Source organism: Galendromus occidentalis, unplaced genomic scaffold (genome assembly GCF_000255335.2).
Source record: "Galendromus occidentalis unplaced genomic scaffold, Mocc_1.1 scf7180000077501, whole genome shotgun sequence".
NCBI classification, from domain to species: Eukaryota; Metazoa; Arthropoda; class Arachnida; order Mesostigmata; family Phytoseiidae; genus Galendromus; species Galendromus occidentalis.
Window position 1 is genome coordinate 843,727 of NW_003805489.1, and position 142,198 is coordinate 985,924.

General features: G+C 52.1%; 6 protein-coding genes across 6 annotated transcripts in view; 2 read left to right on the forward strand and 4 right to left on the reverse strand.

Moving 5' to 3' along the window:
* Positions 1–9,121: 9,121 nt before the first annotated feature.
* On the reverse strand, positions 9,122–71,798 carry LOC100897315 (kin of IRRE-like protein 2). The gene is made up of 15 exons (XM_029112443.1): positions 71,747–71,798; positions 23,312–23,449; positions 22,949–23,122; positions 21,916–22,039; positions 20,698–20,812; positions 20,404–20,569; positions 18,932–19,056; positions 18,344–18,476; positions 16,695–16,985; positions 16,186–16,376; positions 15,212–15,347; positions 13,685–13,807; positions 10,181–10,452; positions 9,916–10,077; positions 9,122–9,187 (listed from the first exon to the last, which is right to left on the reverse strand). Exons 1-15 carry the CDS (start codon positions 71,796–71,798, stop codon positions 9,122–9,124), a joined length of 2,268 nt encoding a protein of 755 aa, XP_028968276.1.
* A 26,313-nt stretch (positions 71,799–98,111) lies between these two features.
* Positions 98,112–106,228, reverse strand: LOC100897458 (solute carrier family 25 member 35-like). Its single transcript, XM_003746772.2, has 5 exons — positions 105,704–106,228; positions 101,501–101,785; positions 98,754–98,923; positions 98,500–98,639; positions 98,112–98,302 (listed from the first exon to the last, which is right to left on the reverse strand). Exons 1-5 carry the CDS (start codon positions 105,860–105,862, stop codon positions 98,112–98,114), a joined length of 945 nt encoding a protein of 314 aa, XP_003746820.1. The 5' UTR covers positions 105,863–106,228.
* Positions 106,229–120,440: 14,212 nt separating this feature from the next.
* LOC100902852 (ornithine decarboxylase) lies at positions 120,441–123,468 on the forward strand. The gene is made up of 9 exons (XM_003746725.2): positions 120,441–120,695; positions 120,796–120,933; positions 121,061–121,237; positions 121,336–121,413; positions 121,505–121,647; positions 121,805–121,997; positions 122,221–122,451; positions 122,591–122,685; positions 122,801–123,468. Exons 1-9 carry the CDS (start codon positions 120,570–120,572, stop codon positions 122,925–122,927), a joined length of 1,308 nt encoding a protein of 435 aa, XP_003746773.1. The 5' UTR covers positions 120,441–120,569; the 3' UTR covers positions 122,928–123,468.
* An 8,280-nt stretch (positions 123,469–131,748) lies between these two features.
* LOC100897607 (uncharacterized) lies at positions 131,749–134,186 on the reverse strand. The gene is made up of 4 exons (XM_003746773.1): positions 134,166–134,186; positions 133,783–133,984; positions 133,199–133,345; positions 131,749–133,007 (listed from the first exon to the last, which is right to left on the reverse strand). Exons 1-4 carry the CDS (start codon positions 134,184–134,186, stop codon positions 131,749–131,751), a joined length of 1,629 nt encoding a protein of 542 aa, XP_003746821.1.
* A 2,159-nt stretch (positions 134,187–136,345) lies between these two features.
* Uba2 (Ubiquitin-like activating enzyme 2) lies at positions 136,346–140,070 on the forward strand. The gene is given in 11 exon segments (XM_018640813.1): positions 136,346–136,696; positions 136,834–136,988; positions 137,104–137,251; positions 137,387–137,560; positions 137,826–137,884; positions 137,886–138,176; positions 138,341–138,565; positions 138,679–138,871; positions 139,030–139,200; positions 139,282–139,450; positions 139,581–140,070. Coding segments are annotated over 11 exon segments (1,776 nt in total). The 5' UTR covers positions 136,346–136,588; the 3' UTR covers positions 139,664–140,070.
* A 1,710-nt stretch (positions 140,071–141,780) lies between these two features.
* LOC100903001 (kinesin-like protein unc-104) overlaps positions 141,781–142,198 on the reverse strand; it is a 13,329-nt gene continuing 12,911 nt past the window's right edge. The window contains exon 13 of the mRNA XM_029112444.1: positions 141,781–141,859. Coding sequence (XP_028968277.1) covers positions 141,781–141,859 — 79 coding nt within the window. The remainder of the gene's footprint in view (positions 141,860–142,198) is intronic.

Consider the following 142,198-nt stretch of genomic DNA (forward strand, 5'->3'; position numbering starts at 1 on the left):
GACTCCGGATACGCGACCGGAAATTCGTCGGATACGTTCCCATTATGGAGAGCAAGAGCTCTGAAAGCGCGGACCACGACGGCGGTGAATGCGTCAGCGTCACTAACAGACACGAGACATTCAGGAGCGTTGCCCACTGGAATCATGCCCCGATGAGTTCTCCCCGTCTGACCGACTGAGCGAACGAATCGACATTAAACAAGGCAGGCGATTGCGTTCAGCTTATGGCCCACCCCTACGAGCGAAGAGCCAACACGGTGGCGCCGACACGGCAGTGATTCAAGCATGAATATAAACTATGAACGTGGCGGAAAAGCCGGCCGTCACCGTCAACGACGACATCATCAACGTCAGCGAGCCTCCGGCGTGCACGTCGGTCGTTTCTCGCCGGTCAAATAATCGTTAATATACCGATCACGAAAACGCGCCTTCGACGCGTTCTCCATATAAACACATTTGTTCCATACGATAAGGCAAACACTCGCTCATGGGGGTCGCTAATGAACGCGACAGTGAAATTCTGCTTTCCAGCTCTGTAGGAAAATATAATTAGCATGCGACAGAATCTTCCGACGATGCATGGAGGATCGATTTAAGAGGGAAGGGGGACCGTTCCCGATTTTCCTGTGACGCCAGAAGACTGCTGAGAGGTGCTAAGATGACCCGGTGAACCCTTGTTGCAGCTCTAGGTGAAGATTACGACACATAAGTGTCTGTGTGTACATAAAATCCAAGCAACAATTTGGAGGGTGAGTTGCTCACCCTGTGGTTAGTACTATCCTTAGCTTGGGAGGGCACCGGTCGTCTGCTATGATTACGCTCGCTTGCCTGCACGACTGCCCAGCTATATTCTGCCCGTATTGCAGTCAAGGGCGCCCGCTCCAGACAACGCCCAAGATCGTCAGGAAGCCGACCCGGCTCGGTCAAATGATCTTCATCATCTCCTTCTTCAGCAAATATTTATAAATGTGGAGTAGCTCACTTCCATCGGAGTAGACGATGGCTTCTGCTTTTTCGGCACGTCGGAAGGATAATTTGTTGTCGCTCCGGCAAGCTCCTCCAGCGAGAAGTTAAGGAGCAAGGCGCCGGTGTACGAATCGTTCAAGACAGTGATATCTATTTGTCATGACAAGGGGCGAAACCGCACCGTTTCTTAATGACGATTCGACCGAAAACAACCGTCTGCGAATCGAACGATCGTCTTCCGTTCCCATCGCGCCAGCCTCTTTCGGGGCAGATGCTCTTGTTGCTGCTGCCGCCGTCGCCGACGTATTTGAGCTAAGAGCCGTCAGCGCCTGTTTGTATGATGATGATGATGATGATGATGGAGAAAACGAGTTGTCAGCGTCTGAATGTTGATTGCTTTGGTTTTCAGAAGGATTCTGTTCCGTCTCAAGTTGCCGGAGACACATTCGTTGACATCGATCGTAATGAGAATAAACCCACACAATTCATTTTGTGATTTGAGCTGACGCTCGGCATGTCGTCGTCGATGTACGCTCGCATCTGGAATCCTGTCCCCGAGCGCTCTCCGACGCAATTAGCATGCAGGACGCCCATGTCGCCGAATCGGCCGTCGAGCAAACCGAAATGACGACATCGACGTGTCTATGATTCTATGATTAGCCCCCGCTCGCGGCGGAGTCGGCGCTCAGACTCTGAATTCCGAAGCCGCACAACGTGATTCGAGAATCGCGGTTGCGAACAGCCATCGATGGGTTCTTCTTGATGAATGACCGTAATTGTTGGATAATGTTGGGGCGATCGCTTTTCGGAGAGCCCCGCGCCACTGTACGTGGCGGCGGCCACGACGCGGCGACGGTTGGCTGTTCGTGGAGATCTCCCGCTGACGATGCCCCTGACCGGCCTCAGGGTGAAATGAAACAGTGGCATCGTCTCTGCCCGTCCTCTAGTAACAACAAGAGACGACATAAATGAACTGTAGGACACCGTCGCTGTACCTCAGGCCGGCGGGCCTGGTCCCCGTTTTCGTCCTGGCTACGGATAGCGAACATTCGGCCGATGAGGTTGCACTCGATGAGCAGACCGAGTGAGTCGTGTGGGAACAAATTATTTATCTATGGATGACCGTGATTGGTCGGTCTGAGGATATACTCGCGAACCAGGGAATCGTCTCGCTCTCCTGGAAGTTCCTTCCCAGGGCAAGATCCGAAGGAACACCGAACGGTTCGTCATTCGCCATCGGGAGCGTCCATGCTCAAAGGGGGAGATCTCGCATTCAAGATACGAAAACGGAAAATATGGTTCCTCTGATAAGCATCTCGACAGTCATTTCAGTACGAGCGTTTAACGCTTCCAGGCGACTGCTCATCACCTCCAGCGAGAACGGAAAAGCGACGGCGGCGGCCGGCGTCATCAACAAATGATCGGCAATGATAAGCATCTTGGCAAGAATTGTTAATTGCGAACCACGAAAACACTGCTCGCATGCTCTGTCATGGGTGCTGGGTCGGACCCTCTGCATCCTCGTTCGCTCTGCACGGCGTACGAGGCAGTGATGGGACCGGCGAGAGTGGGATTCGGACTGTTTCGTGTGATCGGTGACAAAATAAAATTGCGTCCGACACAAACACGGCGGGAACGCCCCCCGCTACGCCCTGCGTGTCTGGTGAGAATAAAAAACGTGAAAGTGTATGTATCTTTGATCTTGTTTTTCCGCGATAATAAATCCTTTCATTCTTCAAGATCTTTGACAAGACCGTGCCTGACTGACGGCTTCACCGTAATATTGGCTTGACGCCGATGCGAATTGGAACGTTTATCGCCCGTCGTAGATCAGCTCTCTCGCCCGGACCGGGTCATCTCCTATTCGCATCGAAGGTAGCTTGATGGAGAAGCGTAGAGGGTTCACGATTTCTCTCCATGTGATTCCGCCTGTCTTTGTGAGCTGCTGTCGTATTTGAACATCCGATCCTCCGCGCTATCAAAGCGAGAGCCCCAGAAGCGAGTGAGCGATAATCAGAAAGTTGTGAGAAAAGTATGAGGTAGGTTCGACTCCTCTCCGAACAAACAGGTCGAATCCCTGAGATGGGAGCATGCGATGGAAGTCAACGGGCAGACGATTAGGCTGACGGTTGGCGCTTCTGGAACGTCTCGTGGGAACGTTGGAATCTACGATGAGGATATGATATATCTATCGAGTCGTCTTTTTTGCGCTACACGGGCGATAGCAGTAGAGGCGGAGGGAGGTCGACTTCAATTCGACACGGCTCACTGAGGGTGACCGATGTCTACGGAGTTCCCGGAATAGCTCTGTGAGTGTTCCGGAACGAGCTCGCCTCAAGGAATCCGCCACAAATCGATCAGAGTCGAGATTATGAACCTAATAGGCGAATCATGGGGTAAGTAAATGATGACGATATCTAGGCAGATGGTGCCTCCGAATCCACGAACGAATGAGAAAAAAACGGCGACTTATCGGCTTCACTAAATGAAGGGTATCGTCACGCCGTCGCACCGGAATATCCGACGAGCTGGAAACCACAAGGGGCAAGGTACGATCACAGCAGAAATGCACCGGCGGAGCAATCGTCGTCCTGCTCCGCCGCACACCGAGTATCAGAAATGCGGAAACGACTCGCGCGGCGTTGACGAAAAAAATGAAAGTAAAAATAGTTGATGCTGTTGCTGTTGTGCCTTTCTTCTCTGTTTCGTCGACACCGACATTGTATCACCACCGAATATCATCGTGAGCCGGAATCAGTCCGTGGGAGAAGGAATTGTGCTGAGCATTTGGCGGACGGGTGGGCATCGCAATCCGCGGGGGATTCAAGCAAAGTCTAGCATGAATATGTGTTTGAGCTGGCTCGAGGAAGTCGCGCGTCGTTGCGGTGGGAATGGTTCCCACGGCTTCTTCGTGCTCTTTTTTTCTTTTCGCTGCTTTCTTCTGTCCACAACGTAACGGTCAGCAAAACGTCTGTTTGTAGAGCGACGGCGCGTGCCCAGCAGTCAGCGTTTTCTTCGGGGAATTGTGAGCGAACGCTGCGATGTGTCCTATTCTTCTCCCTCTCGAGCTTGGCGGACTCTTCTGGGCTGGAATCACAGCTCGGCTCACGGCGGTCACTTGCGAACGCCTTGGACACTCGGGATTCGCTACGGGGAGCAAGCGGTGCAAGTGTCGGAATCGCGCGGCGGAAACCCAATTGTTCGCCCAATCGAGCTAGTTGGTGAGAGAATGGGAATGAAGAATCTGATCTTCGAGCCTTGGAAGGCCCAATGATTGAAAAGACCACATGGAACTCGGATTTCTCTCACAGTTCGACGAGAGCACCCATCGCAAGTCTCTGGAGTCGTAGTCGATAACGGAGCACCAGAAAGTTTAGATAGCAATAGAAAAGCGTTGGAGAAACGACGCGCCGTCCGCCGCTTGCTGTGGCTTGCCGACTCTCTCTCCGGGGTCCTCAGGAGCGAGACTCTAGAGGGCGGGGCGTGTCTGCATTGGAGCGACTTCCGGCCCGCAACGATGCTCGCTGCTCCGATTGAACGGATAGATGTCGTCCTCGCGCGGCGACGTATGGATCAAGTCTTGGCGTCAGGATCAAAAAGTTTTCCCCGTCCGCGCTGATGATTCGATTTTTCTCGTGATTGCGATGACCGGCGAGGCGGGCACAGCGACGGATCGGCGAGTCGTCATCAGTTGTCGACATCATCTTCGGACTCGAAGAGCCTCAGTCCACTCCGTGCCACCGATCCTGTCGTCGATAGGAAAAATCGTTCTGCAGCGAATCATCATCGACTATCTCGGCATGGAGTGCGACCGGCACGGCGAAGTCCCAGAACAAGTCAACGGTCAGCCCCGGGAAGACGGGAATGTGAATGCGAGAGCTTACGCTACTGTCAAGGGTTTGAGGCGGAAGTAGCACCGTTACTTCGCGGTCCAGACATTCAAGAGTTTGAAGAATTTTTCCAGTTCCCTCACAAGAAGCGAATGAGCAATCGGGCCCACAGCTGTTCGTACGCGGACACGTTCACGCCCTAAGATCGAAACGGCGCGGCGGAGATGATCTCGTGATTCGTAGATTCTCGTCGTTGCGAGAAGCTTTCCCTGTAATCCTCAGCAGACTCGATTCTCGTCTCCTCACACTGAAAGAAACTTTTTCGGTGTATCCAATTTCTAAAGGTGCTCGACTGATTCATAGCCATGCAATGAATCGGAGGTTGGGCGATCGCCATTCCTAATGATGGGCAAAGGTTGAATGATTGTTCAATTCGGCAAAGTGGGAAACGTGGACGCGCTCATTCCTTTATCTTCGAACCAAGGAAAAACGTGACACCATTTCCAGGCTGAAATGCGTTGAAGCTTTTACTTCGGTACGAACGTGATAATTTAACGGTAACTCGACACCACGGATATTTTTCCCACAGAACTGGAAGCTTTCCAGTTATCTGAGACGGTTGCTTGACGTCCACGAGACCGAGTGAAGAACTGTGCCCGAGGGAAATAGATCTGCAACTTGCTTGTGACAAATCGAGCGAAAGTGGTTTCCGCGCATACGCTGAGCAGAACTGTATTCCGAGGGTCAGGGAAAAGGACGATTGTCGAGTAGGGTGGCAAAGCACTTCGGAACGGCTACCGGACTCCTCTCTGACAGAAAGAAATTGTTGCTTTTCTGTGAAAATAGAGCGAATTTATTCAAACTTCTTCTCGCATCTCTATCGAGTACCTATCGATGGGAAGATGAATCTCGTCGTGGATTATTATACAATCGTTATCGGACGTCAGTCCCGATCTTGGATCCCCTTTCGGTGCACCACGAGAGTATACGGTTTCGGATGAGGTCGTATCGATTCACATAGTCGCTACTCGACTGACAGTTGCTCTGCATCTCAGGTAACACATATGACTCCTATGTACAGTACAGGGTCGGAATAGGCATCCCGCACACGGTCATGCCAGCCTCCTCGACATGCGAATTTTATTCGTTCGATCCCGAGAACTCAGCTCCCGAAGCTCCCAAGGAGTGGGCCTGTCCGCCCAACAGTATGATGGAGACTTCGACGGGCCGCTGTTGGGATGCAGGGAAGCCGCTCATCATTTATTAACGGAAACGTGCTTATATAAATAAGAGAGTGTCGGGAAAGCAGAAATAGGGAGTAACCTACACACAACCGAGACATCGAGAAAAGCGAACGCCTCATCCGGCATGGCTTCCAGTCCGAAAGCCGCAACTCGAAGTCGATAGGGAACATCAGTTCTATACAATTCTCTCTCCTTATGGACGGTATTGTCTGCTTCATTATCTACATGCACGATGTCTCGTATCCTCTCCACTGTATCATCTACGTATATTTATCATCATGGAAAACCAATTCACGCAAAACGATGAGACGACTTATAATCCGTCCATTGATATCAAAACATATCGTATTCTATGATACCTGCACTCAACCTGTATTCTGTTCCGATTCCTTCAGTTTCACTCCTTGATATTATACGCCTATGATGGGAGTTTTCAATGATAGCGTGCAGAGCGATCGTCGTAACCGACGGACCACCAATTTCGGAACTTTGCACTGGCGGATCGGACTCGAGCTATGGAACTCATTTGAGTATATACCCTCTGCATTATTGAGTCTACCTGTCCTATTACAGACATATATTCATGTAGGTATCTATGGTAACAACATAATTTATATCTCTCTGACCAGCATCACCCAGCGAGATAATATTTCAGCCTCCGTTCTTTCTTCGTTTCGAGCTTTGGTTAATAGGTGAAAAAGGAACGAAGCCTCTAGAGTTTCGTTCCTATCCTCGAATACCCTCGTTGTGGCGTGAACCTCCTATTTACAGTCTCGGAAACGTCACGCTTACTCGCCTGTACTGAATCTTCGCGCTAAATCGAGTTCCCAAAAAGATACCTAAGTAAGGTCTTCGAATACGTCCCGCCTGATAATGAGAAAGTAACCTCATCAAGACGAGATCAGCGCGCTGCTCAATGCGCCGAAACGCCACTGCAGATGGCTCCGGCCTTCGAAGGTGACACTCTGACGGAGCGGGAAGAAACGACGAGGAAACCCCTGAGCGAATCAGTGGAGAACTGAGTGGGGAACGAATGAAGAGGTGACGTCGGTATTCTCAGCAGTGCGGAGCGCTAGCGGCCCGGGGCAGCCCTAGAGAGACTTAGAAAATCCACCGGGAAGAACTGGCCGCGGGAATCATAAGAAGGTTCATGGGTCGCTATGCGTTACCGCGGAGAAGAAGGAGGAAGAAGTTGGAGCGCTGCGCATTCCGGAGAGCACGTGAGATCTTTTAAGTAAGTCATGAGAAGGGAACGGAGAAAATCACAGATGAGGGCACTTTTGAGTTGCCTCAACCGATGCCGTCCTCGGTTCTCGCTGTTCGACTTCGGAGGTTTCCAGATCGATTCGCGTCGGTTCAATCCAATTCCACAACTCGCTGGAAACTCACCAATACTAATGAGCGAGCGGAGCGGGAAACTCACCGACTGAGCCGACTGGGGATCTCCGTCTGCTTGGAAAGAATCCAGCTTCGCACACCAGGACAAATCACGGTCCTCTTCCCCGCGGGTCGCGGCAGGGATTTAAGGAAAATCACGCATTGCGCTCCGATATTGATATTTCGTTCGCTCCGGGGCGGATCTCGGATCTCTTGTTTGTCCGCGTCGACTCGCGACGCGAGTAGTTCTTCCGGAGAAGTGACTCCGTCTTGAGGAGGCACGCGAGGAGATATTCAAATTTATTCTAGAGCGCCAAATGTGTTCCGGTCAGATAATTTCGCTGCGAGGAAGGAGGCTTCCGAGCTGCGAACCCTTCCATGAACAACCACCGGATGATTCCAAGCCCCTCGTGAACACCTTGACGTTTGCAGCGTGCGCTCATGATTAATGCATGGATTATGCTCAATCAATTGAGAAGAAGCCCGGGCAAGGCTCGCATGAGCTTCATGGAACAGCTGATAAAACCACATGCTGGACGCATCTACGAAGATTGTATGCAAACGAATGTTGATGTGCGCTAGATTATTCAGAGTGTCGGCCGACATCTGCAGGTGGCTCGCCTTGACTGCGGGTGCTCGCTCCCGCCAGAATTTCACCGAGCGCCGGGATCAATCCAGAGGTTCCGTGTGCGTATTGTATAAACACCTTTCTCGAGTGCTCTAGTACCGCTCATATCTCGACTCGGGTCGGACCCACCTGAACGAGTTCCCAGCTGAATATACAACCTCCCGATATTCTAAACTTTCTCATTGATCTGAGCTTTCTCTCCCAGGACAATTCTCGAAACTCAACGTCGATATCGCGTCCAATTGATAATTACAGCTGTTGAGCCACTGCTGCGCCGTCAGCTGATCGTCGAGGTTCATCGATCGCGTTCCGACATCGAATCAGGTCGACGTAGCCGGCCGTACCGAAATCGCCGAGCTCTATCAACGTTCAGGGATTGTCCAGATAGAGTAGAAGCAAGCGACAAGAGACCGACCGCCTGACTGAAACAGTGGCTTGGGTTGCGTTATCTTCTCCCATAGTGGTAGTAGTATAATAGAGGTGGAGGCAGCCGCGGCGGCAGTATCGTCATCTGACGAAGTGCTTTGCCTTCCCACGGTATAGCGTAGCGGACGTGGTGGCAAAGACGTTCATAGATCTTCGTCTCCTCCTCTCGACCCCCTTGGGCATGCCTCATTGCTCTCTAGGTTTGCCAACTAACGCCCTCTTCAAAAAATACTCGACGGGTGGTCGACCCACCGGCTACCGAGCCGCGGCGCTGGCATCGTCGCTCCCGCCTTCAGAGTGGCCTGGGGCAACGCCACAGTCAACCCCAGAGGTAGACCACCTCGTAGTGTGCACAGCCGATTCAAGGGTGGAACGGCTCTCCTCGAACGGTTGTCATTAAACTTTGACGGCTCTCGGCTTCTCGGAGTTCGCCCTGTCGCAGCGGCCACCGACCGTTTAGGAGACTGGGTAATACAAATGTCTTTCCATTGATTACACTCGGTGCAGGTCGGCTCTCTGCCATCCGGGTGAAAAACAGCTGCTTCTTTCCCTGACGGGCGGTGGAACGAAATATTGTTCTTCAAGGGGCATTGGCTTTCCCAGAACGGGTCCGAAGGCCACGCAGAGGCCCAGGGGTCCGACGGTAGTGATCAAAATTGCTGGACGCTCACTGTGGTCACGTTGGGTGGAGGTGGTCGCTGACCGTGGAATTGTACCTGGAATTCACAAATTACTCGGTAAATGTTTTTGCGACGTAAAATCGCATTCTAGCGCCCACCCCTCCCCGCGCCGATCGGACGGCCGGCTAGGCGACGACCTTCGACCGAACTCAGCCTGGTCCGTGGCATGGCCGAGCACTTGGCGTTACGGAACGGGCTCATTCGGGCTGGCAAGCTCGAACGTCGGAGTCGTCGGTCTGTGCGACCGATCCGTCGCTGGCCATTACCCCAATACATTCGGAGCAGAGCGGCAACTGATGGAGCCATCAACTCCTCCGGGAACGAGCAGAACCGCTGCTACCGCGCAAGAAGGCTTACCACTGTCCGAGCGGCGTCGTCGACAACGACCGAAAGATACAAGACGAGACAGCTCTCGCCACACCAATGCAACGCTTGCGAAGCTCACTCACTCACTCGGTAATCACCGGTGCAGTCCCTCACGTGCCGAGCTATTCTACTTGCATCAATTCGATCGAGGGAAGGATCGCCAGCCGACGAAGCGTCTCGATTGCGGTCGACAAGAGGCAATTACAGAAGAGCGAATTTATCAATCTCCGCTCCGATCCTCCCGGGAGGGGGATGTCGCAGGATCGGGCTTGGATGCGACGTCAATCTCGACGTCGCTGATCTCTACGTGTCGTCAATGGAAGGGGAAAACGATTCCTCACCTGTTTCTGCTGCGTCGAGTTGAAGTCTTTCGTCCGCATGAGGTGCCCTTCCCGGACCTGAGCGTACTCCGTTCGATCGGGTCGGAGCCTCCCATTGGGTCCCTGGGGCAGGTCGAGAGACGCATAGACCAGCGGCGACGGCTGTACTTGCTGGTGAGGCGGTTGCGACGAGGGCAGGGGAGGTCGCGATGACGACAAAGTTACGTCAGGCTTTGGGAGCTGTCGGAGGCGGACAATAGAAAGGGTTTTTGTGAGCGAATGAATGAACGAACCGAGGTCTTCTCGAGCCTGCATCCCCGGCAGGAAGGCCGCTCCTACGTACCACGGGAACTTTGATGGCGTTCACGTCGTACGAAGCCTGCCCGGTCACCACTGTGTTGTTTTGGCCGCTTCGCCCGCCGTTGCCACCGCCGGCGTAGAGGGCGTCAGGAGGGATCGCAGCGTTACCAGCCGGTGGTTTTCCGTTAGGCTGATTTTTCTTAGATTTAGGCGTCAATTTGTCTCGAGACGTATTGTGAGTCGGTTGTGGATGTTCTCCAGACGAGGAAGATCCCGAATCGCTGTTGGGATCGTTCTTGAACATTCCGCTGGCACCTGCAACAACAATTTCGGATCACTTAGCAAACAGGGTGGCGTCCGGATCCGTCACTAATCGATTGGCATTCGTTCGGCTCGCACAGCTCCGAATACCCGTTCGCATTTCCAGTTCTAGTCCGGGAGAAATATTGGTAAAAAAGTCACGAAGCAAAGCGGCTCGACGGGAAAAAAATTTGGGTGGGGAATGAAAATATTCCCCTAGGGGGGGGCGGTCCGAATTCGTCGGATCATCACGAGTAAGACTCCGCTGACCATTCATCCTATACAATCCAGGACGCTTGCCGGAGCTCCCCGGACTCAGGCGAGCAGTGTTCCAGAAGATCTTGGGGAAATGATGCCCGCAGCCAGGGGATGTCCGAGTGAGCATGTTCGGAACGAGCTTCCATGCTTGAATCTAGGTTAAAGTGAAGACGCTTCTCGATTCCGGTGTCGACACGGCTCCAAAATATGACTAAATTTTATTGTCCGTGAACACGCTATGTCCTCAACCGTTTCGATCAAACGCAAACAGAGTAGTTTCCGTGGCGAGTAAACGACGAGTCGTTTGGCTTCAATGACCTAATGTTGTGCGGTCACAAAACTGACTCCCCTCTTCTCCGGCATCAGCTTTTCTCCGAGGATTCAAGTTCATTCGTACTCCTCCTCTAGAGTAACGAATGGAACGTTCAGCCCAGGTCAGCGCAATATGTTTCCGCATGTTTTCGCGATCCCCACTCGCTGCCGTCGTACTTTTTTCCAGTTTTCATTCAGTGCAATCTGAACATTAGGAACGACGGTCCACACACCGAGCTTCTTGCTTCCCTCTCACACATACATACAATGCACACATTCCTCGCGGACTGTGTCGGTAGAAACAGCTTCAACAGTTTTCTTTCTCCATGCGAAGGAAAGGGCTCCAGAGCCCAACCACCATTACATTTGATGTATCAAGAGGTCACGTGCAAAGAACTCATCCCTGGTATGGCACGGTAGAGGTACCCAGAGTAAATGAATCTCGATAATAAAATGAACAGTATTCGCTGTTCTCTGCTATCACGTCTCAGATCAGTCCTGTACATCGGGATTTCGCGTCCGTCAGCGGGCAGTTTCGAGATAATAGCCGGGTGAAATCGATTCGCTAACAACCTGTGGTCGAATGGCGGTCTTTTCGGTTTGTTTGCCCCTCCGAATGTCGTTCGTGAGAGTCTGGGAATGGATGCACCGAACAGTGCGAACGGAAATGAGAATTTTTCTCGAAGTTCTCCCGTAATCCGAGGGGACGGCTGATTAGAGCCGTCACTGGAACCCCGGGCCGGCCACCTCAGGAACGCTGGTCGGCTGTCATGGTCTCGACGCAGAGGACCTCTCTTCCATCGAGCCGAAATAAAGGCTCCGTAGATTCTACGTGAAAACCCAACACGGCGTGTCGCAATGCACAGATACCCTATTCACACATACTTACACTTCTTATTTTTATGGCTAAATCCTCCCTTCACGCAAGGCCCGCTAGCAACGTTTCTTTGAACAGACTATGAACACTTTCTTACAGTGGCTTGTCAGCGATGCGCCGTCGAGCCTTTGGTCTGAAGATTTCGAGACAACTGCTTTGGAATAAATCCATTATCGGAGGATCTTTGAGGAAAATACGAGCAGTTGAAGTCGGACCCATAATCGGCTCACTCCTTGTAAATCACATGTCAACATTCACTCTTTCAGCAGCTTCGCGACGCAAGAGGCACGGTATCGAAGACGAGACTCATTCCATGATGGCACTCTCGGAGCCTCAAAAATCTTCGCTCACGAAACTATCCTTTCCCGAGGCTAAAGATTTTTCGGATCCGGGAGCAGACGGTCCGCGTGCCACTCAGAGATTGGTAAACATGAACATCCTGTACAGAACTGAGTTTTTTCTCTTAGTTGAACATAGCGGTTGTTTGGGTAGAGTAACCGAGAGTGTGCCGGTTTGAGTTCGTAAGTGCCTGGTGGCGGGAGTTCCGGTGCGGTCGTTGAGTGCGCGGAGCTCGGGTGCCGAGAGGCGGATGGCTTTCGGAAGAAGCCACCGGTCTGCTCGTCGCGTAAGCGTTCTCTGTGAGTTCTGTCAATGGCAGAGATATAGGTCTGGGTCTTTTCATAGTGACGATCACCCACTCTTCGTCCTCGTAGTATTCTTGACCTTGCTGTACCCAGTCCTCCTGATTGAGTGAATATCACAAATTCAGAGCTTGGGGCGTCTTGCTGCTGATATCTGAAAGTTGCACAGCGTCAGTGACCGGCTCGCGTCGCAATCGTACTCCCAAAATTGTCCAAAGTCAGAACCATGCTTGCCGCGAAGCCGAAAGACCTGGAGACCCAACAAACGAAGGAAATAAGTGGCATGGAGCGTCAAATGGATTAGGTAATTTCAGCCATCAAGGACAAAGGAGAAGTTTTGATCGATCGGGTGAGTAGGGCTCAACGGAGGGAAAGCGTGTGGAGGAGTCGTCAGCGACAGAGAAGGAGAACCCTTTCCGGAACGGAACTTACCATGCTATTGGCGGCCGGAGGATGATCGGGAATAGCGAAAAAAACTCAGGAGCGTAAAAATTATACGATTGTCTCGGGGTCGAGAATTCAGTCAGGGGAACGGTTTCAGGAGTTTCCATGAGGGAAACGAATTCCGCAAGCGCAAAAACTACCCATGGGTCTCTATAATAATAATCGAGATCGGGGGAAGCGCTACGATTCTTCCCAGTTCGAAAAATTATTATCCATATCCGTGAGGACGAAGATGGATCTTGGACTCCGCTCCAGGAAATGCTCGGAAAAGTCTACATCTGCGAGAGCTGGATGCTCGGATTTCCATGCACATCAGGGAGGTAGACCAAAAAAGTCGATTTCGTCCACGTTTCATGTGACTAGAGCCCATGGAAGCTGATATGCGTGCTGGATTTTTTCCCCGGAACGTTTTCTACGAGCATTTTTCCGCAGGCAGAACTTTCGACGCGAGAAGCCTGTTTCCAGCGCCTATCTGACATGCACACGAACTAAGTAAACTTCGGAGCCGATTGTGACCGGAGCAGCTGCTGCGCGGATGGAGCCCGCAATTATTTTCACTTGGTGACCTCACCATCTAACGGACCGCTGCTCGTCGTCAACCAGACTCGATTCTCCTACGCTAAAATTACTGGGCGGCTGATGATCCAACAAAACAAAACTTCAAAAACTGAAAAGGAGCTTGCGGGTTCATATCAAAACGAATCTATCGACTTACTGTACTTCCGGGTGAAGCACAACTTCTCTGAACGAACCAGGTAAACGAACACCGTAATTGACACGAGTAGGAATGCAACTCCCCCAGTGGTCATCGCGAACACGAGACTCATCGAGACGGGCTCTGGAAATATGAAAAAAAAACGTCAGACTCCCATTCCGATGTCGATTAAATTACGCATAATGGGAATGAAGCGCGTTCCCGTTTCGATTCTGAGTGAGTGTTTCTCTTCGCTGCGCTGTTTTCTTCATTCGTCGTTGTTCGTTGTCGATGAGAACACGCTCTTCGAGGAAAACTCGAGAGGAACACTCGAGAGCTGTTCCGAGTTCGGCGGCAACGTCGTTCTCGCCGTCATCGCGCTTCTGAAGCGCTGGCGGCCAGCTGGAGAGGGGATGAAGGAGATTGTACGACGTTTTTCCGCTAGTTTTGCCCAAGCCCATCCCCCGATGTTCCGTTTCTTCCCACCGAACGTTCGGACGAGCGACCGAGCGGCCGGCCAAGTGCCTCTCCGTCCGCCGAGCCCTAAGACTCCCCTTTGGCGTGGGAGCAGACTCTCGAGAAGGAACAGTACAAAATAAGAAAAGGCGAACAGAGAAAACAAATCAAATTACTCGGCGACTGCTGTGAGTGTGTATGTAAGCATGTATGTACTCCCCCGAAAAGGACTCGGACGCGGAGCCCCCGGAGGAGATCCTTCGGCGGAGAGCCCCGCGCTTCATTCGCCGCGATCTCGGATGACTTGTAGCCTGCTGAGAAGTTGCCCGGTCCTGGCAGCGGAAGAAGAAGCAGGAGCTCATCCAGCCCAGGAGACGGAACTAAAAATACTACCGACATCTAGCCTGCTTCTGATGAGCAAACCATTTCGCACGGTGGACCCGGGTGCTCGGAGCGCCGGCAGCTCGATTCCGCCGGAAACGGTCGTTCTGATGCGAGCGAACAATCTTAATTTTTTGCACATTTGTACGTGACCATTCATCCGTTGTTTGCTCCCGTTACATGCTCCGATATCAGGCCCTGTCTCTCTCCTCGTAGGAGAGCCTCAGTCCAATGAACCGGTGACGTCCTCGCAGCGAACTATCGACCCGATGGGATCGTGTTTTTGGAAACGCGATGCATTCATCAGCTGGGGCCAGGACAAAAGAAGAGACCAAACAGGTCCGAGGTCCTCTCCTCGGGTCAGGGAAGGTCATGGGGAAGCAGATTAAAATTGTCGATGGGCTTCGACGTCCGTGACAGCACGAAGAGTCTTATCGTTCCAGATCAGTTATTTTTGAGACAAAGGATTACCGCCCACCGCGAAACTTGACAGTTTGCGGATTCACAAAGAATCTAGGCTTCTGTCGCCAGCGGCGTTCGATCTCGAGACAGAGGCAAGGGGTCTGGGAAACTCATGAATCAAGCTCGAAATCACTTTCTCCCCTTCCGAGATGTTCAGCCCATACCGACAAGATCAGAATGTTCCTGTTCGCAAACGGTACGGAAGGGGGGGGGGGGGTCATTCAGAGCCGAAACAAGAATTAAGCTCACCGCGCACGTCGAGCAGAGTCGAGTACTCGACGGATCCATGGGAGTTAGTGATGTTCACTGAGAAACGTCGCGCGTCTCCTTTCTGGACGCTGCGAATGGTGAGATTGGCTTTGTAACAATCGTCTCGGCCTGGTTCCTGGAATGAATGTTCGGATTATCAGTGGGAAGTCTGTCGAGAAAACCGTGATTCTTCCCAACAGGAATCGTGATTTCTCGAAATGTGAGTGCTCGCGGTAGGGCTCGAGGACCATCTCTCGGCTGCCGAGAGAGCATAGAAACAGCAAGAGTACAAATAATAGATGATGATAATGATGAGAAGCGGTTCTGAACGCGAGAGGAATAAGAACTCCGGAAGGCAAGCCGCGTATTCTGCCGGGCTCCTTTTCTTATTCGAAAAAGTTTGTTTAATGAAGAAGAATAGCTCCGGCGGCTTCTTCTGCCTCGAGTGGCGAATTCGTGTTCTTTCGAGTGAGCGCCATCGAAATTCCCCGATTTCCCTCTAGATGTATTGCATAGATTCAATTCGCGGGCGATTGCCACGGAGGACGGATGAAGCAGAGTGAGCGTCCCAGGCAATCTCTCTGTCACTAAAAAAAGAGTTATCGTCTAAAGCATTTGTTCCCTGTCGTGTCGGTGGAAAGGCCACCTTCCTGTCACCGCGTTCTGCGATTGAAATCGCTCCGCAAGTCGAACAATCGACTTGCGAGATATGCCGTGCCGGCTCCCCCGCGAAAACGTTCTCCAACGCTCGAGGATTGTCATCAGCGAAAGTCCTGGCTCCTGAATTCTTATCTTTTAGCGGAAGCAAAAACCCGACCTGAGAAGTTCCGCCCACGCATGTCCCTCCAAATACTGCGGAGGTCCGAGAACCCTTGGAAGTGAGGGATAGAGCGGAGGCGTAATTTTTCAGCGGGCTCCCGGTAAAAACAACACGTGCCGCAATCACGGCATGCAGTTCTGCTAATGGAACGAACCTTATCTAGAGGGTCGGCCACGTAACGGAAGAGAGTCTTTCCTGCTAGAAGCGACTGACTGCCCCAAGTCCAGATGACTTCGTGCGGACGGGGATCCGCACAGAAAGCTACGGTTATTAGGGCGTCATCGTCGCTTCTCACGACGATTCGGTCGCGGTTCGATACGGGGTCTGCGGTGATCATCGGAGGTCCTGGAAGGGACGAAAAAAGCATAAATTGGTCCTCCGATTCCCATTCATCCGGTCGCTCTCGCCGAACACCTTCAGAAAGCAAATAGATTCACTAGACAGCGCCCTCGTCGTCCTCGAATATAATCCGAGAATAGAAGAAGCTGTCCGGAGAGCTCCGAGGAGTGGTTCCGGACGAAAACGGGACGTAACGGGGTCCGCACGAACACGAGTCTCGTGGTGGAAATCGGGAGCTTTGATGAAATTCGTCCCATATTGCCCGTTAGGCGGCAGATGGTAAGCGAGCGAGAGCCAACGAAGTCGAGCTCGAGCTGAACTCACCTTTGATGTCAACACGCGCTTCCTGAGACTGCACGCGGTAGAGTTTCCCTTTGATCTCATTAGCCGCTTCACAGATATAGACTCCCTGGTATTCGTAGGTAGCATTGTTGACGACCAGCGTGGATTCGCGACCTCGCATGTTCCAAACTTTCTGGTCGCCGTTGCCGTTCTGCTGCAGCCAGCTGATTTTCGGTGTCGGATTTCCTTCGGTGACGCAGGTAAGTCTAATCTGTTCCCTCATATCGAAGGTAAGCGGAGGCGGCGGTTCGATCCTCACTATCTTCGGCTTATCTGTGAAAAACAAATGAAACGAGGTAAGCCTCTCGACCTACAAGACAAATCGAACGTCTTCAGCCAGCGAGCAGCAGCAGCAGAAGAAATTCGACGTTCCGGGTCTGAGTTCCTGAGGACACTGAAGCTCTGCTCCCCGGCGGTTCTATTCAAGATGGAGCGACCGAGATCAGATCCCAAGGAGTCGCGATGACATTCGACGTAGGGTGCGCGAACGTTGTCGGTGAGATAGTCCGTCGGTCGCGATCCTCGTCGTCGCATCCCCAATTTCCGCGGAAAGCAATTGGGACAAAAGACCACGATCAGGGCTCCATGTTGAACTTTCTGATTCAATTCGACTCTACTCGAGGAAGCCCAACGAATCGACTCTTTATTCGCTGGCGCGCGCGCTCTCTATTCCAGATCGAGTCGGTGCTGGCGGCGAGCTTGCTAGCTGGTGCTTTCGTGCCGCTCGCTGTTCATCTTCAGCAGAAAACCACGTTTTCTCGTGGCTTACGCAGGATTACGGAACAGATGGAATCGTTTGTCTCTCGGACAAAGCGGCCGACGCAGGACCGCAAGCACCCGTCGAGCGAACGACACCGACGGCGACGACAGCGGGCGACTGACAGTGTTTATTCGAGCCCGAAGGCGCAGAATGGGCACTTGGCACCTAAGTCTTAAATCAATTGACTTAATTGTCCTAATGGTGTCGTTCGTACGAAAAAACGTCGCACTCGTCGTCGTCGAGTCTCTGCGGCGACGTGGTCGCAGTCGTTGCGGAGCGTCCGTGTCATTATCTCCAGGAGAGGCGTCTCTGCGAGACAACTCGCAAGCTTCGACTTCATGCCTCTGCGCAACTAGCCCGTTCCTGCGCCCGCTCTAGCACCTCGCGTTGGGGGCGTTGCGAGCCGTTTTTAAGTGGAGATACCCGCAAGCCGGATAAGTGTGTACAGATGCTTTCGTTCGCGCTCCGTTCGAGCGGGATGCCGATAAGAAGAGGAAAAGCGGGGAAAATTTCACTTGATGTCGGATGCTCTCCTCCGCGTCGATTACGGAAATAAGTTCGAGGACTCTACGTTGAGGACTCGTCCAACGATGAGATCTCGTCATTTGGTGCTCCAGATTCTCAAACATGGTTCTTCCCTTAATGTTGAGCGGAGGGAGTGGGATAGACGAGGAAAGTCGGCGGGGGCTAATGTAATCAATGTCTCGTGCGATTCGCCGCCGTCATCGAGCGATCCCATGTCTTGGGCAGAGAGGGGAATGGGATGCAAAGTCGGGGGATTCGCTCCCGGGAAGAGGAATATCTAGTTTTGCCGGGCGGTTCGTTCTCGGAAATCAAAAGGAAAAACCTGGCTGCGTCACGCAGAACTTACATTTCACATCAACGACTATCTGTGTTTCCGGCGAGTCTCCAACGTCGTTCCTCGCCGAACACGAATAAACTCCAGAATTCGACCTTTTAATTCCGGTGAAAGTGATCTCTTCTTTGATGCCGAAAATGCTCGCCTATCGGGAGAGAGAGAAGAAGAAAATATTTCAGTGATCGAGATGTGAGGTTGGTATCAAGCCTATTCCTTCGTTCGGATTCGAAAGCCTCAGATTTCGATGGACGACTCAACATTCTATCGAGGAGGATTCCATGTGTATCTTTCTGCTCCACGAAAATTAATCGTTATGCTATGAAGAGTATTGTGCGCTGTTACTGCAAATCTTCCGCGCGAAATGGCCATATTTTCGTGGAACGATCGCGTTCGACTCGATGCTACACTAGGCCTAGGTCGTAGTCGCCAGCTGGTGCTGCGAATGATGATAGTGACTGTTTCCTTCATCAGGGTCGTTTGCTTGCGAATAGGGGCTCCTACCTAATTGTTGTGTATGTGCACGTTCGTTTGACTATTCACATTAATTTGTGAGAGCCAGCAAGCCACAACGCGAAGCTCTGTTCGGGGATGAATACTCACATGTCCGGACTTTCTCCAAACAATGTTGGCGGGCGGATTCGCGTCAGCTACACAGCGTACCGTGAGATTTCCACCCTCTTCAATGTCCTGGTGAGGGTTACCTTCCAAGCGAACAGTTGGTTTATCTGAAACGGAATCAGTTCATGCTGGTGAATCATCAGAATCCGCAACCCGATTCCCGGGGGAAACCGCTCATTTCCCTCCTCATTCCCTGCACCCGTTGAGCATCGACACAATCGGAGGGTGAAACCTCAGAGGTGGTCCGAAGGTGTGATCGGAGCACAAGGGAAGCTGCGGCATCTGACGTATCGCAGTGTCCTGGAGCTCGAGCCATAGCCTCGGGACTTGTATGGCGACAGATCGAATTTCACAAGAATCCAGACAAGGAATGCGCCTGTACCACGGTGCCAAGTAGCAGAACCTCCAGTGACATGTCCAAATCGGTTCGCATTGTATCGAATCTGATTTCCACCTGGCAACATAGGTTCGAGGACAAGACAGCTGCACCGCCACCCCGCGTCCATATCAATCGCAGCAGAACTGCGGGGGCGACAGGAGTTCGCGGCTGTCGCTCTGGAAGCCGATTCCTCGATACTGCGCAAAAATGAGAACACCGCATGCGAATCTTGGATTTTCTCTCTGACCGAATGGCCAGATGTGGATGGGACAGAATTCCTTGCGGAAAACGCCGTTCGGCTCTCCACGACCACATCTCTCGGAATCTTCAGATCGACCGATGAATCCCCAATCACGAACCGGAGAGTCTGCTGAAGCGCTGCTCCTCGCGGAGATGGAAGCGAGCACTCAAGCGAAGCCGAGACGGTAGTTACGCGAGTCCGGGCGTTTCGTGAAGAGTCTCATGTTTCAAGCAGCTCTGGTGTCTAGCTCATACATGGACAACGAACACGTCGTTGCTAATGGTCGCAAGCACTTGATTCCAGTAGACCCGTCATTGGTTAGTCCCCCAGGAGAACTCTGATTTTAGCTCTCGGCTCGCTCGCTTGTGGACCGACTCCCGCTCCGCCATTGAACAGAAAGACTTACCGACAGGGAATAAACAATGTCGGGTTTCGCCCGCGAGGATTTCCGCGGTATGACGCTGCTTCCGGGCTGAGGGTCTCGGCGGTCTGAGCCCCAGCTATTGGAGACGGAATCGTCACGACTGAAGTTCGCGACGGATGGATAGAATGGAAATCGGGAACAGGGAAAATGAAACAACGTCGCACAACACGGGGACGCGGGATTGAAACGAAAAACCAATATGTGGCCCAGAATCAGCGTCAAATGGGCAACCAGTGAAAACTGGGGCACGTGAGTGAGCGAGCCTCACAACATCGGCAGAGGCGAGGAAATCCATCAGCGAAGAGCGATGAACGCCTAAGAGGCGTTATGGAAGTCGAGGGACGACGACAGCGAATGCTTGTCGAGAAAAATAATTCAAGGAGAACGACATCCGGGGAACTTATACTTACACATGACATCTAAGGTAACAGTCACTTCCTTGTATGAAGATACAGCCGTAGGATGGTGACGAACATCGTTGTAATAACCGCTCTCTATGGGGATTTGACTCGTGGGAGAAGCAGCTCCGTATGCTCCGTGATACGCTCGGCAGGATAACGTTCTTCCGTGGTCGGCCTGAAATCGAGAGAAACCGGATTCGAGTTTCGATCTCTTTCGGGACCGGTGGTCTCTACCTCTGAGCAAGCTTTCGTCCGCTTCCCGAGTCCGTCCGGGTCAGGGAATCAATCTCAATTGCTGCTCACCTTCTCGAATGTGTAGTGCAGGAGCGAACTGGCCACGAACGTTTTCGGCTTGGACACGTCCGTGGCATTCGTCTGCGTGGAGCTGTGGGTGATCTCCTCGTTACCCAGGAACCACCTGCAATGGAATGTCATAAGCGAGTTAGTGATAGCCGTGCCGAGGATCATGCCGACGACGACGCGACGGTGGTCGCTCATATTATCGAGGGAGGAAACCGCACCACTAGAAAGGCACTTATTAATTGGAAGCTGCTCGAACCGCAATGCGGCGTCCGCAGATTCTCTTGCCGCATCAGGTTTCGCTCTCCATACGCGAACGTTCAGCCCGCGGTTACTCGGTAACCGTTTGGCGACGATTGTCTGTCGACGAATTTTTGCAAGGGCCTTCGGACGGGGCTACATCACACTTGAGAGAACTTGCTCCCGCAGCCAAATACCATCGGTTGTCGCTTGCCACCGAGCTCGTAAACGCTCTACGTTCGAAGTAGTCGTGCTACCAGAGACTGCAGTCGCATGACAACGGCTGGTCATGTAGTGTCTAACAAATAAGTGTTTCCGCGCGCCGACCGAAGGCAACGAAGCTTGTTTCCACTGAAGGAAACAATCCACAATAGTTTTCTGCATGAGGAAAACTTGTTCCGGACCATTAATCAGATCTACTTCGCTGAAGAAATGCGGCTGACTCGAGTCGAAAGGCATCTCGGAACCCCCCGAACTCTCAGAATGCACGGATTCAGCCTTCCAGCGGAAAACTTCAGGGTTCGGCTCGAGAAATGAGCCGTGGACGGGGCACGAGCAATAACCGAGTTGGCTCTCAGAATGAGGGAAAACTTCTCCCGGTCGGGACTCGGCTTCCCAATCTATGAATACTGCTACTCGTTCCCAAGGTCGTCTCGTGATGTAAGCGGCAGATTATGCGAACTCTTGCCCTTGTTGCTAAATCAGCGATGTAACTTTCAATAGCGGCACCCGGGTGACATCCACAACGCATCATCGTCAGAAGGGTCCGCAACAGCGGCAATCATCGGAACGAGTGCGGTATGACAACCGACACGGGCACGTGAAACACGTTCCTGATATGAACGAGCTCACATCATTCGTCGGATAGAGGGCCATAGGATGCAACAGCGTATGTATGTAATTGATTGTTTCAATTTAAGAGTCGTTGACAAGCGTGCGCGCGCCCTGTCGCGCCAAAGAGCCCATAAACATTAAACTGACCTGATGTAGGCGGGAGGGTTTCCCATGCGAGAGATACAGTTTATCTTCCGTGACTCTCCCGCTCTGGCCGAGATCCTGTCACCGTGCTGATTGTCGTCTTCGATGCGAGGTGGCAGCGGAGCCTCTATAGAAGAATTTCGGATTTAGAAATTTTTCCTTTCCATCTTCCAAGCTCGCCCGATTATTCCAGAATCTGTATACGTGGACACGTGGCGATGGCGAGAGGGGTTCCGAGTTCGGCATGCTGGGACTGAAGCTCCAAATGCGGCGAACGGGGACAACCGGGACAAGGATCCCGTCGGGAAGTATGTATACGGGCTCAGGCAATCCCCTACGATTCCACCGACCGACGCGACGCTAGGTTTATGAAGAGTCTTCCGGTTCCCCGATTTCGACAGAGCTATTCAGCTCTGCCCTCAACCTCTTCCCAGCAGAGGAGGACGCGAACTAATTAGAGGGATCCTGTCCGTCATCAGGACGGCTCGGAGTTTCGGCAGGAGCTCTTCTCCGAACGAGCATTTTGAAGCTTCATCATCCTATTTGTTGTTCCCCGGTCCGAAGGACAGAAATGGATCGTTGGAACAAATCCCGAATCCTTGAGGGGGAGCAGTCAAGGGAGGGAGGAGAAGGAGACGTCTCTCCGAGACGTAGAGGAGATTGCAGTTCAATGGAGCGTTCTAAATTCATATTGTACGAGAGTTACAGAAGCCGGAGACGACCTGCGTCGGCGTCGCTTGCTCCCATCCTCTTGTTCGAACCTTCGGCACCAACTCCGAGTGTCGTCATCCTAGAATCTATCCGAGAGTCCGTTGCAGAATGCCTCTACGCCGCGGAATAGCCTCTTCTACCATCGCGGAAAAAAAAGGACGTCTCGGATGTAATACGATACTCTGAGAACCAGGGGATGAAAATTCTGAAGTTGAGGGCACCGAACGAAATTCTCAAATAATTGGGCGAAGCGTCCGCATGAGGAAGGCGTCGTATTGCGTCGATCGATCTGGGGTCGGAGACCGAAAAGTTTTTCCCGACTTACCTCGGACTCTGAGCGATGCCTCTCGAGACTCCAGGCCCAAATCTTCCAGCGAGGCCATGGTCACTTGGCATTGCCAATCGCCGTCATCTTCTTCCAGTTTCGTGTTCGATATCGTGATGGAGCAGTCTCCATCTCCTGGTTCGCGAGAAAAGTGGTACTTGCCCGGTATTTTACCTGCAGGAGAAGGAAAACGTTGAGGTATTCCTCCAGGGCAGTCTTATCACCAGTCCACAGCTACCGCCTTGGCTTCCGCAGATCCAGCCGGAAATAGCTCGGAGCTCCGAGCAGTGAGAGCCGAATCTGGCTCTGCATTCTCCATGACAACAGTTCCATAGCTCGTCAGAATGCTAAGGAGCAACTTACCGACAACTCGACGATTCTTCAACCACACGCATTCACCTTTACGGTTCCGAATGCGGCAGCCGAGTTTGACTGCCTGGAGTGGATTTACCTCGACGTCGACCGGTTCTGTTTCGAATTGCTGCACCGCTCGTACAAAGTCTGCAACGGAGAAGAGAAACGAAATTATAATACGGGCGTATAAGTTCATTTATCACGAAAGAACTACTAAAGGGTGGGGAAGATCATTCGGTCGGCAACCACGGAGAGCTATCGTCGAGGAGTCAGAGACAACGTCATTCGATGTGCCATCATGATTATCTCAATTAGAAGTGTTACGTTGCAAATTGGGCAGGCGATCGGTAGCACTTCGACCGCCTTCATCAGAAAACGATCATGGAACTCAGAAACCATATTTCAAGCTTTTCGCCAGGTAAAGCCCCACGTTCTCCCCGTGTAAATCAAGAGGAGCCGGTCGGCGGCGAGGTGTCAAGAGCTTTCCTTCGATGTCTTCGTTGTCGCTTGTTGTCGCCGTCGCTCGACGACGACGATTGTCGCGTCTCAACGAAACGGTGTTCGACATTATTTCGTTGACACCTTGGAACGATTCGCGTTTTCCTTCTGCGGCCGGTGTCACGATCGGTCACAAGCTCCCTTCCTCGCCCTCGTTCGACCTGAATGTTTTCGCCCGACTTTTTCTGAACTCAGTTTTCACGTATCTACGTATCGACGGAGAGCTCCGATATCATCGATGAATGATCGATGAACAACATCGACGATTTTGGTGGCGAAAAAAAAGTGGCGAAAGCCTGAAGTTCGCGGGTATTGATTCCCCGTCGGAAGCTCTGCCTGGAGGTATAGGTGTGTGTTTATCCTGGGTTCTGCCGCCCGCTGTTGTCGACAGATCTGAATTATTCAACATGTTGGCCAAACTCGACAAAGAACTTCGCCTCTCTTTTTTCCCCGTTGTCGTCGCCCTCACAGAAGCAACAGCGCCAGAACATCGTCCGATGAAACATTGAACCGGTTCGTCGTGATGCGCGAGCTCGCCCCTCTACAGCGTGCGTTCGTGCCTGCTAGGTCTCTTTTTTGAAAACAAACTCGCAGGTCAGGGTTCCAAAGGAAGCGTCGGCGTCGTCCCGACGAGATAATCCGATATTCGACAGAGACTCCTCCGAGGCTCAGGTCCAATTATTCAATTTGAGAGCAACTCATTCGCAACTTAGTTAGTTGTGGCTGGCTCGTGAATTTTTCTAACAAGTTTTACCGAATAATTAGGAGTAAATGCCGCACGTAGCCTTGTGAGTGAGGAACTTCTGAATGCTACTGCCGCGCGTGGACAGCAATTAGGATGCTTGACAACAAAATCTACTCGTTTCACCCTCGCGCACAACAAGCCGAACACTGCACTCCGAACGTGCCGGCGTGAGTGGGTGTTGATGAATCGCGATTCGAAAATAGGTTTCCCGTTGGAAGCGCGCTCAGTTCTTGACATCGCATCTCGGGCTACGTGGCCCGAGACGCGATGGAAACGCGGTCGAGTTTGGCTTTCATTACCGCGAGGCATTCTCGGCGAGACTGAACGATTTTTAATATCGTCAAGAGTTGCTTGCGGGCTCCTGCGGGACTGAACTAGCGGTCGGTGCTTCGGGGAAAAGAGGTGATCCGCACGCGCTATAGGCCGCGAACCCGGAGCGCTGATTCGAGAAATTTCCCTGCGGAAGGCTTCCGTGAGAGCAATGGATATAAAGCAGACTCTGGATCTCTTCGTGAGTGACTTCGTCCGGCGCGTTCCTGCCGTCTCTCTCTCTCTCGCTCCTTCATGAGGAAAGGAATGATATCTCCCGAATAATGATTTTTTCCCGTGCTCCCAGCCCGGCATCGTTACCATCCTATCTCGCGCACCCTATGTCGGAATCGTTAACCAAAGTCGATGTTCGCGACGGACACGTTCGAGTCCTTCAATTCGTTCGGCGGGGATCCCATCCCCGAACTCCGACGGCGTCGATTGCGGCTCCTCCCGAGTCGACACTCTCCTTGGATTTTGGAAACGATCGCATATCCTCGGTAATGACGAAATATTCAGACGAGAGCGGGGAAGCCGTGTTTGGGCTCGTTGCTTTCCGCTCCCCGAGCTGTTCGATCGGGGGAGCTTGTTTCGGTTTGGTTAGACACGAACGAACTCAGAATGGAAATCGACTAGATCCACCCGGAGTTGAAATGACGGAGACGGCTCAGGTTCTACTCATCAATAATTCACCCTAGAGCGGCCTTGCCCGTACCTCACTCACTCAGAACAGAGAGGCTGCTTTCGGATGTTCGGCTTGTTGTGGTTCCGCTTTTTTAGCCAGGCCAAGTCTGTGTGACAGCTTGCTACAGAATTCAAGCTGGATCGAGTCCCGGTTCCCCGAAGGCGCACACTCATCGCATGTACGGCTCCACTCTATTCAGTCGGTGTGCTACTCGTCAGATCGATGATTATCTTGATCTACCACAACTGATTTCCGAGCTCGGGGACTCGTTTGCTGGGATCCGACGCGGAACGGCGCCTTGGGGATCAGCTGCGTAAGCTGTACTCTTACAGTGTGTCGATGGTTTAGCCATTCTCATCATCGTCGAGTCCGTGCAGCAAAAACGTCAATTTCGAGGCGAGAAGGGGTATAGTCGCACCCGAGGACCGGGATCGGCGACGGAAGTTCCATTGACCTGTTTCACTTCAGAACTTCTGCAATCATTTCGAAAGACTCGGTGTTTTTCCCAAAACGGTTTCGAACGAGTATCCCCCTGGGAATTTCCGCCTGCATCGGTCGGAATTCGGGCTTTGCTCCGGCCAACGCCCGCTGCATACCCGGAACCATCAATGGTCCTTCTCCGAGAGAAAATATGGTCGGTCCCCGACGTGAGAACGTATTCCGGTCAGGATGGCTTGTGCTTGGAATGTCGGAATAATTCTCAAACAGGTAAACTGGAAAGGTTTTCGGACTCCGGAGCCGCTCCCACTCGGGGGAAAATCCGCCAATTTTTCGTCGCTTCGTCGGGGACGTTGAGGCCATTGGACGCGCAAGGAAACTGGGTAGAATTTCAATAACGTGAAGTCGTTCCAGATGAATCCTCGCCGCCGTCTCTTTATCATCCAGGAGCCATTAAATATTCGTTTGGGGAAGTCTGTCGTGCAATTCGTTGAGTGATTCTCTCCATTGGTTTGATGGAATGGCTTCCAAAAAGTCGGGGGTCCGATACACAGGATAGGGATCGAAGCGAGCTCCCGAGCCGAGTATTGGAGAGCGCAACTCCGTGAATACTTTATCACGACAGCCCACGAACTTCTCCAGGAAGCCATTCGCTCCGCGTAGCTTCTCTAGCAATGAAATGCCGAGGCTGTTGGGTGGGACTCGAGCCCAGCGGGGCCTGAAAGGAGTTTCATGCTTCGGAGGAGCAAAATTTACGAACGTGGTATCAAGCAGCGGACAACTTTCAGAACGTCTGAACAAATAACGGCACGACGTCCCGCAAGCGACCGTTTCTCTCGACGTCCGGATATGTCGACGAGCTCGCTCCGTCATCTCGAAGGAGCTCTTATGCAGTACTTATTACGTATGGACAGACTTGATAAATGAAGATGTCATTTCCTGCCACCATGGCTCGCCGAAACGTCCAGCTCGTCAGCGACCAGCTGAGCCGGGTGCCGCGATTCTAGCCGCGATCCATCCCGTTTATGGAAGTCATTCGGATCCCAGTTGAAACAACGAGAGCACGAAGCCGTGGAAGACTCGAAACGATGGATCACATGCTCGACCCCGTCGGCTTGGGTACGCGTAGTGGCACTGCTTCTAATCTGCATAGACTCCGGGAGTTTCATCGAAGTTATCCAGTGATGTTTCCTAGAAAGAAGATCGATGACTCCGGTCCATGTACGCGAGCGAGTGGGTGAAGGAACGGTCGGACGAACGGAATCGGGTCTCAGAGAACGTCCTCGACAAGCTGTAACATTTTCTGCCACCTCGGAAAGGCCGACGAGAAACTCTCCGCCCTTCTGGGAAATCCGAAGCTCGCGTCGGTCAATAATTCGTTCCTCCTTCCCCCATCGCTGAGTAGCCGCTCCTCGGATCCGAAACCGGGTCTCGATGCTCGGGAAGGCTGAACTTTGTATGACGACCAGCATCAATGAGCGAAATGTGGACAAGAGCCCGAGACTCCAGAAATCGCGTTTACGTAACGGTAAGCTCCCCGGGGAAGGGATGCTACGTCGTCCAGCGTAATTAACTTGCACAACGTCTAGTGTACGGTTTTACTGCGTGTCGTTGTATTCATTGCGCACTCCTCTCGCTCCGGGGAGTGGCTCGTGGGTTCCGTTGTCCTATAGATGTGCGCTCCGGCTCCTTGTGATGTTTTTGTGGAGAGTTTGTATTTATTTCGCACGCTTGTATCTGCTTCAGGAGCGGTCCACAAAGCGGAAGTCTCCTTTTTCTCCAAATATTCATGGTGACGCTCAACAGTAGGGTCCTTACGTCAGTTTTTACTGGCCGTGGTCTTATGCATGGAACGCTATCATAAATAGTCATGAAGTCTACCGTGAGCAGAGAACACACGGTCTTGGCACAAGGTTCATGTCAGCTTCCTTCAACGTCTTCAATAGATGAGTATTCACATGAATATAGATTTGCCCTGCATGCTAATTAGACCACAAGCCACGAGCTATGAAGACACAGGAGACGGGATGGCGGACGTTTCCTGCCCAGAAAAGAAATTATCCGCGACCTGCAGACTGGCGGACTTTGGACTATAATGAAACGAAGGTCATCCGATTTTCTATTCTGTCATTCAAAAACGGAGAGTTCCTTTCGAATCCCGTCGAAGACTAATCCCCTGCCCAGACGCATCTAAGGCTGCCTAATGGAACAGTCCGCTGCTTGACTGAGTGGTATTACCGCTTATTTTCAATCTGAATGATACCTATCACTTTTTTTTCTGAAGCTCCGCAACTTCAATGCATGCAGAAGTCTTTGTTGGAGCGACTCGGTTCGCGACCGCGCTTTGGAAGAAACAGAGGTCGCGTCTATATATGGTAATGCGATGCTCGAGCGCTCGCGGACGATTGCGAGTAGAGCAAATCGTACGAATGCTTTTTTGGCAGCGGTAACGGTTCTCTAATTGCATATGCCCCACGTGTGGGGGCGAACGATTTTTGAAAGCACCCTTCAGTAGGGCTCTCAAAATGAGAATAAAGTACACATATCGATCTGATTTGGCGCTCAAAAGCACAAAGGCGAGGAGCGGACGACGATCGCATATCGTTCGGCTCGCAATGCGGAGGGCCTTCCTTTGCGATGCGGCATCCGAGGAGTTCAAGGAAGTAGTTCCCGCACGGAGCAAAGTCTCCGTGTAGGAAAAGGAATACGAGAGCTCGTGGAGAGGTTCTGGCCGTGAACACGGAATTCGGCAGCTACAGAGAAGGAGGACCCTTGAAGTGGAATCGAGCATCATTGGTCCTCGTTGTCTTGCATGGAGAGTCAGCGGACGGTGAGCTGCCTAGCTGTTAGGCTCACTAACTGGCAATGGAAATCGATCGACCGCCTTGATCCCAGAATCTATCGACGTCAACAACAACAGCCAAGCAGAGCCCGTGGCGGCATCTGAGAACTCTTACAACACTAAGAATGGTCTCAAGTCCCATTGAAACGGTGGCTTGCAGAATGGTCGGTCAGCCGCCCTTCCGGAGCCCCTCCCTCCCGAGCGAGCGAGCTCAGGAGAATGGGGATCAGGAGAACGAACGGCAGCGGGAGCAACGAGGATCAGGAGAACATTAGCTGGTGCTCCTGTAAAAGGGAAAACGACGACGACCGCGGGCCAAGCGTTGGAAGCAACCATGGGAATGGAGAAACGTCATCACTCATTCCTCTCTTGGTGGGCCGCTTTCTCTTCCCTTCACAAGTTAAAAAAATGGGAAACGTCAGAAACCTCGAGCGCGCCGCTTGGAAGTCGACTCGTCGTTTGGTTTTTCATTCTTCCTATCACTCTCACTTCCGTTCCCGTGTCATCTCCCCGACTCTTATTTCTCTGAAGACTCCCGCAACCGAAAGTCCTCAGAGAACTCCAAGACCGCTTGGCCTACTGTGAGCGCTGCCGGCCGGAGATGGAAAATAACTTTTTCCGTCTCGTCTTATCACTGAGTCGTTCTCCGGCGTTCGCAGAGCTCGCAGGAATTTCGATGACCGCTGCAACTCGATTAGTGAGTGAACGAGTATTCTGCACGGGTTTACTCGCTCTCATAGAATCGGTTCATCGTATCCCCAGAAAATCGTTGCGAACGGGATATTAACTTATGCAATGCAGGAATATTGTTCGCGAAGCGGACAGTGCCAAGTTCTTGGTTCAATACGACTGCCAGGAGCGATTCAAGTCACCGTCGTCGTTACTTCGACTTGAATGGTCTTCCGCTTGACATCGACAAATAACAATAGCCGCTATTCCCAACAGCTCATCATTGTTCTTCAGTGCCAATTTCGAACAGTGAAGACGGCGACAACGACGGCAGTAGCATTGCCGCGATCGCGCCAACAAATCAACTCAACAGGTTGTTAGTGTACCATTCCAGACCGCTCATGAGTCTGAGTTTGCGAAAGACCTTCCGAGGGGGCAGGAGATGGAAGACGAGCGGTTTCATCCGAAGTTCTTCCAGGCATTCAAACTGACACTGAGATGTCTCACGTTTATTTCGAATCAGTCACCGAACCGTCACGAGTCCCGAGGACGGAGAGCTCGGGTGACGCTTCTGATAAAAAAAAATCCTCCCGGGTGAGGAAGAAACCGAAATTACGATTTTAGATTTTTCCCCCTTCGGCCGACACTATGTTTTTGATCTCTCATTCGATCCTCTGGTCGGTGCGGTGACGCTGATGATGAGCTTGTCAGTTTTCAAAGTTTCGTTGCTCCAATTCTGTTTATTTGTTCGCCTTGTTATTTGTGGGACTGCCGTCTATCTCTCCTTTTCAATCTGTGTTTGTACGTTTGACAACAAGAGAAAGATAGCAAAAGAACGAATCACAGTCATCATTCAATGAGGGCCTCTCGTGAAGAGGCTGCTTCAGCTGCAGCGACGAACGTATCCGAAGTGAAAAGCTTCGTCGGCAAGCTGCAAGCCAGCCAGCGACTGCAACAGATTTGGATCTGACTGATGTTGCGTTGTCAGTCCAGCTCGGGTGAAAATGAAATATGGCAACAAGAGAAGAAAAAGTCGAGCGTCCGGCAACCAGAGGGGGAGTGGTGATGGACAGCCATCATCGTCATCATGTTCATTATCACCATCAACATCAGCTCCGTATTGTTTCCGATTCAATTCAGGACGAATGGCAGCGGCAACCCAGGGGAAAATACTTCTGACTCCTCATGCCAGCCTGTGACACCCCCGTGAGGCGTCAGGCGTCGCTGTGGAGAGCCCCACGAGGATCCATGCGAGGACAAGAAAAAGGAGTGTGTTCACGCTTATCGAGATCGAACCCGAGCAGTCTCAGTGGAAGTTCCAGTACAGTAATAATTTGCTGCTTCAGGTCGCTTGTCCCTTAGATATTGGTTCCTCTTCCTTCTGTTTCGTTCCCCTGCGGAGATATCTCGTTGATGGTCTCTTGGAATTCTGTCCGTTAGTTCGTTTGCTGTCACGATCAGCTGTTACTGTTATTCTGAGAGCGTTTGTGGACGATATCGTTCCGTCCCTTGTCGCCTGTTGTCATCGTTGATGTCGAGAATCGGGAAATCGACGCAGAACTATCTGCTACATCGACTTCATTCTTCCCGTCCTCTTGTTTTGCCACACTCTCTGCTGCTCCCTGCTTGCTGCTGCTCCGGCCGCCGTCACTGTTGTTAATGGAACAGCTCAACAATTCCGACGGGCGAACAAGAGCAGAGGCACCGATAGCACAGTTGGAAACAGGCTGCCAAAGGTAAACAAATGCTTCTGGAGCCGCCACAAAATCCATCGCACCGTCCCGTTGGAATCGATCCAAGAATTAGTCTCGAGGCTTTCACAAAAATCAAGCTTTTAGTACAACTCTCGGCAGCAGCGTCCACTCTTGTTTATCCTCAGACCTCGAATACGTGCGTTCGATCCGAAATGTTTTTGAGCACGGCATTCACCTACAGAGTGCATAAGCTACCGAATTCTTGTTGCCCTCCTGCTCCCTTCGGAGTCTGGAGCACGTTTCTTCTACAAGAGTTCCAATGAAGGTGGTGGGAGAGACGGTACCGACGCATGGGAGAAGTTCCTCGGGAAATATAAAAGCTCCCCTTTTCCCAGGCTCTCGAGCTTCGAACAATCCGGTACGAGTTAGAGGGTTTTGAGCTAGAGCTTGAACTCAGGCAGTCAGATCTGCGAAAGCTCATGCACCGTGAAAATGCGAGAGAGGACAATGAACTCTGACGAGCGGTACAGTCTGAGATGCGATATGCATTCCCGACGCAATTATTTGCCCTCGGCTCGCAATCCCAGTTTGCGAAAACGATACGCGTACCTTCCACCGTCAGCAGCCGACGCGGAGCAGGATCTCGGAGATTTCCCGTTCTGAGAACAGAGAAATTCGAAATACAGGGAAGAAATCCAAAGGTTTAGCTCGGCACGCAAGAAGTTCCACCGCCAGGAGCCTCGGTCTAAGTTTACGAGTCGGACTTCCCTCTTCCTGGGTATCTTGCAACGAGTCCAGGAACTAGTTCAGGAAAGCTACTCGACCATGATACGCCCATGCAGCCCTAGCTTCCGGATAGAGTTTTCCCGAAGTTATCCGGTGCTTGAGGATAGTCTTGCTCATTCGGATGATTGAGGCGCTCATCGATTTCACTTCCCGGTGGCGCATGAACCACGTACCATGTACAGTGAGTGAAGTCGATTATCGATGTCGGGCGTGAAAGTTCACCAAGCGAGCGGAATGCTTCGGATGACTCGAGCAGGAGATCTTGTCTTCTGAACTGTGAAGCCATCAGAAGCACTTCAATAATAATCGAATGCTCGGGCTTCAATTGGTCCGAGTTTCCAGGCTTCACCGGTGACAATTTTCTAGGCTTCCCGAAACTTAGTCTGCTGAAGCCTTATGTTTACAAGCGTTTGTTTGTCTTTCCCGTACGAAGCGGCTCGTCTATCTTTTCGCTGTGCTTTCGTGCTGAAGGTCTCCAACGGGGTTAGTTCAAGCAGGCGGTAGGCTCATTGGCCGCGACCTTACTTTGTATCCAACCGATTTAAATACATGCGTTAAGTATACGCTCTGCTAGTCAGGGTGAGGCAGGGGCTTTTGTTGGCAGAAACTGCTATTGCGGCACCGGCTCCCCATAGATGTTGTTGTTCCTCTTGTTCTACTTGCTGTTTCTCTCGTTAAAACCATGCTTGTTATGATTGCAGTGTCTTTTTCCGGAGTCTTTTCGGACCATGTGTAATTAAGCGTAGCCCTGACGTGGTTCAATTGCAGTTCCGGAGCAAAAGTCCAATAAATTATTTCCGGGAAGAGTTTGGCCGGACGAGCCATTCGACTTATTCTCTTTTTAATCCGCCCTCAACCCGCCTTCTTCTCCGAATACGGGGGTAGTTTCTCTTGCTTTCTCTCAGTGCGAGATTTCCCCGAGCTATAGATAGCGCAACGAATGACCCAACGCTGCAAGATGCCGAACATTATAAGCTCCCTTGTAACTGGATTTTTGAGATGGGGGAACGGTGACCACTAGGCGACGCGAAGCTGACCTCAGGCCTGATCCCGTGGCGTCGTCGCTCATACTCTCAGGAATACGGGCAGCCGTCGCTCCTCATTCTTGGGCGGTCTCTCTCTCCCAGTTTAGACCCATGAACATCTCAGAATCGCAGAGGAGGGATTCGCAAGATCCAGGACTCATCTGAGCCTGATTGGGCATATCTTCTTGCCACTCTCGAGGCAGTGTTGGCCCCCCTGGATGCTGTTTCAAAACTCTGTGGTACCGACGCCGACGCGTTTTACGAGGAAAGAATGTTCTTGATGTCGGAGCGGGGTCTTTTATTTTTGATGAGGAAGAGTCCTCAGAATTTTCATCACGAGTGGATCCGTAGAATATGCAGGTATACATGGAAACAAAAAGATAGAAATGCTGATTCGAGTTTCAACGTGTCCCACTTCGCTCGGGATGCCCGAGTGACGAAGCCGCGGGGAAAGGATTTGTCACCGTTCGGAACGGCGCCGCAGTGAAAGCTAGGTGGTAAGAGCGATGACGCCGACGACGCGAGGATAACGTAATTAAAAACTATCACGTTGGAGCAAGGTGGATCGCGGCTTCAACAAAGCCGTGTTCGGATGAATAGATGGACGACGACCGAATGGATGAATGAATGAATAGAAATGTTAAATGGGATTCTTTTCCCTTCGGGTTCGCTGTCGGCTTGGCTGATTCGTTCGTGGGCTGGCTCGCTCGCTCGTTCGTTCGCCCGATGCTTTGCGGAGGAGCTGATCCTATTGTAATAGTAACCCTGTGCGCAATGAGATCTGCGCGCTTCATGGAACCATGACTTGCTCGTCGTCAGCCGCACCGGCACCTCGTATATTAAGGTTGGTCAGCCATCCAAAGCTTGCGTAATTCTGGCTGGCCCATATTTCGTCTGTCCTTGTTTCCCGAACATTGTGAAGAGAAAGCATTTTGACAATTACTCGACGACCGCGGCGTTCACGACAGCGCGAGGCGACATCTTCAGCATCCAGTTTGAAATATGACACTAGCAGCTCAAAAATGAATATACCGTTATTAACTAAGGACCGGTCGACCGTGATTGGGTTATTGTGAATAATAATTGCGTCGAGCGTTTAGAGGGCGTGGACATCTTCTAGAGCACCTCGCGGCTCGAAATGACCTCGAACATCAGGTGATGTCCCAACCCTGGACAGGATTCTCAAGCCAGAACTTATACCTAGCAGATGAGACAGAAGCTTCTCCCCGGCTCGAAAGATCACCGGCGGAAAATTCGATCCGTGGGAGCGCAAATGCTGTATACGATCGCTTCGATTATCGCCGGAAACGGTGCGGGCGCGTAACCCTGCACAAGTACGGGGCTTCTTCATTCGCCTCCGAACTCGCTTCGGAGGAAAAGCCCTGATTTTCTAGATTGTAACAAGCAATCTCGTCAAGGCCGACCATTGCAAAGACAAAGCCCGAGCCTCACGGAAAGAGACGGTGGAAACTTTTTTTTGTCCTACAGCTTCGAACGCTCGCTTGTGGACAAAGTTTGACAAATCTGACAACTTTGAACCGCGGTCGAACTCCGCGAATCCGCGAGGGGGCGAGCGTCGGAATGGAGCAGATTTTTTTTACGCTTCGGGTTCGCGCCTCCGATGCTATATCTCCGGGCTACGCTAAAAATTGACTGTATTTTTCCTTGATCTGTGTCGTTTTTCCTCGCGCTGTAGAAAAATGCCATCCCTTCCGTTTCTGTCCGGGTGGATCGGAACAACTGCGAAACGGGGTGAAGATGTGCCCGTCGTAGTTGAGGTGTCGACAAATCTGTCACGGAAGAAAAACGTCGCTGCCAACAGCGGCGACGCTGTCGCTATGAACAGTTACCAATCGTCCAAAAACCAAACAATCCATCGTCGGGGAATATCGAGAGGCAGAAGACGGAGCAGGAGAGATCTAAGACGGAACAGTCAAATTACACCCTCGGTCGGGGAAAATCACTATTCTGACGCCTGAGGCGCCCGCAGGCTTGAATAGCTCGCGGGACGCCGCGCCGCCCGGCTCGACTGAGTGAACGATTGAAAGTTACGATATAGTTTCGCTTCTCTCTTGTATCAAAACAAATCAGACTCCTTTGCCCGCCGCGCCGAGCCACCGACGACGCACACGATGCACAGACACGGAGCTCCCACAAAATGACAATATCCGAAAGCTCAAAAGAGGGCTCTGGCAAACAAAACGCTCGATTGCAGTGTATTCACAACCGCAAGCGAGAAAATGACAGCGCCCCAAAAGACGACTCAAAAGGGACTCGTCCCGTGATAGGGGAAACGCGGCTAGGAGAGACGGACTTGACGGCTTTCGGACGTTCTGAGTGGAGACTCGGAGAGGGGACCGGGCGGTTTTGGACATGCGGAATAAGCATGGAAAACGAGGGGTCGCATGCGAGGGACATCGGGAGCAGAACTCGTGGCTGCCTCGAGTCGAGCGTACCGATCCAGGGCTGGTGGCTTCAGAACACAAATGGAAGCTTCAAATGGCTCCCGATACGTAGGCGGGGGAAATACCGCAACAATCTCGAAAAGTGAGAATCGAATTGTTTCGGCAAACTTCAGAACAGAAACCGATTTTCCCCAACGCGGCCGTATGGGAGTTCTGAGCCAGAGCTCAAGTAATTCATTTTTTGTCGCGAGCCACAAATCAAGAAAAAGTACGACCGAATGACCGGCCGGCGAAAATGAACGTTTCGGAGGCTCGGATATAAGCGGTTAAGGTAGGCATTCTTGCGGTTTCAGCAAAACTGTCATTTTTCTCCGAAAACGCGAGCGGCGGCTCCCCACAGCGACTCACCAGTTTCCGATTCTTTATGTTTGTCTCTCCTCCCCTCGATCGGCTGTCGAGTCGGCTGTGTCTAGTCGAAAACTAAACTCATTCTCGTATTGTCTCTCTTCCTCCTCATCAACGTCGGCTTCTTCCCTCCGAAGATCGGATTATCGTTCGACAGGAACCGAACAAAAGGGACCATTCTCCGACAAAGCGTGCTTGGCTCCTGCATCAACCCGAGCAGCGACACCGGCAGAGAAGTTGGCACCTGCGGGAGCCGAAGAAATATGCTCGCACAAAAAAATAAATAGACCGAAGTCGTACGCGACGGCGGCTTTATCCCCCTCCCGTTTCCCTCGGAGAACTTTGCCGCTTCTCCACTCGCCGCGCTGCATGGCAACGGAAGGACTTCGTGGTGCTTAGCGTGCCGAATATCTCATTCTCTCTCCTTCTGCTAGGTCTATTTCCGGGAATTTCTGCCGCAAAAAAAAACCCAATCCCATGCCAAAATGCTCTCGCATCCGAGCTACCGATACGGACCCGGAATCCGCCCGCCGCGGGGATAGTCTCAGGGGAGGAGATGATGTTCCCATCCATACCACTTTTTCATAAGAGAGTTCTTTCACTGGGAATGCATCCGTTGAATCAGAGGTCTTGGCTCGGGTTTGCTTCCGAATTTCTCCACCCCTGATGTCCCCCCTACTCCCAATATTCGTCCAGCGATCCGAAATTCTTCCAGAGCGATAGAACCGAAAGTCCGAGAACCGATTCGGGCGTCGAACGAATCTCCGAGATGATAAGCCTTGCTCAGCGAGGAGCTCATCTGTTCCGGCGTCGCTGCGCTGGTGCCGTATCGTAATAGAACCGAGGCGCCAGCAACAGCCGAGATCCGAAGGGCGAAACAAGATAAAAACCGAGTGAGGAAATAGGCATTCATTAAGCAATAAAGCACTTCTGATGCGAGAGTGTGTTTTATCGCTGTTTCTGATATATCGCGAAAACGTCACCAACTGACATGTCTGAGGTGTTATCCCACGGCGGAGATACTCGCGCATTCGGATGAGCGTCGATGCGACCTTTGGCGCCGGCCATAGATTAATGCCCGTGTCGTTCTCTCCCGCTCGCCGGCGAGGAGAATCTTGACAAAACATCGCCGAGACTTATTGCTCACCCTCCAGCAGGATGAGTAGTAGCAACATATTCCATGAGGCAGAAAATACCAGCTAGAACCGAGAGTCGTTTCTGGTGTGTCGCCACTGTTGAGCGTCTGCCAGCTCGTCGGCACCGTTAGCCGGAGCGGCGCGGCGCCTGGTTGTTAAGTGACATCGGTTTATCATGTACGTGAGATCTAAGTATCCCAATTGATGTCTGACGGCAGAGGCTCCAATAACCGTAATCGAAGAACCACTCCGAAGATGAGCTTTTCGTCCCGAACAACTCGCTGCAGACTAACTGCATAATTCTGTCCGGACCTCGGTCGTATTCTCGTCCCATTGGCTTCGCGAGTCGTTCCGCTCAGAGACGTTGCAGAAATTCTCGAGCCTCTTCCGGGACGTTTCCGATTCAATCGACGACGACCCGAGTCGTTCGGCGAGAATCCGTCTTAATCAGCGGCCGCCGCTCGCAGGCCTTCGTGGAAAGCGCGCGCGCTCGCTCGCCCGCCCCGAGATACAATGCCTGTTGAATTATAATAGTACAGTGTTATCTTTGGGTCGACACGTTGCCAGAAACATTTCGAAACAAGTCGCCGATCAGGAAGTTGTCCATTGTTAGTCGTTGTTACGTACACCATGTCTACGCCTCGCGATACTATCGTTCAGCAAGGTCTCAGAAACTCGTACACTCGAATGATTCGACAGGAATCTAACATTCCCTTCGCGCGATCCTTCGAAGATCGACCGACCGACCATATGTATATTTTTCCTTCCATCCGTTCAGCAGGCAAGATCTGGATTGATTGAGCGATCGATCGATGTTTCGACCGACCGCGTGTTCGATTGACAAATCCGTCGACGTCGAACTTGTCGACTGCGACGTGAGGATTTTATTTCGATTTCATTGTCTCGGAAATGAAACAACAGCAGTTCAAGTGTTGGCCCGGAGCGGTCACTCAGACACACTCGCGCACGGACGCACAACCGTTAATACATACTTTTCATATTCTGGGCACTCGAGACCACCCCGCGGGAAGGGTTCGCCTTCGCAAAGGTCCACAGCTCGACAGAAGAGCAGAAAAAAATAAATATACGACCAAGGAGAAGAATGCCGCGACCTCGAAGTCACTACTTAGCCGGCCGTTTTATTATACCGCATCCGAATGAGTGCGAGTCAAATTGAAGAAATGGAGCTGGAATTACTCTTTTTCTGACGGCTCGATGCAAACCTCTATCTTTGTCGAATATATGCAAGACCCTCCCGCCTGAGTCGCGCCGCTGTCCCCACGACGGTCAAAGTCGAGCGTTCCACAATAATTAGATTCGCTTTCCATTGTTCATCATCGCGTAAGATCTCCAATATGTTCGAATGTCGCATGGGGCCGGTACCACCGCTGGAGAGCGGCTAGCGAATGAGACAGGAATGCTTGCCGAGGGGAATATGGGAACGACACGAGACAATAATCGCTTGACGACGAAACTGGCATACGACAGAGAACATGACGGCATCTGATTTCCATAGACCATGTCTATTCCAGACGGAGAGGGTTCCGTTGTACGCGTTTGCATCGCGAATAGAAAATGCGATTCCGGTACGATTCGGCCTTGCGAGCGACTAACGGATCGCCGATTCCTGCTGAATCCGCTCAACGAATAACGACAGCGGCAACAAGTGCAGCGGAACCGATGCAATAAAAATCAACGAAAGCGACAACGGATGCTAATGTCGTCATAGAGCAGTGCGACAGCCTCGACGGTATCCACAGGGAAGACTACCACGATAATTGCGAGAACATCGGGTTGAGGAATCGGCAGATTTCGTTCCTGTCGAGCACCCGTAGAGATACCATTAGACGAGGTTGCATGGGTGCCGCAAGACATCAGTGGAAAATAACTCGGAGGCATTCCGCGGAAAAAAATACCGCGACCGCCACTGAATCACATGAAATGGTGAAATCCGCTAGAAAGCCCCTGTTCAAAAATTGAGAAGAAAAATGCATGGAAGCGACTAATTTGAGCAATATCTCAGTCAGCCTGGGCGACAAAAACAGCACTCCTCTTCTCCGGGCCTCCAAGCCATAAGTTTCTCCGTCACTGGCTCTGCTTGGAAAGCCAGTGGAGCGTACAATCCGCATAGGTGCTGATGTCAAAAGCGAGTTCGTGCTCCAATTGTCTGTCGCCGCCGCTTCGCCGCAGTAGTGGCAACGGATACCCAATCTGTGATTGAATTCCCTCCGGACTGGTTTCCAACCGACTCGTCAAGAGACGAATCACGCCGGCGAAGCTGACCACGACAAAGAGTTTCCGGCAGCAGGCGGCTACTTGTGGCAGCAGCACTGTCGGAATGCTGAAATAGCTCCGCCGAGATCCAGATTAAAATCACCCCACTCGTCAAGTGTGTCCAGACTTCTACCACTCGTTTTTTTTCCGCCGACTTCTCGCCGTCCGACGCTTTTTTGTGCTTAGCCCAGACTTTGCTTCTCATTCAAGTTCTTCTTTTCTCGATGTTCCCGGTCGCCGGATCCCGGACTGATTTCTGAAGCAATTACGTCGCGAGAATCCGCGCTTTACGCTTTTTCCTCCGTTAGCCCTCGTTCTCGTTTTCCTCTCTCTACAGACTGCTTGACACTCGAGGGAAATCGACGCGCACCACGGGATTCGGAAGAGTTCCCTCGCTCCTAAAATCATCGACAGACTCACATCGGAGGAAGAGGTGTTTGACAAGCGTGTCAAAGCGAATCAGTTATCGACAACCTTCCTCTCTCAGCCATTTTGCCATTCCGAAGGGTGCGACTCGAGAAAACTATTGTTGTAAGTCCACACCCCGATTTTCCATCGCTGAGAATTTTTCCGACACTCTTTCGATCGCTGTGCTCCCCTTCGTGGGAATCTCTTGTCAGAGAGGCCGGAGAACAGAATACGACACTTGCTTTTGGTTTTCACAGTACGATGTGGAAACCAATGCATTCGAGACGGCGTGCACCGCGCATTGGCGCTCTCCCATCTTCAGGTTCGCGTGATCTGACATGTTCCAATTTGCATCGAGATTTTTTCCGCTCTTCTGCGTCTCCCTTCCAGAATGGCAGCCGACAGCTCTGACTCTTTTTTCCGGAGGGCAAATCGGGAGAAAGCTGAATACGCCTCCCAGCCATGGCTCCCTCCTATTCCGGAAGGGTTTTTCTCCCAGCTCAGAAACTTTTGCCTCGCAGCTCAGAGATGGCGTCGCCATTTTTCTGCTGTAGCTCCCTCCCTTAACACCGGAGAGTTCCTTCTTGATTCGTTGTTCGGGCCGGGAAAAAGGAAGTCTCCAAATAATCGGCGGGATCTCCTGCATTTCAGCGAGGCGACGAGAGGAGCTGTCTGCTCTTTCAGAAAAAAAATGACAGACTTCGATTTTGATCCGAAGAGGGCCAAGCTTTTCAGGAAGCGAGTGCACTTTGTATTCGAACAATCGACCGCAAAAAGCCAACGTGTGACTGGCTTGCTATGAGGTTCGTGAGTTCCCTGATTAAGCGTACCAAGGAATTCTCGTAGGAAGAAAAACAAAGAAAACAGGAGACCGAGCGGCCAGCTGCTCGCTAAAGCGAACGTCTTGACCGGGCTGAGCGAGGAAAAACAAAGCTGCACCGTTGCTTTCGCACACAAACACGCGCACAGCACCGGAGGATTCCGGCTCAAAATCGAGCCTCGCCCTGAGCTCGTGAGCTGCTCACCTGTGTTTCGCGCACCGGCAGCAGCCGCAGCACCGATCTACCTAACTATCTGCGTACACTACATATATGTTATCGTTGGGGAACGAAGGCGTAACAAAAGTGGGCAGTTCGCAAATAGCAGAATCAAAAAGTCTGTGCACTGCCGCACAAAAATCCCGCAGGGAAGGAGAAGAAGTACCGCACCCCGGCCAACGGTATCGCCGATCCCGATCGCAGAACTGTTGCCGAATGGAAATCGGTTCAGAAAGTAGCTCGAAAACGGACGGAAGGCAAAGCAGCTTTTCTTGGTTCCGGATCCGCGGTCGATACCGCCCTCCCTTTAATCGTCCACTCGGAATGACGACAGCTCGTCCGGTCGGAATCCGAACGGCTCCGAACACCATCGAGACCTACGGAATCTCCGCGGCGCACCGGGCGTCGCGGCGTGGTCCGCCGAGCTCGGGATTCGAACATCGGTGACACCGGGGGAAAGACCCGGACGACACTCCAACAATGGAGCATTATGGGGACAAAAATCTTCCTGTCTTCGGCCGAAAGCACGCTGAATGCCGGTACACATTTCAGCGAGCTTTCTTCTATTTCTAAAGTGATTTTAGACACCAGAAGTTGCGGCCCGCCTTCGGCGACGTTCCTTCGGTCGTAATCCAATTTTGCTAGCTGGCTTCTTTCTTTCCTCGCCTCCTATTCCTAGTGTGGATTTTGTTTTGTGCGGCTTCTTCGTTCGACGACGGCTTAGCGTCGTAGCGTGCCTGAGTGTGCCAGCTTTTCGCTTCCCGTGAACCGCATTCTACGGACGAGTTCGCGAGCCTCCAACACCGAGTCTCACTTCTTGAAAAGTTCGTAAAAGCCCGAAGTTTGATTATTTTCGACCGAAATCGTCAACAAGCATTAGCCTCGACAGTGAGCCTACGATACTACCGCAAGAGCCGATGAGCACCCTCACGCTGTCATCAGACGTACGCCGAGCTCACGATAGGCATTAGCGTTGGTTGTCTACACGAAAATAAAAGAAAGACGAACAGGGGAAAAGACGTTGCGTGATCGAGCTCTGATCGTTGTTCGAGCGATACGTATTTCATAGTATCGCTCCGTTTTTCTCTCGGCGCGGCCGAGCGGGCGGCCGACGGTGGCGGCGCCGGCGGTGGCTCCGAGGTGCCTGCCGGAATCATTTGACATGTGGTGAAAGAGTGCTTTTAAAACGTTTACGCGGAGGCCGACTGGAATGTGTCAGCGGGTGTGTGGGTGCTGCCCGCTACGAGTGCTACGTGCTTGCCGGTAGATCATCGATTGCCGCTCCGAACCGTGGCCTATGGCACGGCTCACGTGTTTCTTGGGAACGAGGAAGAATTCATGAGGCTCGACCAATAGCGCACGACTGCATAGAACAGTACTGGTACAGGAGCGTTATCGATAAGAGACCGAGCGAGTGAAGGGGATGTACGACGGCGCCGGGAAACTTCTTCCGGAATGAAGAGATTCGAGAAATGATGAGGAGGGAGTCTTCATCACATTGTTTCAGCTCGAGCGTCACGATTAATAATAACATCTGAAGAGCTCCGTTCTTCGAGAAAGGCAAACTCCCGAGACGCGAGGGACATCCGTGACAAGGGTCTCCTCCTCACACGATGAGGAAACAATTCGCGACGATGATTATTGTTGATTATTATATTATACTGTTATTCCTGAAGATTATTCATGAAACGAAGCACGCACCTCCAACTTGCTCATCGGATGTGAATGGAGTAGTGGGTTCAGAGCGAGAGAACGAACTAGGTAGATAAGTGTAAATGTAAGTAGTCGATCTTTCTCCCCCTGTGGTCTCGCCGAACGGCCACCCACTTGAGCACTGAGCCAGAAGGAGCCTCCAACGGAGATTGAATCCAAACAGGTATGTGCCGGTCTTCGGCGAGCGTTTTATGACCTCAGAAGATGACCACGACTCTCTCGTCGACATGAATCATGACGAATACCCCGCTGCGAGCGGGCGACCGGCCGGCATGACGGTACTGGTGTTCCTTGCTACTTGGTGAATCTTTTTGTGTCCGTATTTGTGGTCAATAGCCGCAAAGAACTGTAAAATTGCAGCAGCAGCAGCAGCCGCGGCGGCGGTGGCGGCTACAACAGCAGTCGGGAAGCTTCCAAACGAAGACGAACTGTGGGTTTTTCTACCATAAAATTTCCTTTTCAAAAGCTTGTGAGCTGACAACCGGTACTTTACCATCACCACTGGAATATATACCAGTTGACTGACTGAAGACGATTCTTCGTGTCGCAGTCAGCTCTTCTCAAACGAGCCAGACAAGTGAGCGAGCGAGCGGGCGAATCGACGGACGTACGGGCAGACTGACTGACGGACGAGCGAACAGTCGACACCAAAGGAGGAAAATCAAATAATGGCGCTATTGAATTCGGAAGAAGAAAACGCGGGAAAAATGCCAACGACAACAGTCACGGCAACAATAGATCCATAGTCATGGGGCGTAGATACTTTTTCCTTTTCTCTACTCTCATTCGAAGACACGGAATAGACTCTCCCCCGTCGTTCCTCGCTCGCTCTCATGCTGCGACCGCTTTCTTCCATTAGCTCAATTATTGTCCTTGCCCACCCTTTCGAAGTAGTATTCCTACTCATTTTTCGGCGTTTTTCCCCTCCAGGAATCTTTCCTCCACCATAGGGGACAGGCGATATTCCTCGATTCTGATTCCATCGAGTGATGGTGCTCCTCGGAATCTCAGTGCAATGTTGTTGGTTCCCGTTGAGTTTTCTCTCCTGCGTCCAACATAGATTGACTGATCCAGTACAATCAGATGCAGACCGAGATTGCTCGGGGAGCTCACGACACTGAAGTGTTTGATGCGGTGGTTTGAATATTTTTTCCGTTGTCGCTACGATTATCTGTCCCGAACTCGCGATTCACTCACAGGAGACTCAACGGTCTTCGGAGACTCGGAGACAGTTTTTCGGATCATTCACACGGATTATTCTTGTTTGACGTGTAACTGGCATCCGCAAGCACGCTCTCCGCGGACTAATGGCAGAGTAGAGTTGAATTGCGGGTTGCTTGCTTGGCTGCTCAGTCAGGGTTACGGCTCGCAGTCAAAATGTTCCCGCCAACGAATCCGAATGAAGAAACAGCATAGCGACGATGAAGCCGAATCTTTCCGACGAGTGTCAATGTTTGAACTTCGGAGCTCACCTCATGACGTCTTGACTTCGTTCAGCATTGTGTGGTGCGAGATGACTCTTCGAGGAGCGAGCGCGTTGGTTTCAAGACCAACGGAAAAATGGAAACTTACAGATCGTTTGACACAAAGACGAACAAACCGAAACCGCTCGTCCTCTCTTTCTGTGACATGGAAGAATTGGACGCAGACAGCGAAATGGAAGGATATCATTGAGCGAATTCCTTTCTGGTGGAACAAATGTGATTCTGAAGATTTTTTTCCTTCCCCTCCGAATGCATTGACCGCGCGGGAGCCGAGACAAAAAAAAGAAGAAATGAAGAACATATTCATCGAATCCTGCGCGCCGCAATTTGAGAATATGGAAGGAACTAAATTTCGAGGGAATGAGAAAATCTCTTCACGCTTTTCGTGGTTTCCCCGCTCTCACGGCGGTGTTGGTCCGTGGTTCTATTCTCTTTACGGGTTTGGAACCCTGTGATTTGGGTGTTCCCACAACTCCTTGAATTCGCCCATAAATCTCAAACACTGACTGATTGTGAGCGAGTGAGAAACTGAAGTTCTCGAGAAGGCATGATATTCCCGCCTGATTTGCTTCCTCGGGGATAAAAGAAGAATCGTTTCGAATCGGACAAGATCGTAAACACTCCAATGGATCCGACCGCGACCGAAGAGGCGGTCGACAGCCTCTTCGACTGCGCGGACGCGCAAGCTTCATATTCTAGCAGTTGCGGATATCGACTTCATCTCACTGCGTGGTATCACATTTTCTGACCACATGGAAGAGTCAAAGAGAAGCCCGGCGCCTTTTAGGGCCGTTGTCCCCATGTGTCTCTTTTTCATTTTCCGAAAAGGTGTATCTCGGCGGGAAGGAATTGTTCCAATCTTAATTAATTAACGATGGACACCGACGCTCAACGCACATCTTTCCAAATAAGACAGCAGAACTCAATTACAACTCCGACGGCAGCGACCGAGCGCTCGGCGCGGCGGCGACGGCCCGGCATGATTGCAGCGAAGAAAACCATTGATCTGATTGAATCAATTTCTGACTGCGGCTCTAGCCGCAAGCGAGGAATATGGCAAGTTCATTTCCGCAACACCCATTCGAACAAAACACGACCGCGACGACGGACCATCGCCGACCACCAACGGTAGAGGGATTCGCATCAGCGCAAACAGACTTCGCAGAGGGAGGCAGAAAGCCAAAGGAAAATGGAAAAACCGTTCTTGAACGACGCCCAGATGTTTTCTCGCTTCCGATTCTGTTACGAGAGGGCCGAGTGTCCGCGTTCGATCGGAAATTCGGATCGGAGTCCCGTCGGAATCGACCACCAAATCCGACGCGGCGTATCGTAGTCCTTGCGTATTCCGCGGCGGCGGCGGCAACCCAGAGATGATTGGGTGCCGTGGCAGTCGCGTTGTCGTTCGTTTACGTCGTTTCATGTTTTTCGTTTAAAACAAAGCCAGTGATCGATGAAATGTGGAATTGGCGCCCAGCGAAGCCTCGAAATTCTGCAGCAATCATCCCGGTTTCCCCGGAAAGGGGCCCGCGTCCCATGACGACCGAGAACCCCGAGAGAAACTAAATAAACAAATAAGGGTATATCGAATCCACCTATCGAAATCGCCAGAGAGGGGCTGTAAGGTCAGCGGTAAAATTCGGAGCGGTTGGTAAGAAATCGTAAGAGCGGTGCTGGCGTCGGATTACGCGATGTCCGTCCGTCGTCAGATGAACACGTCGCGACAGAAAATCACACGAATTTGCGGGAGGTGTTCTCGGACGGCCCGCTAAATAGCGGCGCTTGGCACCGTGCGGGGCGTTTAGACGAGCCTTGCTCCCGATAGCTGACGCTAAGGGAATTTCTCAAGTTTGTCGGTAACAAGTGCTGCTGGCCTCGATTTCCGTGGGAATGTTCTCCAAAAGAACTATGACCGGAGCTTGGAGTTTTCGAAGCCGCCGACGAGTGGGAGGAGAGGGTGGAGCGCTCAGTTCTGACTGAGGGCTTCATTCAGTACGACAAGTAAGTGGGTCGAGGAGCGACCGAACAAAACAGCCCTGTCAGACTTTGACGCCGTTACAATTCGAAGTCATCGATACTTGTCTCGACAACTCGCGGCAATGCAGTCGTCGACTTCTTTCCCACGGCGCAGTGGTATACCCGCCTCGACGTACGTCGATCCCGGATTCCAGGGAGGATGTTGTGAAGGAGTATTTGGAGAGAAATTGAATCCGCGTTTTTCACGGCGCTCAGCGAAACACGCGAAAGAGCCCAGACGCTTTCGAGAGGAAATCCAAACCCTCTGACGCTTCAAGCGAGCAAGAAGTCCCACTAGCCGTGAAGGCTCCATCAAAAACTATAAAGTCCGACGGCAGGAAGTCTAGAAGTCTTCCTCATCCCTTGGACGTAATACGGAGACGTGAATCCTCGACTACCTTCGAGAATAGTTTTACACGGTAGTTCCGCATTTATGGAAACTTCACGTCGCCATATTCTATGCAGAAAAACTTATTGGTCGAGCGGCTCCGACCGCCGTCACCGTCGTATTCGGCTGGAAGGATATAACAATGAAACCGGTGCCGTTGCAGCGACGGACGCCGAGCAACCGGCTAGTGAACTACTTAGCCCGCGGAGATTCAGTTAACGGTTAAGGTCGCCGCCGCCGCCGCCGCCGCTTTTTCGGAATTCATGCGGGAGACGTCCGCTCGGATGCTGCCAGCCGAATCGAGGCTCCTCGCGTCTTCCGAGCCGCCTCACGTGTCTCCATTCAAATAGACTCTTGGCCCGGGAGGACTCTCCGCACTGCTCGCACAATGATCACAGCGCATGCAATCGTCTTCGTCGCTTTCACCGTTCTCTCTCTTCCCGGGCGACCGTTACGCATTCTTGATTTGGGTGTTATGTCGTCTGGGAAAGAATCGTCCTTTCGATGAGCACGGGAGCGATCGGAGCGAAAGTTCCACACAGACTCCCTCTCAACGGAATCACAGCCGACGGGCGGATAAGTCACAAGGCGTTCAGTCGCTGGAAGCGCGAGCACTGTCCCGCATGCGTGTTCGTGTACATAGACCGCCGGACGCTGAAACCCGCGTCGGTTTTTCAATGATTCGAACGCGCGTAATTGCCCATCCTTCGGCTGAATTGACTCACTCAGTACGCGAACGATCCGATCGATGCTCCGCCGCATTCCTTGAAACGATTGGTGGTCGCATGATACAATACATTACTTTTTCCGGAAAAGTCTGTGACTTCGGTTTGTCTGAATTCAGGCTCCTGTCGCGACGCGACTTCCGTTGCTTCTTGTTCATTTGTTTGCCGGGCTTGCGACGGAGTTTGAGGAAAGAAGGAAGCGTTTGACAAAGACCAGACTGGAGGATTCTTCCCCTCTATTTGCGCCGAGAGAGCCTCGATCGATCAGCGGTCCTTTCGTTCAAGGTTGTACATTCGTTTGTTGGTCCTCGTCCGCTGGAGCGTCCTCGATCGGTCGAATCCTACTATTTCTGCGTCGTTTATTCGGTGAGCGCGCAATGCTCGAATTTTTGTTTTCCTCTTACGACTCCAGGCGACATGTCGGGAATCGTGCCGAAAACGCCAGAGGAGGAGGTTCGGGCCTCGAAACCCGTGACGTGCGGCAGGATCTCGAATTTTCGAGTTCGAAAATTCGAATTCTCGAATAATCTCCGGTGGGGTGTGCTTCCTATATTTTTTGGAGGTCATTTTTGCGAGCCAGCGACCGCCGACAGAACCAACAGGGAAACGCAAAGTCACTTCATTCGCATCCAGTGTTCGAACCGCGGTTCGTTCGTGTTCAATTGACTTGCTCTTCTTTTGTTGTCGCGGTCGCCGTCGTTGCATTTGCCGCTGCCTTTGTTGCTGCTGCCGCTCATGTGGTTGTGCTCGTTGCAGGCAACGTTACCTTTGGTGCTGCTCCTGCCGACGCTGTCATGGCTGCTCTCGTTGCGGGCTATCACGAGCGAGAGCTTCTGGTTTACGTAAAAAGAAATGGAAACGGGTGACTGCATATGAGGGACGGGGAATCATCAACCGCTGCCGCCGCACCGCCGACGCCGCCACCGCAGCAGTCATCGTTCCGCGTAAAAAAGCGTGCGCCTCAAAAAAACTAGACCATCAAAAATCATAGATCAGAAGCGTCGGCAGCACATACTATATGCACTTGCCGCGCGCGGTGGCGAAACGGCGACGTAGCCGGGAAAAGTCCGCAACAACGCATTTCTGTGACCGAGACTTTGACGGCTAGGGCAGCAACAACAAGTTTTGACATGGACAACGGCTTTCAGGAGTCCGTCATGTAGGGATCGTTAGCGTTTCTCGTTCTCCAAATCGACGACCGACGTCATTTTTCCAATCACGATCTTGGGTCCCTTCGGTTGACATTCACATACCTGCAAGAGAAGAAATAATGAGCTCAGTGAAGAGGCAAAGTTGAAGGTACATAATATCTCCCTCGCCCGCATATTTTGGTTGCGATTGATAATTTTTCTCTCAATTTCCGGATGCGAAGAACGGTTCTTGCAGAAAGCGGCCGCATGTCCAGCTTGGGTGGATGTGCCGGCGGCCGAGCTCCGGAACGCGTATTTATGAAGAAATTACTCCCCACCGCGGTACAAATGGATACGATAATTTGTGCGTTTCTTTTGTTTCTACGGTTTATACTTCCCACAACGAAGGTATGATGGGAGACGTTTAGGCGTGATGCCGCTCCATCGTTAACCGGTTTCAGTTAACGGTGAAGCATCTCGATTAAGCAAGATTCTGTCCATGTTGCTAGCTCGGAACACAAACCTTCGAACAAATATACCGGCATCTATTCGCGTTTATTATGCGTACCTTCATTTAGTCGTTCATTGTTTCGTATGAGAAATTATTTGTTTTCTCCGTTATTGATGATGTACGATGCCGGTAATCAAGATGGGGGTGGTGAAGGCGGTGGCAGCGTCATCATGATCCGACACTCTTACCACCGTAACTGTATCACCATCTAACATGTGAGCGCGGCAGTCGGCGAACACATTTCTCAAAGCATGCTGTGTTTAATTAAGGTGTCGAAATCCACCACTTCCTCGGGCAAGCCCTAGCTGTCGCACGCGAATCAACAGGAACGAAAACATCATCACTGGACACACCACTGATGAATGTAGGTAAACGCGACGGACAAGGCTGAGGAAAGATAAACACATGATCCGGTTTCGGGGAGCTCTGTGGGATCGCCGGATCACAAAATGGTGGAGAATTAAAGAAAAAATAGAGTATATTATATATATTATATATTTTTTCGGCATTCCGTGCGCTTCCGTAACTGGGGCAGAGCATAACTTCAGCCCCCCATCTGATCCTGTTTCTCGAGTTCGTATTGCTCGACGGTCTCACTTCCGAGCGACCGTTTACGCTCGATGCGAGTCGTGAGGTTTTTTCTCTTTCGGAATGATGTCGATGTCTCGGTGTTTGACCATATTCGCCGCGAATCTCATACTTGCAACTGGAATAGGCCGCAAAAAAGCCCAACGAGCTCTCCGAAGTATGATCAGCATATCAAGCTACATATGGGACTAGCTTCCTGGAACGATACGAAGCTAGTGATGGAACCGTTCTCGATGAGACAGGGGAGCCGACGACGCGGTGCGAGATGGAGGGATCCGGAACCGGCAGATGTAGACGAGGAAGAGAAAAAGTTTGGAAAATACGATCGAACATTTCGCGTGTATCCAATTCCGCTGCTTGAACAACTAGGATGATGAGCCGGACGGACCGACGAGCGGGCGACGGAACGGAGGAGCGGGAGGGAGCCCAATACTCAGTCCGGTCTATCTCTGGTCCCGTCGGTAGGTCTGCCGTTACGGTCGTGACTGTCCGATCTTTTTACTCGTTTGGGACGCTCGTTTTCTTCTTTTTTCCTTCGTTTCTTCCTTGTGTTCATTTTTGGCAATTTCGCTCAAGCCAAGAGCATTGCTAGCCCGTCGTCGTCGTCGCGGCCGCCGCCGCCGTTCTGCGAGTAACTCACAAGCAGGCACCGCTAGCGGCGGCGGTGGTGGCGGCGGCGGCGGCGGCGGCATCGTCTTCGTCGGCAGAAAACGCATGGACCGATCATAAGTCGGTCTCGTTTAACTTCGGAAGCACCGAAGTCGAGACCGAAAGTCGGCCGGAAAAGTATACGGTGACAGATGCGGAAAAAAATGACTACGAGCCATTGAGCAAACACGACTAGAGGAGAAAATGAAGTGATCGTGTTCTGCGACAACATCATCGAACAACATTCATCGGAGACTTCGGCGAATGGGGATGAGAGTGCTCCAGGGAGTGCGTTGGAAGACGATTGACTGATTGAGAGAGTTCTGGGAGCTCTTTCGGTTCCTTTTTCGAATGAGCTAAACGAGCGATTGATGTCTCATAGGGGGGAGGGTTGACGAACCACAAAACGCGAGTAAGTGGAGCTTGTTCAACCCTTCAAAAACTAGACTGGCTCGAACGACTTCAGATTCTATTGAATGCTCACGTCGACGACATGGCTCCGGGTGGATTCTGCAACGATGAGCTCTCATATCAGAACTGGAGACGAGCCCTGGGAGCTAAACAGCGAGTCCTCATCCGTCGCAGTCGCGGCCAAAAAAACATCGACAGATCAGTCCGAGTTTCTGGAGCGGCTCGCAATCGAGCCGAGTCGTCCAGTGCGTAATAGACAGGTGGGCGCGCAGGAGCTCCCAGGAGCGGAACTGGAAGCGACGTCTAGATAGCGGCTTAGCTGAGGAAGGGTGATCTATTGCAGATAAGGGGAGCGGTAGCGTGGCGCGGAGTTACCGAGTGAGATATAACGCAGCGAGTAGGACGAACGCCTCAAGGAGAGACTATCATTTATTCAAGCCGGCTGAATATAAAACCACTCGGGCCGATAATGAACGACGACGCAGGCCGTGCAGAGTCCATCGTTCTCCATTGACAAAACGGGAAGGGACGACGACGACGACAACGACGGAAAGACAATCGGTCTTAATGACAATGGTATGTTCGGGAAGACGATGGGGAATCGCTAAGCGTCCTCTACCATTGGCTCGACGGTCCTTCGACGCGAGTTCGTCGTACTCCGATCGCGCGGCTTGGGAACAGCACTAAAAGTACAAAATTAAAACCCCTCGCAATAACGAGGGTTGCCGCGCAACATATTCAGCAGTTTCGCGGAACGTACGGTTAGCGTGGACTCGGTTTCCCTCCAGGTTTTTTTCCCTCTTCTCTGAGTGGCGTAAGTTGATGCTGCCGACCAAGTAGCGTATCAAGCCTCTCGTTGCCTTCCAGCGTATCCTGACTCGGTGTGCGCCTCTAGGGAACGCCATTTCCAAGATAGAGAATCTCCATCCCGTGGTTAGAGCCCGAGTCGTAGATGCGAGCGTGCATTGCTCTCTCCGACAAACTCATAACGTCAAGCTACAGTTTAAAGACGACTCTTTCACATGAAAACACCGCCACCAGCAACGCCACCTCGACCGGAAATTCTCGCGTCGATAACAACAGCGGCAGCGTCGCGGTCTCGTCGTGCCCGTCTCGTCTACGGTCTACGCGAGTCTTTCCTTTTCCGCTCCCCTCGAGCACCGCTCTGACCAACTGGGGGCTCAGGTCGTCTGAGGACCATGGATCGGGACGAGTTCAGAGTCGCAACTCGGAGCGAGAGGGGAAGGGAATTATTATGCTTTTCCGACGTGTTCCTCCGGATTCCTCCCGGTACCATTTTCCGGCAACCTACCGAGCGCTTACGTAGCTGCGGCGCGGGAAGACCGGCCATCTGCTCGGGATCTCGATAGTGAGCCTTTCGATGTTACGAGCAGGTATTAGGAATTCCAAATAGACCGCGACGGTTCGTATTGGAATCGGTTCCGCCATCGCTGAAGAGGAAAACAACAGCAGCAATGGCAGCAGCAGCAAGAAAGCTCAGCGATCCCACTCTTGGTAATCGTTCGCGTCTATCGTTATTCCAAAGAGGAGTTGCTTCCCACGTCAAACATTCTGGATGTCAGCACGAGCTGGAGAAACGAGGATTCCACAAACTTTGTACGTTGGGAAACTCGGTCGGCACCTAGTATGTAGAACGCTGTCGGCAGAATAGTTGGGAGAGTCGTACGCCTCTTCTAGTGGTTTTCCCGTTCACGGCAAGAAAGTCGTTCCGGTGCCAACGACTCCCAGGTAAGGAATGCTCCGCGAAGAGTCCAAATAGCGGGAAACCGCCGCCGGTCCTCCCGCTCATGCCTTCTGACGCCTCGCGGACGCTCAGCCGCAGAGTCTACCAAATCCACACAACCTGTCAGCAGAATCAGATCTTTGACACTAGAGGATTTTTCCATTGGAATTCGGATTATGAGAATCCTCCTATTAGCGACTGAGACAACTTCTTTCCTCCTCGGATGAGGACTCCGCTCGGAGAATTCGAAGTAGATCGCATCACGGATCTCAGAAGTCTCATTAGCGTTTGAGCTGCCAGATATCGATATCCTCCTCGACCCAGGAGTCCTTGAAGCTGTGCTATTCGAATATTTTTTTCCTCTCGGCGTTGTTCTATATTTTTTCGGTCGAAAGCGCGCCGACGATGCGTGACATCGTTGTATATGATCTCGTTCAGGCTGCGTTGTCACTCGACGCTGCGAGCCATTATGCATACGCTATCAATCAACGGAGGTAACAAACGCCACCCTTCAATTTTTCACATCCGTTAGAAAAACAGAACACCTTATGTTCTTGGCAGAGGCGTGACCCGCGCCACGCGCTGCCAAAAACTCGGGTGACCCCGCGTACTCAGCGAGGGGAATCTACGAGAGGAAAGGTGACAGAAAAAAAAATTCTGTGACAGACGGAGGAAAAACATCACAGGTCGGACGAAGACATATACCGCCCTAGGTGATTGTATATGTATACGTCCATGCGGAGTAACACGAACTAATCGAGTGAAGCGGGGACAGAGGACATACGGCAGTCAGACGAAGTTCCGCTGAAGTTTCGAGACGTTGGAGCTTATGACGGCGGCACGGCGTTATCGATTTCGCCAAGAGAAGCCCGGGAAAAGTTGACTTTGGCAGGATGGTCGATGTAAGTCAAGCCGGGGGGAGCGTGGCTGCCGCGTCTTCCGGAAGCAGATCCATGATACGAAACGCCTCCACCAGCAGATCGAGACGGTGTGTATTTGTACGTGTAGTGTAACAAATAGGATTATCGACCCCATCCCACGGAGCTATCTTCGTTCGCTCCTCGAAGGAGAGCGTAGGGCACGGGAAAAAAAGAACGAGCCTCGGAATAATAGAGGAGTCGCGAAAAGACAGCGAGGAAAGTCAATAAGTCGCTGGTTCGATGTAATAGAGAGGCATCGGAGAAACCCAAGATGGGAAAGGAAGTCTGTTGGCAGAAGCCTCACTCATTAGGTCGGCAGTGATGTTATCCGAGCGAGGAACAAGCTTCAAATGCTTCGACATGACATACGACATAACGAGTTGCGACGTTGCAGTTCTCTGAAGGCCGCCGTATACGTATGAGGGTTCGGCGTGGGCATGTCCGACACAATAGTCGTCTTTTTCACCGTAAAGACTTCCCGAACACGCAGCTACTCGGTGAGCCCATTCGCTCACTAATCAACAGCGCATCCAATCTTAGGGGAAAAAATGTTCGTTCGCTAAGTAATTTAATTAGATCGTGTTTAGGTCGGAAGCATCCCTTTCATGGCTGTGTGCATATGTTCGCTCGCTGAAGTTTGTTTGCCTGACCCAAGACGTGCCGGGCAACTCATACAAAGCACAAGTTGAGCAAGAACAGGCCAGAGCTAGCGCAGAAGGGAATCATCGGAGGCAGATGCGGGCTTTTTTGATACATGCTCGAGTACAAAACTCCGCTGCGATGTTTGCGAAACATTCGAGTGAAGATCATCGTGACAGCGGGGGCGAATCCGAGAAGTGTTGCGTTCGGAGAGCTGAACCCTCTCTCGAACCCTACCTTGCCTCCCCACAGGGGGAACATCGAGGATTTCGATGATCCCCTCCGGCTCAACGAGGCCCGGGAGAAATTTTCGGCGAACAAACTCGATTTTTCGAGTTCTTCGTTCGATTTTCGTAATTTTCCGACGGTTGCAGCATTCCCGAATGATCGAAAAGAAAAACGAATATTCTCTCATTGGTGACGTACGTCTATCTAAACTATCGAGCTCCACATATTTCCGCTTCCGTTGATTGCCCTCGACCAGGAGCTTCTTGAAAGTGACTGAGAGTTCCCAAACGCCTTGTTTGTTCGGAGCAAAGTGGGGAAAAAGTCTTGTCGGCGAGCTCGTTCCGGCGTCGGAAGACCATCTCAAAGTCCCTTTAACGCCGTGTAGTTCCCTCGTCCAGTACGGCGGACGGGCGTCTTTGTTCCCGTCTCTCACAGCTCTAATTTGTGTTTCACAATAGAAAGACTGGACAAAAAGTAAAAAACGCGCCGAGAAAAAACCTAGACGGCCTTCAACGCGACAGCGCCGCTCAAGGGGTTGCGACCCCTCGCTGAAGGACGGCATGCATGTCGGCGGATGGCTGCGAGCGAGGGTACGAATGCAGGCTCCGACGCAGCCGAGCGGATTCATTAAATATGAGTTAGGGCTGGGCACTCCTTGAAACAAAGAAAAAGTCCCCCTCGGGTGTAATAACACGGAGAGCGGAGGAGGGAAGCGAGGATGAGCCAACATTAGGAAGTTATGACGAGAGCGTAAGCGAATGAGCAGCCGGAACTATAATCTCGTTTTGGTTTTCTCTGTTTTCTGTCCACTTCATTGTGGTACACGCTCGAAACGGTCCGAGTCAGCCCTTGTCTACGGGCGACAGTGGAGGGGGGGACGACGACGACCATAAGCTCTTTCGGACCGATGCTTTCGCGTTCAAGTTGTTTCGGGTCAAACGTCTCTACCTTGAATCTTTGTTTACTGTAACATTGTATTCAGTTTCTGAGCGTAGTCGGAGTCAGGGTCCCATTCGGAGCGAGTCGCGTGAGTGTCATTCGATTATGTTGCAGGGGGCAAAGGAGAAGGACGGATCGACGGATGGATCTTCGGACGCTCGACGAAATCCTCCAATTGAGGAGGTGATATTTCTGCCCAAATCCCAGTGGATTTGACGAGCCCGTCCCAGATTCGGTGACGAAGCAGAAGATTTTTTCCCCATAATCCCATAGGGGTTGGCTCTGAGCCCCGAGATAACAAACGGAGTTCTTAAACGTGAGGTCGCAAAATGTTGGCTTTGGCCAATCCCAATTTAGCTATAAAGCCCTCTGTACATAGCCGAATGAGAGCTCGACTATTCCGTGAGTGTCCTGCGTTCGAGAAGATCCTCTTTCCCGGCTCCGACGTCTTTCCGGGCCACCGGCGGAGCCAAGTGGACGGGTCGCGGAGCGATCGAGCGAAAAAAACGCGAGACGGCGAGTGCGGTTTCGAGCGAGTTTTGCGGTTTCGAAAGCGAAGAGTGGCACACTAGATCTCCCACCGCACAGCAGAGGGAAGGAGGCAACGGAACAAGTCGTTTGTGTTGCCGTCGACGGCATCGACCCCTGAAAGACGCTTGGACAGGGTTATAGTTGGAGAAGAAACTACATAGAAGGAATCAACAGAGAGGAAGCAATCGCGAGATTAGGTCGGCTCTTCAGGTCTCTGTCAACAAATACCAACTCGCTGATTGGACGTCTGGTCAGTCTCAGAGTATGTCTCGGATCGATCCACCCATGAGGTGTTCCTGCCGCTTATCTAACTCGAGCTCGAGTCTCGCGCTTGTCTAATGTAGGTTTTCCCACTGTGTTCGTTCGTGGACCTTCACTCCCGAGAATACGCTGTCTCGAGTATTCGGATTCCCATGTTCTAACAGGGACGGGAGGGGACACTTCCCTCGGAATTCTATCGGAACTCCGAGATAACATCAGTTGGTGGAAGAGGGGGAAATAGGGGGGGGGGAAGGGTGCTGAGCGGCTACGGGGGTGCGGGGGCAAGGCGGAGGGAGATCATCGCGATAATTCGCTCGGCTTCTCCTCACGAACATGAACACAGAGATCGATTCAGACAAGTATCTATCTAATGGATCGCGGAACTCGTGAGTGAGTGAGTGAATGAATGGGTGAGCTAGATAGTGAACTAATGAGACGAGGAAGAAAAGAAAGCGCCAGTGAGCACGCGTTCCTATCGTAATGCAATTTTAATGGGGTAGTGCGGAACTGATTGCCAGCCAGCGCCAAACTTCTACTGTGTGGTCAGAGATCGAAGTTTGTTTCCTGCGATTCGCTCCAAATGAATCCGGCAATGACAAAGTTCCGCGTGGAGACGTAGATCCATTTCCCTCGCTCCATCCTTCTTATTCCTCGGGACGGCATCGCCATCGTAAAATCGTGCATTTATCAACCGCTGTGTTCTGCCTGACGAAGAGGCTCGAGAACGCATCGGGTGTCTGGCAGACGGCTGGCTGCGTGGAGGAACAATTCACCATGGTAAATGACCACGTACAAGTCATTCGAGTGATCAGGTCCCGCCTGCGTCGAGAGTAGGGGACAATAATTTACGGAGCCGCAATTTCCCGAATCCGTGCGTGGCGACTCAAGATTGGTCTTGATTCTGATGAGATATCCAGCATATACATATGTAGGTACGCGGATGAGGAGCGAGGAGGAATGGAAGCCGATTTCGGAGAAAGATTCCTTGTCCAGGTGCCTGTCCCGGATCCGGGGAGCTCTCGATCGTTAGTCTGGAATCCTCTGCAGGAAACTTGCGTAATTTCTGCAATATATGAGAGCCGAGAGCCAGAATACAGACGAAGGCTTCCACCTGGTCTGCGATGCTTCTCTAGGAAACAGTCAGGGAGTCAGTCATCCTCCGCACGGACTACTGAATGCAATGATCGGTGCCCAGGAGCTGGACGAGTATCCCGAGCGGCCTCCTCCTTTTCAGGAAGTTTTTACGCCATGTGATCCATCCTCGGGACGCTGTTACCACTCGGCATGCAATAAAATACAAGTTCCGCAAAAGAGCTGGAGCGATACGCGGCCTGTCGGCTAAGGAAGAAGATGATACAATCCGCTCAGTCAGCTTCCTGCTTGAAGTCCGCGCCTAGCGTGAAAATGCCCGCGATGCAACGCCCGGCTCTGCCTCGGAAGAGAGAACGAGCTCGCCGAAAATCCTCTCTGCTGATCTCGGAGAGACATGAAGCAAATCACGAAATAGCCTTCCAGCAATTCATCGAAAACCCGAGTCCGAATCGAGCCTTCGCAACTCTCCCGTCTCCCAGTCGCTCGATCTCCGACGTAATCGTTACAGCATAGCGATTCGACCTTGGGCAGAACAGGAACTCGACTTCGTCAGGAAACAGGCGCGATGAGATCTCGAAGTCATCACTACGTGATCTCGCCTCGCGGGACTTCATTTGTCGTCCCGAGTCACTCGAGCAGTAGCGGCCCGGCAGCGAAAGCTAACTGAATCTCTCTCGAGCTGACTGCGGGCTTCTCGTCGGTGGCCGAATGCGAGCAACGGAAGGAGCTCTTTAAACAACGGAAAGGACGTCAGGGCGTCAACTTCTCGCGTCGATTTTCGCTCTTCCCTCCTCCTCTCAATGAAACCGACGTTGGAGTTTGTCGACCCTCGCGTTCGGAAGTCGAGCAGACGGGCTCAAGCATGGAAACAAGCCCTTTAAGCCTCGTGCTCCTCGTTGTAAGAGTGTGTCAACTTGCCACTTAAATGGCTGTAGGAAGCACTTGGCTCCGAGGAAGCATGCACGCTCCCTCGCTCGCTCACTCAGTATCCGGCTATCGGCTGACTTGAGACGGCGGCCTCGCTGGCCGGCCGGCCGACTGCTCGGTGCGGATGTCTTTTCTGAGGAAGCAGTTGATGGGCTAAACGGGCGCGGCCTTGTATGGAGGACTCATGGAAGCGAAGTTTGCCAAGCTGTTTGCCAGTCAGTCACCGAGCCAGTGAGCCAGGCCAACGATCGACCCACGTCGATTCGCAATCCACAATCGTCTTTCTTACGAAGGCGCCATCGAGACCGCGATCGCTTGGCCGGCCAACTGTCAGCTTGGTCTATGGGTCGGGGGATTTCGACTCCGAAAAAATTGGGTTAGGCAAACTCGGGGCTCGGACGGTGGCAGTCGACGATTTTTCCTCTTGTTCCGCTCGATGTAGAAGCTCAGAGACTTCGTCTACTCGATCGACAACACACTGTGAGGAAAACTCAGGCCATCCGAATTTCCGAGCTCTCTAATAACTTTGAGAAGACTGAACGCGTCGATTTCGATCTTATCGAGGAGCTTTAATGGAAAGCAAATGTGACACTCAAGATGTGGGAGTTGATCTCCGCCCCCGCTCCGGTGGAGAACGCCCCTCAGCGTCTCTAGGCAGTGAATGACAACTCCAAACAATCGTCGATCACTCTATTCCGATTCATCTACCAAAGCAGCTCATGGCAACAATCTCATCAAGCATTCCGGCACCGGTTGCAACAACAAGAGAGTAGATCCGTCAGCTCATTCCGAGGAGCCCGGAAAACCGGCATGGAGACCAAAGATTTCCCAAGAGTTCTCATGTCGACTGACAGTAAAAATTTTCCCCCACGCTTTTCCTCCGTGGTATTCTTTCCCTTTTCCACTGTCAGGGAATCGCGCAGTTTCCCGCGGACTCCGCGTCGCTCAGCTCGGACTCTATCTACGAGCTCCACAACATCGATGATTGAGGTCGCATTTGCCGAAATCGAAGTTCGTTCCCGGCAGCTGACTCGCGACGCCAAGCGCAGCCGATCTCAAGGCGAACGACGTTGGATCCCAGGCTGGCGTCGCCGTCGGGGAAACAGAAATAGCCGCTGGTAAACGAGCCCAGTTGACATCGAGTGGCTCGGATACGGCGATAACATCCGTCCGAGAGGACAGGTCAGTCAATAATGCAGAACTGTCGTAATTTGATCGCGAGCAGACGAGAATAATAAACTCAAGACCCGTGACGATCTTGTGAATATTGAATTTGATGAGAAGACAGGAGAGCGCCAGCCTAATTTCAGAATCAATTGCTCTCATCCTAAGTCCATTTATCGCGATGCGCCGACCGATCCGGGAGCGTGCCCGGCCGAGTCGAAGTGGTGAAGGTCTGCTGCAGGCAACCGACGTGCACGGATGATAGCAACCATCGAGCTGTCATTGTGCGCACGCCTCGAGCCGATCGAAACCCGACAGCTGTTGCTGCTTTTCCCAGCTCGAGAGCTTCCGGTAGGAGAAGCCTCTTCATCAGACTGCGATTTCGGACTCGGACCCGAGCCTCGCCATGTTTCCGTGGAAGAAGCATCAGGGCGGTGTACTCGGGCGGATCGTCAGGTCAAGATCGAGCTCATGGCTTCGACCTTAGTGCCGGGACCAGACGCGGTGACGTGGACAGAGAATACATGAATATTTACTGATTCGCTTCTGCTAAGGGATGAGGCTGACCCACGACCTCGACGGCCAGAGTCGCAGTACCGAATTCGCAACGGGTCGAGTCCAGCCCCCGGCCCAAACTCGCCCTCCGTCATCCACTAGTTGTCGGGACATCTCGAAGATGAGCCGAAATTGGGTCTTCCGGACTAGTCGCGGATGCCGAGGGTGCCCACCTAACGCCACCACAGGAGACAGCAAGTTTCGGCCGCGAACAATACGTGACGTGGCGAACTTGCTCACCGTGCGGTGCAGAGCAAGCGTCGTCCAGACAAATTGCATGTCGTGCTGAAAGTGCACGGAGAGTTACTGGATTCCGAAACATTCCAAATTACCAACTTCCACGAACTCGGGAAGAGACGAAACGCTGCCGTTGTCGCGGTCGCCGACGGGGAATGCAGCGTCGCCGCGTTAATAAGTACGCGCGCTCGGCCCAGTCACTCTTGCTGAACATACGATGGGCACACTACGCTGGGAACGTCTACGTCTCACATACATATAGGAATCGTAATTGTGAGCGTGATTGTGTTCGTCGCTAAGCGGATGCAGCAGCGGCAAAAGAGCTGTACAAAGACATGTCCTTAGTCAATGCAATATGCTGCTGTGTAGGACATAATCGCCGGCGGCACTCCGATCCTGGCCAGACGTCACCGGTCGAGTCATGTTCACTTCGCGTGATTTCAGACCTGAGGAATGTCCGCGCAGTCCCTTCCAGGTGACCGTCGGAATAGCTGAAGAGCCTGCGGGAACAGTTGAGCGCGTGCGTATCATCGAGCGCCCTCGAGCCGACCCGGCCGTGGCGTTGTTGAAAATTGTAGAGTCCACGCGACGGAGTTCATAATTCACTCGACTGCGTGTAGCGAGCGCACCGTCTCCTGGCTCGGAGCGTGAATTGCAATTAGATTGACCTCATCAGACCGATGGGCACTCAAAGAATCTTCAAGGATTCAGGAGACCGGAGATTTATGGAGAATTCCGACCGTTCTATTTTTCGCTCCTAGAAAATGATTCCCCCCTTCCCCCGGCACGATTGAGGCGCTCGACGAGATCTCTAAGAATCTAAGCGAGACGAAACGTCCCCTTTTTTTCGTTTTTTTTCCCCATCTCCTATCGAGCTCTGGACCGGCAACTCAGAGGCGAGTCGAATCCAATCGACGAAGAAATGAGACCCTGGGGACTCCGAAAATCTGGCCGACGACACGAAGCTCGCCCAAATAGCGGCACCGCTTCCGTTACGGCAACGATTCTCAGGTCGACTGACGATATCTAGTTCCCCTTCATTTTCCGACCTCCGGCGATAATGGGAGATCCGGAGGGAAGAGAGTGGAGGCCTCCGAACTTCTTAAAATTCGACACGCAGTAGCAGAGAAAAATATCCACCGAATGGGCATGGAACGCGATCTCCCGAACTCTTCGGGCGCGGAAATTCCAAAAATATCCGAGCGATCGCTGAAGCGCTCGTAAATATTGAGCCTCGGGACTACGAAGAGACGGATCGCTGCTACAAAGGCATCTCTGTGAATATTCGAACTCCGGAATCGGATGCGGGAGTGGCGACGGTCGGAATGCCGTAACGCGGCGGCAATGATGTTGATTTTACTGCAAGCGATCACGACACGTCATCTACGCTAGATTCGATGCGGTGACGAGTGCAGACACTCAACTCGCGTACAGACACGCACAAAGGGTACAGCGCGGAGCTACAGCAATGTTTCCAAATGTTCTGATTTCCCAATAGATCTACTCTGTCGACGTCGGACGGCGGGCGCACGCCCGTCAGATCCACGGTCGAACCTCAGACCGAGCGGCTCGATCAGAGTACCTGGAGCAAACTTTGCTCTGGGAGCACATCGCTTCCGTAACCCAGGTGCAGATGTCGTGCCCTCGGTCGGGTTGCGCTTGTCCATTTCCCACACTCCGAATCGTGCTCATTTTTTCCTGCTTGATGCTCTCAATCAGCTTGTCCCGCTGCTTCCCGGTCCTTGTCCCGTCCTCGATCCCTCCTGAGCATCCCTAACTCCTGACTATCGACACAAACATTTCTTCTAGGAGCACTTCGAGGAACCGCGGTCGAGTTGAAGCGTCCGATCGCTGTCGATCGAAAACGCTCTGGAAACTTCATGTGTGTGCTCTGGTGTTGCTGATTTGCGGAAGCGTTTCCCAGGCAAGTTTTGAATGATCAACAATACCGCTGATCGAGAATTTTGATTTTTCAGAAGCGACCGCGATGTTACGACCATTCCCTGGATGGAGACGTTCTGGACGCTTTCTGTAGCACCAATACGTCGCTCGAAATAATGTTTGTTCGGCGAGAAGATCGGAAAGGACACAACAGGCGAGCATCGCAGAATAGCCGTAATTTTTGAAACGTTGGAACTTTGACGAAGAAATAATGTCAATAGCCATCAAGGAAAGACTTCTCGCTGCCCGGTCGGCAAGTCACCGTCACGACCAGTCAAATCAGACACAGATCGAATGTCTGATTGGGTTCGGTATCAGAGATTGTGTTTGGTTGCACGATTTCTCGCGATTCTCTGTGAACCGGAGTGTGGTCAAATACAGCTCTCAATGAAGTTCAAAGAGTTCACCGATCGAAAATTCAAGTCGCTGCAAGCATCTCGCCCGAAACGTTCAGCGTGTCATGTCGCGATCTGGATACCGGGGAACAGAATTCCTGATCTGGACTCGCAGCAAGCTCGGACAGCGCGGGCTGAATCGGAATGTCTCGCCTATTTCTTCGAAACCAGGCGGGATTTCCGAATTTCGAGAAAAGAAAAAAGCGGTGCAGGACGGCAAAGCCAAACAATAACAAAATCAAAGCTTCGAAGCGCCCGTTGTTTCTTTTTTCACCCCCCGAAAAAAAGGACGCACAGCACTGGATGAGGCAAGCCGATTCTGCGCGTGACTTTCGCTGCCATCAAAGCCCGGGGTTTTCTCCCGAAGCGATGCGGAAATCTAAATACGGGCTTGTTTCCGCGATATATGCGCTGCTCATCGGACGAAATTGACAGACTTGCGGCTTTTTCCGTTACACACCAACGAGGCCCGCCGCAGGTCCGGCACTACCATCGCCACCAAGAACGTCGACCACGACGGATACTTTGACGTTCACGTTGACTGCAACATCACCAGAACGAGCATTATTACCATCCTCACAGAGCGGGCAGCCCAAGGGACTGGCTGTTTGGTCCGCCGTTGCGTCGGTCAGGTCGTCGACAGCTTCACAGCCGGTAGGAAGGAAAAGTTTGACGCAAAAACAAAACAAAAGACCGTCTTACGTACACCTCAGAATCTGAGTGAGACGGTAGTGACCGAAACAATCAGAGCCTGAGTAAATCTGCTCAATTCTGCCCCGCGGTTTCCGGTAACGAGAAAATGTGAAACCCTTCCCAAGCGCCTCCGGTCGGAAAGTCTCACCAGTCGGAAACCGAAGAATTTTTCCAGCAATTTCCCAAGTTTCCGTTTGAATTTCAGTGTTCGCTCCCAGAGGTTGATCGGAAAACTCTGGAGACCCGACCTCCTCGGACCTTGCACTTTTCATTGTTCTAGATGGAGCGTTTTCCCCAGGAACGGATCGATGCAGCAGCTCGGCGGCGGCTTGCATCCTGCCAGGACATTAAAAACATGGGTGGGCACCGCGGAAGCAGAGGCCACGGCTCGGCATCGGAAACAATTTATCGATAATTAGCCAAATCATTCATGGAGCACACGGAGGGAGAACGATCGGGAGGTATCGGGATGGAAATCGTCGGGAAAGCAAAACATAAAAACAAACAACATTCACCGAACGTTCAACAATGCCCTGACGCAGCATCGCCGCCAGGCAAACACGGGTCGCGGTCGCAGTCCCGCCTGCGGCTGAAGATGCGGTCGTGGTGGACGACGGCGCGGCGTCGTCAGCAACAATGATTTTATTTAGAGCCACCTGTGCGGTGAGTGCGGAGGTGTCTCCTTTTGCCGTGGCAACTGCCATGTGTTGTTCCCGATTGGTCCATTCTCGCTAGCCCGCTCGTAGAGCTTACCAGACTGACTAGCTCGCCAGCCGGCAGGTAGGCCCGCCGGCCGACCGGCCCAGTGCTTCTTTTGCCGGCCCGCGGAGTGGCGGGCGAACGCTTCTGGTTACAACGTCCCGCTCCAACGCTCAATGAGGCCAAGTTGCTGCTTTGGAATAATTTCCTTTGAACTCGTTTTCGCTTTTGAATTCATGGCCCATCTTCATGCAACTCCAACAAGTTGCGGATGATGAGCATCCCGCTTGGAAATTTGTAAACCTTCGACCTCGTTTCTCGAGTTCTCGCTCACTTTATCACTCAGTCAGTCACTCCTCAATACAACTTGTCCCTCACCGGCGAGCAACAGAGCTCGGGGATAGCCGGAGCGATAGTCGCGATATTTCGCGTCCGGAACCCGGGGCGGACACTCGTGTCCGTCAATTCTGGCGAATGATTTACTCGGTGGAGAGATCTATTTTAGCGCTCCGATCGAGGACGCCCAGCCGGGGCTGCTCAGGCTGTTTAGTCTGCTCTGGACAACTCGGAACCCGTTGCTGACCGGAAGTTTGTTGTGCTTGCTGACCTCGGAGAAAAATGCGGCTCTGATATTGACTGACTGAGTCGAGAGGTGGAATATTTCCGTCGAGTGGTTTGTGTGCATATGGGATCTCAGCGGGCGTCGCATATGCGAGTCACTTGGCAGATTTGCTTGCTCGGAAGTAACGATCAATTTCTCTTCCTGCCGCTCGTCATAAATTTCTGTTCCTTTCACCTTTTTTCCCTGCACCCTCGTTCCTATCCTCCATGTGCTCGCCAGCCGGAGCTCGCGGCATACACGCACTTTTCGCAACCATGCAAGAAGGCGAGCGAGTGGTCGGTCGCACGGACTGACGGTCGGACGCACGTAAAAAGCGTGTCTTTCATGGCGCCCCTTCTTTGAGTATTTTTTTAGGGCTGTTCCATAGTTTTTCCTTTCTGCCGGTCGAGTAGCTTTCCTATTCATCCGCAGTGAATACACACAACAGCAGCTGCTAGCAACGCGTGTGACGGTAATTTTTATAGAGCACCACTTCCAAGCAAGCCAAGTCTGTTTGGTCGTCGGTCTGTCCGTCCGTCCGGCGTCCATGTTTGTGTTCTGCGATGTCTCGGATAACGAATGCTCACGACCGACCGGAGTCTGGCGATCATCCGGCTCTTCCATCGAACCCAAGAACGAAGAGCGAAAGTCGCACGGAAATCGCGAAATTTCCAAGCGACAGCCGCCTACGTTACAGCTCTGTACATTTTTTTCGACGCGTGTCCGGACTCCATCCGATACTGGAGCGCTGATAATCAATTCGTATCCACTTCCTGGAGTTTTTCTGGGGGTCCGAGACGCAGAGATGTTTTTTCCCCCATTCTGCAAGTCAACAGGGTCGACAAAACTACGGTTACGTGATTCGCGTCGGTGGCCTCGCGACTCGTTGGTCAGTGAGCATTGTTTCGCAGGAACGGTCTAACGGATGAAGTTTGTTAGAATCGTTCGTACCCCACACCTGTTTGGCCTTTGACCACTGACTGACGCAGCGGTGACGGAGTCACGGTGGGGTTAGCAGAGGCGTCCGTGAACCCGAAACAAGAATAAAAAAAATAACACCGTCGATCGAGGGACCCGGCTGTAGGTGACCAGATCGATCAAAACAGCAAGCCATGCTCCGGCAGAATTAAAATAGAATTATCGTAGGAATCACTCATATTTCAGTCTGCTAGCGCTAATTGAATTCCCACGCAAATCGCCCCGCTCGAGGTGTTGAGCGAGTTCGTGACCCGTGCTTTTATCTCGGTAATAAACTTGATGGGGCAGAGAGTAAACATCAGATCATAATGGCGAGCTTCCTATTGACAGCGATTGTTCCGACCGTCATGTTTCCTCGACAACTCGGCACCCCGGTGCAGATGAACTGGTGCTGAACCAGTTGTGTGCATTAGGGAAGGAGTCCGCGAGAAGAAAAAAACGACTGCGAGAAGGACCTCTCAACCCCATTCCACGATGCGACCGCTGTCCGCGTCGCTCGTCGACAAGTGGAAGCCCCACAGAAACAGGAATCGTTTTTGTTTGCGGTCGGCAACTCCGTCGGCTTCCTTCAGGATCGCGTAATTCACTTAAGCAGAGAAGGACAAGCAATGCTCAGACCCGAGGGATTCTACCACCGACCGCGCGGAGAGAAATATCCCTCCTATTTTTTTCCTCCCCGTAAGCAGCCAGCGTCATACGTATGACGACACACGACTCGTGAGTCGTTATAGTTCTTTGAAGCGATTTTCTGTCGGTCAGTCTGTGTTCACAGCGGTATCAGTTTGCGGCCATCTCGCGAAGGCGACAGGCTCACTCCACGCGCAGCAGAAGAAACTCTGACATTGTTCTGATGAGCCGGTCATCACTCTTCAGCAGCGGCCAACAAGTCTTCTCACAATCGCTGGTTGAGATTGAGCGCGAGTTCTGAAGACGTTGTCGTAGCGGCGGCAGCCCGCAATCTCCTCATTCACTCTCTCGCTCGCTCGCAGGCCCGCCCGCCCGCCAGTGATCGGTCGTGAGCGAGCGGACCGTAGTATCAAAACATTAAAATTCAGCTCGAGAATAAACGAACATGTACACTCGGCGCGTCAAGTGTGCGAAGGCGTCATTTTTTTTATCACCTCCTTCGGTGTCAAGATCTTGAAGATCCCGCGCGCCGAACAACGCCGATTCCTCAGAGAACCAGTTTCCTCGGAGTCCTGCGGTGTTTGCTCGACTGACTGCACGACTTGTCGATCGTGTTTGCCTAGTCCACTGCGCGAGACAAGACTGATTGGAAACAAGAATATTCCGGCGGATGATGAAGCGAGCGGGCGAGCGAGGGAGAAAAACCCACGGACGGAAACAGGGAGAGAAAAACATTCCCTGTCGCGCTGTTCGATACAATTGGCAATTTGCTGGGCCCCGCAATGCCGGTGGCAGACACTGACCGGCAGCCGGATTAATTCCGAGACCAGTGGAGAAAAAATTGAGTGCTTTTGTTCCGCTTGGTGTCTCTGATAGCATAATTTACAGATGATTGATCCACCGTGTCAATTACCGCGTCATGAGAGCGTCGGCGGCAACCGTGGCGGTCGATTAGAACTCTGATGCGCGCGTATGTTTCTCGAGTTCCATCTCTGGGACGTCGCCGGGACAGTAGATAAATATTAGCCACGATAAGTCGGTACAGCGATCGAGACGATAGCGTCGGGATGTTTGTCGGATCACAAGATCGATTGATGGATTCAGTGAATGAAGAGCGCCATATCAGAAGCGAGTCGCTGCCGATCGAGACGAAACACACACTGAGGAAGTGGGTTCGCCGAAAACGGTGCGATGAGGTAACCGTCCATCCATCGACAGGATCGGGCATTGTTTAAAAACGCCGTCAGGCTTATTGCCTCGGTGTCCGGGAGATGGGCACGTAGCGCTCGCTTACTCACTTCTTCATCTGGTGTCTGGAACTTCCGTTTCGCGGGCAGGGAAAATACGAGTCAGTCTTCTCTCTCTCGGGGCGTAGTTGAAATTGATCACATAGATAACACTCGACCACCAATACCAACATCAGAATCTTCTTCTCCGTCGAAGCTGCCGCCACCCAAAGATAAGTCCAGACGATTAAAGCGAAAGCAAGAAAACCATGTGCTGAGAGAGACGGATTGATCAATTGATGGATCGGAGTTCGACAGGGCGAAGAGGGCGGAATGAAAAGTGAGAGATAATCCACAAGGAACATTCGCCGAAAAGTGACGAATTAGTAACGAAGCTTATCGGTATTCGCTCATTCTTCGAAGGGAGCGACTAGGGTTTATAAAAGTTTTGCGCGCGTCCATCCCTCACAGATATATCTACGTCGAAACTCTCTATCGGCATTATTTCGCTATCCCAGCCGACCGAAGAATGCGGATCGCGCAGGAAGACAGAGCGAATAATCGATTGAAGACATAACGACGCTTGACCTTCTCGGAATCCGGCATGATCAGCATGTTCAGGAAATCTAAGGAAAGTCCCGTCGGCTGCGGAGCCGTCACGTCAGTCGTATTCCCTCGAGAACCGTTAATTAAACTCTTTTCGCATGTGCGCGAGTGATCACTGCGATTTTTCCACGGGCCCGCGCGTCGATTAACTCATCTGTCCGGTGGACGGTCAGTGCGACGCACCGAAGGAATCCTATCTAACTGCTATCGTCGTGACCCGATACGTATTAGGACTCTGATCGGACATCTTCGAAGCGATGCTGGTGTGGTTGTTGAATCCGAGCCGTCAGCGTCGGGGCCCGGCGACGAAGGCGATGACGTGAGCTAACGGTCGGTCGGTCGGCCGCGGCTGACCGAGGCGTACGATTAAGTACGTATTTATTTTCCGTTTGGGAGATCGGCGTTGAATGACTTTGTTTCTTCTCCCCGAACGACACAATCTCCCGCTCGGAAAGGCCCTCCGGGGCTTCACTGCCGATTTTGTAGTCGTCCCTTGTCACGATCTTCGTCTTCCTGATAAAGTGAGATAACGCGTATACACGAATTATTTGCTTCTTCGTTTATCCGCCGCCTCTTGATTGCTCCGACGAGAATGTGCAAGCACACAAAAGCGCGCTCACGCATTTGTCGCGCCGGAGCTGGTGATCGCTCGTCGAGATCGAGACCATGGAGAGATTTCTGATCGCACCGCTCTGACATGTGGACGCGACACCGACGTCCGCGGTGGCGATTTCACGAAAAACGTCAGTCTCTTGCGGAATCTTATTTTTTGTCTCCACTTCGGATCGGCCCCCCAAGCCGTCCCACCTGGACTCACGTAATACCGCTTGCCGTATTGGATGTGATTCGTCACGAGCGATAATCCGAGCGGCTTAAACGCTGAAGCACAATCGAGTGACGGCGAAAGATTCTCATCGGTTTAGATGATAAGCAGAACCCGCAAGAGAATAAAGAACGATTTTGAGTTTCCTTCTCCTCTCCCCGAAGTTCTTCACCCGCCTCTTGGATATTTTCTTGTTGTCTCTACCCATAAAATTCTCCCGCATCTTCCACGGGAGCTTCGATCTGGTTCGGAGGCGATGCCTTTTCCGATCGAAGTGCGCGGCTGTTTAACGAGTCCGATGGTAATCTAGACCTCTGACGGAAAAAGGAAGTGATCATCGACTCGCGTGGATCTACACTGATTCACACGTGATCGATGTTCGTGTTTCCGCAGGAATGAACTGTTTACGGGTCAACCAGATAGAATAGGCAAACACTAAACGTTGTCTCCCTAGGACAAACGGTCGAGCAGGTAGTACGGCTGCTCTTCGCGGCTCGCCAGGCGTAAATAGACGTTTCGTAAATAAATTATAAGTCGCGCTGTTATAAGTCGCAGCTTGTCGAGCCGTGCTCGAGTCGGCATTCATTCGCTACGCGACTCACTCGGATGCCCCTCACCTCTGTCTGAAAGCCCTCTGCAATCAGACGAGTACGTTCTGTAGTTTGTCGATTATTCGGCAACGGGGGGAGCTTATGGCAAACAAACGCGAAACGGGTATAGCATAGCCTGCGTCCGCGGGAAACTCGACCGCGGATCGCCAAAGACGTTCGGGTTACTCCCCGGACGGTGCGCGGTAATCCGTTCGTCGTCGGTAAGCTGCTCCTGTTTGCCCAGACGCTGCTAATCGGTGCAGGTCTGCGATGTTCGCAAGCAGAGACGTTTGTACGTACGCGCGTACGTAAATACGGACGTCTCGTCAGAAAATGCAATAATCAATGGTGGGCTGTCATCCGCTGTCTGATCTGATGGAGAAGCGGCCGCAGTAGACACAAACAAAACGAAAGCCCAACCCGGCTGAGCCCAGCCCATTTCTGCATGACCGACCGTATGAACGAAGAGAGCGGAGGCTCGGCCTCCTTGCACAATATGCAGGCCGCTCTCCAGGAGATGGACGGAGGACTCGACAAATAAATACATATCACATTTGCCAACGCTAGGAGAAACGTCCGGGTTAGCATCGGGTTACACCATGTGAAACATATGGTTTCCTCTTTCGGTCGAGCTCGGTTTCGTCGTCTCGGGTGGGATAAGCGTTTTTGAATATTCTCTCGCCAACCCTGGTCTCGACCCATCACATCTCCAAGAGAAAGAGAAAATCGAAACAAAGGACCGACGGGGCGATTTTCGGTGAATTCTGCGTGACACCGCCTGTTTTCAGTGCCGATTCTCCAAGGCGCAGCTCAGTATTTCATTCCGGCGCCCTAGACAATCATAGTGATTCAGGGGAGGCATTGCACATTTGTGAAGAGAGGCTAGTCGCAAGCTAGTTTTACGCAATGTCAGCCGAAACGGGTCTCCTTCTTAATGGCCGCAGTGCCGAATTCCCAAACGCTGCTGGTAAAAGATTCACTCTGATAGCATTCCGTCGGCACAATAGTCAAGCTGCGCCACCTTCCGAGCCCATTCTGTGGATTTGCGTTTTTTTTTGATTTCCCAATGCGGTCCCCAGTCGTCGTTGGCGATGACAACAACAACAGCAACGAATCGCAAAGAATATTGTCAGGAAACAACGTCGATGTTCTTATTGTGGTCGTCGGCCGAGTGTGTCAGTCGAAATGTCTATTGTACGAAATCGTATCACCGAGCTCGGATCCTGGAGAGCTCTGGGAGCTGTTCATCTCCGTAAATGGCTTCTGGGAAAGAGTTTCTGTCTCGGGCTCATTCGTTCGGGGAGACTCCAGAAGCAGGAAATTTGAGCGAACCTCACAAGAACGCTCATTCCTCAGCACGTAGCATTGAGCAGGGACCGATCGATAATCAGGGTGTCGAGACCGGGAACGATTTTCCGGCGAGTGCCGCCATTCATAAAAATATTCCCCCCATCCGGCGGAGTTTTTACCGATGGAGCGATACAGACGCCTCAGCGAGCAGTCTAGCTAGCTGATCTTCAATTAAATGTTGAGAACCTTGAATGCTGCAATTGAATGTGTTCACTGAGCCGGGGCGCAGACTCCGACAATCGACCACGATTCGAATTTCCGAACGTGATTTGACGACCGACGCCTAAATGGCATCCATCCGAGGAGCGGATTTTAATTCCACGGGAGACGGATTCCGGAAAACGGAATCCAGCGCCTCGAATATGTCGGGCGCAGCACACCGGTGCGGTCACACGAAATTCGGTGATAAATGGCCACTTTAGAGGGCTGTCTTAGACACGCACTGGGGGCTGAGCGCATTCGGATCTATCGTAGCCTGGAACAAACCCGACCGAACACGAAATTTTCTCGATCCGAACTCTGAGGATTAAGGGTAGGAAAGCGGAACGCTCCTCGTAGAGCGTGGACGTTTGGCAACAGATGCTCCCCGCCGCGGCGGAGGAGATCGTGCTGAATCCGGACCCGCTCCGGAATGCTCTCATACGTGAACCGTATACAGAAACGAGATCCGACGGGAGTGGTTGTTACAAGGCTCCACCGATTCCTCGTCGGTCGTTCGTTAATCCATCCATCCATCCACCCATCCATCAAGCCATTTCTACATGATGATTGTCTGTGCAACCTCGATACGTCTCCGCTGTCCTCGAGCTCCGTAAAAAGCTCATCCCGTGTATCGCTCGCTATTAACATAAGAGGGGTCAATGTGTGCGGTCAAACGGACAGACGCAACGAGCGGTCGAGAGACAGCCAAATAGTAGACCGATGCTTCGCGTTCCTTCTCGGTGCTCTGTCGACAAGCAGATGACAGACGTCTCTCTACTGGCGAGCGACGAATCGGATGAGCGCTCCGGTCCCTGGAGAGGTCGAGCACTGTTCGACAAACTCTCAGGACTCCGAGTCCCGATTGCCCGCTCCCCGGCGTCCCGTATCCCCCCCCCCTCCCTTCGGCCTACGACGAAGACCCTCAAACTTGCCGCATCTCTATCGGCGGAACGCTGTCCGTCAAACTCGCGCCCAACTTCTTATCGCGGATTATCGCGGCTCATTCATGGAATCGTGGTTTCGGTCGCGGGTCCGTGGGGTTCTCAACTAAGTAAGAGGAAAGGGAGAGGGTTCAGGGTCGACGTTGGGTTTCTTCTGTCGTGGACCCCGTTATCGCGCATCAAATTGTAGGGATTATTTTTTTGCATTGCTCGGCGCACACTACGGTGTTACCTGGTTTTGGCTTTCAAAACTTCACAGCCGGCGAGTGTTGCCACCGCGGCCGGACGGACTTTTCTTGCGGTGCCGCATCCACCCCCGACGTTTTTAAGCTATATATCCCTCCTCTTTCAGAAAAGAGCGACTCCGACTGATTTTCACACGCGCCAGTCTCTTGTGAGAAAACGAGATGCTGGCGAAAATAACAGATCAGCAAAAATCCGCTCGGCCGAACCAAGTTCACTCGCGACGACCCGATGAGGTGCCTGTGCGCGCGAGCGTTTGTCAATCAAGGCCCGATTCATCCAGTCTTTGTTTGACGCCGCTGACGGATGAGGTAACCCCAACTCACCTGATAGTAGTACGGCCAAGCCGCACACGAAGCAGGCACTGGTGAACCGCATGTTGAAAAAGTCCGACCGCCTCTAGGCGGCTGTGAGCTCGATGGAGCTTTAATCCGAACCGGTGGGAACTGACAAGTGCCGTAACTCAACACATTGAACACATGAACTCAAAAAGACCTCGTCGGGAAAATTTCTGCGTTCCAAAGGGCGTGAGAATAACAGTTCCGGAGCGCAATCCGGAATTCACTGCTCCAGCATCGGGTAGTCCGGTCCGAAGCCGGATTCGGTATCCAACCGAAAACTCTAACTGATCCACAGAGATGAGAAGTCAATCAAGCCTCCCGAACGAAGCCTGCTGGGATGCACCGGACAACACTGCGAATATCCTTCTGCGTGTGGTCTTCGTCTAATGTCGTCTCGACGTAAGTCACTGTTTCACCTGTCACTCACAGGAAATCCCACTGTGGTCGATGGGCCCCCAGTCTTCGAATTCGAAAGCCAACTCAAAAACACAACAAAACCAACAATAGAATTTGCTCCAAGCGTGTAACCTGTCGATTCCTGTCGGATCGACAGTCCGCGCGCTTTTCAACTGAGGATGTAGCAGCGGCGGCGGCGGCGGCGACGAGTCAGCCGGAGAGGCCGCGATAGAGAACTTATGATGCACGACTCACTCACTAAGGTGCTGTCTCACAGAAGGCTGTCTGTTTGACAGAAGGCGGCCGCGGCGCCACCAATCGAAACCGTCACCGAAGCGCTTTCGGATAGAAACTGCGTCCGCGACTTCAGAAGGACGTAACACGCGGACGTTGGAGAGGGTTTGTGGAGAGGACCGTCGGAGAGGGGAGCCTTCCAGATTGGTTTCACTACATTGGTCGGTTACTCGCTGCGACAGGACGTGGGCGTAAAATCTGTCTCCGAAGTTATGTATCTCGAAGCGAGTTCGACGGCGACAAAGTGTCTTGATTAGATAATTGCATCTTTTGTAAAGCGAAGTTCGGCGAAGTGGAAACAACCCACTCCGCTGTGTCGGAAACTTAAAAACAACACATCATTATTGTCAGAGTCGACATGCCTCTATCTCAATCCTGGTTCTGATGAATCCGGGGATTTTTTCCGGCTCTCCGCGGCCTATCGTTGCCCCGGTCGGTTGGTGTTCCCTCGCCTATGCGCCATGCCAGGAGAACCCCACTTCGGCTAGTACTCCGCTTCAGCGGAATCGTTTCCGGAACTTGTTCTGGGAGGGGAGATTCCCGGTTTCCTGGTATCCTTGGCCGCCCTTGAGGGTTTCTTCCAAAGAGTTTAGCGGTATAGGTAGCCTTCGAGCTCCGCTTTCGGTAACAACGAGTGGTAACAATGGAGTTTCGCTGCGTTCTCAATTTTAATCGTTCGGAGACTGCTCGAAGATATCCAGTGGTCGAAATCATTACTGAGTCGGCTCATTGTGAGTTCCAGCTATTGTTCCCTTTCGACCGAAAGAAGCTTGGAACGGAGCAAACTACGTTTTCGGGGGCACCGATGGAAGATCAAATCCGTTTCCGTTCCGACACGGCCGCAGCGGGACGAGTCGGTGATTCACAAATCGGATTCACGACTGTCTGTCGAAGCCTCTCTACTGGAATGTGTGTCTCAGAAACTTTTCAGGAGATCCCGACAGTCCACACGAGAGGCAGGTTCGAACGAGGAAATTGTCCGAGGATCCTCATAGGAGCGGTCATGCGCCAAGTTTTCTGATCTCCTACATTCGTCTCATCTTGAGCTACTACATCACGTCATTTATGAACCGTGTTAGCCGTGCTCCCAAATACTATTGAGGAGCCGAGTTCATTTCGACAGCGGGATTCCCAGATGAAATCTCATCTCGCCCGAAATTTGATCTGGAATCAATGAGACTCTGCAGGCTCGTAATTCGCCTTGAGTCTTTATCCAGGTCAAAGTTGGGAAGTCGATCGGGGACTGAAGTCTCCCGAATATCGGGATCAGCGAGGGGAATTCGGATTCGTCACAAGACCACTCACGGGGCTCCCATCTCGACTCGATCGCTCTGAGGAGATTCCGTGAGAGATACACGGAAAAACGGCGGAGTCCGTGTCGGCAAGGTGTGCGCCCAAGCCTGCTAGAATTAGACTGCGATTGGAGTCCTTCGGCACAGCGTGCTCGCTGAGTTCTCGATAATTAGTTACACAGGCAGGGACCTCGCTCACCGTCTTGCATGTCGCGGTCGGACAAGACACCGGCGAGGGCTAGGTGAGCCGAAGGAGTTGCGGAGGATATCCGAGACGCCCGCCAAGACGAGTAGCAGGCAATTATGCTCGACACGGATCTGCCTCAAGGGATGAGCTAAGAGAGATTGTCAATCTACAGAAATTCTAATTACACATTACCATGTTCCGACGGCTTCGACCCGACAAAAATGCTCCGTCCGATGTGTTCGAGAGACAGATCGACGTCGAGCTGGCGAGCGATTCCGTCGAGTCGGTACCGGCTTTCGGAAAAGACGACTCCCCAGACGGGCCCTTGTGGATAAAATCCTCTGCAGGAAGCGCCTGCCAAGGCAGGGATCGGCGGTGGCAGCAACCGAGACGGCTCGCACTAAAAACGTCCGTGGAGGAACGACAGCATTTTTGCGCTCGAATAACAAGTCATGACAACATCTTAAGTAAACATAGCACCTCCCATAGCGTCCTGCTCCGGCAGTCGTCCGGATTCTGGCTCACAAGTCCATTACTGAAAGAGGGATTTTTTTAGAGCGAGGATACAATCATGAAATTCTTCAAAAATCCTCCACCTGATACGATTAATCATTACCGAGAGAGTCTGGAACTTCGCAGGCTCCTGCGTTCCTAGTTCAGATTATAGGCTCAAGCCCCCAGTCGAACGTTGGTAATTCTACGTTTCGAGTTTCCAGACTTCGAAAGCATAAGATGAGTCCTGCGTCCTGCTGCATCCTTCCATCGCTCAGATAATCGCAATACGTCTCAACCGACGATAGGTCTGGATGGGGAATCGCAGCGAAGAGTTCAGACGAGGACGAGGATCCTCGAGAGAGCCAGGTCATACCTTGCAAATACATGAATCAATAATTCAGAGCTATTCATCCTTTGATATCGGTAACAGGTGCGAGCGAGGTCATTCGCGTAATTCGGTTCCAGAGTTCTCTCCGAAACTACAAGCCTCGAGCAATTGGCTTCGGAATGATTCGACCCGCAGAGTTCACCGGGAGAATCTTGCGTCTCTCGTTCCTAATGAAGATGAACCGCCTGAAAACTGTTCCGAGATAACGAGTACGGATCCCTCGGAGCGGATCGTGAGGTATCGGTGATGTTCACAAGCTGCCATGACAAATTGGCCTGGAGACGATTATTATCGTCCTACTGTCTCAGCATCGATCATTGCAAGTATTGTCGGTATCATCATTGTATTCCGATCGTTTTAAGAATCAAATGCACCTCGGTCCGCAGGTTCGGTCGAAACCGTGGTTTTCATATAACGTAAGGATTCGAAATGGACACATGGTACATATGGACTCGATTCTCGGGATGGATTCGGCTCCGCGGGGCAGAATTTGCACGTGGGTTCTCCTGGGGAATTTCTAAGCGGACGAAATAACGATTCTGTTCTCAGGGATGTGCCCGAACCGGAAGCAACGTCCCAAGCGGGCCTTGACACCCAGACTGCGGTACGGCGGAGCAAATGGCACTAAAGAGCTTTGTTGCTCCTGCGCCCCGACTGAATTCTGCGAGTAATTCGGGCAGAGGAAGAATTCCAGCGATTAAAACGCCGCTGGTCGCCGTTCCAAGCCTTCCGAGACCTAGAGCGGGGACTGGCACTTTCGCGGTGTGGCACCCACGAGGACATGCACGCGCTTCCTAGATCAAGGAACTCTAGAGGAATGAGGACCAGACGACGCGATTATTCGCAAAGTTTGTGCGAGAGATTTATGTCAATGACGAGTACGCAGGCTCCAAAAGTTCTGATCAAAGTTGCCCTCCGCTTTGTCAGATGCACTCAGCTCGATCCTCAGTCGCATTTCTCCGGAGGAACAATCGACAGAAAACAGTCTGTACCACGATATTTCACAAGGCCCGCCGATGTGCCCACAACCTACGCGCCCGCCGCCTAAGCCTTCGGAGCCCGAACTCCGGGCCCCCGGTGGTTTCTCTGAGCTTTTAAATCCATGTGATTCCGTTAACCAATTTTCCGTGGAGGTCGACGTTGCGTAACGTTGCGCAACAGCTGATGAACAAGTCGCCCCCTCTCAATCCCTCAATTTTATTCCTGTAGCTTTTTCCATTCTCTCACTCCGTCTCGCAATCCCTGGAGCATACTCGATCCCCAGTCAGCCAGGGCTTAACCTTGTTCCTGTGGTCGCGTATTCTGCCTCGTGTACCGAGCGCGATGAGCTGTCTCCTTCGTGAGCGGAGCAGTCTGTCAGAGCGTCAGCTAATCCCGAACGAACGGAATCCTTGCCTCCTTTCATATGGACGGGCTCATGATAACTCCAGAGCTCACCGCATTATGCGGCTTTTGAGCCGGCCCGGGAAGGACGCGCGCTGCCTGCAGGGTCCCGAACGGTTGTTTTTAAATAATTTCTCCGGAGTGTGAGCTGAGCCACCGAGACGGCCCACGAGCGGGACGGCAACGATGGGAGGAAAAATCGATGAAATCCGTGTTTCCCGTCCTGGATAGCTCCGGTAGACTCGTACGAACGACTCATATTCTTATAGACGAACTCCAGGAGGTCGCATTTCTTATGGAGAGGCTCATGGAGATATAGCGCAGGTGATCCGCGACGGTGATGCCGTCAAGCGAGGCAGTTTCCCGAAGCTCAGCTCAGTTCTGTCTCCAATTCTAAAGCTTCCTCGATCTCATTCGTGTCCATCACTGACGCTGGAGAATTCTTGTCTATTGTGAGTTCTCTGGTGGCACCGTCATCCCTTCGGAAGAAAAAACTCGCGGAGCAATTTCGCAGGAGCGATCTTTTTTGCACGAGAACTACATCTACCAGACGAGTCGGAGACCGCTACCGACAGGTGGTTTGCTGTTCCAGCTTAGCGTTCGAAGGATTCCCAGGAGGAGACAGCTCAAAAAATTCATAAGGATGCATTTTTCACATTTGCTAGATTCGTTCCAATCTTCCACCTTTTCAAAATGCAAGTATTGTGCCTCAGCGAGCCTCGGGCAGTGGCTGGTGTTGAATCGCATATATCAGCCTGGTGGCCTGCTGAGTTCCCTTATCTGACCACGGAGAGCATTTTTCCTGCTTTTTCCTTCTCCATAAAACCTCCCGCGAAACTCCCGAACACGATCACTGGAGCTCACGGACGAATCCGCGAGGGCCCTTCGTAGTCTCAAGTTTTTACAGGAAAACTTCGGCGTTCTCAAATCTAAGTCTTTTATTCCCTCCGTCGGCGTCGTCGGATCAACCGCGAAACCCCCTTCGGCGTCCCCTTCCGAGGTTCTCCTCGAAAAGCGTTCAGCCAGGAAACCGCTTACCTGCCCGAAGAGCTGCGTGCTCCCATCTCGCTCTCCATTCCCCTGAACGTAAAACTAAGGAGAACGATATTAGTCCATCCGAAACCTTGCGCGGGTCTGACGGAGAACGGTGAAAATCGTTTATGAACGGGAATTCCCGCTCGGAATCGTTCATCGCGAGGAACAATGACAAATCATATCGCGACTCTTTGCGAAGGGTGAGGAAAATTCTAGTTTCCTCGACACGGGTCCCTCAAAATGATCGGCAAAGGACTCGAGCACTCCTCTCGGTCCCGGGGATTGATAATTCCGGAATGAAACGTGCCACGCCGAAGCTCCATAACGAGTCAATATTAATCATTCTGATCGTGGCTCCAACGTTCGCTGAACGCACCGAAAGGGGCGGGCGGGCAGAGCTAACGGAGAGTTTTGCCGAGGACCCGCAGGGAAGGGGAGAAAGGGGGTATGGGGGTGAGGGATGGGAGCAGCCATCCAGCCACCGACTCGGTCGGCCGGTCGAACGGCCGGCTGGTTTTTCACTAATCTCTGTGGTGATTACGGAGTCTCGTAACCACAAAGGGAAGTGGGAGAAGCCTTCGTTCGGGCTGACGTAGCGGAAGAAATTCCGCTTCGATCGATCAGAGAATCGAGCTCACACCATCTATTGGGCTTCATTTTCAGGAGCTCCCGACTTTGAAACGTGCTGATTGGAAATTTCGCGACTTGAGCGTTTCCTCAAATCATCCCGGTGCGATCGTGGAAGACTGTTGAGCGCACCGTTGTGACTCCCGTCCGACCTCCGATTGACCGCAGGATGTCGCCCGATAGTTGTCGTTGTCGACTTTGATCATCCTTGAATCGAATGAAAAACGTCACGCCAACTGTAGCGACCCTTCGCTGCACTGTTCCCGTCATCGTCATCTTTTGTCGAACTCCATTCATACACTCGTCCATTGACCCGCATGCCATCGCGGCAATTTATGCCAGCAGAATCGATTTCCGCCCAACTCGTTATCAAAACCAACTGTTGAGAGTATCGAGTCGACTTCGGGACCGATTGTAGACTTTACCCGTTCAACGAAAGGGGATCTCGGATGCTGACGGTCCGAACCAGAAAGGCACGCTCATCAGTCTAAAGAGATGTGCGTTTACACGTGATTTTTGAAATCGTAATATTCCGAAACTCCGATTCCACTTCAGCCTTTGGTCGGCTCCAGAATCTCTCGAGCCTCTCGCGGATCGGGCGGGCGCCTAAAAGCTGGCTGTCAGGTACATGCTAGTCATCATTAAAAATAATGACTCACATATCAAGTTTAATGTCGATAGCAGAGACGCGTGAGTGAAATTATTTCAAATCTGTCACCACGCACCGCGTACTTCGGAGCCGCCTCGAGACTGCGCTTGGAGGATTATTGAGAGCTCCGCTCTCTGTACCGAGCTCCATAGGGAGAAATCAGCGAAATCAGATTGAAGCATGTCTGCCTACTCGCTCCTTGCGGCATACGACGATGTGTTTGTGTCAAAAATGCGGATGTCTAATATTGAAACTACGACCGTCCAAATCTACCAACCGGGCGCGAGACGCGAAATTAAGGGGCGAGCCGCTTGAGGAAGTTTCAAAAATACTGGAATTCTCTCCCAGCAGAGCGGAGATATGGCAGACGCCATCCGGAGGACAGGAGTACGTCTGAGTTCGTCCCGGAAGTTCCTTCTCGCGAAAAATTGAAACTGCTTTTGAAATACGACCCCACTCATTAATCTGAGTAATAAACTCAATCAGACCAAGTCGTTTCAAAGGCCTTTCGAGTTCCGTTCACGGTGAGCGAACGCCGGAAAGTAAACTCGATCCCTCACTGTGGCTCGTCGCCGGAGCTTGCTAAGCTTTCAAATTCAATTTCGAGTGCTTCCGAGAGGGAATTTTTCATTTTCCGCCGTTCGACATCATCTCGGCTCATCCTGAGTTCGTCCAGCCAACAAAGAGCGGCTGTATCCGATATCGGTGGAGAACGACAATAATAATTCCAAAGCTACGCTACATCCGATGCCGACGTGCGGAACTTTGAGCATTAGAACAGAATCGAGTGGGAGGATACGGGTCGAGAATGGGAGCCTCGAAGTATCGTCGGAATGTCTCTTCCCTTTTAGCCGACCACAAATCGCAAGTCGCGGCCGTTATGAAAAGATCATTGAACACGAAACTCGTTTATGGAGTTCGCAATGCCATCACCACCATCGTCATTGAGATGATGGCGAACACTTTTGCAAGCTCACTAACACTCCGCTGAACTTCGCTCTTAAATAAAACATTACACGGTCCGGTCTTTTACGACTATACGGACATTCTACGACAGGCGACTGGAAGTAAGTGTCAAGACACTCGTGGGCTCTTATCGTTTTCCGCTGTTCTGAACCGTTCCCGCGGAGGCCCCAAGTCGGAGATCCACGAGCCCATCGAGTCGGCCCTGAGGTTTCGCGCAGTGGTTGAACTTCGATTTTGAAACCATCCCCCATCTCCTCCCGTATAATTTCCTCCCGAGCTTTCGGGGGATCCATGTGAACCGTTCGATATGCAGTCATACGATACGCTATTTCGGTCCGATCTTGCGAAGTTTGCAATGAAGCGGCGGTTTTTCTCTCGATGTTTGCCGAGCCGACAAGGATCTTCTCACCCGTCGGCAGAGGAGCCGGTCGCCGTGAAGTCGATCCACGGTCAGCACTATACAGGGCCAGGAGCTTCGGTTGTCATGTGAGAGCGTCACCGACAAGACAAAAAAATACCGACAATAGAGTTCCGTATGTAAGGGAATGGACTCTTTTGAAACCCAGAGTTCGCCGAAACACCCCTTCCTCGATCATGAGAGGGTATTGCACACCCCTCATGCAAATGAGATATGACATGACACTTGATACAATATAGTCGCCTCGTCATGTCACGTTCATGTTTCGAGTTTTTTTTCCTGAAGATCCTTGGACTCATTCGAGTTCGCCTTTACCGAGGCATTCGGCATTGCGGCTCCTACGATCATTGAGCTGCTCCTCTGATTTGATACTCGCTGGCTGGATACGCCCGACAGGCGCGGGTTCGCAGACACAGGCCGAGGTCAAGGTTCGTCTCTGCAGAAACTCCAGCGAAGTTCCAATTCTTCGGCTTTGCGCGGATCTAACATTCGCTTCAGAGATCAGATTGAGCCCACAGGGAAGCTCTGCGTGCCGTCTTTATGTAAATGGAAAAAAATCACGTACCGAATGTCAAGACATTTTCTGCATGCAATTCTAACGCAATCATCGCCTGTCTAATATGGCGACCGATGTTTCTTTTGTTCCATTAATCAGTATGCGCTTTGCTGCATCCTGATTCAGAGACCGTACACTTCCTGTCAGTTCAATCTAACTTCGTCTTTCTCCAGCTCCTTGCGTCTCCCTTCGTGCTCAACGCCTTGGAGCTCGCCCTCATTTTGAATACATGGGAGATCCCCAGAGACCAGAGAGGCTTCCGTGATACCTCCCTGAGCACATGTTAATTACAGCGTCTAATTCCCGAAGCTCCATCATTGCCTCTTCGCTGAGGAAATAGCCACCTCGATTTCGCAACAACGAGCCGCGGTTCGTTATCTAGCGTTTTACGTTGGTGTAGTTTCCGCTCGTGGCGTAAATCGGCATCGAATCCCACGGAAATCTGATCGCAACCCTTGACCAGAGGAACTCAGGGATCTAAACGGGAAATCCTGGTAGCTCGTCCATAAAAGAGCGAAACCCATGTGGACGCATGGTGTAGGGAACTCAAGCTCAGAAAATGGTTAGCGAGGGGAATTTTCCCCTTACTTCCCGACCCGTCGTCGGCAAGGAAGGCTCCGGGCAAGGCATCTTCTCGATGACCCCTGATCGCTCCTTGTACGTCAGCGAAAGCTGCGCCCAAACAAAATATGAGCGTCTTTAGGATGACTTCGGACTCCAAACTTCAGATGACCTGAGGCCCTTCAGGCAACGCAATGGAGGACCACAGCCTCGATCATGAGCGGGCGAGAGAAGAAAGTGCGCCATGCAGGCAGAAGACCGGAGGAAAAATCGTGTGCGCGCATGGGAAGAAGTTCGCTATGCTCGGGAAGAAAGGCGAAAATCTAGTTTTTTTTCTCCAGTGAACAATGCTTGCGGTATCTAGAGCCTGCGACCCCATTTGTTTGTGCAGCTCAAACTTGCTGCGTGAACCCGGTCGAACCGCCGTTTCCAGGAGCTCGAATATTGGAAAGTGGCTCCCAAAAACTTTTTCCGTCAATTCTCACGCGGTCACCGGTCTGTCTATTCTTCGGACTCGCTGCTACAGTCGCAATATCGGGCGAGGATTGAACACTTCGACCTGGAATGTTTGTGCATAAGCACATATGTTTCGAGTTTCGATCGAGTCCGAGACGCAGTGTCGGGATCCGTTTACCTTAGGAAGGAGAACCACGACGAGACGGTCGTGTGGAAAATACATCGGTATGCTACTTGAATTCCGGAATTGAATTTCAAGTGGTCGATTTCGATCGCGGTCCCGATCGTGCTATGTTTGTTTTCGGAGAAAGGTTCGCGAGATCGCATTCGCGGAGTTTGTTCCGCCCCTATGGGCTCTCTAGCGTTCCGAATTATTTCTTCAGCGCTCGGTAATCTCTCACACTCAAGTCGTCATAAGGCTCGCCAGAAACTCTATGTCAGCGCTCCTTGGTTCGAGGATGGCTCCTGTCCACCGTTCTGTGAGCGAGCTCGTTCCCGCCCCCGAGCTGATCACCGGACATCACGCATTCGAAAAATCGATCCTGACGTTTCCTTGTGTCGAGAGCCAAGGTCGCCGTCGACACCCGGATGGGGGAAATAATTTCCATGGATTCATCAAGGGTTTGGTAGCTTTTGGATCGGATCAGACCCCCTTTCACGCCTTTCGAGGCTTTCTGTCTGAGAAGGAACTCATCCCTGGCGGAATCAACCCGTTTGGCTATCCTCAACCCGTCTGGACGGTATGCTAGTGACGATCCTCTTGGAGACCACCGCCTGCGTCAGAGGAATCCTTGCAGCGAATCATTATACGCCGTATCTGTGGGTATTGACCGGGCCGTCGAGAATATGTCGTTTGCATCCGTTAGCCGCTCCTTCGCTCTGACCATGGTGGGTAAATTTAACTCCCACCATGGCAATTCGCGCATGTTTGCGAGGATGGAATGTGAAGCCATCAGCGGAAATAAGAAACTCAGGCCAGGAGCCCCGTAGCTCTTCGCGAGGGATCGAATGCGCCCGCTTCTGATTACTCCGCTTCATGTCTCTCGAGTAGGAAACTGTAGCCGGAGCCAATGGTAGCCGCAGACTCTGTCGACGGAGCTGACACTTCCACATTTCTCCCATCATCCTCCGATCCAATCGGAACTTCAGTGGCTCACCGATCTGTGGAATTCATTGCAAGGACCTAATAGGGAATTATCGTAGGTCCGTGGCACACCGGAGAACGTAGATTCTCCGGACGAGGGTCTCACAGTGGAAAACCCCGCCCAATTCGATCGAGATACCGCAGTCGCAATTCGTAGCACGACGCCAAATATCGAGGTTCCTCGCGACTTGGACGACAGTTTCCGTCCTCCGGATACAGTTGAGGACGGTCAGGGACTCGCTTGAGGGGACTGAGCTGTGAGCTCTGAGCCGCATGGAACTTGATACCCCGAGAAGGCAACGCAGTGCATCATAGCCCTGACCCCAATCAAATGACGAAGTAAAATGGCAAAACGTCAAAAGGGAAGAAGAGTGAAGTCGGAGCCGGCTCTCAAAAGCGCTTCCCCTTGCACTGTGGCTGCCAGGCCTCTGTCGAAATCATTTCCGTGCTGTGAAGGAACTGAATTCCGTGAAGGAAATGGTAGTGGTCTCATCGTCGAGAAATGAGGATTCAAAGCTTCCACCGCTCGAGACGCCCAGTCAGGAGCTCAGCGTAACGGGACGACCTCGCTCGCTGGCCAGTGTGGGGGGCGAGCAGCGATATGGCGTGGCGCGAATATTCGCGAAGCTGCAATGACTGCCGGAGTTTCGGCCGTCTCTGTCGTAGCCGTCGCCGCTGTTGTCCTCATGAACTGGTAGGAAAGTTATTGTTGTTGGTGCCGGCCCGTTGATTCATTCAGCTGGCGGCGAGCTATAGAGATGGAAAAGTCCAAATATGTCTTTGTCCTCATTACGAATAGAAATAGGCCTGAGCTGCAAGCCAAAGAGTACAAAGAACGGCCGAGCGAGGGAATAGTTGGACGGAGTTGGCGATCCGGTCTATTCCGTCCATCCAACTATTCGTTTCGGCGAAAGTTCCAAGGAATGTTGGTGGCGCTCAGATGCTCCGAGCAATGTTCCGGATTCGAGGCGGATGTTCTTGGATTCACGGAAGCTTCCGCTCAGAGCGAGGTCGATAGCAATCGGGTCTCGATGGAGTTTGTCCAGGAAACTCACCGCGTCCTCGCCACGAGGACCTCGATTAATTCCCATCTCCCACCTGCGGAGAGATCTGACGCACGATGCAGGTGGCTCCCATGTTGTCGTATACGAGCTCGCATGGATGGGGAGCAATTTATTGGGACATCCGAAGCGGGGAGGCAGTACTTGAATGATGAGTAAATGAATGAGCGGTGTCCGCCGACGAGCATTGTTTCATCAGGAGTCGAGACCTTCTGCGGGAGGCTCCGCTGCGGAGTTGCTTTTGTCCACAAAGTTTTGCGTCTGTTCGACCATCCCTTTTTCGTCGTCAAGCACTCTTATTCCCTCCTGTCCCCCACAACTGAAGTGGTCTTCTACAGAACGTAAGTTGAAGCAACAAATGGAACGAACAACGTTAGTGGTTGTGTCGGCCTCGAATAAGCGCCGCCGCTACCAGTATGGGAGCAGCAGCAACGACAACAACCGCAGAAGGAGTAAGGGAGAGCTTTAATGGAATGCCCGCTTTGGGGCGACCCCTGGCGTCGCCGTATTAGAGGAGGATCCCAATTTTCCATCAACTGCTTCTGAGTGCATCACTGTCGCTCTCAGTTGTTCGGATGTCTCGGTCTCCCGGTCAAGAGACCCCCTCTCGACACATTGAGTTCTGAGACACTAAATATCAAATGAGGAACACGAAGTATTGTAAAACAAAATAAAACCATAAAGTATTATCATGGTCATCGCGTAATCGTGAAGGGCGCGGCCATGGATTGTAGAAAACATCGACGACTTCGTGAAGGTGAGGAATTAACGCGGTGTTCGCGATTCCTCCAAAACTAGGCTAGCGATGAACTCATCTCCGTCGGATGGTGATTCTTTGGCCAATCTGGGCGGGCTACTGACCCATTTGGCCTTAGTTGAATTCTAGGACCGGTTTGCTATCCCGGGAACCCTTTGAATGTTGTTGCTGAAGCGATGGCGGCCCGTAGGCGGAAAATTCGATCGAGGACAACGACGGGTTGCAGTCCGGATGCTCTCGTTCGGGAACGATTTCACGCAAGACGCGATTTTCCAACGCATTCCCAACTTGTCGGCGCGGGGGCGAGATGCTCCGCGCACGAAGCTCCTTCAAAACCCTCACATGTACGGCGTGGCAACAGACGGATCGATGGCGGATATTCGTCTGGGAGACGATTCCGAGAATACTCTGTTTATACGTTGCGAACGCATCGGCACAATGGTCCCTCAAATATCTCGAGTTGAAATGTTGCCCGGTGCCTATAGCAAAATTTTCAGACGAGCATTTCGAAAAATTGCAATTCCGCTCTCGACAAACAAACCCGCGAGTACCGATGCAGATGCTCCCGGGAATAGCCCTCGGCATGAAGAGGGCCCCTTTCCCTTACCCTAGTGTATCATTCACCCTCCTAGTTAAGAAGTTCCCTGTCATGCAGAGCGTCTACACGAGCTGATTCCTGGACGATCAGTGGAAAGAGGAGTATATCTCACGCGACAGAGCCGAACCACTCAGTTTCGCTCGACTTGCGAAGGATGAGTGAAGTCGTCGAGAACGCTGTCGGCGCCAGAGGTTACAGAGGAAGGAAATCTTCCGAGGGAAAAAGTTTTCGCCTCGAACATTCCGTACAGATGTCGTTTCGCTATCAGAGCCGCGTCAACATTCTGATCAAGAACCCGCTCGATGCATATGAGGATGATGCGAGGCAGCAGATTTCACGAGATACAGCAAACTTCGGGATATCCCACCGCGGCGCGTATCGAGGCTCATCGTCAACTTCCAAGCAAGTCAAGCCGGCGGTGAAAGGCGGTAGCGAGCGAGCGGAGTAGACCAGTTCGCGGAGCAAACTGCTTGAGCATTTTCCGGTACATTTATATAAGCTCCCGACGAGGAACTCTCCGTGCATCTTGGCCGAAGCGATTCGAAAGCGCTACCGGATGCTTCGAGAAGGAGAGAGAGGGAAACCACGGAAGGGGCTGGAGGCTACGATGCGGCCAAACAGTGAATTTTCGGGCTGGAACTCCACCAGAGCGCGCTCATGCGAGAGCTCGGCAACGTTGGTCACGGCTCGAGGACCTCATCGTTCGTCTCAGTCAGTCAGGTATCAAGGAGGCGTCCAGAGGAGCTCGGGATGAGATGCTCTAATGTCCTATTTCAACGCATTGCTTGTCTCGGTCGTTGGCTACCTTCATCGTGCGGAGTGCAGGAAACGCAGCAACGAGTAGGAGAGCCGCATCGGGAACGCAGAAGGGCACCTCGGCCGTAGGCTCGGGAGCATCGACACCGCCTGCTACACAGCTCCCCGTCAAGCAGTAAAAAGCGAATAACTCTTCGCAAACCGAATATTCACCAACATCCAGCAGCTCGCTCTAACCCCGACTCTAGTTGTTGGAAGAGGAGAACAAAACGAAGAAGAACCTTCCGCGTTCGTGAGCGAATACTGCAACTCCAAACGAGTGTTCCGACTGGCGAATGTGAGAAGTGCATGAGGCTGCACACACTCGAGGGTCAACACTGGACGAGGGGTCAACACACACACAGTTGCCGCTTGGTCTGCAGGGGGTGAGCCCCGATCTGTTTTCACTGTCCACCGCTCGTTACATCGGTGCAATCTGTCGTCGGAGCAGCAAGGCTGAGACAGGGAGCGGGCCTGTAGTCGCGCGACTGGTCCACGGTCGAGCAAGCGGGTCAAGAATGGAGCCCGCACTCTTTAAGGCTGGACATAAAATCAGAAACGGCTGTAGCGGTGTTAAAGTCGTCAAGTGGTCTCCTTTTTTGCTTTACGACCGTCTTCTAAGGAGTTCGATACCTGCTATTACTCGAGAAACTTTTTCTCTATCGGCGTTCGAGTTCCAAGTCTCTTTGCACGCGCAAGTGAGCGAAGCTCTCCGGCTGCTCCCGGAGTTGCGCAGGAGGACGAGAGTTCAAGAGCCTCGAGTCGAGACCGATACAAATAATTCCAGGAGAACCTGAACTATCTTGGCGAAAATCGAATTACAGCTGATTGCGAGTTCTCTCCTAAGCTGAACATTTGGACGACGACATCTGCGACGGGCCATGAGGAAATATGAGGTTTACACAGATGGGCCCAGGTACCGTCAAACGGCACGGGGAGGTCAGCCGGGAGAATTGCGACCGTTTCTCCGGGAGGCGCACGTCGATTTTTCTCGTGCGTTCCGAGCGGCAAGCCAAACAAAAAATAGCCGAGAATCTCATCCATGAGGTCCTGAAGTGAAGTGGACACCAGGATGTACGGAGTCCTGTTCCGAACGGAACTCCCGTTCCCCGAAGACGAGAGACGGGGAGGAGCGTGGCTTGAGCCAAGGTCGAGCGAGCGACGTTGCGCCGAGCAAGAACTCGAGCCTCGAGTGGTAGGCTCCGGCCGTATTTTATGATTTGGCCAGATGAGTTGCTCCTTCGCGGTTTGGCCACGCTGAGGACAGTCCGGCACGACCGACGCCGACGTAAATGAACCCGGTACAACGAGGAGACCGGAGTCGATGGACTCATAGGCACAACATCTACAACCAACATTAAGCAGTCCTAACGTTGAGCACAATGGTACAATAGCGGGTTATTCGGTGGGCTCGAATGCAACGACTCGCTCGGACAGAGGTGTCGGTCGACTTTGCGACCGAGAGATTCTTAGCCCAAATAGCTTTGTCTCCTTTTGCGAGAGAAGAGCAGCTTCGGAGTCGGCGGCGAGCTGTACCGAACGTAATTAATGAAATTCTTATCTTCACCTACGACCGGTAGCGCTCTCGGCCGTTGGCAGGTTGACAGTGGTCGATTTACAGGACTCCTGAGAATTGAGTGAGTCCAGTTCGCACAAGCAGCCGAGCGGATCTTTTCTCAAAAGAGAGAATGTCTCTCGGCCGACCATGGGAATTACGGCGAGGCCACTCGTCCACCCGCCCGCCCATCTCTTCGTTTGCTCCCCCCCTCAACGGGCCGCAAGCTCGCCACCTGCAGAGAGGTCCTCGCGTCGAATAGAACAATGTACTCAGGAGAAGTGAACAAAATCCTCGAATCGGAAATTGAGCTTGGAGGGCAACGGATTGGAAGTGAAAGCGGACGGAACTTCGGAAACGGAGGGAAGTCACGAGAACAGCGTAGGTCTATATGAGGCGAAAGAGAACTAATTCAAGCGGGATTTCGATTTGACCCTCTCGAGTCGGACGGTTCAGTCCTCCGAGAAGATAGAAAAGACCTTGACCTGTGTCGGCGGGCTCTGATCGTTTCTGCGACCTGGCCGGATTCATCGGATTCCACAGCTTCGCAGATAGTGCCCATGGTCAATAAGGCGAAAACTTTTCCCTGAATTCATCCCGTCAATTCGATTGTTGGGGGGTTGACTGATGCTCATCCGGCACAATGGTGGGAGTTCGTTGTCCTGGTTTTGAAAAATAACAGATTGCTTTCGATTCGATATACTGACGCCTGATGCTTACCCTCGAGACCTCACAAGGGTATTCCCGATTGCCTATCCCATGAATTCTAAATATTCCGGTGGCCACTGAGAACCTCCGCAAGCACTGATTCTGGTCTCCCTAGCACGACCAGTGGGAACAGGAGGTACATGCGAGAGCGGGCCCCTTCTTGTCCCTCAAAATCTCGAATTTTAGCCAGTCTGGAGGGTAGCGCTGCTCCTCACGATCAGGGCTGAGTGCGATCTCCCCCTAAAACGTTTGTAAGCCCGGCACCTAAATCCCGAATTCGAGCCCAAAAAAACATCAGCGAGCTCCGGAACTCTAGCTCGCTAGGAGGCTCCCCCTTGGACACAGTTTGAGGGGCATCCATGAAGTGGAATACGAACGGGTTGCAAAATAGCGTGCACGCTAAGCACCCGACCCGCCGAAGGCGCTTGATTAGGCTCCACGAGACGGTGATCCTTCTGGGGCAGTTGCTGAATTTCAGTGGAGTGCAGAAGCAATACGTTGTCGACACTGCGACGGGTTTCGCAAGAGAAATTCAACTTAAAAGCTCGCAACCGAAACTGCGTATATTAGCAGTCGACTGACTCGCTCAATACGTTCTCTGTTCTTTCCGATGCAGGCGGAGACTATTGATTTCCCTCAAGAGCTTTGGGACTTCAATACAGAACCTATAACGCCGTCGGGAAGGATCCGAAGAGAATCCTCATAAGACTCTCACGGATCTCCCGCGGAAAGCCTGTCTCGCTTTACTCCGCGGCATTCGTCGCACTGCGCTAGAAAGTCGGAAGAATTCGGAACAGAGAGAAACGATGGTGGGCTAATCCGTGAGACGGGCATACCGAGTCGTGTATTAAGGGGCTCTCAAAGACATTTTCCATATTCTCCATGCCTGACGTCGAATGGCTTGCCCCGATCTAAATTATTTCGTCTTCCTCGAGCAGCCGACGCGTACGAATACCACGGGTCGGAGATAGGAGTTCCCCGATGAGCTTGGAGTCAGGACTTCATCACAACTTTCCTCGACCGCATACCAGTAACTTCTCGCCCATGGAATCCGATCGGGTGCTTTGTGTTTCAACCCAGTTCGCTGGAATCCATCCGGTCTTATTGCCAAACTCCCGCGGCACAGGCTTCTGAAGCGAACGCATCCTCCAGCCAACTTCATACAGGTGTTGGAATGCGAAATGCCTCCTACGCTCCCGGAGGCCCAAACACGGCTATTGCGGGGGGTTGCCGACGATCGAATCAAACCACAAAATGGTTTCTGAAACTCTACCGAACAATGACGCGCACAGAGACTTTTCCTCGCCGCCACGGTGTCACGGGTGGGAGGTTTCCCAAAACCGTTCCAATATCGAATCCAGATGACTTTTGGCGCGGCGGCGGAGGCAACTCACGGAGCGGCCACCGTACGGAGTAACGGGTTTTGAAGAGTTTACGAGCCGAATGCCTAACGAATTGCCCCGATCAGCTGCGCACAAATCCACATTCTAGGACCCACAGTTTGTTCATGCAGTCCCCCGAATTCCCGGAACCTCTCTCGAGACTCGTAGGACCGCGGCTTTCGAAACTGACCGGACAACGATTCGGCTCTCGGGAATCCCATTCAAAAAAACATAACGGAATTCGAATCACATGACGGTCGACAAATTAGAAAATCGGCGGCGCAGACCGTCGATATCGCCTCGGAGGCCTCGGAGTGCCGTGCGTCGGCGGAGAATCGAGGGCCGGGATGGCAAGAGGTCCCGAGAAGGAGAAGACTAACATAAGACTAACGTTCGGATAAGTAAGAAGAGGTCGACGAGGGAAGAAAGGTCGACTGTTGACCAAAACAAGCCCCGGCCGAAAGCAATTCGTTTTCATTTCCCTCGACAGTTTTCGGGCTCGGTCGCGGGAGGAAGAAGTCGTTTGACAAGATGCTCTTCCATTCTCGAAGACAAACCGATTCGCTCCCAAAAAGGCCTTGCTGCAGTAAAGGCTCGGACCTTTCGGCCGACCTTGGCTCTGACAATTTTTCCGTGAGTCTATGAATCGATTCCGGTCCTCCGCCCAGGTCCCGGGGAAGCGGAGGAGCTCTCTTGCTCCGATCCAAGGAAGACACATATTGGGAGCTCCTTGTAAATATAGACGCTCGTACCTCGCTCTGCCCTCCTGGTGAGCATACACTTGTCTTTGTTTTCCATGTTGCTTCCTCGATGAGCTGGGACGAACTGGGAAACGGGATGGGCGGGGCAAGGATTTTCTGAGCCGATTCCGTACACTCCCCGTCGAGGTTGTACCTTCGGTGTCAACAGTGCGCATCGTATGGATCTTGGCTAGAATAAATATACATACCTAGCGAGGTAGTATTTGCTCCGACCGGACAAGAAGTCGAATCTTCCCCTAGACCCGAGCCCGCACGGATCTACGCGCGACGCCGCCGACGCACGCTCGCGGGCCGCTACTACATACTTATTGTACTTCCTGCGTGGCGACGTATCTTTTGTCGTCCTGTTTGACGTCGGAACTTTTCCGTCGCGGTCTCGCAGACCATTGTTCCAAGTATACGCATGATTGTTTGCTGTAGGATGTGGACCCCGCGTAAGCTGAACCGGCGGCTCCGTGCCGCATGCCAGGGATTGACCATAAAAGCTTCGCGAGATGTCTAATTGCGTCCAGGGATGCAGAGACGCAGTCAAAGAACGTTTAGTTGTATGTTTTGTTCGCGGACACGACTCGTTTAAATCCAGTCGAGCAGCGTGTCGGGGGCGTGCAGAGCTCAAACACAGTACGAAACCGAGATATGTCTGAGCATGCGGTTCCTATGCCTTGTTTTGACTCACGAGTGAGTGGAACCTCTAATTCCGCGAGACGAATATTCGCACCACGCAATCCACCCGGAAGAGAGCTCGGGCGGATACGCAATTAATCTGTGGCTCGTAATTGAAGTTTTTTCCTGAAAGTGTTCCTCCCAGCAAGCTTTTTCGACGTGGGTTTTTTCTCCCTCGGAAGAACAGAGGAAAGAAAGGACTCTGTTATCCTGTCTCGTGCAGCTTCGCGGGCTAACCGGGGGTTCGTGAGATGGCGCGCGCTGTCTTAAATCGGCTGCCTAGCCTCTTCTGGAACACCGTCGTATGGTTATTTGCATAATTATGTCACTCGCTCCCTCTGTTTCTCCCCTGTCGCTGTTTCTATCGTCTTGCAGCGTATGTGCATACAGCCAAGCGCAGGGGTATAAAAAAAATTCACAACAACAGAGAAAGCAGGCATTGAAGCGAACACGCTGCTACACCACAAGGCATATACTCTCAACTCTAACAAGAGGCGACGCGATCAAGTAAGTCCTGTTTCTTCTCAATATGTTCACTCTCAAAGACATGTTTGAGCGTACAAGGACGCGGGCGCACTCAAAAAAAACATCGGAAACTTGGAAACAGAGCTCGCCAGCTCCTCTCTATGTCACAAGTTGTGCGCATTGACCCCCGAGTCCCATAAGAGTAAATGAACTAGTCCCCGTGTGAATCAAAGAACTAAGAAAGGAATGGGTCCAGGGGAAACCATCCGCTCTCGATCCACGGAATCAGAGAAAATTCCCAATGCCAACTTACATCCTGCGCCGGAGGTTCATTCAAGGAATGATGAAAAAAAATCCTCACCCTCCCCTCCGGTCTTTGCGCCTCGAAACAAGGTTCTCCGACTCTTTGGGGTGTGCATTCTGCTGGCAAGGTCGGTCGAGGTACGACAAAGACTTGTGACCCCCGCACTAAGGGTCGAATCGGGCGAAACGAGGCTCAAGGGAAGCAGCCGCGGTATCAGCCTTACTCACTCACTCACTCAGTCAGACTCGGGAGTAGCTATAACATCGGCGACGGGCTCAGTCGCTCCGTTGAGCGACAGACTGACAAACACACTCGCCTGTTGAAACTCCAGGAGACTGGATTGCTCCGAACTTTACTTGTTCTGTATGCCAAGATGAGCCCAAGGTGTACGCAATCACCACAAGCTGGCAGCCCTCGGGAGTCTGCGGTTTCCTCATCAGCTCGTTGCCGGCGTCTGACTCGCTGCCACCGCGCCGTTGGCCTGGATCCAAGCCGAGCGGCTGAATGCAAACAGGAACGTCTACAGCGTACTCATCATCAAAGGCTATATCAACAAGAGCAACGCATCCGTCGCGTTTGCATATCACCAGGATGGACAAACATATGTTAAAGCAATCTCATATGAACGCCACTCATTCAATGTCATGGTTTGTCCCACTCCCGAATGGCGTCGTTCCCCGCTCCGTGTTCAAACAGCTGACCAGCGCTTGATCGTCCATCTGAGAGTGCGGGGACCGCAGCCGGAAAACTCCTCGTCCGAAAATCCGCAGAGGGTGTTTGATAAGCAGGCTAGTTGGATGCTCGCGTGACTCGGTGTTCGCGTCGAGGCTCAGCGTCTGGATTTTCCCCATGCCGCATATTGTTTTCGAGCCTCCCTCGCAATATTATGATCCTGCACCGGATTCGGTGGCCTCGGTTGATCGTTCGAGACGAGAGATGAATCCGGCCCGATGAAGAGGCAGCTGGTGTCGTATCGATCGGGAGCTTGACCTGATCTAGGATTCGGACTCCGGTCTCAGCGGCAACAGTCTCCTCGGCGTGACGTTCAGTGGTTTGCGAAATTGCTGCGAGGACTTTCCCGCCCTTATCTGACGTTCGACGACCCCCCCCCCCGCTGGCCCCCACGCCAAGCGTGTCGACGGAAACGCGAGAGCGGGCATCAACGTTCATCCGATCTTCGAGAGCTGCTTTGTCTCCGGGACGTCGTTTGGCCCGACGCGACGGTGCAGTTCGATACGTTGCGACATCCCCGCCAGCAAAGCGCAGCAGCTAAATGATTGGCAATTCGTTACCGATGACGGACCGCGACTGAGCGAGCCGCGAACGAGGCAGAGCCAAATCAGTGTCCTTATTCCGTGTATCACGTCTACGACGAGGGGCATCGGGTAGATTTTTTTCTCCCGGAGCCTTCCTTCTCCATTCGCCTACAGAGGATTCGCGCGGTGATTGCGGAGCCTACGAATAACCTGAGGGAGTAGGATTACCACCTGACTGATATATACAATTCATCGAGTTTCTCGAGCCTCTGGGATTCGTCCCCTCCGTCACTTTCGCTCGGAGAGGACACCGGATGCTGGAGTGCGGGAGCATTCGGAGAGCCGCCGAGCTCGATCATCGGACATTTAAAAAACAACAGACTTTGATTCTGGAAATAGGATCACAGTTCCTCCCCCCGGACGTTGCGTCTTTTGTCTCTTAGTTATACCCGACGGAAACGTCGGTTTTTGTTCAGCGCAGTCTCTCGAGGGCTTTTTGTTGGCGGACTGGGAGCCCGAGCGAATGGGAGTACGGAGCACGGGGAATGAGTAACACTCTCCGCTATTCCGGATGTTGCGCTCCGCGGACCAACCTGATAGATGACGTTCATGCTCGAGGCTGCCTCCCCTGCTACCATGGTCGGAAGTGCGCAGATGCGAGTAGCACGTTTTCGTATGTATTCCTTATGTAATCGGAGAGCTGGAAGTTTCTGTATTGCTCTATTTTTTGTTCAATTCGATTCTCCTCCATTTTCAAAATTTCTTCTGCGATGATCTCCCCTTGACGCGTCGGGTCAAAGCGACGCGTTACGTTAATCGACTCACCTACCGGGAGGGATTGGGGGCGGAGACCCACCGACGAGTGGCACACATACGGCTTCAAGCAGTCGCCGGCAGGAACCCGCCCGTGGTCACCGATCGTGTCGTCGAGAATTCGAGACAGAGCGGCGACTTATCTCATAATCTGGGAGGATGGCTCCTACCACGATAGGTCCGTCAGAGAGTAGACAAAAGCTTCCCGAGGACACACCCTTCACCCTGCAGGCTAAGCCACACAGGTCGTGGCTCGTTAAGCATACAGAGCGGCCGAAATCTAGGCCTCGCTTCGTGGATCCTGCCAGGTAGGGTATCATCGTCGACTTGGCATTGAGTCCGGTAGAGCCGTCGTCTGAGGGGGGAGACGTGCAGTAGAGTCGAAAACCGAAATGAGCGACAGAGACATGGAAACGTTGTTGTTGTCGTCGTCGTCGACGGAGTCGTCTCACTCAGAAACGGAAGGCTCTCAGAGGGGTTCCACGTCGAGTTCGTCATGGAGATCAGGAGGGAGGTAGTCGTAGCGAGAATACCTCCCTGAAAAACTTTTTGCATCTTCCCCGAGTACTCTGCGGGGATGAGGGGGAGAAGGGGAGAAGCTGACTGACTGAGTGACTGAGCGAGTGTAGGGGGAGACCTGGAAAAAAGTAGTTGCCGAGCAAAATTAGGCCGCTAAAAAGCTAGGCCCATGACGACGCTTGGCAGATAGATAGATAGACCGACTGACGAAACGCTGCCAACTCAGTGAGGCCGGCACCGCGTAAGGAGCCAAACTTGCTCCATCAATCATCTCCACAAGATCCGACGACTGTGGGTGGAGTTGTCGAAAGGCGAAACGATTCGGCTCTCTGCGTCCGACAACGTTCCAAAAAGCGTTGCTGGACAATAGCCGTGTACTCAGCCAAGCAAAGCAAGAGGTGTGCGGGAAGGGGGTCGGGGAAGTTCCCCCCCCCCCTTTTCCCCCACGTTCCCGTCGTTGTCTCCACAATTCTCGCCCGCTCTTCGCTCTACTTTCCTTCAAGCTCTCGCTGCTTATCACGGAGCGAATAGATCATTAACAGCAGGAAGCTCGCCAGAGAAGAAAGAGCTCTACGGAGACGACCTCCTAGGCGAATGTTGTCCACTTGTTGTCCTTGGGAGTGTTGCACCCGAAGTTATTGTGCGTCTCTGCGAGCAGCTTGATGGTTATTGTTCGGGCCACAACAATACGACAAGATATCCGACAATGTAGCACCTCGAGTTGCTTAAAAACACACTCGACCCCGCGAGCCTCCTTGTCGGGCGAGTGTTCTCATCAGAACAGCTGCCCGGATTCACACCTTGTTTCATCAACAAAGCAGTTATCCAGAGGGTTTGCCCGGGAAAGAACTCTTCACCCATGACCTCTGAGAACTCCGACGCAATGTGAACGACCGGAGTCCAGATAAGGAGAGTCCCGATCCGAATGGATCTCGTTTTGAGGTTGGCGCTATAGGATCATGCCCGACTCCGGTGGGACCGGTCTTCCGATCAAACGATCGAACACAATAGAGATCATTTTGATTGACAACCCTTTTAGACGAAGCGTAGGGATGGAGAAGGGTTAAAGCACCTGATTTGCTCGATCAGAACCAAAACGGTCGTCTCCGAACCGGCATGGCTTTCTGAAAGGCTGGAAGCAATTTGGTCTTCGCTTAAAAGCAGCCGGAATCCATCTCGCTCCGAGTGCTCGTTCTTTATTTCTCCTTTTCCTTCTATTTGTCTTCCTACTCCTCCGACTCCTTCTTCCATCTCCAATCCGGAAACAGTTCCAGCGTTGGCGACGCCACGGACGGAATCGATCATCTTCAATCAGAACCGAAACAAGGCCCTCATAACTAGGCCCGCCGCGTTCATAAGAAGAGCTTAAAGCAGGCTCGCAAGATTTATGGCTGAAACCAGCCGGGTTGGTAGTGGGCCGCCAGGACGCCGTCGTCCTCCTATCACACTCAAACATAAGTGCAGTTGGAAACCATCTGTCTTTTCGATGCCAAACTTATTCTCTCGTTAGACGGTGCCGCTGGCCGCGCCAACAAAAAAACTCACCGTTAGTAAGTGTCACACTTAACCTGAAACACCAAAAACCAACTTCTACCACTACATACCTAGCCATCTCGGCCAATCCCTCGCGGCGTTCATCCTACCCGCCTAGCTTCCCTCTAGTCAGTCAGTCTTCGGTTGGTTGGTCGGTTGGTCGGTCGGTCGGTTGGTCGCTAGCTCGGTCAGTCAGTCAGCCGGTGTGCTGATAAGTCGCCAATGCAGCCCGCCTTCGCAGATTTACCTCGTCGTGGTCATTCCGGCAGAATGGAGCGCCTCGTGGTCGAAGAACATCGTGTAGGAGAACTTCTCCCCCTGAACGTTCGACCTTCATCCGTTCGACATTACTGCTATTGCGGAGCCCGTCGTCGTTCCGAATCATCCACGCAGATGTTGAAGCGTTTTCGACAAATGACGCGAGAAATCGCTTTCCTCAAATCGACGGATTCGCACGTTTTCCGCTGCGAGAGTTTATACGTTCGGTGGAAAATATGCAAACATCGGAAGGCGGCGGGAAACCGACGCAGACAAATAAGCGAGAACGTACACAAACACTCTGACCTCGACGAGCTGCAGCGAAGGAAAACTACGTGACGCAACAGCGCGCCCCGCGAGCTAGCGATCCATTGCCGCTTCCTGAGGCGAAGTGACTCCGTAAAAGAAGTTTCTCCGTATCGCTCGACCGCTCGCCGCCTGCACTCGTCTCGGTTGCTGAGTCGCTAGGTAGGTATTGTCCGATGCAAAATTGCAAGACAAGACTTTTTCAGTTCGATTCCCCCTCTCTCAGACGCCGGAGAACTCGGCAATATCGGAAGTGGCTCCGGCCAGGGCCATAAATGGCGAATGTCTTTAGCGAGCGGACCTCCGCGATACCGACCTGCGTTGCCGCACAATGGCGAGAATAAGAGACCTGTTCCGGCTCCCGCGTCGAACCCCGGCCGTATGCGCGGGGACTCCGGTCGAACCGTTCGAACGAATCCTCGGGTCCCAGGAACGGAGGCAGGAATAAGAACTCCGAGTGGCCGTGGCGTACTGCCGTCAGTCCAGGAACGGAGATATCGATTCATGATGATCCTACTACGTTGAAATTAATCGCATTCGTTTCTCATTAGATCCATTCGATGGTGACTTTGTTCGGAGCGAACTTTGTCGAATGAAGATGAAGGTCTCTCGTTCAGGGTCTTTCGGCCGCCGCCCCAGATCTGCTTGGCTCAGCTTTGGTTGTTCGCGAACACGACCGACATCTTTTCGGAGATTGTGCGGCAGCGATCGAATCGATACCCGACGGAACGACTCCGCTGTGGAGCCTGGGGAGTCTTCGCGGGAGATACGCGGCTCTCTTTGTCGGCTTCGGCTTTCCTCACTCCGAGAAGAGAGAAAAACGATCGGAATTCCCAGAGTAGTCTCGTATCACGACCGAGACCCGGCTCTCGACCTTCCGACAAAGGCGATGCACAAAGTTGCTGGGCTTGATGAGAGGTTCCTGGATTTGTCGCTCGTACCTGGAGTTTCCCGCTCTTCCGGTCGCGAGAGAGCTCTCGAGGGAACGCCGAATCAAAATCAAGAGACTCCTTTGTTCGCCGAAATGTGCGAATGCAGTCGATCGCACGGTGTTTGCTAACTGTAGGTACCTTCGAGGAGTAAAAACAATGTTTCCTGTGCGTAAGGATTTCCTTTTATTCGACCGGAGCTGAGGATAGAGGAAAGAAGAAGACCTTGTATAAAAAAGGTTATTGATTCTAGAAAGAACAAAGGGCCTCCTCTCGGCGTTGCAGAGACCTTCGCGAGGGAAAACCGGGGGGCTCATTTTTTTCGCCTCACAACGCCAAGATTCATGGCATCGCCGAATTTTTGTTTGCCTTTTGCAAACGAGAGAAAGCTTCGCGGCAATAAATTTTGTAATACTTGACCCGAACCGAGCCCCCACCCGCCCAGCTGCCCCGACGACTCTCGACCCCCTAAATTCCTCATAGCATCCTACCTTCAAACATCGCCAACCGAAAGTCGATCGAGAGCGCATAGGCCCCGGAATCAAAAAATAAGAAGCTCTCGAATGTCTCCGCAAGCTTCATCAAGGCGCTGCGGACAGATCGGAGAAATGAGCTGACTCGGACTCCGGCGTAGATTAAGCGTACTCGATGTCAGCGTCAAAACTCTTGGCGTTGGGTGGCACGGCAGCTCGAGTCTGTCGTCAGTCAGTCGGACTGGCTCGCGGGCGGGCGGCAGAGCATCGGTTGGCCCTCGATCGGGCGAAAGAACGAACGATTGGTGCCGACTCGGATCAGCACATCTTCAGTTCGCCGAACAGCCGCGAAGTCACTCGGTCAGCCTCATTGGTATCCAAAATCGATCACGTAATCACGGGAATTGAGTCTTTCGTGGCGAACATGCTTCAGCTCGTCCCAGGAAACCAGCGTGATCATCGACGTGAGGAGCACGTACATGAAGGCTCCTGTGCTGCCTTTCCAGAAACCAGCGAAGCCTTCGTTTGCTCGGATCTGTTTTGCGCAATCCCAGATACCTGAATCGGACAGTGAGCGGTTGCGAAAGAGAAAACGGAAACTTCTCAGCCTGGGATGGAGAGCTGTGCGCCGCCTTCAGCGGGTTCACAGGTGGATTTTAGATACTTCGGCTCAGGGATTTGCCGTGACGACGGGCCAGCAGGTACACTGGAGGAGCCGGGAACCCCTCGAAAGCACAGCGATCCATAATAATTACCTTTGTAATATTGTCCACGCCCATTCTCTTTGAGAGGCTGAATGTATATGCGGGCGCGAATGAGATCCAGAGAGGCTACGATCGGCGAGGTGATCAGCGACGAAACCAGAGCCGCGAGCAAGGTGTTTATCAGCATGAACCTTCGGCGAGAGAAATTCCAGGAATGTAATAAACCCAGCGAGGTCTGTCCCGAGTGGATATAACAAGGTGGAAAAACTCGGCCGCGGTTGAACGCACATCGCCGTTCCATTTACCTTTCGTTGTAGTCCACCGACATAAAAAGTACATTTTTCATGCCGACGAAAGTGCTCAGCTGTAGCGAAGAACCGACGGCGGTCCGTAACATGTTGGAGACAGTTCCTCTCCAGAGACCCGTACGGAGTCTATGAGTGGAGTAAATGTCCTTGAGTGCGTGCAGCATACTCTGGAAAAAAGAAAAAACTTTCTATCGAGTTCGTCAAGCTCCGTCAACTCGGCTCGCGATATTCAGCGCGATGACCCTCCGACCGAGTTTTTTCCCTTTCAGAGCAGGGTGTCGGGTCGGCACCGTGTTTTTTAAGGTGTCTGTCTGAGTTCTCTGCCAGCAGGTGGTGTCGACTGTATGATGAGCTGGATCTGACGCGCAAAGTCAATGGGAGACCTCGGGGCCCGGACAATATTATTATCCTGGCATTTGACAGGCATTAACTCCACACAAAAACCATGCGACGCTGATCTGGCAAGCAACCCGAGAGAGAACAGAAAGAGAGAAAAAAAGATGCGCTTCCAGGAGAAGAGATTGTAATTTGTAGCTTGAACGAGAGTGTCAGAACTGTTCCATCGCTTCCCGACCAAGACCATGCGCATAGCGCGCGCCTCGGCATGGAATGGAAGAGTATCGTGCCCTTCCCTCGCTCAGGCCTCAGCTTCATTCTCACGGGGGACCGAGAATCACGGAATTAGGCAGGAAAAACAGGATACACCTCATGAAATGCACGCCTCTCGATGGCGCTTCCTCCAGAGAACAAGGCTCCATCGTGTATGGCCACCGTGTACAAATTCATTTCAAGGTCTATTCATCTCTTATCTCTCTCCCGTCGATGATATCGATGTGCAGATATCCATGATCTTCGCCGACAAGATGATTGACTCTCTCGTCAACACATTCCATTTTGATGGTGCTTCAGCTCGCGTACTCCCTGTAGGCCCGTGTCACTGCCATTCTGATTTCAACACGATGTCAGCTCTGAACGGGTATGCAGAGATGCACGCAGAGGAATTTAGTCACAAGAGAAGCTCTCCATTTCTGCAGCATCTATTTCACAATCAGACGCGATACTCGATGATCGACGCTGCTCAGAGCGCCGCTCAAAGACACCATTGAACACATTTCAACCAGTAAGGACGGGAAAGAGGACGAACTGCGGATTCAGCAGAAGTTTTCCTCCGAACATTTGGAAATAGACCTCAAGAATGGCGGCACTTACGACCGGGGCATTCCGCGTGTTGTTGACAGACATGGCTGACTTGAAATTCGAATTAATGCTAGAATACCTCTTTTTTGTCTTCTTTTTCCTTCTCAAACCATTATATCCTTAATCACTGTCCTAACCAATATAATCCCCAGAACTATTATCAGGATGGCGCGAGCATCCTCGAGCTGCGCTCCAAATTGATCGGTCGCCTTCTCCATTTTGGCTCGTGATCTCAATTACCGTGATATACCAAGTATAAATCGATGGCAGCGCTCAGGACCAAAAAAACTGACACTTCTGCGTGCTCTTTTCGGGCTTTCACCGCAACTCCCGATAGAAGAGACCCGAACCTCCGAGCGACCCGCTGCGGTGCTTGAACGATATGTGTCTCGAACGGATAATGAACACAGAATCGAAACAAATACTGAGCTTTCTCCGCGGTTCGACTCTGCGTCGATACGACGACAACGAGCAATCAGTCACCGTGAAGACTTCTCTTACCTTCCGAAAGTCAATGGTTCCTCCATAATCAGAGGAGAACTCCGGAATCGTGAAGTGCTCTCAGTCTCACGATAATACGACTCGGTTCCTCATACCATCTAGCAAGATGGAAATTCTTCAAAGCGAGGACCGATCTCCGAAGACCGCTGATTGCTGGAAGGACCCCGTTCTACGGATGGAGCTCCGATAATTGTCCGGCTCTCCGGAGATTCCCAGCGGCTTTACAGTGGCTGATTGATTTTCTGATTGGCTGGTGAGAATGGAAGCGCCACAGAACGGTCGCCTTCGAAATTATCGAGAATCATGGTTCTGTGATTCACGGAGCGAGATCATCAGATGAGGAGGAGCCTGTCACTCCGGCCGGATTTCGTTATTTTGGTCTCCTGACGGAATGGAACCGAGGCCTAGGCAGGAGAACGGCGCGATACTTTTTCATTCTGCACCGGAGCGAACACGAGAAGCATGCTCAGGATCGGAAAGCGATGGGACGCTTCTGACACATTCCTTCAGAGTTCAGAGTGGAGAGAGGGTCCACCGTCTCCCTGTTGTTGACTCCGCTCACTACTATACTACTAGAAGGAGCAGCGGCAGTAGTAGTAGGGAAACTCTTGACTTGGTTTTTGTGTGGCAAAAGTTTTTGTGGGCCGGGGCGTCATGTGCGGATCCAATAAAGGTCTAGCTCCTCTTTAAGGAACGAACAGAGACAGACGGACGGACGAACCGACGGGGGAACGGGGGGATGGAGTCAGCCAATATGGTCGGTACTCACTCAACCAGCAAGCGACCTCGCTTCCATTGGAGCCCCCAGTCCCCCTCCCCCTTCCCACGTTCATCGAGCAGTTGGGCGAGGAGCCTTCGTCTACCGTACGCATGACCGAAGTACATAGTCTACTACTTTAGGTGACTCACTAAAAGACGGCGGTTTCGGATTTGTCTGGGGAAAATTTTCCGTTCCTGGGCGCATGATAATAATTCCATCCATAAATCGCCAATGAGAATTTCGGATCGAGTTCTAGGTACTGAAGTACATCAGACAAAAAACTCACCGAGTAGTTCCTCTGATGACCAACCGCGATTTCGCTCGAGGATCGGATCATCATGTAATTTTTCACCATGAACAACGGGCTGGCGACGAAGGAGCTCACCGCTCCGCAGAAGGCTCCGGATAGAGCGCTGAGAGGAACTGAGGCTTCCATATCCTCGTCCAGGGTCAGGCCTCTTTCTTCGATCGTTTGGAAAAGGCCGAGCCGGAGTCCCTGAGATGTGAGTTGATAGAACGTTGCAGGTATTATTCCTCGGTAGACGGCCCGGATTCCGTCATACTTGGCGACCTGCGGACGACGTCATATGGGTTAGAACAAGCGTAAGACCTCTTCTACATAATAAGCCCTCGCGACGGCCTCGAGGAAGGTTATGCTTGGTCACTTTGGTCGCGGATGTCTCCTCCGGCCGTCCAGGAACCCCGGACCTCTATACTCCATAGTAGGAACCTTTTGTTTGGGATTATCGTGTCTGCCTGCGAGGCAGCCAGTTAGCGAGCTATGCGGCTCGATCGCGAGCTCCGATAGGTCTTCCGATTGAGCTAGCAGATGGTTCCTACACAGCAGCATGCATATAGCAGATGTTTCCGGCAGGAGCTCAGTGCCGGTTTGCTTGGCGCGGCGTATTGACTCCCCGATGTCTGTATGATGGGCTCTCTGGGCAACGCGAATCGATGACGCCTCCGAGCCCCTCCAAAACTCGCAGTGGGATTGAATTTTTTCCGAGTTCCAGCGATTCGAAAACCTGAGTCGCGAGCACCGTCCCCGGTCAGAGTCGGAATGCCGCGCGAATCCGCTGTGTTCATAGCCGGCATTGATGGCTCGATTCAGATGAAAATCGCGGTCTGGATCCCAAGTGTGTTGTCCGGCCGGATGCAAATGCCGCAGGCAGCTGAACTAGAATGCCCCATTGCAATATTGACGGTGGCGGGTAATTCATCGCGGGAAAATTCATCAATATTCATCACCCGCTGGGATCCCCACAGCTACCTGGCGAAGTGGGTGAGTATGGAAACTCCGTCGCGTCGGACGGGGGTCATCCGACGGAGGCACTCTGTGGAGCCGATCACTTCGGGGAATGAGGAGATGGAAATCTTGTCGTTTTCCATCAGGGGAAGCCCTCGGCTCCATCGAGATCCGGATCGAGAGGTTTTGGCTCTCGAAACTTGCGGTCGGATGGGCATCTGACCATCTGCCAAGGTCTTCCGTTCTCACTAGACCAACCTGAGGCGCTTCTACTCTTGAGAGATCACATTTCGGAAGGTCGCCGTCCCCGCGTCACGCAAGGTGATTATGAACGATAGAAATCTCCGTGAAGGGCTAAGCTAATCGGTTTTATGAAGTTAGAAATAGTTCCGCCCGAAGTCGGTCGCAGGATCTCCCTCACTCGAATCGACAAGCATATTCCAACCAGTGAGCGTTCGAGGCAAACTTGTCTCACCGCGGCTTTCGACCTCCGCTCGGTGAATGAGACCTTAGGGCGAGAATAGGTACAAAGACGGCCTTTGCGGAAAATTCAGCATCGAAAGTATGCAGATTAGCTGGATCGAAACAGGATGGTGAATTTAACCTCAGATTCGAACGCGCAAATCAATTGTGCCTAATTCAAGGGACCATCTGCAATCCCGTAATTCATCGATAACTTCTTCCGATCAAATATCCGAGGCTAATTTAAAACGAGAGTTCGGCAGCTGTGTCGTCGTCAATGTCACGTGGAGTTGCAAGATGGTTGCTTCACCTCGCGACCGGTATTGCGCCCCGCGTCGTCAGAGGAGCCGGCGCGTGAACGACTTCGATCAGTGTGAATTGGACAAAAAAAGTCGATATCTCGAATATTCTCTCAAGATACAGAGGTTGCGCGCACGCGCGTCTTATGGATGAGGGGTATCATCTTCTCCAGGTCAGCTTCGGAGTCCGAATGTTCAATGAGAATTACGACACTCGGCATTGAATCCAGAGACCGAAGAACTCATCAAGGAGTAGGAGAATATCTGACAGAGAGAGCTATGGAACGGGCTGAGTTTCACCGGTGGATCATAGAGCCCGATAAATCGCGGCAGTCACTGATGCAAACGAGATCGTAAATAGTGAACAGGAGCCTCCATCAAATCAGATCCACGATCAAAATCGCACTCCGATTCAAATTTTTTCCCCCATTCCGCCCGATCGGCCCTCGAGAATTTTTAACTCGATCGGAACAGACCGCCTGGCTCGAGAGCAATAGGAATGACTCTGCCGGCGAGTGCTCTGCCCTTACATATGTCTGTAGTGAGAGGAATATATATATATGTAAGTTTGATGGGAATTTCGAATCATTGCCGAGACGTATCAGCGGCTTCTCGGCTTCACCATCGATCCATTCGGCCTTGATTCGATAGACAAATGTGTATGATCCGTGGAATCATGTCGTATTCATTCTCCGTATGAAAAAAATCGAGATCGCCCACTATTGCGGTCGTTGTTTGTTCTCGACTCCCGGCGAGTTCCGGGTCAAAAAGCTGACCGAAATCGCTTCCTTCCGCTCCGACAGGCGGAGTCACACAAACAGTCGACCAGATTATCCCGATTTTTCGCTGGAGGCCGGTGAACGGCCGAGTGGGAGCGGCAGAACCGAGAGAGGACGGGGTCGGATCCCGGGGCCATTTTGATGAATGACCGGTCAGACGGTATGACGGTCGGGCACTCCATAATTTTCGCCTTCGAGTAATGCTTCGCCGAAGCTATTTCCAGCGACGGCAGGTGCTCTGCCCGCAGTTTGTCAGCCGGAGCGGTACTCCTTAGCATATTGAGCACACTTTGTCTGCATTTGTTTCCGGAGAGGCTCGCGCCTGTACCGTTGCAGTGTTGTTGTTCAGGTGTTGCTATCACGCTTGTTACAGACAGCTTAGATCATAAATCAAATGATTCAAGACGACCGTCCTCTCCCTGAACGAGGCGGTGAACGTCTAATGTGATGCACTCGAAAAGTGGTTCTCTTCATCTTGAAGCGTCGGCGTCGTGGGAAACTGCGTCTGACAAACATTACGTCCCATCGCGGTCTTGGCGGAGGAACGTACGTCTGTTGCTTCTTCCCGAGAATTCATGCTGCGGAGGCGCCCTTAAGATTAAAACCGAGGTAATTCACGGCTCGCTGGGAAAGTGCGGCGAATAAACGCCGCGAAACCGTCTCTCGAGCGCAGAGCGAACAAATATTCAGCGGTCGCCTGGAACCCGTTTCCCAAAAGTATTACTCCCCTTTAGAGCCGGTCGATAGAATTCTCTAGCTCGGGCGGAAAGGGTCCGAAGACAAGAAACTCCTACCATTCAGATGAGAGGAACCTTGTTCCCCGAAATCTCAGGTTCCTCTACAATCTGCAGACCTTGGACAAAGCCGGTACCCGGATCACCTGACCGTGTTCGGGCATGTTCTTCAAGCCCGAACTTTCCTGCCCTGAAGCTCTCCGCGGCATGAGAATTGCATGAGAACATTTTTCTCGGATGACCTCGCTTCGATATTATGCTCCATATAGCCGAATTTCCGGGCTACGAGGCATCGTTGATCTTTCACAAAGCAGCCGATACGTGCTGCTGATCTCTCTCCTTCTTTTCTGCTCGAATGGAGAGGAGACGGCTGGATATCTTCGAGATTGACACTTCTAAAATAGCTCAATATACGCCGGACCAGTGGGGAGATGCTTTCAGCCAGACTGAATCGATGCGAGCAAGACGCGACCGTAATACACTCCCCCGGAATCTCCTTCCGAGGTACGCCGTACGACGCCCCCGAGCCAATCACTCGCGACGAGGTTCCCAGAGAAGATTATTTCACTTCACGGAGTCCGGGAGCTCTTGAAGTCCTCAATCGAGAGGCTTGGGAGACTTGACCGGGATCGCTCACGTGGGTAAAACAACCACGGGAAGCGTTCCACGGGAGCTCCACCGAAAACGTTGAGGTCGGCTTCAGATATTCACTTGGCGAAACTAGGATCCATGGAGTTTTGGATTGACCTCCGCTCGTGACTGTCGTGATTGAAATTTTTCTCGACTTCCTGTAAGCGTCGAAATCCCCGCAGCTCCGCTGCTCGGAGAAACATTCGAGGACAGCCGGGGCGGGATCAATGCTTGGGCTCTGCTTATTGAAACGGGCAAGATGTATTCGAGGTCGGTCTTCCTGTAGGAGTGCGTGCATACACATCTGCCGCGCTAATCGGAAACGGGCGCTTAGCTCACCTGAATGACTGCGTGAGGAACGCTCCTGTAATAGACCATATATTGTCCACGCCGTTTGAGCTCGCCCTGCATCTGTATGAGGACTTTGGCGACGTCGATCGGATGCACGACGACCGTAGCGACGATCGAAGCCGACGACCCGATAATGATATCGGCCATGTCTTTCCTGTTGTCGTTGACACGCCGAACAATGGGTCCAAGTGGGCCCGAGCGGCTCTGATGCACTCGGAATAATTATTAAACCCCAACGGTTGAGCTCGCTTGAAATTCCAGTTCCGAGGTAAGAGAGAGAGAGACACGATCGATGCACCGTTTAACGTGACGTTCGAGCTTCTATTCAACGTGACACTTGAGGCCCCCGATGCGGCGCCAGGGAATTCATCGGATGGATTGGAGACCGCGCCGACGCTTCATCTGTCGACAACCATCATTGTCGGGATATTTCCGAGGGCAGTGCCGCTGAGTCTGCAGCATCGAGGAAGAATCGAACGCACCGCTCGTTGGGACTCTCAATTGAACTGTAATGAAGCACCAAAACACTTTCGGCAGCACGTCCCGACACTTCGCAGTCACAATGAGAACCGCTCGGTTGTTGGTCCGACACGCCGGCCATCTGGACTGGAGAGCTTCTCCGACGGAGTGAGTCAGTCAGTCTAGCGGTCTATCGCTGCTTGTCGGCCTGCGTGCCTGATTTCCCAGTGTAGACGGACGGCTCTTAGACAACTGTGCTGCTGGCTAAGCCGGTGGCATTTCCTCAACGATCGTTCGAGGCCAGTCAACAACAAAACCTTCTCTACGGCTCTTCTACAGCTCGCGCGAGGGAGATAGATTCTGATGGTCAGTTTGTACAAGTTGCTCTCTAGCAAAGACTCTCTTAGCGTTAACGCGAGGGCTGTCCATCGATTCAAACGAGCTTCGCGATGGGTCTCATTAGAATCAAGCGAAGCGCCGTGAGGATAATTTGGATGTCTTAGCCAGAGGTCCAGGGTTCGAAACTTGCTGGATCCTCCCGATCGGCCGTTGTTCGTATCGCATAGTACTAAACTCGAGAATCGTTCCTCGTAATAAAGCTCCGCCTTCGCATGTAAAAGAGCTCAAAATTGTTATGGGTATAATTTTTATAGTCATCGTAATAAACTTCATCAACGGGAGCTACCTCCAGTGGGATCATCGAGCGGCTGATTGGGAAGGACAATGAAGAGGCGACCGACGTCTTGTCGAAGATTAGTTTTTATGCTTCGCAAGCACTCCTAGACCGTGGAGTTTTTGATTAACGATTCCTTGTGTCCGGAAATACAGCGAGGCCTATGGAACAAAAAGGGGATGACATCGGCTTAGACGAGAGATTCTTATCTGAATTGATTACCGAACGTTCAAACGACACCGGTCAGGACAAAACCCTCCTAGAGAAGGTCACGTTTCGCTCTCGGCTTGCAACTTGCAAATGAAGATCTCGAGCTTGTCACTAGAATGATGACGATGCCGTTCTTTTTATGCGCTGAAATCGCGGGAACCTCCGAACAACTATGCCGCGAAAATTACTCAGTTCCCGAAAACACGTTCTTCCGTGCACGAGTGGCTCTAAATCGCGCCTTTTTCGAAATCGTGCTGTGCCCCGTAGTTCCGTTGTGATTTTTTGATATAATGTTTAAGCAGCGGCCGAATGCTCCTGCTCTGGGCGATCCGAATATTTCGCATCGCTCATCTTCGAGCTCGATCGGGGCAACGACCCGGAGATCTGTCCCTCGCGAGCACTGCGTCACTCTCGTCCTCTATCTAGAACTACCACTCCACACGCTACTCGAGCGCCGAGAGACCCGCTAACGCGTGACACTTGACAGTGGAGAGAAATAATCAGCAGAATCTGCGAAATTCCGACGGAAGCAGAGAGATCTGCCTGCGTTGCTTGAATTCAGGGCTCCACTTCAAGTCAAAAGGCCGCACTCAAAGCCGGCACGCCTCATTTGAGGCCGGCGGGCGGTCTTCAGGGAGAACATCCGCGACCTACATCGCCGTGACGTGTTTCAAGAACGCGAGCTTTCTTCCATTCTTGGAGCCGACCCGCACTCCTGGAATGCACGTGTCATGAGTTTCGGAGAAATCACGGAATCAAAGCCATTTCTGTTTCCGTTCCGCTCGGGCAGCGGCCTCTGTTGCCCTGCGCCTCCCTGGAGGTCCCGTCGTTTATCGCGAAATCATCACGGAGCGCGTTGCTGAACCTCCGTTCTCATTCACAGATTAGCGTATACTTCGGGATCACAGATTTCACTCGAAAAATGTTAGCGGACGTTGCCTCGGACGTAAATCGGAGGACGGAAGGGAACGACGGAGCGCGAAGTGGCTCATTGGGCTCCGCTTCGAACTCCATCGCCGAAGTGTTGCGGAACGATTATTTATGAGGGGATCGCTTGAATCTTCGCAGCATAATGAAAAAGTAGAAGGTTTTGGAAGTACTCACAGCGGGTTCCCTGAATGATGAGTTCGGCGGCTAGAGCGGCTGCCTCCTGGCAGTCAGCAATCCGAGCCAACTATCTCTCCCACTCCCATCTCTCTCTCGTGAGATCTTGGTACGGATTGCGCATCGATTTCTAATAGTATCGGACGCTCTCAGTTATCTGTTTGTGTTGTCATAGGACGCTCTTCTCCGAGCAAGGTCGCCGTACGAGTCTCTTCTAATTCTCGAGCTCTTCGGCGCCATTCAACGACAGTCTGTTGAATAACACTGCTCGAACAGAGGGAAAAACGCAACAAGCGGTCCCCGCCGCTCGGTCCGAGCCAAACGTCGAACGCAGAGCTCTCATGAGAGCCCTGGTCAACGTGTTCGTATTAATATCTTTATCGGAAGCGAGGCTCTTCTATTGAGAGCCTCCAACTGCTATTGACAATCAGCTCGACATCAGAGAGCGGAGCACATCCCCACGCTCTGCCGAGAACATGTTCGGACTGGATGTTATCGAGTGATTTCTTCATTTACGCGCAACTCATGTAGTTCTTCTTGCCGCCCCGGCCTGTCGCATTCGAGATAAGGTTTTTCTAGTACAACAACGAACAGAGACGTTTGGAGATTCTACAGAAACGTAAGCTGGCATCGGAATTTCTCCACGAAAGTTTTGCGCTTGCTTGTCGAGGAAGGCGATAAGTTTCGTGTCAGAAGGACAGGAATAGGTCGATGACAACTCACCCGTATCTCATTGAGTACCTATCCCCCTTACAGGCAGACGCCGATTCTCCGACTCGAAGATTAGAAAAGGAAGGAATAGAGAAATTCGGGGGAGCTCAACATCGAGTCGCCTGCTCCAAGAACGATTTCGAACATTCACGGTCGCCAGCGCGAATCAATTTCGTGCTTTCGACATCAGAGGACGATTGTTTCAATGAGAGTCAATATTGACATCCAGGGGAAATCCGGGGCCTCCCGACAGTTCGTGTCCAATCGGACTTTCTCTCCGAGAAGACTCGAGGATTTTCCAGAGCCAAAAGACCAGCACCAGAGGAGTGAGGATCGGGGCCCTAGCTGAGTGAGGTATGAGTTCAGAGAGTCGCGCAGTCAAATCGAGCACAGGCCTGCTTTCCCAGGGCACTGTTCTCCATCCTCCCCTTGAGCCCTCTATCCTCCAGACCCTCACGCCGCCTTCCTCTCGTCCGAAAAATACATATCATGGGAACGTGCCTGCCTGGAGCTATAGGCTGAACTCATATGCTGGAGACTCGCTCGAGCCGGTCGCTCTGGTTCCCATTCCACTGAGACTCCCGATCCGCAATCCGAGCTGAGATTCACTCGATACAATGCTCGTATTGGAGAAAGTCAGAATGGATTTATCGAAGTTTGTATCCCCCGAAGGTTTCTCTTGAACTTCAGATTCGTCTCGTTCGCTTCGTACAATGGTTTGATCGATGTATATCGAGTCCCGTAGACGTATGAAGCGTCAATAGCAATCGTCTGCTGCGAGACTCGACACCCCTGGACAAAGACCCTCAGACACCTCGCCGATTCAACGATCCTTCCGTCGGAGGTTCAGAGACCGTCTCGAGAGATTGGTCGAAGTCCTAATGAGTCCAGCATTATCAATTAGAATGAATTCCTCTAGCAACCACCTTGAACTACCAGCTGTCACCCTCAATGAGTGATTTCGACCAGATCGCAACAGGGCGGACTGGGATCCCTCAAGTTCCTCGCTATATGCACGATCCTTGTATCCTCCAACTCTTCCGACCTTGTCTCGTTCGAAGGCTGTCTCGACCGCGAGCCCGAAACGGTCGATTTGACGCTCAAATTGTTCGCGACGGAGAACCCCTCCCGCGATCTGCTCCGAACACGATCGGCTGACTTCAAATCTGGTATGCATCTGAAAGTCACATTGAGGTGGCCCGGCCTCTCAAGCTCGACTCAAATATTCAAATTATTCGCAGAGATCAAAGATTCGGAGCCCCGAGTGACGCGAATTCTTGTAGCAGTCACTCCGGCTTCCGAATCGGCCGGATTTCCGCCATCACAGCGCAGCGAGGCCGGAGTCTCAGGCAGGAGAGGTGGCATTCAATGACTGACCGAGACTCGTTGAGCGATCACTACCTTCAGCCATATGTGGATATACCACGGAATGATTGTGCCGAAACCCATCGAGCTCCTGTGGATCCGCGTTCCATCTCCTCTCGAATTCCACAGAGCCCGTGATGGACGACCCTATCCCCCATTGACTGAGTGATCGACCGAATGGCTTTCATCTTTGAGCTGGGATCTCTCGCTGAGGTAGTCCACCTTCTGTCAGAAACCGTCTCCCGAGTCCATCTGTTCAGCTCTTCAAGCTCGAAACCTGTATATCCGTCATCTGACTCATCCGTCGATGGATCTCGCCGTCTTGGAGGAGAGGGGAAACTGTCGTCATCGGGACGCGAATCTCGTCCTCCCCAGGTTTGGGCAATTTTCGAGTCGCGCCTCCCCCCCCCCCCCCTCCCCTCCGACAGAAATCGCCGGAGGTTGAGCTAATAAAGGAAAAGTATCCAACATAAAACCAGTGATCCACGGAGAAGTATTTATGTATCTTTCATCACGCTCGGAGGATATCCGGTCGCGAGAGATGCTTCCTTGATTCGATATCGGAGAACACGAATTCAGAAGTCGACCTGATGAGGAGAACGGCAGGTGGAGACGATTGTAAGCGAACCTTGCTTCCAAACTTGACTCATTTTGGGAGGTGGTATTTCAGTCGGGTTTTGAAGGATAGCCATTTTCTCCTTCCGGGGAGCGGAGGTCGAGGCTGGCATTCCCCGTTTTGTCTACCGAAATCGGGCAGATGCCGAGAGAGTTGCGTGCGATCGATACAGGGTTCGGAGGAACAACGTCCAGAAAAAGGACTTTGATCTCAATCAGGTTCCTCGATGAAGGCCCAGATCCGATGAGAAAGAGATCCTCGTTCCGGTCCCACCGTGGGATCTCTCCTCGCTTCGGACCTCTGAGTCGTTCGGGAAAAGTCTCTACACGCACCTCCGCTCGGACGTATGGGTTTTTCCCGCATCCCCTGCTGCCGGGCATGCGGCTTATCCCTTCGAAGCGCAAGTGTGTCTAGCTTCCCACAAGTTTCTTCGTGAAAACTCGTGCGACTCACTTGGGGGTCACAGATTCATTCTGTATTAATTTGCCCCCCTCGGAAAACTTGTAATCGATGAAGTGCTGTCTAAAACTGTAATGGAGTACGATATCGAAGATCCTCCGCTCGGCCGTGTAGGACGCCCCGTAAAAGGGGCGTCAGACAGATCCGGAGAGCCCGCACCATCAAGCAAATTGAAAAAATTGCTCTGCTCTGAATGAATCAGCGGGGCAACGCTTCCCGTCGTGGAGTAAAGCGAGCCCGACCAGGGCCGGCTTCCGCGGACCCGTCCAGACTAATGATTGCTGCCCTTGACCGCGGGGTCGGCTCTTGGCTGCTTCGCGGGAACAGCAACAGCTCCACATTCGACCGCGATCCTCGATCGCTCCTGGAAGACCTCCGTAACGGGATGTCCTTCAATCGAAACCCGTGTAATCAGCAAGCGCGCTTTGAATGTCTCGGGGTAGAGAGGAACGATCTCATGAAAAATTAGTGGAGCACGTTCCCAGGAATGACCGGAGGGAATCCAGCGCCGCCGCAGTTTCAGCAGCTTAAGAGCAGTTCTGCAGACTCTCTCGAGCAACAACTTGGAAAACCCATGATTCCCTTCGATATCTCGAGTGGGGTCCCTACATAAAAACCTAAGAAGTTGCTCTCGATTCGTCGAGCGGGCGGTTGGAGTTGGAGATTGCAACGGAGCACAAATTGTCGCAGCGAACCTAACTCACTAACTCGAGTCTCGCTCCGAGAGAGTTCCCCCACTCCTGTCTCTCGTGGCTCCCCTTTCCCAGAAAGGACAAGTTTGAGCGATGGGCGGTGGTTTTTAAGTGCACGCGGACTCTCATGCCTCCCGTGATTTAGATTCGGTTTCCTTCGCCCTGTCAGGAATGCGGTGTTGTCAGATAACGTTGAAGGGAGGAGAAACTGAGAAAGTTCAAGCCCGTGGTTGGGACCCGATCACAGGCGGGAGACGATCCGATGGGGAACTCTCGGCATCGTTTAATCTCACTACCGGTTCCACTAGCCGAGGGAACTTTCCACTTCTCCCCTTACCGCATTGATCCAGCCGCCATCTGGTACCGACCTCGTATAAGAAGAAAAATACGTATTTATATATAGACGCGCTCCGATACATTTGTGCGTGTTGCACTGATTGTCCGCCCGCGCGTGGGCCGGTCGGCCTGATAACCGGTATGAGATCATGCCCAAAAACGTGGCGCGTCGATTGAATCTAAGGCTTGCATTAATAAAGGAGAGTCAAGACGCTGTTGATGCTGCCGGCGTTGATGATGGAGCCGTCGGGGTTGGTACGGCCGAAGGAGTTCCCATCCTCGTCAGCTGTTCCGCGTCACCGACCATTACAGCAACGGCGAGGATTGGCCACTGCAGAACTCAAAAGCAAATCAGCATATTTGAGCTGTTAACGCTCTTCATCAACGACGTGGAGACGCCTGTCGGGCTTCTGGGAACTCGATAGAGCACTTTGCCGGCACCTCATAGGGATCCGTTAGCGTTGTCAAGAGATCTCGAGTTCCAAGGATAAACGGCGCAGCGGGATATCAGACGGCAGTGATCGCACGCATTCTTGGAGGATATCAGTTCAGATAGAGAATCCACCGCGGATTCTCTCGCAGATTCCGCGGATTTCTGTAATCTCCAAAATTGTCCAGTTTCTCGTTATATCCCTGTTGCTAAGCGTCGTTCAGGGCAAGGAAATAATGAAGTCGATTGTTCCGAACCTTTGTCCGGAGGTGTTCCTGACGCTGATCTTGGTGAGAGAGCGCTCCCTCGAGAGCAGCTGCTCCAGAGACTTGGAGAACAATGAGAAACTCTTGGCCCACCCGCGGAGGCCGCATGCATTTCCCCAGCTCTCATTCGAGAAGGGCTACGCCGACATTGAACGTTTCAGACGTTTCCTTCTCAGTGAGGCGGATGCGTGTTGAGCTCGTATCAAGCAAATGTTTCTTCCGCTCAAGGTTTCCCTGCCGAGACTCTTCTGCTTATTCCCCGAGAGTTAGAACGACTGCTTCCTTCTCTAAAGACCTGGAAACCCCCATGATTGCGTTCCAGGTCCTTGAATGGCATCCGCACAGTATGTGCACGTTCCGGAAAGTCCTCCACGAATGCGTGCGATCACTTCCGATCTCTGAGAATGTTGGGGATTTTTTTTTCTGTCGTACCTCGATGCTCCGACGGATTTAGGTGTCGAAGGGAACGACCCGCAACCAGTTCCGAGAGGATTCCATCTGCTCGAATGAGTGGAAAGCAGCGGAGCGGGAGAAAACGAAAGTCAAGAGAAGAAGGGCGTATTCAAATGTGTCAGACGTAAACTCGGGCAAACAAAACTCTTCTTGCGAGACGTCTCGGACGCAACTTGGCGTAACGTCACAGCCACCTCGGTCACCGGGAAGGCGGCTGACGAGACCGTGAGTCCCCGAGGCTGCGAGTGGTCGCTCGGTTGGGACTGCGAGACCAGGGAGCAGATGAAAAAGTTGCCGCGCCTGACGTACGTTTACGTACGTTCTCTCCTCCTTCAGAGCAACTGGAAAAAGTCTCCGTTAGTGGTTGCATGATTTTAAAGCGGCTCGCCAGCATGGCGCAGCAAGCGTCTCCACCGCTTCCTCGTACGTGTTCTGCATTAAAGGAAAACGCAAGCGGAGAGAGCCATGAAAAGTTGATTGTGCTCAGCGATCTGACCGAGGGAGCAATGCCGCCTGTCCGTCGGACTGTGGAGCGGAATCTCGACTGATAAAAAATCTTTTTCGCTCGGTTCACTTCCAGATCCTCGAACAACGCGAAGGTTCGAAAAAAAGAAAGATTCCACACCAGCGGCCCGGCTGCCCGCATTCTACCGCCGCTATTTTTCTCCAAAAGACGATCCGATATCGGCGGGGCACCTGGAGAGATATCGGACCTCGGAACTCTATCCGAATTCTATCTCCGTATTTCTCAACATCTTCGGTTGTCAAAAAGCTGTAAGCAGATCGAGTGAGTATATAGGGGAATAATCGAAATAGAGTTTTCAAACGATAGGGCTTCGAACCGTGGGCTCGCGGGTGAGATTAATTGATCTTCCCTCCGCGCTCGCGGTGTCGCGAGCCCGGATTGGTCGCGTGGAGTTACCGCTGCCGGCCACATCACGGTGGAAGTTAACTCACGTACAATCTTATCTGTCACCGAGGATACACTGCACGAAACTCCTCCTAAAGCCAACCCCCGAACATATCTGGTGGTTTCGCTAGTCCTCAGGGCTATTCCACAATGTCAGGAGATATCTTCGCACATCCTCATGACGACTCAGCCCAGAAACACCTCACGGGGAATTCAAGCACACCGGCGGCCAATCTCTGCCCCGACGTGGGGCGTGGGCTGTGTCAGGTTCCCGAGTCAGGAGGAAACGTAACAAGGGCAGCAGGGAGGAGTTGGTGAGTGACGTGTCTTTCCGAATGTCACATTTCGCTTGTGGACGTAGTTCCACGAACCCTCAAAGCTCCCCTCTCGTACGTGAGATACAGAGAGTACGTTTTTTTTTGGTGGACTTATGCGCGCCCCACCTGGTTCAGGGATGAGAGAGGATGCGGCCATCTGATACCCATTCTTCAGCAACGGACGTCGAGCTCCATCACGGCCGAAGCGGTGCATTCCGAGCGCCCAGGGGCAGTGGATTCCGAGCTCTCTCTGATCTGTCGCTTTCACCGAAGTCTCCTCATGTATTTCGAGCTCCTCCCTCTCGGCAGCGCAACGTTGGCTCCGATTGCAGCGTTTCATTGAGGATTGCCTCAGGCACGGGTCTCGAAAATACTTGTCGCCTGACCGCGAGATCATTCCACCTTGATGGAGGTCCTTGATCCTCATCGGACAATAATTTCTCGAAGCGAAAGCCTCTGATTCTCGAATCGATGTGAAGTTCGTCGTGTCCCCGTATTCTCAGACACGCTCATGGGCTGAATGCTCCCTGTAGTGGACCTGGTGTCGAGGCACCGTCCATGAGAGCCGCCTTGCGACCAATTTCTTCTCAAACTCCAGCATTCGAAATTCGTGAGGTTGCATCGCCGAGAAAGCTTATAATCGCGTCTGATGAGAATTGTGTCCTTTCTCCGCAGAATCGTTTCGGAATTCCGGGCACGTTCGGAATCGGCATCGCTTGTCGTCCTTGATGACCTCCTTCACAACAACAATGACGGATGAGACGGATGGTTCTCGTCAGGGACATTCGTGAAGCGGGATCTGGCCCCGAGACCAAGGCAGAGTGTTCCTGCACCTTTTCTTGAAAGCGAACGACTTACTCAGTTGTTCCGAAAAAGTTCGTCGTCGGTCGTTTACATCCGTGTCCCGCTTCAGATCACCCCTCTCACCTGGACGTAAAGAACAGTCCATATGATTCATGAGGAATTTCGCTCAATAATATCATCAATCGCTCGGATCATTGAAGAAATCTCGAGCTCTCCACATTGCGTTCGAAAGTTCATCCCGTAGCCTGAATCCTCTCAGAAGGTCGGGAACATCTCGCTCGAGAGGTCCAAAGAGCAACAGCGACCGCTCTGGAAACTCAAATACCTTTGTTCCTTTACCCATGACGCAACGCTTCGGATGAGACAACTCTATGTATTGCTCGGAGCGTACACACAGCACTCTCGCTTCACTGCGTAGAACTTTGGCAAAAGAAGAAAACTACTCCCACCTTCTCTGGGCTGCGCTCTTATTCCTTCCTCCTTCCAATGGCTGTCCTGAAACTGAGAGCCGCCCACTTGTGTTCATGTGCTCGTCTGTGGATCTGGATTGCCTTTTTTAGCCTCTTCTTTTTTCCGTTAATGGCTACAACTGGCAACGGTCGAGCTAGCTGCCTCTGTTCTTCGCGGTAGTTTGTTTGTGGGAGCTCCCGTGTACATCATACCACTTATCTCGCTATCCAGCGGTCGTTTAGCGTTTTTGTGACCTCCAGCGGACTGTGTTGGCTCCATACGTTCCTACCTGCGCCCAATGGCGGCCCGAATGCGGAATTCCGTCGGATGACCGCGTGCGCCGCCGCGAACACGATCAGAACCACCAACATGCTTGCTCGTGTTCACAGGGCTGTGAACGCGTGGTTTGCTACTCGACGGCAAATTAAATGATCTCGCCGGCGACCGACGTGCAGACACGCGCCCTGCACCGGACCGAGTACACGTCCCGAATCCCATAGGGGTCGACGCGGCGAGGACTCGATTGACTCCTAATCCTTTGGAATATCACGCTTGGTTCGCGATCGGGCTGTTCTTTCAAACCAGATCCTCCCGATCCTTGAAGCCGATGCTCCGTCAATCCTCTACCGGTACACAATCTCGGTTTTGGCACAACAGGTTTGGGCACCGAGACATTATCGGAACCGCTTTCTTGGAAACGTTCGGACCTCGAGAGTTCCGGTGCTCACTGCTCTACGCGATTTCTAATGGCGTAGAAAACTCATTGGCGGGGTCATTATTAGCATCGCGATACTGCATTATAGACCTGCAGTGAATATTCATGACATATAACGGCTAGGATTGCCAAAAACACGCTATCGCTCGCTTTTTCCGGCGATCATCCCAAACCCGGAATCGATACATTTGCAGAGAGTGATCGGAAACGTATGCGTACTAGCGTATAAATAAAATTTCGTAATTTTCCAAAGGGGCACACTCGCTGTGGCGCCGTCGCCGCAGCATTGGCACGCTCCGTCGCAAAGCTCATTTCTCGCCATGCCACGATCGCACGTTTCGCTTCCGCATTTCGAGACCGGGATAGTTGCGAAACGGCTGCCCCCCCTCGGAGGAAACCCTGGGAAGCCTCAGAAGAAAACCGTCGTGTCAACGGTTGTCTTCGCACTCCCCGCCCGAACGTAGTATGGTGCAACGTTGAGTGGAGCGTTCGGAGCGTGTATTCCAAAGTTTTTGCTGGACTATGCTTCGCTAATCTAATTTCGTCGATAGGTTTTCCCGTCGGGGCACCGTGAGTGACAACAGCGAACATTCTCTGAAAAAAGTTTCGCTTCGATCGAGAACCAGCCCAGTGAACATTTAACGAAGCTGTCATTGGAGCCAAGACTTCCTGTGAGCGGCCGACGGGTCGCTGCTGATTCCGAGCTCCCTGCGAGACCTGATGCGGAAGTGGTCTCCAGAATTCTGAAATGCAGGGCTGGAGCAATCCACGAGCGTTAGCGTTATGACTTTCGCGAGTCAAACTTAGTCTTCCGTCAAGTTCGTACAGTGAGCACTACGCCCTGTTGCTCAAGCCGTTAGCAAGTTTTAATAACAATCGTCAACGAAGCGGCTGGGTTCCCAGAGCGGAGCACGCAAAGCCCGGCATTAGTCAAAACTGTCGTTGCACGTCTCTAGACGCGGATCTCTGCCGTCATGGTCCACGGAGAGGGAATGCTTTCAGCTGCATTTCTATTTGCTAGCAAAATTATTCACAGATGCTGATCCGTGATCATTGTCACATCGCCATGATCATTTCGTTTCACTACGGAGCTTGGTCGAAACCTCCCTCTCTTCACTGATCTCAGGAAGCGAAACACACAGTCGTTCGTAGAGTTGAGAATCTTTAGAGATCTCGGTCGGACATCGATCTTCGAGAATTTCCGGAGCCATGAACGATTTCGAATCAATAAGCGCAACACGGATCTATTATTATACGCGTCGATTCCGTAGTCGAGCCCGAAAACAGTCACCGTATTCGGAGAGCATTTCTCCCCCTATTTCTGCTGAATCCTGAGCCTGACAGCCGGAATGGGTAGACAAATCAGGATAAGGTTGCTGTGTGCTGACACGACGTACGCAATTAGGCGTTGGATCGCTGGTCCGAAAAAGGATAACATGACGCCATATGCTCAGCACGATAACAATCTTCCCCGATGGTAAACAAGAATCTTCCATTGGCCTCCTTGTGTTTTCCTACGGGCATTCGCAGAGGTCGGTCGGATGTCGGACCGGAGAGAGAGAGAGAGACGGCAACAGAATCTTCAGTCGATGCCCAGAAACGAGCATGAGGAACTCCGTATTCCCAGAAAGGAAAAATTCCATTCTGGTTACGGCATCAGCTTCTGATTGCGAATTCCGAGTCGGGGAGTTGGAGAAGGGGAACGCGCCCGAATCCTGGCTACCGACAGCCTGAAAACACGGAACGTTGACGAGCGATGAGTCTGGGATAAAGTTTCCCATGACCCGACAGACCCTTCGATGCGGAGATGCCGTAGTACGATATGCGATCGGGTCGTAGTGGCGGCGGAATGGCGTCTCATGGCGCCGTGAGTCGCCAAAGCTCATTGTGATTTTCGTTCTAATCGCTTTATTACCCCTGGGATCAAAGGTATAGCAACGATTTCTCACCTATCTGTGTCCGATAGTCATCTCGCGATAGGATGTTCCGCATGATAAGCTCTCGTGACTTTCGGTGAGGAGCTTCCGAATTCGCCAGCGAAACTTCTGCGCGAGACTGTTGACAAATCGGCAGAGGAACATTCTGTCGCACGTGCTCCCACGGCCGAAAGCGAGGCGAGAAAGGGGGTACAAGGAGTGAGACAGCCGACCGTTCTCGATAATTCTGCAAGACGCCAGACGCCTTTTGAGAACTTTCGTCAGCGAACGGCCTTTGGAAGTTGACATCGTGTATCCGGTTCATATGCAGTAAACATTTACACCCAGAGTTGATGGGGTTTCTGCCAGAACGATGACGGTCAACGAAAAAAAGATTCTGCAAAGCACCTGACAGCGTGAGATGTCAAAAGTTTGGCGGGATTCGCCAGTATCCGCCGCGCCATGGAGTGCCCTCCGCAAGCGAGGCACACAGGAAGAGCCAAAGCTACGCAAGCGCGGGTTTCTAGTAATGAAGAACTGCTCAGCTCCGCAAGTTCCGTGTCCTAGAATCGAGTACAGGACTCGCGTCTCGAAATTCGCACGAGTTGTAGCTCCCCCATGAGAGAGGGGGAAGGGGGCTAAGGGCCAGTGGAATCCGTTCGGAATACCTCGCTCCTGCAAGCGCTGGAACCTACTTTGCAATCGTGACATCCGAGCGAATAATTTTCGGGAAAAACTGCGGCGACAATGAGGAAAGTCGATCTAGCCTCGATGATTTTCGGAATGAAGCGTAGAGGGCCGAGAACTCGAAATCAAGAGGACGAACCTATTTCGCAAACGAACAGAAGCGATGAATGAATCAGAAAGTTAGGAACGCTCTCTCTTGAATGGGAAGCGCTTTCGGAGACAGCTATTCAATATCAATGATCGAGGTCGAAGAGCCTCGGATGCTCTCGCCCTTCATTTCAAATCGAAATTGCTCCCATGCTGTTCCGAATGAGCCCTGATTCCATGCCTCCGGAGCCGCAAGAGCTCGTTCGGCGCGCTCGCAGAGAAACCCCCAATCACAGTTCTCCGAGAAAAAGGAATCGGAATATACGGGTTCGCGCGAGGTCACAGCAGGCGCTCTCAAAGAGGCCATTCGTGTCGGTCTTTTGTGAAGTTCGGCAACATCCCCCGTGGAGCGGCGAAGACCTGAGCTTCTCTAATTCGCCGAATCCGCTAGTCGGGAACTTCGTGGCGTCTCCCGATTTTCCAAGAAATTATTGGAAGGAGCGGAAAATGGCTCGGCCAGATCGAGTCACCTCCATCCAAGAGAAGCAGTATCGAGTGCTCGAGGTGCTCAGCCTACAGACAGGTGTGATCTGCTGGAACTTCGACGGCCGGAGACCGAAATCGGACCGGTATTGCAAGTCTAAGTCGAAAAGTTTGACTATCAGACCAAAGCAGCCGCGAAAGCGAACTCAACATTACATTCTTCAGACCGAGGAAAAGTTCGTTCACGGAGATTTTCGTGATTGGCTCGTCAGTGAATTTTCCAGCGGATACCCCTTGCGAGGATGGATCTCGCGCTCGAAAAGCTCGTGGCTCACTGAGATAATTGATTTTCCATCGCGAGCGGAAGATGCTGGAACGCGGAGAAAAATCACAAGCATTTTCCGTCAACTTGGAAAACATCATGTAACGTCAGAGCGGTGAGATGTTTTACATATTGTGCAATTACGATGATGTCAACGCGGGAGCAGTACAGATCGACCCCTCATTATCGTTTTACGGCCGCGTTTACAATATGCTGCACCGACTATATAAGCACGCTGTCAGTAGGTTCGATTTCCACACTTGAACAGCTCCTTCCAAAGAGAACTCGAGCTCCAAAAGTACCCACGTTCCGAAACTGCAGAATATTCTCTCGGCGCTGCTCGGATATCCCTCGCATCAAATACTGTGATCGCTCACGAACTCCTCACGATGTCCATTCGGCTCTGCACCTCAGAGATGAGTGAGCGCGACTACGCTCACCAGCTGCATCTTGAGCGCGACTTGACCCTCGACAGGGGATTCTACATCGTGAACCTCAATGACATCAAATACAAGGTGAGATTGGCGGCATACTCGCCTAATTGACTTACCTCGAGCTTGCGATCGATCTTGCCTCGAAGAAACGATTCGATACAAATCGTTGTACGTGCAACAGGTCGATTTATGGCGACGGAGCTGCCCCCGTGTCACTCCATTCTATGCGGTGAAGTGCAACGATGATCTGGCTGTGCTTTCTGTGCTCGCGAATTTGGGAGTCAACTTCGACTGTGCTTCGAAGGCAGAGATCAGTAAGGTGAGTCGGTCGATTTGAGGACGGCATTTTGTGTCTTGTTGAGAATAGTCACTCTGTGGAGAACGATTCCAAGATTGCTCATTGGAGCAGATTGGTCAGAATTGAAGACTTTTGCGAAATCCATCAGGTTCTGTCTCTGGGCGTTGCACCGAGTCGGATAATTTATGCTCATCCGATCAAGGCGCCCTCGTATCTCAAGTATGCGAAAACTCGAGGTGTCCGCAAAATGACTTTTGATTGCGTCGAAGAGCTGCAGAAGATCGCCGACATATATCCCGAGGCTCAATGCGTTCTCCGTCTCAAAGTGAGTCCTGTTGCTTTCGCTCAGTTATCGATTCCGTCCACACGAGAGAAGCGGTCGTTCCGCTTGTTCGCCGCTCTAAATATGAGTTTGCGACGCAGGTGGACGACAGCGACAGCACTTTCAAACTTTCTCTCAAGTTTGGCGCCGCGGAAGAAGACTGCCTCCGATGTCTCCAGGTAATGAGGATGACTGATATGCTCGTTCGAAGCTCATGAAAATCCAAGTCTATTCTCGAGTCCTTCCTAAACCACACGCTCCTCCACGCAGGAGGCGCGGAGGCTCGGACTGGAGGTCGTTGGAGTCAGTTTCCATGTCGGATGCAACAACCAGTCCCCTTACGCCTACGCGAACGCTCTGAATTTTGCGCGACGGGTTTGCGATCAGGGGGAAAAGATCGGATTCAGCATGAAGTGAGTTCCAACTCGATCCGCTCCTAGATAATTGATCGATCACGTTGCTCAGGATCCCTGACCGATCCACTCAGTGTCATATGCTGGGAACGAGTCGGAGGATAACTAAGGCTTGGGGTTGACCAGGGATCTGACCGAACCCCTTGCGCTATTCTAGATTCCTCGACATCGGAGGCGGCTACCCTGGATACCACGGATTCGAACCCATTTTCGAGAAAACATCGAACGCTATCAACGCAGCGCTCGAGACAAACTTCCCGAAAGGAGCGGGCTTCGAAATTATCTCTGAGCCGGGAACATTCTTCGTTTCGTCGGCGTTCTCGCTCTGCGCCAGGATCATCGGCAAGAAAGTAAGAACATAATCAGATTATACCGAGTCTCACGACTTGATCCCCACAATGGCCATCCCCAAGCTCATAGAGTCCCCACTCTCCGTGGGTCTCTCTGTTTGTTCGCACTTAGAGGAGGAAAACAAGCGTTCGGATATACGACCATCGTCGGCTTTGTTTCTGGCCACACGACCCTCTATCGCTAATAATAATTTCTCTTCATCGCCCTCTCTTTCTCGAACAGGTATCGCAACCCATGGAGAAGGAGTCGCCCAACAAAACGGTCATACAATACTACGTGAATGATTCGGTTTACAAATCCTTCAACATCTCGTTCTTCACCGACGCCTGCGTTTCCCCTCTCTGCCTCGAGGATGACAAGGTTTCGGGTGAGCTTTGCGAAACCGTCATCTGGGGGAACACCTGCGACGGCGTCGACAAAATTAAGCAATCGTGCCTTCTCCCTGAGCTCGAGGTGGGTGTCTACAACGGCTATGCTCGATATCGGCTGCTTGTGGAAATAATCGATATAGATACTCTAAGTAGACGAAAGGCTTTCTATTGGAATTTATCACACCCCGGAACTCCGTCTAAGATTCGGATAATTCTCGCAGGTTGGCGATTGGCTCATGTTCGACTCCCTCGGCGCGTACTCAACAACCCTCGAGACTCCCTTCAACGGGATGGAGGCCCCCGACAAATACTATATGTGAGTTTTCCGAGTCATCTGGTGAGCGGAGATGGAACGGATCAGCTCCAAAGCGCCATACCTTTCAACATCCTTCCTGACAGCACGCTTTAAAACGCTGTCTATGCTATTCCAGGGCACGTCCTGAAATCGCGGAAGTTTTCAATGCGATGAAGGTCTTCAATGATGAGGAAGATGTTGCTCATGTTCACCGGCACTTCTCTCTCAGTAGCCAAGCGCGTGGCTTGCGCCAAGCTGCCTGAAGTGATCGATCTTAGCTACCCGTTTCGATTAAGATAAATCCACCGACGAAATTCGCTTCGCGCAAGCGGGGAGTTCGCACAGGGTATAGCTCCGGGATGTCGTGATGGATTCTGGATGAGATAAGGATCTCTTCAAAGTGCTCTGGGGAATTTTGCATTTTACCTCCCGGTTCCCGTGACGCTTCGATGGATGCTAAGGGAATATTTGGAGGCGGTGAGGGCTCTCCGAAAAGGTCGATGGTTCACGAGAGAGCACTAATCCTCGAAGAAAGCATTCGCAGCTCGATTCGTGCGCCGCGCCGCACACTCAACTTCGAGCCCGTCTAACGTTGTAAGCGTTCGTGTCTCTCGAGATGAGTCAACGATAAAGACCTTATTCTATATTTAGACCGAATGTAGAGACACAACTCGTGAAACGGAACCGATCCTCGTTTTTGTATAGAAAAGCTCCAAGGCCAGTGGGTGATGGCTTGGAATCGGGATGGACTGTGGGTATTTTGATGTACATGTTTCCGCAATAAATTGATAAGCACGTGGGAAAGAAATATTCAGATCTCCTTCGTTCGATGGGAACGCCGATTTGACAATCGATTCTGATATCTAGAGAATCGACAGGACGACGAACGAGCTCCCTCGGATTTAGAGCGATTGGCCTCGATCCAAAGCCGGGCGAGCCGAACGCGAGGCGAGCCGAACGTTTGGGGATCCACCAGACTAGTACATACATACATTCGCGATTTTCCGCTGACGATTTTTGAAACGATTGGATCGCATTCCATGAATGAACGCTCTGAGCCGTGAGTGCATTTCGAAGACTGCATCGAAAGTCGAAGTCTTCCGCTTGGCTTGCACTCTTCCCCGGCCCTCGTTCGACGAGCAGTCGCAGTCGGTCGGCTGGGCCCTGCAGAAGCTGAAAGCAACGGAGACGAGAAGGACGGACTCACTGAGTTCAAATCCCCTGCGGACATGCTCCTGGATGCTCCCTGACCAAGTACACGATATTTGTCCACAAGATTTTTCATTAAGCTCCGCGTAGGTTGCGCTATGGCGGGCCAGAGCACACATACATCGGTCGTGATTTGCAGAAGATCCGGGGACGATCCACCGAGCGAGTTGTCGACGATACCTTCCAGGACGAGCGAACGATGGAAAAAAAACTCCATCCGCCGACTGGATCGGGGAACTTCGATAATAAAACGCTCCGCACCCAATAGAGCATGAGCATAAGAAGGAAGAGGGGTTGTATTACATATTCAATTAAAAGCTATTTTGTTAATTACGGAGTCAAAGCCTCAGAGGCCACCGTGGAAGCGCCGCACGTCTGAAGCTTCCGACCAGTCACGTCACCGCCGGCTCGGCTCGGAAGTCCCTAAGGTGTGATCGAAACTATCCATTTTTGTTTCTGTTCCATGATGATCAGGGTCGAGAACACAGGGGAGAGCGTGGAAGACTTCGAAAGATAGAGAGGGAAAAGGGAAGAGATTCGCCAGAGCTGTTATCGCAGCTCGGGGGGTTAATGGATTCCGAGCTTTGGGCTGGTTGGATGTTTCTCCGGATCTCTCCCAGTAGCCTCCCTCCCTCGCCTTCAGCCTCAATCTACACCGGTCGCTGCGGTGATTACCTCGGCGCTCAATCGCGAATTTATGCTCCTTGAGCGATGAAACTGTTCGTCTTCCTGGAGCACAGTCGGAGCCTGTCGCCAACTTATGCCGGGAGGCTCAGTAGTCCGAGCAGTCGTTCACCGCACGTTTTCATCTGTCCCGGTGAATTCGCTCCCATACTGCAACTAACAATGCACCGAGAAATGAAGGCTCATATTAGCAACGTCGAACCGTGGAGCCCTCCTACCGCTCCCTTCCGTCGACGGCCGCAATGGTGTTTAATATTCCGACAGCAGAGAGCTCGTTCGATCTAATGACAGATCGGGGCAATACCTACTGTGCAGCCCCCAGTCTGAAGAGCAGGTCCTGCTTCGATCCGTAGCCTGCTCATCGTACTTACGGAACCAGATTCGTATGAACGCGAAAATCAGGAGGACTCCCTTCCACCTAACGAACGGATTGTTCGGATTGGATCACTCGAACACTCGGCGTGAGGATCCTCGCTACGCTTAATCAGATCCACTTCATAGGAGCTCGCGCGTGGGAGAGCATTCTTCATGTGAGGAGCCGGAGGAGGATGTCCGAAATCATCGAATCTCCCGCCAGCCTGTCCCATAACCGGGGGACGAGTGTGCGATGACACGTTAGGAAATGCTCCCGATGGAGACTGTACTTCGTGACGATGAAAGGCCAAGGAAAACGATCGAGGTTTATGTTTCTCGCCCCACTACCCGCTCGGCCTGTGAGAGATCCCGGTATCCAAGCCCGACAACGAGCGAATCTTGCCGACAGTAGGGACAATAAGGCTAATCATCATAGAGAAATTCAGTCGTCGCCCTGAAATGTTCCTGCTTTCACCTTTCCTCCCTCTGACGGAGTTTGGTTGATCGCACTGATACAGCGCATTCCATTGCTCGACGCGAGGGAACGAGAACGAAATCCCGGAGGTTTGGAGCGTGCGAGAACGGATAGATAGCGGAACGAGGGCGAACGAAGGAAAATAGAGACTCAGAAAGGCGTTGAGACGGAGGCGACTGAAAGGCCCGGCCCAGCGAAACCCAAGCACGCAAGGGAGCGTCTGATGAATGGGACCGAGGGGAAAATACCAGGGGCTGCTTTTTAAAATCAAAAGCACAGAGTTTAATTGAATAAGGAAAAAGGCAAAAGAATGAAGAGATGCCTGAGCCCTGCTCTTGGCAAGCGACAGCGAGCGAATATCTAGAGGGAACACGGCAGTCTCATACATCGTTGTGCACTTGAATCAGCCAAGAATTCCTTGGAAAGGCTCGGCTTTGTTTGCTACGTGCATATATTCGAGAAGAGAGCGGCGAGGCTGCCTCTGATGGAGGTGAACTTACCAAAAACCATCGGGGAACGTCCGAGATAGGAGGCAAGTACATATATAGCGCTCGGACTACCTTGGACAATTCAATTATGCTAAGAGCAAGAATCTCGCAGTCGAGAAATTCTCCCGGGCGTCTGATGACACCGGGAAATATCGGATAAGCGAAAAGTTCATACGTAACGTGGAACGAATCCAGCTCCCTCGGGTTGTGCGCAAGCCTCTATCGAATGCGGTCCTGGATGCGCATACTATGAGGTTTGGATAATCTTCTTCCCTCGAAATGCGGGATATCATTCCCCTCTCTCGGAGGTCAGCGAGGTCTGCCGGGCCGCGCATCATCCCACCAGCTGAAGTCGAGAGTCTGTCCGTGTACGAAGAAGTTCTCGATCCGCGCGGAGGCTCTGCGTCTGGTAGGCTCGAAAAAAGTTCTGGTCGCAGACCCTTCGTCACACCTGATGCTGGCTGTGATCGGTAGAGGTGAGCTCGCAGTCCGCGACATGCGGTCATGGGATGTGTGAGCTCAGACTCCGTTGACGTTTTCCAGTTCCGAATTCATGAGGAGCCGCTCGAATTATCTGGGAGAACAGAAGAACCCTCCGTTAAGGCTCCGCAGCTCTTGAAAGTCACCCAGCCATCTTCCCTCCGGAACAGACTTTTCGGCCATCGAATCTTCTTACTGGAATAATTTGAAAACCCAGAACTCCATTGAATCTAAACTGGCCCTCGGATGCTGTAATTCATTATCGGAGTTCCTCGCAAAACGAGACGTATCGAGAGTTGCTAGGAGCAGTGGAACGTAGTTCGGGTGCAGAACAAGCTCCGAGGGCGTGATTAAGCAGCGAAGTTGGCTTGATTAGTCTTTGGTCGAAGTTAAAACCGATGACTCCGGTCTGGAGTGACACAAAGGGCGCCATCGTAAATGGCCGTCGCAAAACTTGTTCCCCTCACTGGCGCAACGTCATTGCCTCGCCATTCAGGCCAGAGCTCCGGACGAGGCTTCGTACGATGCATTAGATGCGGACCGTGACAATCTGCACGTGCGTCTGGTGTCTCCTCCACACTTGCACAACCATTCCTAGTGCTCATAAGTGGTATGCGTGTTTCTCTCCGTAGGCTAACGAGGGCGACTCGAGGCCTTATTCGCGTCACGTCTTTGCTTTTTCCGCGATTTCTCTTACCGTGAGCAGACGATCAGCGAGCTCTGTGCGTGTGTGAGCAGAGCGTTTCCACCCTCCGATGACTTCTGACTCACCTGGCTCAAGTCGTCGCCCGCGCTTGTTTGCGAGCGTGAGAGCGTTCCACTGTCCAATGCAACGCCACGCGCGTCTTGGCAGATGGCGTCGCCAAATGATAATTTCGCACGTTTTCGTCGCTCACTGCCCTTGCCCGCGAGCCTCCGACAGGTTCGAGATATGGTTTTCTCGTTCAATCATCCCGAATAGATTTGAAAATCGTCGAATGTCCCCAGGCTCATAGTTCGCGCCTCTCTGCGGCTGCTCTTGAGAAATTATCGATCATCTGTTCCCAGACTTGAGTTTTCGGAGCGCGAGGCTTTGGCGGCGCCAAAAACGGAAAATTTCGAACGCAGGAATTTATTTGGAGACCGAATGAAGCCTCGAAGCGAAGTTTAATGGTCATGACACGCGGGTGTCTCAGAAGAGAGACGCCTTTCATTATTTTGCGCCCGTTTTGCCATCCGACAATGGAAAGAAAGGATTTTTAGTTATGACCATTGTCGAGAGTGGACGGCGGCGCGAGTGGCTGACGTCCGCATCTCGGCAAGAAAAAGTCCTCATGCGATCGGTGTGAGCATCACTCAATTTGCAGGATCTCCTTGATGGAGTCTTTCTCCCTGGCGGCGTCAGGAGTTTTTCCGTCCTCTTTCCTCCATGCAATCTCCATGAGATATTCCATTCTCGAGTCTAGCGAATGAGTTCCAACTATCTGAGGCGACAGAAAATGAAGGATAGAAAGATAAAAACATCCCAGGGCGATGATTTTGTGCTTCGTTGCTAAAGTAAAGAACATCAGTGGGCCTGCTGCTGTCACGCTGAGCATCGGGTCTGATTCCTGTAGTGAGTGTCAGCTGCGATACATCGAAGTTGGTTTCCCGAGCAGGAAAGCCCCGCGTCTCTCAAGACATGCAATTTCAACATTTGCATGATAAGGATGCGTGTTTTTTCAGCGAGCTTACACCTGTGGAGACACACGAAGAACAATGTGTCTATGTCCGCTACAACAGCCCGAAAATTTGAACACATTGTCACCGAACAATCGCCTCACAACTATTGAGCCTCCAACGCTAACCCGAGACTCTTAGCTACATAAAGGTGCCCCAAACACAGTGAAGAGCTTTAAAGGCCGTGAGCCGGTGTTTAGAGTCGGCCCGCCCCCTTCTCATGAGTCCTCCGATAGACTGCTGGCGGCAGACGCTCTGACGTATCTCCTTCGTTTCCCCGAAAGACCTTCAACCGCTCAACCCGGGGTTTTATCTGAACATGCAAATGCCGCCGCCCCTTCCTTTTCTCGACGGTCCCGTTGATTTCCGAGGAGATTTGATAGACTTCAAGGGCTGTTGACCTCGCCGTCAACGACGTCAACCTAACTTAAGATCTATTTAGCAATTCACTCTGCGCGGAAAATCGACGTTCGAGTGCGTTCACCAATCCACGCTCCCCGACGTTCACTTAAAAACTTCCTGGACTCGAGATTCTTGCTTCGTAGCCTCATCTGTATAATGTTACCCTCGCTCGTTTGTGCAAACGCTCCCCCTTGGTTCTCGATCTCTTCAGTGATCCACCGCTCCGCGAGGAATCGTCCGCAGAATCGACTCTAGACAGAGCTCTCGTCATGCGGGAGCTCCGGCAGCTCTGCGAGCAATTTCGGAATATAGGGTCTTGTTCCTGAGCGCCGCCAACCTTCTATGAGACGAGTCTAAAAATTTGTCATAGGGTTTATTAAATCCGGACAAACCCCCTGTGCTATCGGTTGTGGTCGAACGGACGGTAGTGAGCGTCGCGTCGTCGGCTGGAAACTCCCGCCAGCTCCATTAGGGGGCCTGTTTAACGGATTTCCATTAAGAGATCTAGTTTGAAAGTCAAAGTACGCTGTCCCAAGCGTCACTCGGAGCCGCACCAAAAGTTGTTCGGGATTGTGTTTAAGTCGCACAAGATCTCAGCCAGTTCCTCCTTCGGAGAACCGACAGGGAGGAGACGTTCCTATCTTTTCGATTCTAGCCCTCGAAGTGCTCTCTCGGGTGACTGACTGGAACGTTTGTGTCCCACATGCCCTGCGCCCGTCCCAAGCGAGAACAGTCGCTCTTTAGATAGGTCTTCGCATCTTCGAGCATACCTCACCGACACAGGAGTTAGATCGTAATCACACTCATGTGGCGGCATGCAAGCAAGGGACTGTACGGACCCAATTCCTCTCTAGAGCAATGGATGCACGCTACTGATGTACAGTGCGTTTGTCTCACGTCAGTTATGAGAGCTATCGAGAATCCGAGCTCCAGAGCCGATGCAACTCCTTGAGACTTCCTCCCAAATTCTTGTTTTTCTCCTTCTCCGAGAGGTTGCATGTCTAGTCACCGGTCCCCCATGAACGTTCGGGACTTCCGTATGATTGGTATGCGCCAATGTCGCAAGAAGCTTATCGGATTACAGATATCTCAGGGAAATTATTTCAGAATCCTCGATTTATTCTCACGGAAGTGTATTTGCCGAGGATCCCTCCATTCTGGGAGGTGGAGGTTCGGATGCTTTCTCTGCAGCAATCTTTCTTTGTATCCAATTTAGTATATCTGGTGTCGCCAGCCACCACTGCTCGTCGAAATATACTTGAGGGTATCGTGCGACGTACATTTCAACACGATCGGACGTGAGAGGTAACCAAACGTTGCCAGCCGCTACATAGATTTCCGAGCGTTCGTACAAGGCATTGAGCTCGTCCAAGGTCACTCTTTTGGTCCCTCCCTCGTCGTGGAGCTCGAATCCTTTCTCGATAAGTTCCGAAAGACTAACCAGAGCCATCACATAGTCGATCGATCGTTTCAAAGGAGGCAGCTTGACCCCGGCGAAGTACATGTACGCCAGACCCTCTGAGGAAATTATGTCAAACTTAGGTCGTCCGTGGGGATCTTTGACGAGAAGTTTGATGAGCTTTCTCGCTTCGTTCCACTTGTCAATGACTAAAGGGAGCGGCACCAAGTGATCGAACTCATCAACTACGAACAGGGAGTTCCTTTGGAGTTGAGCCTTCTTATAGGCGGTCAGGATCTCCTCTATGTGCATGAGAGTCGGCTCTGGTCCAGCAAGCAGAACAGAGAGGGGCATCCTGATGCGGATCCGCTCTCGTATCTCATCGATAGTGGGCTCGGTCATGACGTTCTGCCATTTCGTGAGTAGCTTAGGAGCTCCATCGCCCTTCGCTCTCGCGGCCGGCGGGTGTCTCGATGCGTCACGTTTCTGTTCTTCATCCGCAATGGCTCGCTCTGGTTTGCCTCCCCTCAATGGCTGCTCAGCTCGATCCGAAGCTCCTGGGAGAGGTTCCCGATCCGCGGGATTTCCTCCGCGAAGTAATCCGCCAGAGAAATAGTGGATCAGTTCTTCAAAGATGGTTACGATAGCGAATACGGCGAGGAATCGCCCAGAGAGAGTGGAGAAACCACCCCCTCGGAGTGCGCTTTGCCGCGGGTCGCTCGACAGCAAGAGATAGATGCTCCAAAGTACCGCGGATAGAATGGTGAAAGAATCATAGCTCATGGTTAATGCCGCTTCGTGATTTCGTTGTCAAAGACGAGTAACAGATCATTTGGCCTTGTCGAGCTCCGGCGAGACGAGTAAGAGGAAACTCCCAGAGGACAGGGAAGTGACGCGAATTCTGTGCGAGTTCGTACATGCCTGAGATCTCTCTGATGCCCGCGTGGAGAGGATCGCGGAAGAATGGAAATCGTTCCTGAAATCCGATTCCTCAAGGGTTGAACGACCGCGGGTACTGCTTTTCGTGATTGGTGGGCCGACGAGATTGGTGAGCTCATTGCTCATTGCTAATGGTTTCCAGAAAGTGAACTTAAGAGGAGTTTCTGCCCGAGATCCTGGTCGCACTTACGGAGGGCTATGGCCGGCAAGTGCCGTCGAAGGCGAGTTCGTTTTGTCTTACTGTGAATCGAGTCCATCCGGACTGACTCTCTTCTCATCATATGATTGATACTAACTGATCTGAGTGAATTTGCAAACTTCCGAATCGATTCTCGCCCAAGCATCCAGGCTCTAAGAGAGCCCACCGATTGGGGGTGCGATGAGTTTCCAAGGAACTTCGTCCTGCGAGATTTCTCTTTGGCGCTCTAGGAACCAAGCATGTTCGTAGGCATCAGCGTGCTTTTCATACATTGTGAGAGAAACTAAGATGGGTGGAATCCATATCCCAGAGGGTCCGTTGAGCCCTGAAGCACCTAATGAACAAAGCCAATCTACTTCACGGAAGATTTTCTATAAACGCTAGGTCGTGATTGCGGGCGGAGATCTCCGAATGACCTAGAAGAGCCTAGAAGAGAGGAAAATTTACGCTCACTGGTTTCAGGGCTTGGAGTTTATTGTCTCTATCAATGACGATATATTATTATTATGATATCATTTACGGCTCGGCGATTCGAAAAAATGATAATAAGATTATTCTAAGTTAGGATACTAATCTGTCTATTGTAAAATATACCTATTAAGGAACGATTTCGATGCGACCCTCCAACATTGATCTTCTCAGAGAAACACAGCCATAGCTTTGATAAGAATGAATCCCAGAAAACCTCGGACGAGGTTTATCCTCTCCTCTCCAGCGGGGTCACCGCCGCGACCCATGTCCTGTCGAAGCGGCGGCCTCAAAGATACCGAGGTCTTCGGTGTGCTTCGCGTAAGTCGAGCTGAGGTCTCTTATCCCGAAGCATGAAGTTCATGCCGTCGCTCATGCATCTGACCTCGAGCTCCTTCAGTCGAGGACACACGTCCAGGAGTATTCTGATGCTGTTCTCCGTCAAGAATCTATTGCTCATCAGAACCAGCTTCCGGAGATAAGGCTGACGTCTGAGTAGTACAGCGATTCCGGCGTCTGTGATCTGATTGCACTTGAAGAGAGTCAATTCTCTCAGATGACCGTGATGCTCTGCTATTTTCTCGAGTCCGAAATCTGTGAGAGCACAGCCGGTCAAATGGAGACGCATCATGTAGGGTGAGCCGAGTCCATCCTCGAACGTCCTGTCTGTGGTAGCCGGACCGGGCGCGAAACGAAGATCCTTGAGGTTTCTCAGGAGGTGAAGCTTGATCCCGTCTTCATCACTCAGCATGTCGCTCTTTGAGAAAAAGAGGGTTTCCAGTTTCTCAAAGTTCTCGACGATTATAGAAAAACAATCCGACGTGAAATCGGTCGAACCAACTTTGAGTACCCGGAGCTCTCTGAGGCATGCGATGCTCTGGAAGAACCTGAGATCGCTATGAGTTTTCCTCAGATCCAGGTGCTGGAGGTTCGGCAGCCTCCCGATGTTGCAGAGAGAGCTACTTGGAATTCTCTTCGCGAATGATAGGCAGAGATGCCTGAGTTTCCTGAGTCGGTGGATTTCCCTCAAGCCTATTTTCTCGAGTTGATGGGAGTTGTCGCAAACCAGGACCTCCAAGTCGGGATTGTTGAGTATTATTCGCTCGAGCTTGGGGTCCTGCAGAATAGCGCACTGGCCTAGATGTAGACGCCTGAGCCTGGTACAATCTTGAATTGCGTTGAGCGTCTCGTAATATTCGAAGCACGGGACCAAGCGCAGCTCTTGTAGACACTCCGCATACGACTCTATGAGACCCTTCATCGTCTGGTCCTCGACGTTCTCGATGCAGAAGCTCAGTTTCGTGAATCTCTGCTCAGCTCTTGTGAAACACGGCACCAAGCTGCGGAAGGCGAAATCGCCCTCGCCGGGGATTTCATCTAGCGAGAGGGAGGTCAACTCGGGCATGAGCTTGAGGAAGATGTCCAGGGTCGACTCTGACATCGGCACTCGGAGCTTCAGATGTCTGGCTTTCCTTAGTTTGTCGCGGAGCTCCTGAAGAGGGATTTCTTCAGGCAGCTCGAAGGAGACCGAATCGATCAGTGCGAAATCTGCGGGCGGTGATGCTTCCAGTTAGAAGGTATTTCTCATTTCAATAATAGCGAAGGGACCTCGAGAGATCTGGGGGGTCCGCTTCCGTACACAACCGATCGAGAGTCGGTCCAATCGCATTCTATGCCGTTCATCTTCCTAAGCGTTCCGCATCTGTGGAAATCGTTGTACCGATCTACGTGAAACTAACCTCCGAATTCGAAGCTTTCCACCTCCGTGCACTGTACGAGGATGGAGTAGAAGACCTCGTCGGTCCATAAGCATTGATCGAGGACCAGTTTGCGGAGATTCTTGCACATCTTGGTCCAGAAGCAGGAGTCCAACTCGGTAAGATTGGCTAAGGTGCAGAAGAAAATTAAGAGATTTCGAATGCTGGAGGATCGAGGGACAGAAGAAGCGCGGCCAGCGGAATTCCACGCTGAGATCTTCAGATCTCTTCGCCGCGCAGATTTAAAATCCCGTTCATTGTGGAAGGAAGATCAGTTTTCCTGACGTGTCATCATATAACTGATACTTTCATTGACCAAGCTCGGATCCGATACGGCTCTGAATTTCGATGGAACTCATCGGAAATGCGACGAGCGAAACAATCGAAAGGATGGGTCTTGAAGCATCGATCCGATCGGAAGATCAATTCTCTCAGTAGAGACTATCGAGGACTTTGTGTGGACAAGCGGGAACGGTATCTATCTAAGATCCGACCCGTTTGAGCGCGTAGTACGCGGTACCCAGCATCCATGCCCAGCGTTTAGGCTTAGAAAGAAGCGCAATTACCTCTGCGGATCTCGAGCTTCGTGTACTCCCGTTTGCTCTGCATCAGAGATGGAACGGCTTCGTGGAACGAGATCCCATTGATCACAACTTTGATGTCCTCCAGCATCGAAGAGGAGGCCACTGCGTCTGCCCACAGGCGGCACGTCGCAGCGCAGTTCATGCGATCCATGGGGTCCAGATTGAGCAACATCTGCTTCAGCAGCTGGAGAGGAATGTTTTGGAGCTGCCTCATTAAATTGTTCACGTACAAAGGAATCTCGAGAAGATTAGTCCGTAGCCTTCAATCCTGCTATCAAACCCGGACGCAATTTTGATCCGCAAGTTCCCGACGACTCCGATCCGGGCGGAATGGGCGCGGGAGTCGAGTTCGAAATACCACTTACCTCGTTCGGTAGTCCGTTCATTGTCGCTGTCGTATAGGGTCGAGTAGTCATGAGAATCCCGGCCGCAGGCCTAATGATTCAGATCATAAAATATCTTGCTCGACTAGAGTCACGCGCACCATTGACTTTGAGCGCGGAAAAAAATTCAGCGTCGCAACTCTCGCTTGGGGCAGCTCTGATTCAGCCCGCGTACGCGACTTGGCGTTTAGCTGTACACGATCACGCTCTCCGACCGCGGGCTGAATTGGATAGAAGCCTCAATTCGAGTAGGCAGTCAGTGAGTGACTACGATCGCTCAATTCTGCGCCATGTTCCCTCTGAAGATTCTCTTCGGGGCTGACCTGCGCGAACGAAGCGAGCAAGGTCCGGGAGAAAAAGGAAGAGCGACTGGACTTGCTATGAGGGAATAAGCTCCACAAACTTGTCGAATGAAAGACTTGGACGTATCGTCGACACTTCCTGAAGAAGCGCGCTTGTGTGGGTCTCGGGGTCCGAACATGAACATGGGGGTGAACCTTCTCTGATCTTCTCGAGTTTGGCGCAGCTCTCCGCCCCTAGCACAGCCTACGCTCGTCATTGTGGTCGATCATCAGCGCAGAGAGGATCCTCCAAAGTAGCATCTCGACCTCTACTTCCCGGAGGAGGCTCCGGCTTGCTTGGCTCCAAAGTCTCTGAATCTCCTGCCCCAAGCATTAGACCTAGAGGGGGGACTTCGGAATGTCAAATGTTGAACTTCCACGGTTATTCCCAGGCGTCAAAAAAAGCTCAATCGAGCAGATATCTCGAGGGATGTGATCCGCGTGGCAGCGCGGCGTCGGGCGTCTCTGCTCCGAGGAGTAATTTTTCACCTCAGAATTCTTCGCTTCGAGGGTGACATAGGTTTCTCCTGGAAGATCCGACCTGACTGTGGGGATACCGCGAGTACAATGTCAGATAGCCCGGGATATGGGGATTGAGGCCGTCGGATGCCTAGGCACTTTAGAGCTTCGGGTGATATTGGAGACACCCGCATGTATATCGAGAATCTTAAAATATTGGATCGACGATCATTTCTGCACATGGCCTGCCTCCTGCAGATGGCGCTCATATTGGAGTCTTCTCTCAGTAAGGTGCAGCCTTCGTAACCGAAAATTCGTATGCGGAGTTTTGGTGCTGGGTCTTCGATCTGAGGTTGCTATGGCGCATCCCATGAACCTGAGTCTGAGGTCCTGTCGGACATTTCTCTCTTGCCGGCGGTCTTGGTTCGGTTCTTCTAGGGTCTCAACAATTCATTGACTTGATATTCTTGACTGGAATCAGGGTGACATCATTAGCGACTTTCATTATTTATTATTATCTATAACTTTATATCCGAATCTTTTTCCCTTGTTCCTGCGTTCATGATTCATGATATCAGCTCACTGTGACAGCTGATCAACCGGAAACTAAGAATTAGTTAGGAGGGAGTCTTGGTCCGCGCAGGGGTTTTCGCGCCCGCCAACGAACAAAGAATTCTCGTGGCGTCGCGCCACCATTGTCGGCTTGCCACCGGCTACGATTTGAGATATCCGCGCATCGATGGCTATGTCGCGGGGCTTGCGAAGGAAGTCGGTGGAAAGGCTCCTCGTTGTGAGCAGCATGCAGACTCCAACGCCTGGATAGGGAATCTTTTGCGCCCGAAAAAGCTTCTCCATGCGAGGCCGCGCCATTCTTGGTGTTCCTAGCCGGTGACAGGTCGATGTGATATGGAAGAGGGCTTGGGGTGGCCAACAGATGGAGAGCGGGGGTGATGCATCAATCGCCCTCCCGCACGAGTTCTTCGATCTTTTCCGCAGCAGATTCGAAAACAGGGTTATCGATTAGACGGTAATGCTTTCATGGAATAAAATCGAAAAATAAAGTAGAGCCTCGAATCCGACATGCTCTGCGCCGCCGGCTACCGAATTCGAAGTTCTTTTCCCTTCTCCTGCAGTACGGGGTCTGGACTCCTATGTCTACGATGCGTTCTCCCAGACCTCTTCTATGGGGTCCAGGATCTGGGCCCGGACACGAGTCTTATAGCTGCTTCGACATCTCGGTGTCGAGCTTGTCGTCGTGGATATGGGGTTCCTCGCCTCTCGCTCCCGCGCCAGCCGCATCGTTGCTGACATCATCACCATTTTTCGCATCACCTACTTGTGTGTTTGGCGCGCCGGCAATACACAGTCTCTGTGCCGTCGCCGCTGTGGCGCTCCTCTGCTGCTGCTCGTGTTTGTTTTCAACAGCTACTTCAGCGGCGACCCGGGGAAGAAATTTCTCAAGCAAGGCTCAATCGACGATAGAGAAAAAGCGTCGTGTAGAGCCGACGGTTCTCTGCCCGAGAGTCCTCAGCGAGACATTTTCCGGAGGAAATCTGATCTCGAACCGACCGGGATTCCGGCCTGTGAAGACGAAGTCGATCAGAAATGGTGAAAACGGTCTCCGAGGCAAAGCTACTGGTCGTCGGTGCCGGTGGCATCGGTTGCGAACTCTTGAAGAACCTCGTTCTATGTGGCTTCCGGGACCTCGAAGTGGTGAGCACTCTGTACCAAAGGGGGCACTTGCTCTGCGGTCCTCATTCAACAGGCTGCTCTTCTCAGAACGATCGAATACAGTTCTCGAGAGCGTCAAGTACGGCGCACTGTTTGACTCACCCTTGACTCTTCCGCAGATTGATCTCGATACGATCGACTTCAGTAATCTCAACCGGCAGTTCCTCTTCCGGAAGGAGCATGTTGGGAAATCCAAAGCACTTGTAGCCAAAGAGAGCGTGTTGGAATTCTGTCCTGACGCCAAAATAACCGCCTTGCATGACACGGTCATTAAGTAAGTTCCCAGATCTTCAAGGAAAGATTCCTCCCGAGGCATGATGAAATGATTCAGGATACAGAGAACTCATCAATAAGAAGACGATTTGTAAGAGAAAATTTGCGCCTTGCAGACCTGAGTACAACCGGGAGTACTTCGCCAAGTTCGACATCGTGCTCAATGCACTGGACAACCGATTAGCCCGGAACCATGTGAATCGACTGTGTCTCGCAGCGGGGGTGCCCTTGCTTGAGAGCGGTACTCAGGGCTACCTCGGTCAGGTGAGAATCAGGATGGATGCGGAACGAGTCGCCTGATATTTCGCCGAGCAGAGCTCCACTCATCCAGGGGAGGCTTCCTTTCGGTGAATCCTTTACCCTTTCCTAATCGTACCGTCGATTCTTCGTCGGTGGCAGGTGATGCCGATTCTGAAAGGAAAATCAGAATGCTACGAGTGCAGACCGAAAGCCGCGGAGAAAACGTTCGCCGGCTGCACTATTCGCAACACGCCCTCGGAACCCATCCATTGTATCGTATGGGCCAAGCATTTGTTCAACCAGCTCTTTGGCCTATCAGACGCGGACGAAGAGGTTAGTGAATTTATCGATTCCGGCGGGAGCCGGGGAACAATCCAACGTCGTCTCCATTTCGAAGAGGGGAGGGGGTATACGAGGCCGAACGTTGAATAACAGTGAGGATCACGGGGACATGTCGCTGGGTACCTGTTGTTTCTCGTGACTTTCAAGCAGATTCTCCTTTGGAACATGCTTGCGATGGTGTCAGCTCGAGCGACACCTCGGCTTTTGAGGGACTCCGAATGAGAAAGGGGCACTCAACCTAAGACGTCTATTGTAGGTCTCTCCCGACTCCACGGACCCTGAGCTCGGTGGGAAGATCGACGCCGATAAGATCATGCCAAAACGACAAGGGGGACGGAAACGTCGCTCGAGTCTCGACCCGAGAATGGGCGGCCGAATGCGGCTATGACGCCGAGAAGGTGTTCAACAAATTGTTCCACGACGACATCAACTACCTACGAGACATGAGCGACCTATGGGAGAAACGACGCGCCCCCGAAGCCATCCTCTTCTCCGCTGAAGATCTCGTGGGCTGGAAGGAACCAACAGGAATGCGGGATCAGCGCTTATGGGGCTTGACTGAATGCATGGAGGTATTCCGAAGCAGTTTGCGAGTACTCAAGGAGAGGTGAGCGAAATCATCGAACAAGTACTTGAGCCCAGGGTTCCCGGGAGCGTATGTTTCAGAGACCCGGTCTGGTACCTCTTGTATGTTTCGGGAGGGGGAAGCGGCTTCCGAGTTTTTATTCATCATCGTAGGCATGAGGACCAACAAGTTCGCTCAATTTCCAGCTATGAAGCTCTACCTGAAGGTGAATATCTGACATGGGACAAGGACGACGACGCTAGCCTGGATTTTGTCACGGCCTGTGCAAACATCCGCATGAAGTGCTTCAACATCCCGATGAAGACTCAATTTGAAGTCAAGTCGATGGCGGGAAATATCATCCCAGCCATCGCAACGACGAACGCTGTCATTTCCGGTCTAATTGTCCTCCAGGCGTTAAAAATTCTCAAGTGAGTTCAGGGAAACTTCTGCATCGATAAGGATGACAATTCGGCTGGAGGACATTGAGGGCGTCTAGCCTCATTTCGATCCCGAGCTCGACTTTATCATTTCATCCTCGCAGGGGGAAAGCTGATAAATGTAAATCGGTCTACCTGAGTCGGCATCATCATCCGGACAGCCATCAGATAATTCGGTCGTCAACCATGGAGCAACCGAATCCGAAATGCTACTCGTGTTCCGAGAAGCACGAAATTTTCGTTGTTGTCAACACGAAAACGACGACGATGAAGGTGTTCCGCGACAAGCTACTCAAGGTAATTTTCTTCAACCGGAAATTCATTCCCTGATAGATTACGACCCGAGAGAAAAACCTACTGAGAATTCCGTATTATCGCGGACCATCGCTTTGCCGTGTATCCAATCGATAGGGCGACCTTGGGACCGTACGAGACAGGTGTGATCTTTTCCGCAGGACATCCTGAATATGTCAGCTCCTGATGTCACTAACGAAGGCACCGGAACTCTGGTGATATCATCCGAAGAAGGTGAAACGGACCACCTCGAGGAGAAAACGATGGAGGAGCTCGGCATGATTCATTGTGCTCGACTTAGCTGCGACGATTTCCTCCAAAACTTCAACGTTGTGAGTTCCCCCGAAATCAGCCGAGCTCATTTCTCCCGGATGAGATCGAATTTCTTGTAACGATGGGTATTTCCCCCTCAGCTTATAAATATTGTACATACGGAAGAAAAACTCGCTGATGGCGCCGAATTCGAGGTTCGAGGCGAGCTTCCGAAACCCACTGAAGAAGCTGCGGAGACTAATGGAAAAGAAACAGCTGAGCCCTCTTGTTCGAAGGGAGCGGGCGATGTTCTGGTCGTGGAGGATGACGGTGAGCGCACCTTGAATTCCGAGTCCCGGAATCCTTTGCGGCTCTTGGCTGCGCTCGACCCCCGCGCCTTCATGATTTTTTCCTCCGGGAGGTGGTGTTACAGTCTGAGCTGACGATCGAACCTTTACAGATTTACTGATCATCGAGCCGGATATGGCAGAGGAAGAAGAAGATGTCAAACCGCCGCCTCAGAAAAAACAGAAAGTGGAATAGAAGCGATAATGTATGGAGGTTTCGCGTTCCTCTTAAAATCCACCTGAATAAACGGAGCTCCAGAAAGGGGAAAAGTTCTGACCTCATTCGTCGAGGTGAACTCGCACACTTGGCTCTTCTGAACTACAAAGAATTTGTCGAGTTCATCCTGAGGAAGATCATCGCTGCGACAGATTCCTCTGAGTCGCATGTATCAATCTGTGGAGTCTGGAGATGTTCTGTTCCTGTATCTTCCTATCTCAACTCCGCTGCGGATCTCTTCTCTCACGGAAATGCCAAAATGAGGAGCACAGTGTGGAACGGAATGCAAGAAAGTAAATTATCATCCGTCTCATGTTTTCCTGCCCCACGAAGGGAGCTTTCTTTCAAGTGACCCGGAGATGAAAATAAAAATTTTACACCGGAACCTTCGCCTTTGTGTCTGACCTTTTGGGGAAGCTCAGCCTTCGTGAGGAGAACACTCCGTGACGTGTGGGAATTCGGAGCCACTTTGAGACGAGAGAGATCGATAGACCGGGCGTTGATGCGAAACAATGATTATGCATCCATGTACATAGATCGAGATTCAGTCTTATGAACTACGTTCCACACACTTTTTGTGTAGAACTCATCATTGAGAGATATTTCTCGATCCAAGGGTGAACGAATTGCGGCCCGTGGGACTTTCCTGTGTGGCCCGCGAGCCGCCCCCTGCCTCCACATAGCATGCGAATTGTTAGCGGCTCTCCGAATCTATAGCCATCGTACAGTAGTATCCGCCCGATTCTCGGATGTTCATCATCCTGACCAGGAGATAGAATCGATGGAGAAAATCATCGTCCGAATCATTCCGTCCTGCCTGAAATCCGCTAGTAGACGTCTTCCGAACAATTGGTGTCGTTGTACAGCTAAACGGTGACACTAGATTGCTCGACAGGAAGGTTCAATCTGTCGGACAAGACAAGGAAAATTTTCCCGTGCGGCCTGTCCGGAGTTTTCGATGAAAACCCCCGCTCTCTACAGTAGAAACTCGTTGAGACTCCTGCAGTAGAAACTTTTAAGGGAACGACTCCCTTTATTCTTCATTGATTCATGAGGCTTGCTCTGGTGAGAGCATGCGTAAGTTTGAGGAGGCCGGCGGAGAGATGAGTTCCCCGGTACACAATCAGTTTCTCAAAAAACCTCGAGGAAGGGCAAAATTTGAGGTCCAAGTGAATGGAAACCTTCCGCCGAACATCAATTCAAACTAGGTGCGAGAGGGCAGGGGAAGGATCCGCCCTCGGGATAATCCCACAGCCCCCGGACGGGGGATTGCCGAGGATTGATCACTGTGGTTTGCGCTGCAGATCAGGAATCCACACCGATCAGACCCATTGAATAATTTCCACTGATCGACATTTGTACCGTGAAGAAGGATGGGACGAATATCTCTCGGGAACATCCTATCTCAGTTACCGAGCGAAGCGGTCGTTCGAATTCGGTGGATCAGACGATCCGCTCCGTTGTTTCACCAGCCTCAAGCGGTTTCTTCTCGGAATCCGTGAGCGGTGAGGACACTCACGATCGGCGTTCACGGATATTGTCGTAGTAGTGGGTCGGAGCTCGGGGCACAGTGATGAGTGAGGACTTGATTGAATTCTCCCGCCATTTTGGCGAGTGCTCTTTCCCCAGAGTCGCGCAGGATAGCCTTTCCTGTCTTTGGGCGTCTCTCATGACGTCATTGTATCACATCGCATCAGCTGTTCGGGATAGCCAGCCAGCTGATGCTGCACCACTGGTAGAGAGCGCCTCGGATTCGACGAATTCTCTTCAAACATTTGTACGCGAGAGTTTCGATAAGCTCTCACAATCTCCAGGAGAGCTCTATCGTGTTCACAAGGGAGATGAGCCAGCGCCACCACGTGCAAAACAAAACAGTTTTTCCACAGTGAAAGTTGTTGATCGTCAATCATTCCACAACCACTCGTCGGTCGAACGGTCTCGGTTGCTGCGACCAACCTTCCAAGTTCCAAGCATCGATCTCTCGTCAATTCAGCCGTATTTCTAAGTACAGTGTTTGTTATCGCCGAGGGAAGAAAGACCTGCGCAGAACAGAAAAAGCTTCTTCCCTCTGTTCCGACGGCAACGTCCGCCAAGCTTCAAAGATGAACGATAGTCCTCGAACCCCAAGTCCGAGATCTGAAATCACGGAATTGCCGCCGAGCAAGAAACTTCGATCTGGCGCCTCGCAGAAAGCCGAAAAGCTGGAAACCCGACTTCACAATCTGCTCTGCTGCGGAGTGTGTCTGGATCTTCCTCGCAATACTATCTATCAGGTTGGTTTCGTGGTCTCGAGCTGGGTCCTTCAACTTTGCAGCAATTAATTTCTGTTCTGTGTGCGGAGAAAACCCCGTCGGATCTCCATTGAATTTTCGGGAGAGAGCTCGTTGTTGCAATTTTCGAATCGAAGCTCTGACAGCTCAAGATCGAAGTCTCCGTTCTCATGCTGCTCTTCAAGAAACGGTTTCAATCGGTCAGCTGACAAGCAAGGCCGTCGTCCGAACGCTTCAACCAGTC

Coding starts and splice junctions, on each gene's coding strand:
- LOC100897458 (XM_003746772.2), bottom strand. CDS start 105,862: ATGGCCGATATCATTATCGGGTCGTCGGCTTCGATCGTCGCTACGGTC. Junction 98,924..101,500: donor GTCATCAGAGGAACTACTCG/GTGAGTTTTTTG, acceptor TCTTTTTTCCAG/AGTATGCTGCACGCACTCAA. Junction 98,303..98,499: donor GCGTGGACAATATTACAAAG/GTAATTATTATG, acceptor TGTCCGATTCAG/GTATCTGGGATTGCGCAAAA.
- LOC100902852 (XM_003746725.2), top strand. CDS start 120,570: ATGTCCATTCGGCTCTGCACCTCAGAGATGAGTGAGCGCGACTACGCT. Junction 121,238..121,335: donor AATGCGTTCTCCGTCTCAAA/GTGAGTCCTGTT, acceptor TTTGCGACGCAG/GTGGACGACAGCGACAGCAC. Junction 121,414..121,504: donor ACTGCCTCCGATGTCTCCAG/GTAATGAGGATG, acceptor TCCTCCACGCAG/GAGGCGCGGAGGCTCGGACT.
- LOC100897315 (XM_029112443.1), bottom strand. CDS start 71,798: ATGCGGTTCACCAGTGCCTGCTTCGTGTGCGGCTTGGCCGTACTACTA. Junction 23,123..23,311: donor GAAGAATCGTCGAGTTGTCG/GTAAGTTGCTCC, acceptor CTTCTCCTGCAG/GTAAAATACCGGGCAAGTAC. Junction 16,986..18,343: donor GATAGTCGTTGATGTGAAAT/GTAAGTTCTGCG, acceptor TGTTTTTCACAG/ATAAGCCGAAGATAGTGAGG.
- LOC100897607 (XM_003746773.1), bottom strand. CDS start 134,186: ATGAACGGACTACCGAACGAG. Junction 133,985..134,165: donor TGAACGGACTACCGAACGAG/GTAAGTGGTATT, acceptor ATTCCTCTCCAG/CTGCTGAAGCAGATGTTGCT. Junction 133,346..133,782: donor GAAGCTCGAGATCCGCAGAG/GTAATTGCGCTT, acceptor TCTGCACCTTAG/CCAATCTTACCGAGTTGGAC.